Source organism: Trichoplusia ni, chromosome 7, assembly GCF_003590095.1.
Source record: "Trichoplusia ni isolate ovarian cell line Hi5 chromosome 7, tn1, whole genome shotgun sequence".
Classification (NCBI taxonomy): Eukaryota; Metazoa; Arthropoda; class Insecta; order Lepidoptera; family Noctuidae; genus Trichoplusia; species Trichoplusia ni.
This window is the reverse complement of record NC_039484.1, coordinates 5,217,301-5,361,479: the sequence shown is the minus strand read 5'-3', so window position 1 is coordinate 5,361,479 and position 144,179 is coordinate 5,217,301. Positions and strand designations below refer to the sequence as shown.

At 34.7% G+C, this 144,179-nt stretch overlaps 12 protein-coding genes across 15 annotated transcripts; 6 read left to right on the top strand and 6 right to left on the bottom strand.

The window, feature by feature from the left end:
- Positions 1 to 10,818: 10,818 nt before the first annotated feature.
- Positions 10,819 to 14,463, bottom strand: LOC113495802 (F-box/LRR-repeat protein 14). The gene has a single exon (XM_026874751.1). It carries the CDS (start codon positions 14,282 to 14,284, stop codon positions 12,947 to 12,949), a length of 1,338 nt encoding a protein of 445 aa, XP_026730552.1. The 5' UTR covers positions 14,285 to 14,463; the 3' UTR covers positions 10,819 to 12,946.
- A 24,198-nt stretch (positions 14,464 to 38,661) lies between these two features.
- LOC113496078 lies at positions 38,662 to 41,484 on the bottom strand. The gene is made up of 4 exons (XM_026875178.1): positions 41,089 to 41,484; positions 39,932 to 40,023; positions 39,239 to 39,346; positions 38,662 to 38,842 (listed from the first exon to the last, which is right to left on the bottom strand). The coding sequence occupies exons 1-4, from the start codon at positions 41,282 to 41,284 to the stop codon at positions 38,717 to 38,719; spliced, it is 522 nt and encodes a 173-aa protein (XP_026730979.1). The 5' UTR covers positions 41,285 to 41,484; the 3' UTR covers positions 38,662 to 38,716.
- Positions 41,485 to 44,891: 3,407 nt separating this feature from the next.
- On the top strand, positions 44,892 to 45,230 carry LOC113495888. Its single transcript, XM_026874884.1, has one exon. It carries the CDS (start codon positions 44,892 to 44,894, stop codon positions 45,228 to 45,230), a length of 339 nt encoding a protein of 112 aa, XP_026730685.1.
- A 1,359-nt stretch (positions 45,231 to 46,589) lies between these two features.
- LOC113495887 lies at positions 46,590 to 46,943 on the bottom strand. The gene has a single exon (XM_026874882.1). The coding sequence runs from the start codon at positions 46,941 to 46,943 to the stop codon at positions 46,590 to 46,592; it is 354 nt and encodes a 117-aa protein (XP_026730683.1).
- A 3,351-nt stretch (positions 46,944 to 50,294) lies between these two features.
- On the top strand, positions 50,295 to 51,625 carry LOC113495921. Its single transcript, XM_026874921.1, has one exon. The coding sequence runs from the start codon at positions 51,155 to 51,157 to the stop codon at positions 51,488 to 51,490; it is 336 nt and encodes a 111-aa protein (XP_026730722.1). The 5' UTR covers positions 50,295 to 51,154; the 3' UTR covers positions 51,491 to 51,625.
- A 2,294-nt stretch (positions 51,626 to 53,919) lies between these two features.
- On the top strand, positions 53,920 to 61,668 carry LOC113495886. The gene is made up of 2 exons (XM_026874881.1): positions 53,920 to 54,332; positions 60,762 to 61,668. Exons 1-2 carry the CDS (start codon positions 53,935 to 53,937, stop codon positions 61,138 to 61,140), a joined length of 777 nt encoding a protein of 258 aa, XP_026730682.1. The 5' UTR covers positions 53,920 to 53,934; the 3' UTR covers positions 61,141 to 61,668.
- A 3,097-nt stretch (positions 61,669 to 64,765) lies between these two features.
- LOC113496093 (protein Wnt-5b-like) lies at positions 64,766 to 82,910 on the top strand. The gene is made up of 7 exons (XM_026875210.1): positions 64,766 to 65,429; positions 68,016 to 68,272; positions 70,244 to 70,424; positions 76,061 to 76,172; positions 77,534 to 77,636; positions 81,793 to 81,950; positions 82,462 to 82,910. Exons 1-7 carry the CDS (start codon positions 65,341 to 65,343, stop codon positions 82,657 to 82,659), a joined length of 1,098 nt encoding a protein of 365 aa, XP_026731011.1. The 5' UTR covers positions 64,766 to 65,340; the 3' UTR covers positions 82,660 to 82,910.
- Positions 82,911 to 84,725: 1,815 nt separating this feature from the next.
- On the top strand, positions 84,726 to 88,975 carry LOC113495789 (bromodomain-containing protein DDB_G0270170). 4 transcript variants are annotated; one of them, XM_026874729.1, is made up of 6 exons: positions 84,726 to 84,930; positions 85,518 to 86,369; positions 86,583 to 86,776; positions 87,330 to 87,431; positions 87,659 to 87,778; positions 88,167 to 88,975. In XM_026874729.1, the coding sequence occupies exons 1-6, from the start codon at positions 84,901 to 84,903 to the stop codon at positions 88,399 to 88,401; spliced, it is 1,533 nt and encodes a 510-aa protein (XP_026730530.1). In that variant the 5' UTR covers positions 84,726 to 84,900; the 3' UTR covers positions 88,402 to 88,975. The 4 variants fall into 4 exon arrangements, with proteins under 4 accessions (XP_026730530.1, XP_026730529.1, XP_026730528.1 ...); XM_026874728.1 differs by having other exon boundaries at positions 84,726 to 85,062; XM_026874727.1 differs by having other exon boundaries at positions 84,726 to 85,071.
- A 3,953-nt stretch (positions 88,976 to 92,928) lies between these two features.
- On the bottom strand, positions 92,929 to 121,741 carry LOC113495835 (trichohyalin-like). Its single transcript, XM_026874824.1, has 10 exons — positions 121,420 to 121,741; positions 119,178 to 119,366; positions 101,213 to 101,386; positions 100,540 to 100,715; positions 99,941 to 100,028; positions 99,240 to 99,393; positions 96,972 to 97,075; positions 96,436 to 96,530; positions 95,986 to 96,088; positions 92,929 to 94,847 (listed from the first exon to the last, which is right to left on the bottom strand). Exons 1-10 carry the CDS (start codon positions 121,513 to 121,515, stop codon positions 94,128 to 94,130), a joined length of 1,899 nt encoding a protein of 632 aa, XP_026730625.1. The 5' UTR covers positions 121,516 to 121,741; the 3' UTR covers positions 92,929 to 94,127.
- A 1,302-nt stretch (positions 121,742 to 123,043) lies between these two features.
- Positions 123,044 to 127,980, top strand: LOC113495849 (adenine phosphoribosyltransferase). The gene is made up of 4 exons (XM_026874843.1): positions 123,044 to 123,167; positions 123,271 to 123,409; positions 125,245 to 125,482; positions 126,278 to 127,980. Exons 2-4 carry the CDS (start codon positions 123,321 to 123,323, stop codon positions 126,500 to 126,502), a joined length of 552 nt encoding a protein of 183 aa, XP_026730644.1. The 5' UTR covers positions 123,044 to 123,167; positions 123,271 to 123,320; the 3' UTR covers positions 126,503 to 127,980.
- A 2,187-nt stretch (positions 127,981 to 130,167) lies between these two features.
- LOC113495970 lies at positions 130,168 to 131,178 on the bottom strand. The gene has a single exon (XM_026874991.1). It carries the CDS (start codon positions 131,144 to 131,146, stop codon positions 130,268 to 130,270), a length of 879 nt encoding a protein of 292 aa, XP_026730792.1. The 5' UTR covers positions 131,147 to 131,178; the 3' UTR covers positions 130,168 to 130,267.
- Positions 131,179 to 135,922: 4,744 nt separating this feature from the next.
- Positions 135,923 to 143,555, bottom strand: LOC113496151 (cilia- and flagella-associated protein 53-like). Its single transcript, XM_026875281.1, has 11 exons — positions 143,442 to 143,555; positions 142,830 to 142,981; positions 142,267 to 142,347; positions 141,415 to 141,579; positions 140,545 to 140,707; positions 139,890 to 140,070; positions 139,004 to 139,191; positions 138,309 to 138,473; positions 137,355 to 137,567; positions 136,511 to 136,602; positions 135,923 to 136,113 (listed from the first exon to the last, which is right to left on the bottom strand). The coding sequence occupies exons 1-11, from the start codon at positions 143,517 to 143,519 to the stop codon at positions 135,969 to 135,971; spliced, it is 1,623 nt and encodes a 540-aa protein (XP_026731082.1). The 5' UTR covers positions 143,520 to 143,555; the 3' UTR covers positions 135,923 to 135,968.
- Between the last annotated feature and the right edge of the window lie 624 nt (positions 143,556 to 144,179).

Below are 144,179 nucleotides of genomic sequence, written 5' to 3'. Positions count from 1 at the left end.
TCATTAACAGCGCTTTTGTTCTAATAGTAACGTTTGCTACAATTTTATACTTCGTAAACACTGCTATTGTATTCAGAAAATAATAATAGCTGCATTCTAAACACCATCCTAATTACAGTTAGCAAAAACAACAGAGAAACCTAAAATTTTCTTTTCAAAAGTCAAAATTATGATGTATTAGGTACCTTAGTAACGGCAAACTATAATCATAGTTAGAAATCTTTGATCCGCCGTCAGAAGACTCAAAAGTGACCGACAGTATTTTGTCTGTTCGTTCCATTGTCCTTTCTTTAACTTCGGCTGACTTTGAACCGTCGTCGGCTTCACAAAGGGTCCCGGTTTTGGGACAACCATGAATATGGATGCCTCCTTCACCGTTATAAGTACCTGAGAAAGGGCTTTGAGACGAAATTTTTTCTTTGGATTTAGAAGTTTATTTTTAGAGAAAGTTGGTTTAAGAGTTGCAATTCTTTAAGGATGTATTCGCAAATGGCTGGTTACTTTAGTGATGCTCTATGTCTATCGCTACATTCTAATATGGAGTAATCGAGACGGCAGGATACCAAAGGGTGACATTCAACTGAGTGTCTTAATGAATACGATTAAAACTGATAATTAGGTGCACGATTTCCAGTATTTCCGTATTCCCCAGTATTTAGTTATGAAAAACGTATGCGATAAAGGAAGGAATAAAGGAAGCGGTCATCATAATAAGCAGGCTGTTTAGTTCAGTTTGTAGACAGCCAAAAGGTTGAAGTAAAGAATCATCGTTAGTTGAACTAAATAAAAAAACGTGTTAAGAGCTGATTAATGCGGGAATGTCACGCTGGGCGTGTTTTGGGGCCGGTGACGTCACTCCGGCCAACATTATTAGGTTACCGCGGCCGCGGCCGACTAACTGCACTACTGTATAGTTTATTTGTGTTTATCAGGCGTGTGGATACAATGGGTTACATATTTAAATATTGTAAAATAAAAATAATGTATGTATGGCTGTAAGTATGTTTGTTCCTCTTTCACGCAAAAACCACAGAACGGATTTAGACGAAACTTGGTACACAGGTAACCTGGATCAATTAATATTGAGTGTATTATTTTTTATCGCGATTTTATGTTCCCTTGAGATCATTTTAGATTTGTAGCGGCCGCGCACAGTCTCTTAACATCTAGTTACGAGACTGGCAAAGTACTGTAGATACAGTGAAAAATTTACCTCAATACGATTTAAGTTTACCTCATATTATGTTAATAATTAACAAGAGACAGTCTACGATTGTAAAGCGACCTGAAACAGTACTACGTGAAGATTAAGTATTCGGTTACTGATGTTCTTAATTGACTGCAATAATCTAATTACTTAACGATATAATCAATTGTTGCAACAAACAAAAACTTACGATATTTCATGCGTGGCAACACTAATAACACTTAACAGCCTATAAGCATTTAAATAAAGAATGCAGTACGATTTTTACCTTATAATTTTTATAAAAAGAATGTAACGCTCAAAGAGGTCCTTAGTATGTCAAACTACAATGTTACAATCGAATAAACAATTCTAATTTTAATTAACTTTAGTAGCAGAAGATAACAGTGAGTTAGTATTGCCACACAGCGTCAGGGATCGTTGCGAAATAAAGTATCTACTTGCTCGTAGATCGCTGATCATAATCACAAGAAGGCGAAACCAGTTGGCTACGGGCAGTGGGCAGAAACGCAACTTTTTAATCGCCAACGAATAAATTATACGCGCTTATTATGCCTCCCTGACCACCTACCATCACCACTTGAAGTAAATCTTAGAATTGTTGGAGCGAGATGGTGAATACACGGAGTAGAATGGCATCTCTCTTCCTCAACAGCGATAGTCATACTTTTATAGGTAATAGTAAGTGTACTGGCCACCGAGTCATAACGGCATATGTAAATTTGTATTTCGAACTAGCTATGCAAGAAATGTTGATTTTGAATTTTTAAATAAAGAAGCTGAATGGTATGCGGTTTTTGTTATTTTTTTCTGTACTTGAGTATTGCCATGTTATAATTTAAAATTGCTTATTTAAGTATGGTAATATTTTTTCCGAGTAGTTATTATATTACTTCGTTGCAATGTTTTCTTCTACTTGGCTTATTACTATACCAAGTAAAATTAGTATAAAAAGAAGTAGTTACTACTAGCCCTTTTAATACCAATTTCTATTGATAAAGAGTTATTACAACGTAACTTGATTGAAAATATGTAGATATTAAATATATTCGTGTACATTTTCAGGGAAAAACCGTGAAGTTTATATAATTGATTTGTATTGACATTGCTTAGTCACGAAAATACGCAGTAAGTGACTTGGAAAGAATTCGAGATGAAATGAATATCTTCATATTTGAAATCATTCTTCTAACGTAACTTCTTTAGGGTTCCGTAAACAAAGCGTAAGAACGGAACGGTATTGCTGAGGCTCCGCTGTCCGTTCGTCCATGCCCAGCGCTCTTGAATCATCTAAATAAAAAATTGGGATTAAGCAACGTAGCATACGGTTACAAAATCGACTGGTGAGCATTTTTTTTGCAATTTTGGGATTTCGTTTGCCTATTTGTACGGTAACCACAGTGTCAAGAGTACGACACATACTTGAACGAGTATGCAACAAAAATAGGTGACTATGACATGAATGTTTGTGAAACCCCCCGCAACACAAGGATTAAATTCCTTACCTGCGGGAGTAGTTTTAAAAATAAAAAAAATAAGTTAGTAAGTAAAAACTTAAGTTCGTTTTTTTTTTACTTTTTCAGGATTTAGAGAACAAGTAAAAAGAGATTTGGAACATTGGACTTATTTTACTACCTAACTACCTAATTCCCACGGTTTGATCACCTACGTCAACACACCTCACCACTATAAAAAAATTGAGAACAATCAATTTCCGAATATCGGGATAAAAATTTGGTCTGGTGTTTGACCTTTCAGCCAAATTTTATCAACATTGTTTCAATTCTTTGACCGTGATAGAGATACCAAACACACGAGTACACACTTTCGCTTTTATGTTATGATCGTGCGAGTAATTCAAAATTAGTATAGAATTATCTCGTTACATTATTTCAATTTAACAGGCTGTAAGAACACTCTGCTAAGTGACGATTAAAAATGCCTTATCAGATCTACATTCCAATTGAAAATGACAACAACTACATGAAACCTAAGGGCGACATGTTGCTGTGCGTCGTTCATACATACGGCCATTTAAGATTTAAACGAAAAAGCTAATTTTTTGTCAACAATACCCAGAGGAAGGGTTTCATCCTTGTGTTGCATGGGTTTTCACAAACATTCAAGTCACATGCACAAAGACACCTATGCTGTAAATTGTACAAGTATAGCAATGGCGCGTAATGGTTGATGCAAAATGATCGCATCGCTGTCAGTTACCAATTATGTGAATTAAAGTTCATTAACTGGTACGATTGTAATAATTATTATTACACTGTTGTAGTGTGACCTAAATATATGTAATGGGTTTTCTACACGACTGTCCGAAATTTAATGAAACGATTTGAAGGTTTCAGTTTGTTCTGAGGACGAATTTAATCCTATCTTAAATTTAGTTGCAGTTGTGGAAGCACGACGGCCATAAAAAAATCTAGTGTGAGTATTACATAATATAATATTCCACAACTTTCACATTTATTAAGTATCACCGTCTAAACTAAAACTTAGAAAATATTGTATTAATATTGCAGTTATTTATTTTTAAATACACTCATAATACAGATAAATCAAACCCAGACACAGAACAGATGATCGTGCTCATCGCACACATATTTGTCCGGGTTTGTCCTGATTTGTCCTGTCCATTTGTATTGTACCCAGAATCTCCGGTGTAGCAGTCAGGATCACTGACCGCGAGACCAATAGGTCAGTTAAATTGTCTATCTTTCACAACCAGGTTCTCCAAAGAGATGTTAGAGCCAACTCCAGCAAACGGCCCAGACAGCATATTAAATATTCAACTATTAATTTAAAGGAATTTAAATTCTCCCAATTGTTCACTTTGACAGTGAGATCATTTTGCATCAAATTGTATCAAATTGTATCAAATTGTTTTGGGGCACTGACCTCGGGAATTTGCACAACAATGAATAGGGTTGTGTAATTGGTTGTCCGATTGTCATAGTGCTGTAACATGTATTGTATTATCGTTACTTGTCGTTTTTATTATTCTGCGTATTTTTGTTTGTCAGTTGGTTAGGGAGCGAAGAATAATGAAGTTTAACTAAACTAGTGACAGCAACAGTGGTATGACCGTTGAATTACCAAGTGAGGAAAAACCTCGCCGACTATAAACACCCCGGGTCCCTTCAACGACTTGAGCCAGAGTCACTGGATCGCTTGCGCACTCAGCGCGACTTTGTTTGATAAAAACTACTGCTAGATCTCAGTTTGTTTTTGCCATTGTCCTCTCTCACTTGTCCATCCATCCTGGTCCATACAACCCCAGTAATATGTCTGTAGGAAGCGGGGTAATCCCTTTCTCTTTCTCTACGAAATCTGAGCATTAAACTTTGAGAACAAAATTGTTTCTTCTACGCTATAAAAGTGTAAATGATTAGTCTTTGTCAGCTAATGTTTACACAAGATAAACAAAGAAACAATTGAAACTCAGCTATTGAACATAGATTTTTATTGAGTAAAAAGTTTAGGCTATAGAATTATTGTGAGCATTGTCTTTTAGCGTGGAAATTTATAAATCTTTAATGTGAGTAAATGGAAGTTTTATTTTAACATGTGAAGTGCACGAGTACGAATCACTACCCAGCCACTGCGTCTGCTCATGATTAAAGACTCCGGTTGGATCCGAAACTAGTCGGGCAATCCCAATCAATAATTAATATACCAGTATTTTTTTTAATTTAGAAAATATTTTATCTGTTTAATGGTATAAGGATGGTTGGATAAGATGTATTTATCTAATCTTGTTTGCAGAATTAATTATTAATTGATGGCTTATTTTGAAAATGTTTACTGTTTAAAGACCTTTTTCTTGAATCACTATATTAGTGAAAATAAAGAGTGAAAGGGCTTCAAAATCAGTTATCCCTTTATTAAAAAAAACAATGTATATAATACAAAATCCTGTTAATAAGGCTGTTTTTCCTTTAGCCTATTTGTTTGGAACTTTCAGTGCCTCAAGTACAACTCGCCCTGTGTTTACCACTTACAGATAGACAGACAAAGCGTAGAATTATGAAAAAATATCGGATCTGTACAAACTAAAACGTTGTATAATATTATTAATCTCTACTACCTATTCTTAAACCATCAAAATCTAAGGTCAGCTAACAAATCCATTCACAAGTGGGACGATTCGATTATCCTCTCAAGTTCGAAGTATTTTAACATTGATTACAATTGCAAACCGTCATTCATGACTGCGGGTCAAGGTCCAAAATCCCACCAATACTTCTTGTACTAAGACTATAACGGTAGAGCAAGCGAGACAACACTACTACTAAATAGAACGCTATCTCGCTCTCACAAGTAAAGCGAACGCAGTTAGGATGGTGGTAGAAGCTAGAAACTTTTATTAAAAATATTTGTTTAGAGTTCATTCTTTTCATTCATATTTTGTAAGTGTTGTTATAATTGATTCTCCTCACGTGACGTCATTGGTCACTCAATGTATTTCTTTGTTTTGTGATGTTTACACTACACCTTGCAGTATGGAGCAATACTAAAGCATCTGTTAGCGAAAAATGTACAATTATTGCTGTGTATAGCTTAGTCTTTGTGATTAAAAAGTGTTATTGACAAAAGCCAAGTGATAGTTACAATCAATCACATTTCTGTACAAAAATTATTTCTATAACTTTATGTTTCACATACTTACGACTTATATTGAATTTCTGACTTCCTATGAAATAAATAAGTAGCAAAATTCTATTAATAATATTTATTTAACCAAGTTAATCCATGTAAGGATATAATTTATCATTATTTTTGCCTAATCATCGCCTACGCGATCACTATAATTTCTATAGAATATTTTGGCTTGATACGTTCGCATTTGCTTAGGCTTGTGTAGGCTACACAATAATATCTATTCATCCTTCAAATTAATGAGAATGTTTTATGCTGTATATTATTTTCATACGTTAATATTATGAACTCAATCTTATATAACAAATTAAGCTTTAAAAATGTTTTGCGCTTGTCCAAATACCAAATCGGATTAAACATTCTTTAAAAAAAAAAATTATCTATTATTCCATTTAAAAAAAAGAACAAGCTCGCATTTCGAGGTTCAATAAAATAATTTAAATGAAACAAGAGGGCCGTCTTATTTTCGTAGTTTTTGTCGGCTAGCCTTGTAAATAAACCTTCGGGCCGAGTAAACCTTGAATTTTATACTCGTAATGCAATAATTTTAATGGTTTTGTACTTAAAGTTCAAGAGATCTCCTACTTTGTTATTTTTTTTTAGTTAATGACGTGAAAATTTTCGAAATGACTTTGTTTTGCCGCGTTATCTTTGACAGTTATTTTTTTTTTGTTTTTTGGTTGGTTTACAGAACTTAAGACCTTAATTATCAAGATTTAAAAAAAGTACATATAAAAATAAGCCACAAAACAGACCTATCAGTCTTCTTTTGCAAATATAATCTGAACCAGATAAGATTTGTTTCAAACATTTTTGTGTCTATAAATAACTTAGATACTTAATTATATTTGTACGTGCGTGTGACTTCATAAAATTACCATTCATAATTCCAAGTCTCAAACTAATTATTTAATAACTAATAATATTATTATAATAGGCACTTATTGCTAAGAAAATATAGTGCTTTGGCATGTAATATAGACTAGTTGTAGAGAGCAAAGTTCTAAGTATTTGTTTGGTTTACATCCTTATCTCTTAATGATAACTCTTTGCTTTTGAACGTTTTGTGTTAACTTGAAACTGCGAGATTCATTCTTGATTTCTTCACATTTATCTGTTGTGAGAGAAAACTCAAAATTTTCCAAGTTCTCTTTTTTTTGTTAAATTATACCTATTTGGACTGGATAAACAGATTTTAACGTTTGATTCTTTTATCATTTTAGTTTTTTCGTTTAACATGAAATAGCTGTCATTTGGTACTATAAAGATTTCATCAAGTTTGGCTCACTACTTCTTTTATTTGAAGTTAGATTTGTTTTCTTTTCGTTGTTAAAACAATTTTCAAGGAACTTTCTATGTAGGTAGTAGACCTGGATCGCAAGAAAGCTTATAAGCTTTTTATTACCGGGATTATAAGACAGCCCATGCAAGCAAAGACGCGGACAAAAACCAGCCTACTATCATTGTAACTTTAACTGGTTTTAAAAAGGAACTTGTTAATTCAACAATATTCGTATAAATACATTAGACACGCGATTTCAAAACTGTATCTCATTACAAAAAAGGAGACTTTTAAAGGAGCTTAACAAAAACTCCTTTTAATTAACCGTTGCGCCTTAAACTACCATAAAACAATAAACAAAATGTAAACGAAAGTAAACGTGGGTTAAATAGAAAGCAAAGCCATGAGAATTCTGTCAACAAAGAGTGTACGGGAACTAACTGCACCATAAAGTCATTAAAAATGATAGACATTGTTAATGGTAGGTACTATTAGTGGCGAAGGACCGACAAACGATTCAAAAGACCAAGGATTGGTCCTTCGGCGGTATAGTAAACTTCATTTTGAATATTTTATTGATGTTTGTTACGAAATATTGTAAAATAAAAATGTATTAGTGTTACGTTTTGTTTTTTTTTTAAGTTTTGCTTGTTAATGGTCTTGTGAATTTAGTAACGTCACTTTTGGTATATTTTTTTCTTGTGTTAACTGATAATAAACAAACTATTTTGGTACACAATACTTAAACGATTAAATTTCTTTCTATTAACTTTGATGGAGCATGTCCTAAGAAAGGATGAACAAAAAAGTTAAAATCTAGTTTCCAATTAAATAATTAAACTTTATTCTATGACTAGCTGCTGCTCGCGGCTTGGGTGACGTTTATAGCGATGAAGGATAAAAGTAGACTATGTGTTAATCCAAGTTGTCAGCTACCTCCAAACCTAATTTCACCGAAATCAAACCACCCGTTCAGGCAATAAACTTACACATACATTTCCGCAGTTAAAATATTAGTAAAATTCTTAAAAAAGGTGCTTTTCAGGTAGTTTCAAGGGATTAAATGAGATTATTATAACAAATTCCTATTTTCTGTTATTTCATTGAAATGTCTAAAGCCGATTATGTTTTAAAAACACCATAATAACTGTAATAATACCGTGAATTTTATCTGTAGGCTTAGTAAGTTAGTTTTAAAGTACTTTTTTAATCTTTTATCTAGGATTTTTTTTCTACACGTATTTTTTTAAATTTTTTATCAATAGATTCCATTTTAGTCTTTATTGGACATGAAATGACTTAACGAAGAGACATTTATAACAAATGGATATTTTTTTTTTACATTTCCGATTTTGTCACACGGCTAGTTTACTTTTCCAATAAATTATTCAATAACGAAAAATATATTTAATATGATGTTGAATAAATTGTATTTACTAGCCTTTTCAAACTATTTAAATCATACAATTCATTTCAAATGTAATAATATTAAATATTAATAAAATTATTTCATTCATTTCTGTTTTTTAGAAATATAATGTTACATAATTAAAATTGCAAATACTTTTATTATAAATTACCTTCGTTATTTAATGCGTATTGTGTTTTAAAGTAATTTAAAATTTAAATTATGTATAAATTAATTTTGATATCTCAGTTAAATCAGTTAAATTGCACATCATCTATGTTTTTATAAATGCCTGTATATTTATTACACAATAATTTTATTTATATGGAAATGTATTTTTCATCCATTTTGTATAAAACCAGTATAAATAATTTTTAATTCAAATGGGAATTTTGTTGAACATCGTATCTATGGTTAAAAAAGGACCTGGGTCATAGTTTAAAACCGGTTAAATGCGAGTGCGATATTTAATTTTCTTAATAAAATTTGTAATTGAATAATATTTTATAAATAATCTAAAGAAAAACTAATCGGATCAGCAATCAACAAAGTGAGTTTCTTCTCTCACAGCAAAAGCACTTAAGAAGCGGTGAAGGGTGGGCGAAACTGGGTGCTGTCCAATGTAACCTGACCTTCAAAAAGTGCTACTTAGTAGCCTAATTTGAATAAATGAATTTTGATTTTGATTTTGAATCTTTGTCATCTAACAAATATACTATCGTAATACCAGTTGCTTGAGCCTCTCTTTTTTATATTTGTTTTTGAAAATAACAACAGAACTACAATACCTTGGAAACTTTCAACATTGTTACTGTCCGTCTGTCTTTTCGTCTCACCACAAGGACGGGACAGACGGAAAGATAAAATACCGAATACTGTTTCTGTATAATAATACTTAAATGAACAATACCTAAACTAAATATCGGTGGTTTATACTTCAATCATACGTTTATTTAGAATCTAGTCTAGCCTAGTCCTCCAGCCCACAAGTCTAGCACATAGTATAAGTATTACATCATCAGACATATCATATATATTATACATTTGTCGGTTTTCCTCGCAAACACGGGTTATCGAATCACCTCAGCTATCATTCGCGATTATCATGTTATTTCTTATCTTCAAAATGGCGACTGTTCAGCATAACGTTCTTATTAAACGTTTTGAATTTTGCGGTCCTTTTTTTTAAGAATTATAGAGCTTTGGCCTGAGTGAGGACTCTTGTTTCTTAATTATTATTATTACTTATAAGTCGAAATATGGGGTTAAACTTCTGTGCAGATTTTGAGAACTTCAACTGACTATAGTTATTTTAAATTTAGAAAAAGTACGTATTAATATTTTGTTTTTAAAAATTGATTTGCTATTTGTGATTTATTAAATACTGTGGTATCAAAATATAATAGTTAAGCAATAGAATAATAGTAATATTCTACTAGATTTTGTAAGTTTAATTGACTTAGCATTTCAATTTAACGGAAGCGATAGAATTTGTTTAAATTGATGCTTGTTTACTTTTTCTTAAATATTTTGTTTTATTTGTTTCAAACAATTTTGCAGCGTTTTATTAAATAATCCAATGTACCATAGCCCGTGTATTTAGTCAAAATTCTAGTAATCAAACGATGTTAATGTAGTTTTTAATAACTATAGATTGTATTTAATTTAACATCTATTTGAAAATGATATACAAAGGGCAGAGCGACATTTGTTTTATCTAAAAGTTGAACAGCTGCAACTAAACACATAAACATTTTATCAAAATGTTTTGATAACGTCTTGCTTGTATTGTAGTGTCCATATTTATTATCTCTTTTTACTTTTCCTTTCAATTTTGTAGCGAGTTGTATTCTTGTTGAGTTTTTCTTTTAATTGTATCATTACTCATATCATAATTGTTTTAACATCAAAAACGTACCACTGTCTTCAAAGAAAAGCTACTGAGGCAAACTGTAAAATTAAAAGCAAAACGCGGTTCATCCAGTCTAATTGTGAACTTAGTGCTTGTTTACATTTACTGAAAATAAGTTGTATTTTATATATGGTTTGGTTTAATTTTTTATTGAATATTTAAAAGAGAAATGCAGGAATGAGAATAATTCAACAGTTTTTGTTACTGAATAGAAAAAAATGTTTAATTTTTAACTGTCAACAAACTCATATTGTTTAGCTGTTTAAAAAGCTATGTTCGAATGTTTTTCCATTCATTTTATATGATAAAAGGCTTTCAGGATTATAAATAAAATGTCAATATTAATTTGTAACTTAAACGATGACTTTTAATACACTTTCCTCCTATGTTACATTCGTTTTGTACAAAAACAACGTATTTATGAAGTATACAACGTATTTCTATATTTTTAATTCGATCTCATACGATTATTATACACTAAAACAATTAAACACTAATAATAATATCAAAAATTACGTATTAACGAGATCTCTATAAATGGGAGATAAAATAAACAAAATGTACATGGATTGAATTCTGTTATGCACTAACTAAACGTAATTCAGATTCTCGGAATTTAGAAAGAGACAGCTTACTTGTAGAGTTCTCTTTCCAACTGCTTCTTTAGCCAAATGACATCTCTACGTTGTCAGAAAATGTATGAAAATGACAGACCTGTCATCAACCACGATCTGCTAGACAGAGATATTTTTTTGATAATCAAAAATTATATTTCAGAGTATATAAATAAAGTGTCCCTTTTTTAACACATCCACCTACGCACTTTAGATAAGAATGCAACCTAATTGAGAGTTCTCAAAATATAGTAACTTCAAAAATAGTTTTTACTTTGAAACTGGCATATTTATACACAAATAACACCATAAGTATATATGGTTGTCCTTCTTTCCCGCTGCATTTTAGAAAAAGACAGCAATACTCCAAACTTCGTTTAGTTAGTGAACAAAAGATTCACCAGAATAAACAGACTTAACAGTATGATATTAATGTATAATGAGTTTGGAAGCATAATCAGAATATTGTCAAGTCTTAAAATTGAATACAAGAAGTTACAGATTTGCCATTGTTTTGCAAAATAAACAACAAAAAGTTTCTTTGTTACGTAAGACGAAGAATTGGAGCAAAACAATTTCGTCACTGAATATTTTGGGTTTTTCTTACGTGGTTTCGAGACAAGATTTTACTTTAGATGTAAAGTTTATACAAAAAGTGTATTTCTAGTACTGTTTCCTTGAATTTAACATAAAACTGCATATACAGATAATATAAACTTGGTTTTTGAGGAACGATTGTTTTTAGAACAACATAATACGATCCTAAAAGATTTTTAAAAGAATCCACTTTTAAAACTCATTTCTAAAATTTCGGAAGTAGTTTTATCAGCTGATTTCATTATTTATTAGTTTTAAGAGCTTAAGATGAATGGATGAAATTCATCAGTATTCATCTCTCATCGCGTCAGACAAACAAAATGTATCTATGGACGCTTTCATAACCTCAAAATAGAACAACAAAAACAAATGGTCCTTTTATCCGAATAAACAAGGACCAGAAGTCAAATCAAACAAGTCAGATTAAGGATGTGGTGTTGCCATTTATTTTCATTCTCATTTTGGCAATAATCAATCTACAGATTTATTCATAAGGATACAATCAACAACAGTATAAAACCACACGATTGGCGTTAATCTGCCTTTCGACGTGAAAAATTAATAAAATTATCAATTCTGGTAAAAGGTTTTGTAAAAGCAATATTAAAATCGGCTTATCGCTTAACATACACACGTTTTTATACTTATTTGGAAGTACTCATTGTAAATCATATTTCATCTCCCAAATCACGCAACCATCACAAAATTATTCGTAAAAACCTAACGTTTAACAATTTCGATAGTTCCCTAAATTCACGAATAAGATCGAATTAAAAACATCGATAATTTGAAGAATGGCTAAATATCTACCTAACTAATGGAGCAAATTATTCTGATAAACCAGACCTTTTTAAAAATTACATAACTTCACACATTAACATGTTGGCGTTGCGTCATGTACCAGTTATAACAAACAACGGAATATAAAAAAGAAAACAGAAAACATTCAAAAAGGCCTGGCTCAACATTGCGACTAGGTATTGGGGCAACTTTCTCAAAGAAACTTAACCACAAAGTTGTCTTTTTGCAAAGTAACACAAACTGAAATCGACACAACAGATAACACAACTGACAGAGAAACAGACACATAAGAATGCAGCCCCATATCCTAAAACATAATTCGTTAGTTTAATATCTTAAAATTGGTTAATTCCTTTATTCACTGTCCAGAGTATACCTACAACCTTGGCGCTCCTTCACTACAACATGGCCGTCGCACTCACACTCGCGCGCACAGACACTACTGGTGTGTGTGTGGTCACCGCACATGCCACAGACCGAGGTTAAGTACACTAAGCCGAGGCAACTTCACGATGTGGTCCAAGCCTTGCGGAGTGATACACGTACAACCGTACAAGTCTATCGCTTTCAGATTCCGGAGGCCGTCCCCAAGCGCGCGCAGGCCCCTATCGGTGACCCTCGTGCACTGTCCTATATTTAGCGTTTCTAGCTGTGATAGCCTGGCGACCCGCTCCAGGCCCTCGTCGGTGAGGCGGCAGGCGCTGAGCGACAGCGAGCGCAGCCCCGACAGGCCCAGCGTGGCGTGCGACAGCGCCTCGTCACCGACCTTGTCGCAGAACGACACGTCCAGCGCCCGCAGCCGACCGCTCTCGGCCAGGTGCGCCACCCCCGCGTCCGACACGCCGTCGCAAGCCCTCAAGTTGATGTCCTCCAGGTGCGGCAGCCGAGCGAGATGCCTCAAGCCTGCATCCGTCACCGCCACGCAAAACGAAAGATTTATGGATTTAAGTTTAGGAAGACCTGTAGCTGCGTGCTTCAACGCTTCGTCCGTCAACCTTTGGCAGTCTTGTAGTCCCAAATTCTCCAGTTCCGGGGTCCCTCGCGCCTCGCCGCCGCCGCACAGATGCGCTATCCCCGCGTCGTTCACGTGCCAGCATGATCGTAAATTAAGGCGACGCAATTTCCTAAGTCCCCAGGCGATGAGCAACAGACCTGTATCTGTTATATTGCAACAGCCGCCTAGTTCTAACTCTTCTAAGTTTTTAAGTGATTGCGCTATTCTGCCGAGCGACGAATCGGTCACTTGTTTGCATAGTGAGAGATCTAACCTTCTTAAAGCTGGTAATTCAGCTGCAAACGCACTGGCCAGAGCAGCGTCGGTAACACTGTAGCACCCGCTGAGGGATAGGGATTCGAGTCCCGGAAGCGCGGCGACTGCATCCCTGAGTCCCCGGCGCAGCGACAGCACTTGTAACTTGCGCACTCCTCTCCTGGCCAGCGACGCGAACAGCACGGGCGCTGGTCTCCGCAGGTGCAGCGCGGCCTCCACTCCTCGCCACACAGAACGCCGGTCAGCTGCGTCTCTCCACGAGCGGCAAACTTGCGCCGCGCGGCCTCTGTCCCGGACCGGCAGCCTCTCAAATATCAGAGCTAACAGTTCCGGGTACAACCTTGTGATGTGCGTTCCCTGTGGCTCCGGCGGCAACTCGGGCACGTGAGGCACGGGCAAGTGCGGCCGATGTAGTCTGTAAGGCGCACTGCGTTGTTTTCTTCTGTTCGTACTGGGCTCCCTCAGTTCGGTGAGTCCGAGCCGCTCGTCCCGCCAGGACATCACTTCCTCCGTCCACGCACTCATAGCGGCGTCACTGCACACTATAACATGTCACGATGCATCGGACCGGTTTTCGGTGAAACTCGTGTAGTGGTGGGAGCGCGCGGCGTGCGTCCGTCCGGCGCGGCTGGTCCTCGTGCACTGTCGCTGGCAGCGCCCGCCCCGCGCGGCGCCCCGCGCCCGCCCGAGCGCGGCGATTGGTCGCGGTCGCCGGCACGTGACGCGCGTCGTATCGATTCGGAGGCTCTGCGGCGGCATTTTTAAGTTGGCGAGCCGAGAGCCCGCCTTCGCCCCGCGCGGCCCGCGACGCCCGCGCTCTATACCAGACACACGCGCAGATGTTACAAGAATTTACTTTATACCTATTACATGTCTGCACAGATTTGTCAATACACATTAAGTACGTTTCCAAGGAGGTTACTAATTAGTACTTCGAATTTACAAACGGACTTTATAACCTCAACGTCCATTTACTTAATCATGATGAGGTTGCTAATTATTACATAAACTTGAATTTCTGTTTTGTCGAAAACCTATTTATGCTTATATTTATTTAGTTTATTTTCACGATAAATCTTTTCAAGGTTGACATATTTATTTTGGTTATAACTCAAAACTTAAAACTGTTTTTTATCTAACGGTAATCTTACTAAGAACGTAGTGGTATTTTATAAAGACCACGCTTAGTAGATTTTAGTATGGAAACAGTGTTTGTCACTCATAAACCTTGGAAGCTATATTTATCCTTATGACACGACATAACAAACTCGACATTTTCGCGAGACAAAATAGTCATCATGTAGTTTATTTTTTATTTAAGACAACACCAAGAGTGCGATTTGTCCTAAAATGTAAACTGTTTAAATAAAATCATGATTTCCTCTGAGATCTTCTTTGGTTTAGGCATAATATACCAGACATTCGAATTATGAAATCTTTGTCAGTAGTGATAAGGCGGCAAAACAACTCGGCGCGACGTATATTTTCGTTCGCGGTGCACTTGCCGACGACTTGCGACCATTATAAAAAGACCCCTGTCAACTGCTATGTCGTTCCTTATTCCGTACACTTAAGAAATCCCCCATATTGTGACATAGGCCAGGATAAATTGGTTTTTTGATAACACCAGCCAACTATTACAAGGGCGACCGGTTGCGAGCGTTCCAAATATGAATTTCGAATTGAAACGTGTTCCAGAATGGAACGCGAGCAAGTTGGCGAGTTGACCGAACAGTTTAGAAAATTAACGGGGCGGGTTTTGGTCCTTGTTTCAAATAAAGAATCGGTCCTTTCAAACTTTTTCTCACTTTACTTCGGACCGTGGTCTTTTGAACATCGTACTATTAAACTTTATAATCTGTGAATATTTTTTAAAGCTGTTAACTTGATTAACTGAATTATTAAAATGGTTATTGGTAATAATTTCATCCGTTATGATGCAAACTGATCGAACTAAGTCGATCGTGGGAAATGTTTTCACTGTTCCATTGCTGGCTTACTTACAACCGGAAATACGAGGTTGTCCCTTATAAACTACTGTTATTTCTATGAAACGATGCATCTGCTAAAGTTATACTAAGATCAGTAAGTTATGGACAGATAAAATTTGAAAGATTTATTAGTTATGTGATACTTTTCAATGAATTAAAAATGAAGAATGTTTCTTAATTTTTATTTTAGGTGCTAGTCTTTTGATACAAAGTTGAAGACCAAAAGACCAGAATTTGTAGTCCTCAACAGCGTAACTGAGAAGTTTATCTGCACTAGATTTTACTAGTTTTCAGTCTAGAACTTTGTTCAATGTTAAAGTTCCGTGTTTTCGAAATGCTCTTAAAAGCCTATTCTCGTACAAAATCGCTTTTCAGTTTGCAATATTTTGTTCTAGACAGTGTTTATATGGAGTTAGATGTTAAGTTTATTTCCCAGTTTTCCTGTCCAAGTAATATTACGAATTTGTCTTATTTGTAAAGTTTCTTGCCTATTCTCTAAAAATGAATTCTCTAGAAATGCAGTTTGGGAAACGAGACCATTAAACAAGTCGTTACTATAACGTATCTGAAGTAGAGAAGTTTCGTTTTAAATAAAAATATTTTTGAACTTAAGATTTTGTATTTCAGCTTTTTCAAATTCTTTTGTAAAAAAATAGTACTTAAATTTTTTTCTGAATGAAAGAAGAGAGAACTTTTTACTTTCTTGATTAATATTGTTTTTATCATCCACATACTTTCCTCCATTTATAAACTCAAAGATTAAAACTTTCAACCACTCAATTCTTTCACTTAAATCAAAACTAACAGTACTATTTTAAAAACATAAGACATATTCCAAGACTTCTTTAAAATCCTCTTGTTAACAACAAGCCGATGTCTGACATCCGGATAAGGGCTATAAGAACAAGCATAACTTATCGAGTTTTGCTCAGTATTTAAGGAGTAATTTCGTTATTGTCGACAAGACATTAATTGGACCTTAATACTAGATCTCGAAACGCCCTTAAGGTACTTAAAGGTATGTGTGTGTGATACAGGATGTTAATTGTTGTTGGCCTGTGAACGACAATTATTATCCGTCCTGTATAAAGATATATTATTGGGTGAGTAAGAAAGATGCCACTCTACGTTCTGTATAGCGCTGTCACTTTTACACAACTGCCATAATATTATTGAGATTTATTATTTACTGTGTGAAGTATTGTCTTATGTAGATTGGATTAAAAAACCTCTATTTCTATAGAGTTTTGTGTATCTTTAGTTACATATATTTTTTATCGTTTGAATAATAAATAAAAACTTGCAGTGCCTAAACGAAATAGTTTTAATAGTACAAAATCGTATAATTTATATAGAGAGCTAAAAAGTTAACAAATGGAAGCCTATCATTATTTTTTTAATAATAATAGAGCGGCAGAAATAGTGGAATAATGGAAGAAAGGCCTTCGCAGTGGAAAAAGAATATCTAAAAAGAATTTTGTTTTTTTATAAACTTTTACGAAGTCAATTCGTATGATACATAAAAAACACCTATTTTCTAAATAATTGATAGATTTTTAAGAACTCTATCTTCTAAAGGACCCCTAATTTACATGTCTGCCTCAAGTTTTTAATTCTAGTATAGTTTCCATCGCCCGCAGCTACACCTATGCTATGCAAATAGCAATTTAAAACTATTGTACCTAATTACATAGACAACATTGTAAGATTGAACACTAAAATTATAGAGAGTATTGGTTTCAAGTCCGAAGCGTTTACGCAAAACAATTATGTGAGAACTAGACTAGGTAATAATATGTTTGAGAAAGAAGTATCAATGTCTTGAGTTGGAAGATTAAAATGTTGACTTTTTCATAAAAAAAAATTGTGTGATAAAGTCGAGGCGGACTTTCGGGTCCTTCATGCCGATACGACGACTGGCCGGCTCCTGTTGGCCCGGCGTTGGAAAATTGCTTAAAATTATAGGAATAGTGAAAATTAAATAAAATTACCATTCGTTCATCGGCCGGCCATTGTAAACAGCAGAATTAGGGCCCTGGGCCCCAATTCTGTTATTTACAATGGCCGATGAATGATATAAATGACATAATATAATAACAAATAATTCAGTTCGAAAATTTGTTATTGAACTGGTCTTTTTAACTTCATGTTTGTGGACCTAAGGACTTCAATGTACTTAAAATTTACGAGAAAAAAATACCACGTGTTATAACTGTTACTTTGTTGCATAGTTTTAGTTTTATAAGAACCGAAGGACATGGCTTCTTACCACAAGTGCCAAAAAATAGCGTATTGTGATTGTAGGTTATCAGAATAATTATATAGATATGTAAGTATATCTACATGTAAATGATTAAATGAGTTTCTTAACTGACTACATACCATAATTTATTCTACTATATCACCATAATTGATTACCGAAATTAATGGTAACTTTTTTAAACCATTACAATATTTATAATTGATTACTATACCTAGCACTTTAGCGAAAAGAATACAGCTTACATATTTCTCTTAATTTCAAAGATTTTTAAACTTGCATTTCAGATATTTGAAACATACCTTAAGTAAGTTCGAAAATTTTCGAATTAAAATCGATTGCAACATACCAATATAAGGTAACCATTGTAAAGAGTACCTCAGAGTCTTGTAACTGTGTATTTGTGTATTCAGCGTGTGAATAAGGGCCTATTTAGACGATACGAGACAAATCGTGTAAGTTGTAATACATTGCTGGCGATCATATGTCACGCTAGATACCCGAGCTGCGGGGCTGCACAATGTATGTAACTTGTAAGATATTCTCGCATCGTCTAAATGGGCCCTAAGGTTGTTTTTGTAAGAAGGTACCATTTTTTGCGGCTTTTTGCCGCCTACCTGCGATGGCATATGGTTTAAGGATGCAGTAACACGATATTTTTAATATTCAATATTTTAGAAATGCATAGAGAGATTATTTTTTGAAGTTAATGTTTGTTTCAAGGCACTAGTAGCCGATGTGATTCTTAGAGAAAGTTTTTGAGAGTGTTATTGTTGGTAGTTCACCTCTTAAATGTCTGAGCCACTATTGATAAGATGTTTTGGAATTTACTTACAGGTACCGAATAAAACCAAATTTAATGCAGGAGCGCGAGCCAATACAGCTAATGAATTATCACAATATTCTGAGTCTAGAACTATTAAAAGATAACTATTAGATACAAATGTACTAAGGGCCCATGACGTGAAATATTCTTAATGAGGATTAAACATGGCGACTTTTCTAAAAAGCGATAGAAAAAACCTAAATCTAAGTTTCGTTAAAACGAAAAGAATTTTGAAAGTATAAAAGGATTTTATTTCTACTTTTCTACTAATAGCCGAGCGGCGGGATCGCCAGACATATACGGACTTCGCCAAGTCCTTTTTAAAAAGCTCCGGAGCTATTTGTGGACTTTAACTAGTCTGGACTTTAACGTTAGCGCATCATTGGGCTGATTGCATTCCCAGTGTGAGAATTTAATTTGAATGTAAGCTTCTTTACTCTGTTTAGTAGCTATTAGTAAATTAGTTAATTAATAAAAGATCAAAAAATGCGTATTATGGTTTAATTTTTGGATTAATATCTAATAAGTAGTAACTAAACTATAAGTATATCTTTTATCTAGGTGGAGTTTGTTGACTAGCAAGTTCATTTTATAATGATTACCTAAACAATTAACAAAAGTGAAGTATACACGATGCACTTTTTAATATTTGCTAGACAAAAACCTAAACAAAAAATTACCTACTTTTTGCTAAATATTTCTTTCAGTTCTTGTTATTTTATTGTTCCTGTATACTATGACAATATAAACAGTTTACACTTCCTCATCCTTATTGTTATATTTGTAAACAACATCTACTTATTCTCATCAACTATTGAATTCACACAGAACTTTTGGTTACTGCCATCTAGTGGCAAGTGGACAAAATGACTTTCAGATTACAGCGCCATCTAGTGTTCAGTAGATAATACAGAAACCTTGGTCGGTCACTTATTTGGTTGCACAATACTTTCAAAAGATGGCGTTACCTGAGAAGTTTCGTTATTCTATATAAAAAAACATGCAAGAAAAATATTCTTTAACATGAAATAAAAGATAATGTAACTTTTAAGTCACACTTTTCTGTAAGTATTTTGCAAGCTTTGTAGTTTATACTTAATTGTTTTTATAACACTTGACAAAAAATGTTATAATAATTAGTTGAACCGTACAACACCGATGCATTGAATAACAGTTATCGAAATAATTGTAATCTTAAATTAAAACTATCCTATCTTAAAACAATTCCAAACTCCATTTATGTGGTTTAAAAATAAAACTAAGAACCTAGAACGTGCTTCAAAATAAGTATGAATAAATACATACATAGTAAGTAAGTATTATGATTTGATAACTGCATCTAACGAGAGGCTCGAGTGCGCATGCGCGTACAACGTCAAGTGCTGGACAGGGGCGAATTGGATGAAATATTTCTGACAAGATTTAATTAATTGTTTTAGGAATAATTTCTGATTTTACATACGCTTATGTGCGATGTTATCCAATGATTATAGTTTTTGCCTACGGATACTTTTTCCAGTTATTCAGTATTCAGATTCGATAAATAATATGTGCATACTGTATATTATTATATACTATTTAAGTGTATCGCCAATTTTTAAACAAATTATGTTTGTAATCATTTTTTTGTTTATTCTTAATGAGCTTCCAGTCAATGTTTGGTCTTGGAAAGTCTCTTATTTTCCTGTCCGAAAAACCGTGTCCAATAGATATAATTTCGTTAATATCATACAAAGTTTATGTGACATAATATTTTCTGTGTCCCACTAGTTATCGTTAAGGATTGTCTTCTTTTTCAAGTCAAGTCAAGGTCTTTTTTGTCCCTTTTGCAGTATGAAGTCAGGCGCGGGGCGGACTCAAGTGCGGTGACTGGCCCGCAGCGCATCGCGTCAATTCGCGTCATAGCCGTCAGTGGTTGTAATTCGTTCTTTGCTGCAGCTGCCTGCACGTCAAGACGAGGAGTACGCGCAATTAATTGGCGTTTTATTTTACGATGCGCAAAGCGATCCCCACTCTTCCGCCAAGCGCTCAAGATCCATGCCGGTAACTGTACCTCTATTAAAACCCTATCCAAGTCCCTCTCTGTACATTTCATCTCCACTTCTTGATAGTAAGTAAACATTTAACATCATAACGATTAGAAGTTTATAGCAAACAGTTTGTGAGGTAACAGACTTGTTCTAATGCTGACAGATGCAATAATAAATACAATGAGAAAATTCCTTTTACTGTAGTCAGAATGTGGTTGTAATTATTCATTACCTTACGGGGAAAACTCTCGTTTCTACAATTGCAACGGTACCTACCTAATGCTAAAGTAAACTTTAATTAAACTATTTTTGCTCGCAATTTTGGCATGTTTGGTTTCGCATCTTTTCAATCTCTAAGTTGAAAAATAAATGTGAGATTTTGCAACCTAATTCTTCTACATTTATACCTGGGCCCCGATTCTGCTATTTTACAATGGCCGATGAATGAGAACAATCGGATTGAATTTGAAATTATTCCTATTCTCTTAAGCATTATGCCAACACAATAATCAAAAATTCATTTTATTGATCTTGAGTCTGCCGTCCCGTCCTACACAATAATTGAAAACTTAATTAAATTGAAAAAACAATTAAAATGCATAAGAGAATATGAAAAGTGTAGTTTTGGCCCAAATTTTGATTCATTCACCGGCCATTGTAAATAGCAGAATTTGGGCCCTGTTATTTTAATCCATTATAATGCTTTTTACGTCATACGAAAAAAAAGTATTTTTATTCCACCATTTTGTTAAACGATCGTTACTTACCAAACCGACAAACCGTCGCATTAAAATACGTACCATTTTTTGCTCTGATATGTAAGACTTACAGGTCCACTTGTCCAATACATCTTACCAGGCGTTCTACGTCATAGATTGACGGCCTAACATTAGCATAGGTACTCGCATTGCGTGTATTTAGAACATTAGCCACTTCGTTAAGAGAACTCTTGGATGACATGCGCGCCTGGTACTTTGAATTAGATGGACGTTTGAAATTTTAGAAAATTAGAAATTTTGCTTTAAAGGTTTGTAACGTAGTTATTAAATGATCTGTTAAATTATGATAATATAAATTAAATGAAGTGTTTATTTTTGCTTTTTCTTAATAAAAACTATTACGATTCTAAACATATTACGCAGACACTGTCGTTAATACTTTGATTTAAAATCAATATTTCTTTAATAAAACTTATTAGGAAACGTTTTTTTTTTAAGAATATTTCAGGTGGCTTTCTTTCAGCGCCATTTTAATGATAACAAAGAAATAAAAAAAACATGCAAAAAACTTTAGGTTACCATACATTTAGGTTTAACCTTTTAGAATACGCAAAAATCATTGTATACCGTACATTGGGCTTAAACTTAGACAAAACTATAACATACATTTTCTTTTAATTTTCCTTCATTATATAACCAAACTGCCACTTACAATCAGCTCACCTAACATTGCTCCTGGACACGAGAACTTACGTACAAATTCTTATTGGTATAGAATTACGTCGCATCAAGTATCCAACTAGAAAATTATCTAAATGCGACCGCGATCGGGGCTGTAACGGTTAGACCATACTACGACGTATCCTTTACAAGTAACACTTGTATATTGGGAAAGAGATGCCGCTATATGACGTTAATATTTTTATCTCGCTTCCACAACTGCGATAATATAGCTTTAAGCTGTGTAAGTTCTCTTGTCATACACAGTTACCATGCACTTAATATCCATTTGCTTGCATAATCAATTAAATAACAACTCCTGTTTTCTCTGTAAGCCATTTCTAAATATCTTTCGTTGATTTTCAAATGTAATACGTCCATTAGTAGGTACTCAAAATGAGTAAATTTTAGTATTTTTAATGCACCCCGCATAGACAGAAACTTTCAATTCTCAAAACAAACATTCATTCATACAAGCCAAAATTAAAATGGTTTCATTTCTAGCTGTAAATGTTTTAAATAAAATATTAATACAAGTTAATTGAAAATCATACATGGGTCACCCATATATGATTTACTAGTGAATCGAACTAATTGCCCATAAAAACATTAATTAATTGGCAGAAATAAGTTTGTCTAGTGAGAAGCTCAACAGTCAACAGCCTAGCCTTCTTGTGGATAGTCTTGATTTGACCATACAGTCTACTTTAATGTCTTATCCAAAATTGTTTTTCGGAAAATAGGTAGTGAGAATCAGACAGGAGTAGAAAATATCACTATACAAAAAGTGAGACTGAAAAAAGTTAAGACCCAGACGCGACGAAGATTAGCAACTTTTAAGCCTTTTAATTAGACCTGACTGATCTTTAATTTAAATAGTTTCTTTTATATTTAGCTAAGTAAACTTTCAAGTGCTAATTTAGGACAATTTATTTATTTTCGGACTGTTCTATCCTTTTGCCCAATCTTTTCCAAACTTAGCTTTTGTTTTTGGCACTTACCGGATCGGTTTACGGAAAAAGGAAAACATTAACTGTCTAGCTATCACGGTTTTTGATATAAGGTCTTTTGACCGACGGACGGAGGGACAGATGGACGGAAAGCGGAGCCTCAGCAATAGGAAACCTAACCTAAAAATTAAATACTGACAACGAGAGTTAAAAATGAAGAAAGTCAGATTTTGTTTAACCTGTGCACTTAAATCCAAAATATTATAAATTCAATTTACAAGATCCACAAACATTTTAGAACGCTACTTGAGCACTTAGAATAATATAATCATCTTGCAGACATTCTTAAACATGGATGCCAAGACGGGCCAGTGTGTCTGAGGCCGCAGTCAGTGCCAGCCCATCATCATAGTTCAGTATAAGTCAGCCAATCTAACAGGTTTATTATTTAGCTACAAGTTTACTAGACACCGCGTAATTATTCTTAGGGCTTTCACTTGCTAATATTAGTATCTGATATTCGCTTTTCTTGGTTTTTAGTATAACGTCTTGTTAAATTATGCTACTTACTATGAATATTTTGAGTAAAAACATAGGTAGCTAGTGCTTATATTAATTGTTTAGTTTGCAATCTACTAGATGTCCCAAACGTTGCTTTGCCGTAAAACTTATTTCTTTTAATAAAAAAGTAGGGCTATGAAAAGAAATAGATGTTGTCCTATTCTCAGACCTACATAATATGCACACAAAATTGTATTTTTGAAGGAGTTCAATTTTGTACACCACGACACAAAAATTTGCTATAATAGAATCAGATTTACTGATTTCTGATAAAATAAATTAAAAAACAATAAAAACTTGGAACGCATTCAAACAAATTGTGTTAAAACGTCTCTGTAATTTTCTCCGTAAACCCGTTTAAAATATAGGTAAGTATTAGCATTTTGTTTACTGACGACTAAAGCAGTATCTAATACCAATATCAATAAATATGTTTTTCATAATATTCGTGTTTACAAGTAATTAATAATAAATCTAACTACGTAAATACTAGTTGTTCTATCTTATTCTGCAAATAACGGTGTTTAAAGTTCTGGTTTAATATAAACTCCTTAAAAAGACCGACTGTTCTTGAAGAAGCGAGAGAGCGCGCTACATTTTGTAGAACGGCATCTCTTTTCCAGAATCACAAAGGTCATACTGGATTCCTATCAGTAATTTTAAAAATAGGAGATTCTTAATTCGACTCTATTTTTTGTTTCTTTTGTATTTGTTATCTCAGAACTTCGGACTGGATGAACCTATTTTGTTGATTCTTCTTTCCTATAACGTGGATAAGATGTCATTTCTAATGCGTCATAAGAAACATAAGAAGATGTTATCTCAGAACTTCGGACTGGATGAACCTATTTTGTTGATTCTTCTTTCCTATAACGTGGATAAGATGTCATTTCTAATGCGTCATAAGAAACATAAGAAGATGTTATCTCAGAACTTCGGACTGGATGAACCTATTTTGTTGATTCTTCTTTCCTATAACGTGGATAAGATGTCATTTCTAATGCGTCATAAGAAACATAAGAAGATGTTATCTCAGAACTTCGGACTGGATGAACCTATTTTGTTGATTCTTCTTTCCTATAACGTGGATAAGATGTCATTTCTAATGCGTCATAAGAAACATAAGAAGATGTTATCTCAGAACTTCGGACTGGATGAACCTATTTTGTTGATTCTTCTTTCCTATAACGTGGATAAGATGTCATTTCTAATGCGTCATAAGAAACATAAGAAGATGTTATCTCAGAACTTCGGACTGGATGAACCTATTTTGTTGATTCTTCTTTCCTATAACGTGGATAAGATGTCATTTCTAATGCGTCATAAGAAACATAAGAAGATGTTATCTCAGAACTTCGGACTGGATGAACCTATTTTGTTGATTCTTCTTTCCTATAACGTGGATAAGATGTCATTTCTAATGCGTCATGAAGTAAGAAACACAATAACATGATAAAAATTGCGAACCTGCTTTTTTTTAAGTCAGTTTGAAAAATATCGGACACTTATTTCTGCCTTTAACTGAACAATAGAAATTGTCGCAGATAAACTGTTTTGTATTTAGATGACGGCTTGTGACGTAACAACTTAGCCAAAAGTAGGTACATTAAAGTTACGTCACACGTAAGTTCCATTCACCCTTATTTTACTTGATATTAGCGTTTCAAAAGAAATAAAACGCATCGAATTATTCATGAAACTATCTGGCGGACATTGACTAAAAAAATGTCGTCATCCCAATTATTATGACGTTGAGAAACTTATTTCTTAGAAATTGATTTAAAAATATGAATGAGTTAAGTAGGTGTAGAGCTCAAATCTTCTGCTATTTATTGGATAGGATTGTCACTGAAAATTTAAAGCCCAATAACCGAATACCAATTTTGGTAATTTGGGAATTCAAATTATAATATAGGGTATTCGTAATTCAAGAGGCTTTTTTTCTCTAGCCCACTGTGTCCACTGCTGGGCAAAGGCCTCCCCCAAATCCTTCCACGACTCTCTGTCCCGGGCCGCACGGAACTAGCCTGCGCGGTAAAGGTCGTCTCGCCACCGCTTCCTAGCCCACGACGACGCCATCCATCCGTTGGCTCCCATAGTGTGGTAAGAGGCTTATTAAACTATAAATAAATTAGACATTGGAATTGATTTTTGTGTTTAGTATTTTTTTCAAATTATTTATTTAATAACACGCAATAAATACGTATGTCTATACTTATTTCTTTAATAACGGTTTACTCCCCTGCGTCAGCTCATGATTAAGGACTCTGGCTGGGTCCTAAACTAGTCGGGAGAACCAAAACCGTTATTAAATAAATAGGTAATTATGAATCCTCACAAAAACTACTGAAATATTTGTCTTTTTTACGTCTCTCGATTTTGGTCATGGATTAGAAATCTCTGTTTGCAAATTGATGTATTCTAGGACAATTTTAAAGGCAAAATTTTCTTTTGATATTTCTTTATATTTAAAATACCTAAGACAGCGTGAGGTCTATCGACGATATAAGATTAAATAAGGTTGTAGTTCATAAATCTACAAAATAAATAAAAATAAAAATTAAATGATTATTTTAATAGTTATCAAAAATCTATACAGCACCGTTACTGCAGCGATACAAAACACACCATAACTTATATTACAATAGAAACATTATTTATAGAAAACATTCCTATTAAGTTGATAACTTATCTACACTTAAGTTAGCTTTATGAAAAGTTAGATAAAATCGCTTGCAAGCAAAGGTCACGCTAAAGTGCGAGTGGGATCTTGCCTTTATCGCCAAGTAAGGCTTAACTCACTCAAGTAAGGCTTTGGACAACAGTGTCGCTTCACCCGCCGCGGAGCCCGCACGTCGCCGCTCTCCACATCCTAAATCTAACTTAATCGTAACTTAAATCGAAGTTTAAACAAAAAATTACGTCAAAAAGTGTTCTTAATTTGATCGTTGTGTAAATAGTGTCCGTTTTTACAGTAACCAAGTGACAGTTAAGTTATACTTTCGACTTTAGATCAGTGCAAACTTAAGTTTTGTTTTGTTTTTTTTTTCGATGTGTAGTGGAATGTTTAATTTTAAGTGTAGTACTCATAATATGTTATATTTTTGAGTGAGGTTTTGAGTTTTTCTTGTGTTACATCGTTTTTTAGTTTAAGTTTGTGTTTTTATCACGCTTGTGTTTTATAAGGTATGGTAGATCTGTCTTAAGTTGTTGGTTTACTTTCTTTGTGAAGTTTTTAGATGCTCTACTTACAGATTTTTTATTATGTTTCAAGTTTGAGGTCCTGAATTGTTCTCTATATTAAATGCCTAAACCAATGCTCTCCAAATGATAAAAAATGATTCAAATCCTTTATGGCGTTATCGTGTAATCATGCTGTAAGTTACAAAAAGTTTTAGAAGCTAGCAAAAAATAAATTAATTACATGAAACTAAAATAACCCTAAAGTTTTAATAGACACCATAACCGTTGGTCCTGATTAAATTAACATACATATTGAAATTTCAATTATTAACTTCAAACATTCATATAAGAACTCCTCTTTCAAGTCACACCAAATTAAAAAGCACAAAAAGACACTATTTAACTCTCCTTCTTCTATTACATTATCTTCTTCTTCTTCTATTGATGCCTCTCCAACTAGAGAAGATTTACGATCAGGATATTGTAGTCCCCCTTATCAGTACCTTAACAGTTCTTCCACACTATCTATCCCGTTCTACCCACTTTTGTTTCTCAACTAAGACTTTCCTTGCAGCCAGCTTTTCTCTTTCCAAGCGATTTTGCTTATAATGACAAGTTGAAGTACGATAGAGATTTTCTATGACGTTAAATATTAAATATATGAATCTAAATATGATCACTAATGTTGCTTATAAAGAACAGATTATGAAAAGACCTCAACCTACAACAAGCGAGACAGAGCTACATGGCTTTTAGCGGCGTCTTTTTTCCATCTGCATGACTACTTTGAAAGATGATAGTAGGTTAGGTTGAGAAAACTAGTCGTTGCTAGCTTCGAACATAAAATCAGAATAAAAGATATAACATGCATTAATCCAGGTTATAAACTATTTGTTTACAAAATTTCGTTAAAATCTGTTCAGTAATTTTTGCGTGAAAGAGTAACAAACATCCATCCGTGCATACAAACTTTCGCTTACCAAAGCGGTTTTTTTCTCTCTAGTTATTTGAGTTTGTAAACCAATCATTCATTCATACCCTGTTAAGTATACGATTTAGATACTTAAATTATTCTAGGGCTAGACTAAGACCTAAATTCATACAGGAATCGAATAGAAAAAGTATTGATTACCAAGTTCCAATCCAATTAATCGATAAAGACAAAGAATAGGCTAATATATTCTATGTAAGTAATAAAATTATGCTCTTTATTTCTGAAATCTACTAATCACAACCCTGACTTGTTGCCCTTATAATATACTAGCTGTTACCCGCGACACCGCCCGCGTGGCGATGTTTTCTCGTAAATAATCGTAGCCTATGTGTTAATCCAGAGCTTACTCCATACCAAATTTCATTAAAATCGGTTGAGCAATTTTGACGTGAAGAAGTCACAAACATACACACTCACAAACTTTCGCCTTTATAATATTAGTGGGAAGTGGGATGTAGATACAGCTCTTAAAATGAATTGTGAAAGCTGATTATGAATTATCAGAATAATATTAGACTATCAAATGCTAGATTTATTCAAATGTAATTACTAGTTTCATTGCGTTTTATCTTTATTTATAATCTCAGTATTAAATACAAGGACCACCACCAATCAAAATAAAACCTCCACAGTTAGGTTAAAAAAAATCTCTCCCGCACTAAGACATTTAATCCTTGTGTCACGAGTTTTTCACAAACATTTAAGTCACATGCACAAAGACACCCAGACTTAGGACAAGCATTCGTGGATCACATTGCTTGTCCTTTGCCTGGATAGAACTTGCGACATGTAAGGTGCAGTAGGTTTTGGCGTGGTGACCTCAACCACTCGGCTATCCGTGCATTGCAAAAGTGACAGCTCAAACGGTGTAGAGTGAAGTCTCTCTCCACAACTGCTAAATACTTATTTTAAGATTCGACTGGCCTGTTGGTCTAGTGGTTACTGGCCCTGACTGCTATACCGGAGGTTGAGAGTTCGGTTCCCACCCAGGACAAATGTTTGTGTGATGAGCACGATCATTTGTTCTGTGTCTGGATGTAATTAATCTATTTTATATATGTATTTAGAAATATATAAGTATGATTATCAGTTGTCTAGTACTCATAATACAAGCTATGCTTAGTTTGAGACTAGATGGCGTTGTGTGAAAGTTGTGGAATATTATTATTATTAATGGACCGTGTCTATGGTATGTTAGCCCTTTGGTTGGAATTGATTAAGTAAATAGTAGTAATATAACGAGTTTCCTATGATTGATCTTATGATATTGCAATCTAAGAGTATGTTATTAAGGTCAGTTAATTACGCAGTTGTAATTACACGTTGGCTGTACACTCAAAATGAAACCACTCCGAAGTTTTCCTTGTTAAATTTATTGAAATAATTAAAACTGAGCTTTACAAATTGTTTTTAATATTGGACATGTTGATTTCTTCTTAAGGGTAATGGCGATGTATTTACAGAAGATAAAGATCTTTTTTTTTAAGTCTATTTTTTTTAACCAATGCTCGTTCTGAGTCTGGGTGTCTTTGTGCATGTGAATTTTATGTTTGTGGAACCCCCCGCGACACATGGATGAAATTGCTTAGTGCGGGAGTCGTTTAAAAAAAATGTAGCTGAGTCTAGTAAGACTTTCAACCAAGCCGAGGCAAAAATACATTTAAAAAGGAAAACAATAAAAAAGAGATTCTAGCAAAATCCTACTTCGATATACGCCTATAATTTTTTTATCAATAAAAAAGTAACAATACTCAATACATATTTACGACCGGAACATTTTTTTTTATCAATAATTACGTGAGAATCAAATTCTTTGTATTTATAATCTGTCTCGAAACGTCATGACCGCCCCAAATAATTTAAATTTCGAACACAATGGCGCAGTCAAAGGCGTTACTAATTTCTCTATGGGAGACTCACGATGCTCTATTATTATTTTAGTAGTTGCGACACGATTACGACACGGCGTTTTAGATTTAATAGAACTTTACAGTTTTTTACTTTTGAACTTAAACGATAAACCGTGGTTGCTTTGATACCTACTCATAGCCTCATGGGTACCAGTTTTTTTTATAGTTTACGCAGCTTACAAAAAGAATAGTATTTGAAACAATAACCGGTAATCGATCGACATACGGCAATAGACTGACGGATAGACGGACAGACAGATGTCAGTTAAAGGGTCCGGAAATGATCGGAAAGGTTTATTTTTGTACGGAATGAAACAGCAATATTAAAATAACACCTTTAAATTGACATCCAGTCTGTTCTGAAAAATAACTGAAATGTACCTACCCACATATCAATTTTGATCACTTTTGATAATAAAGTTGTCCGTAAGAGTCGTTTAAGATAATAAAATACAAAGTTATACAACATTTGAGATCTTGCACATATTAATCCCTTAAATAGTCCTATGAAACAGTTAAAACCGGCAGTCAAGCTAACTGTCAAAGTTTTACAAAAGAATACGTAACAACAATTAAAAAGTTTCTAGTTAAAAGATAGACCGACCTTTTTTATCAATAACCTCTATAATATTATGTCAATTTATTCTTTAAAAACTTTAGCAAACCTACAAAACGGAAAACAAAAGAATGCCGCGTTAATTTCAAATTGAATTTTCTCAAATTAGGAATGCGGTGTCATTGTGAATATTAAGCGCATAGTAAAAACTATTCATCAATATTATTATCACCATATTTAAAATAATGAATTCAAATGAAAGGTGAAGTTTTAATTAATATAAATGGCAAGAGTAAGGGTTAATAAAATTGATGTAAAATATGAGTTGGGTGTGTTTTAGGTGTTATTTTTGCCGATATCGTTAATTAAATTTAAAAATAAATAATGTTCAAAAAGTATTTACTGCAAAGCTGTGCGTACAATTTATAAATATTTAGGTAGCGGTTTCATTCTTTTTATCGGATAATTAATTATATCTGATAAAAAATTGATACCTTTCAATGCTGACAATTCATGTAATAAAACTTAATATCCCGTGAGGCATAAACATGTATATGAAATTTCGGGGCCGCTGTCCCTTCGTTTGAATGTCCGTGCTGATGACTGAAATTTTCACAAAATATTTATTTCTGTTGCCGCTATAATAGAAATACTTAAAATCAAGATCGGGATCATAATTTGTTGGTGTCTGACAATTAATTTGATCCACTTTGTTTTTTATCCAACCGATTTGGTTTTGTTCAGGCATTTTGCCCGGAGCCCTCAAACACACGTTACTATTATTTTTATTCGGTTACGTTTTCTGAGCGCCCCATCTCTACAGAGTATCCAAAATCTTGATGACAATTAATTTGCATATTACAGTAACAAAATGCAACGTTTATTGTTAATATTGTTTTTTTTACTCTTGTCAAAACCTGTTTGGTCTCTGCGGTTGTACGATCGAATATTTCGGGATTGTCTGACTAGTTCATTATTTATTTTGTTATTGAGATGATGTTTTTTCAAATATTTGGGTTGAATTAGAGATCTTCTTTAAAGTATTAGTGCTCTCTCTTGCTTTAAAGATCGATAAATGGTTGAATGTTTTTTTGTAATTCGTTTACAATAGCTTTTGCGAGGATTCATAATTAATTGAAATGAAACTACTTTTACGGATTTTATCGCGGTTTAATGTTTGATAAGTATTTATCATTCGGATGCTAGTCAAATTCAATATAATAATTATTTAATATTCAGAATGATATACCAATATGATATTGTATAAGCTAAGAAATATTTTTCAGTGTGAATTTCATATTATTTGAACAATTTTTCATGCAAATTATTATTCTTAAGCCACATAATCATTGTTACTGCTCTATTACTTAAATTAAAACTAAACCCTTCTCGATGCACAGTAGTACCAACATGTTAATACTGAGACTGTTCCTTTACTCCTGGCTGCCGAGCAATAAATATCACCCTCTGACAATATAAACCAGTGGCTCTCAACATTTCTTCATTCATATATGTATATTCGTATTTAACGGATATCTTGTAGTGATGATTTGTTATAAAGTAGTTGTGATCGAATATAATTATAATAAAAATATTAAGTAATGTTATAAACATAAAATAAATGTGACGATATAGAATTTCCAGCTGAACTTCTTTCAAACACTAATGAATGGAGAATATATGCGTTTTGACAGTTTCATTTTTGAGCGATCATTATATTGCTAATGGGTAGTCTGTGTCGTACAATTGACATTTTTTGCTGTTGAGCCTTGAGCGGTTGGGAGCGCCAGTCTTTTACTGACTAAAACTCACCCATGTTCCTTCCTTTGCCCTTCGTAAACCGGGCCACAGTAACCCTTTCGAACAATCCCGCTGCCCCGGCAGGCATCAGCCTTAATGCGCTCCACAGAGCTTACCGTCATCTATTAGGCATCTATTAGGCACTTGTAGCACCGCGCCTACACCATTCTGGCCTAAGTATTCTATTCTGCTTAATTTTGACGTCCACAGCTTGCGCTTGCTTTGTTCAATAGCATCATATGAAAAACCCTATAGGTAGCAAAACTTTGAGAACCACTGTCCTAAACCACTATCTTATCTTAGACTGGTGCTTTCTATAAATTCAGCCGCATCTAATGCACATATTATGTAGTTCTTTAATATAAGCTGGTACTGTTAGCGTCTAACTAGTTCATTGGTCTGTGGTACAATAAACTTGCCAGGACTTTCGTTGTAATCTGGATTTAATTATTCTATATGTAATTAATTCCTGTTATAGGATACTTGGTTTTTAAAGAAGCCTTATTGTTGAATTATGTATTTATGTGGCTTTAGCGAATTTTATAGATTCATAGCTGATCTTTTTATGATGTGCACCTAGAGTCATTATTGTAACGTTTTAAAAAGAGCCTGCAAGATGGTCTATATGAAATAAAAGCTTATGGTTTAGATTTTAACGTTAAAGTAACTTTGAATCCGTTATTATTTCATTTTTTTTTTATTTTGTTGCCATAATCTTAATTACTTGAAAAATTACTTGAGATCTTGATCATTCAAACCTACTAAACGAATTCACTTAAAAAAAGAAATAGTATTTAAAAATACTTCGTAAAGTGTTTCATCATAAAACTGCCTGATAACAGCGTCATTTAATTATTTTTGTAATTAATAAAAAACAAATTGAATCCTAAAAAAACAAAGGTAAGAAAAACACTACAAATGTTTTTAACGATTAAAAAATACTTACAATAGGTACCTATGTAGTGAGTCAGGTTATTAAATTACGTTGATTTAGTTAGCTTAGAGCATTGACCTAGCCCTAGGTCAAGTGCATTAGATCTTCAAAAGAATATGGTAGTAGGTACGCCTAAGTAAGGTATACTACCGAAAATTACGATTCTCACGACATAATATCTTCTTTTATGTATTCTTATACAAACAATAATGATGTGATATAAACAAAATAAGTCACCAAGCTGTTTCTCATGAACCGTAAAACTAAACAGTTGGAAATTTTACAAATGTTGATAATCTGTTGCCGCCTAACAAAAAAAAATAACAGCGAGGGTAAGTGAAGATACATGTTGGTCGACAAATGATTTGTGAGCACTTGTAATATTGTAGAATTACATTATTTCACACACGGTTTCTCCTAAAAAAGCAATTGTTTTAGTTCCCATACAAATTTTGACCTCGAAACGACAATCTACGGGAACTCCATATTTGTAGAGTTGATTTATTTGTTTTGAAGAAAGTTATTTATTTCCCATGCTTAGAATATGTCATTTAACACGTTTGTCATGTAGTTCTACTACTTATCGTCACGGTACAAACTGTACAAGCTAATAATACAAACACTTAAATGAAATCTCAAAAACGAGACTAAAGCGTCAAAATAATAATAAAAATTGTGTAATAAGCAGCCAAAACCTTAGATTTGATACTTTTTTGAACTTCATCTTTGATTCTGTGTTTGAGTGCAGTTTGCACTTAAACGCAGATGGGCTTACATAAAACCTACTAACCGAAGTCAATCAAAACCTACTGACAGAAAAATTTATGAAATAACAGCTATTTTACGTCAAACATAAAAAAGAACCAACAGAATCAGTTCATCCAGTCTGAAGTTATGCGGTAAGAAACGAAAAAAAAACAGACGAATTCAGAACCTTTTTGAAGTCGTTTGAAAGCATAGGCTTAGCATACATTAATTACTTTACTAAACACATTTATTCTGACCATCTCTGCTTAATCAAGTCGCAGAACATCACTGTCTTTTACCTGTACTATGATCGCCTAAACCACGACCAAGAAGCGAGACGCCACGCTAGCTATGTAGCGCGCTATCTCTTTCCAGCAACGACAACAGCTTTATTTTAAGATCTCAGTGTATAGGCCATGTCCACAAGTTTCAATACGGAACAGACGAGTCTATCTAATCTCGTGTCCACCCACCGGTCCAGGTTCGACTCCCCTTAATCTATAGCAGATTATTATTATGCAAGTACAAGTTGATTACCATTATAATCTTAGAACCTGATATTCTTTTAACCAGGAAGTTTTTAAAATTTTAAAGTTTTACAAATTCTGGTTTTATTTTTTAGTTTTTGTTGCTTATTATTGTAAATCCCTAATCGTCAATCATCTACTTTTCAATTGTAACTTTTGTGACGAAGGGTTAACGAGTGGGCTTCTCGACTAGTTGCGGAACCAACCGGAGTTCATCAGGATCAATCATTTAAAAATGTAATTTTTAAAACCTAACGGCATAAAGATACTTCTTTTCATCATGTTATTTGATTCCTAAATGGCTGACCAATTTAGTGATAATCTTATGTATAACTTAGATTACTGAACGAAACGAAGAAACTGAACTAAGAAACTGAATCAATATGAGTACGGTTAATAACGACAATTGATGAACATGTGGGAACAAGTTTCCTTGACTATTTGAGACTCAAAAAATAAATTCAAGCCTTTTAAAAGATTTTTGTAGCATTCTTCCAGCTCCAATAATAAATCATTATATTTATTCATTTACTGCAACCTGATCATTTTTCACACCACCACACATAAAATTATAGTAGTTAATGTTACTTTTGGAATTGAGATGCCGCTCTACGAGGTGTGTCGCGCTGTCACACTTCCACAATTATGATAAGATACTTGGCACAGTTAGACTTGAAGATTTCAAACTAGTTCGTAGTAAGTTGTAGCACTAATTGAGATTGGTTTACTTGCTCACATTACTGGCAATAACTAACTGCTTAATCTTAGCATTAATCTTCGTGTTTTCTATTAAAAAGTAGGTGGTAAGAACTGGGAACAACTCTCTATTTTATTCTATGATTCTATTAGTTATACCTTTGCCTAGGTTGCGCAAAGTTTTAAGGAAGACAAGATATTTTTTTATATGTTTATAAAGAAGGGGATCTAATATTTTAGGACTTTCATTTCCTAATTCAGGGGGACCCTAAATAATCGTAGTCTTTTTTTGTATTTGTTCATGATCATTTGCGTTAATTTCATATCAAAATACAATCACCTATCGCTGGCTATAGGCTTTCTCTTATTCATGCTAAATTTTTCAACTAATGCCCATTTTCGTAAGAATTATCAACATCATCACTAGTTGATGGTCTTCGTTATGTAGACTTAATATTTTCTTGTACTGAGTTTAACGTATTTATATGTATATCATTCCAAATTGACTAACAAATGTTTAATTTATCTTCAAGGACCTACAAACTACACAAATAATTCATTAAAAATGAACATAAGTGAAAAATAAATGTGACAGTGACATTGACAGTTCGATGATGTGAAGTCGGCCATCTTGTAAAATGGCGTCGTTTGGCGTGTTCCGATTTCTCGTGCTGCTGGCTGCACTGGTGTGGGTGTTGGCTGACGAGAGGAACGAGACGCAACGACGGTATCCATCGACGAATGGAAGTTGGTTGTGAGTATTCGTTTATTTATATTTTTATGTTATTATAATTAAAACTGATAATGAAAATTAAACTGTCGGACTAAAACCCTCACTTGTCTGAATATCTAGAAGTTTCCATCAATCACCTCCTAGACTTATGGTCTCCAGGCGTAGACGATGGTCCCTTAAGGCAATTTTGCCGAAAATCGAGTATTTACTGCCTTTTACGCTATTTAGAAAGTTAGAGATATTGCCCAATCCTCATCCTTGGAGACCCTTAAATAAAAATAAATAAAAATAAAACTACTTTTACGGATTTCATCGCTTAAAAGTAGTTTCATTTCAATGTCTAACATTCGCGTAAGTAAATCTCGTGCATCTAAAGTAATTCATCAAAATATCATCTTCATATCTGCAACGTTTAACAAAAAAATCCAAATCGTTGCAAAACTCAGACCAAATACCCGTTAGCACACAAGCGACCAAGGCCAAGTGCTTAGCCTTCACCAGAAAGTCACGGGTTCAATCCCCGCACCGCACAGGCCGTGGTGTCATCCGCAGACATTTGTTCCGGTCTACCTACCTATGTGGAATAATATTTAATATCTGATGAGATTAAAAATGGAAGGTAGGTAATGAGGTATGTTTCGCCCGCTATTTTTATTTTATTCCATTTCATTTTTTAGTTTCCAAATGTATCTTGAGATTAGGAATAGTATATTCTCCTACGATTTTGTGCATCTGTTTTATGCTTAATAATTGAACATGGAGGTTTTCTAAGGAAAATATATCGATATAGGTAGGTACATATGTCAGGGTTAATTCATGGTTTTATAGTAAGAAAACTTACGAACAGATCTAGACTACACAGGCCTTAGGTACAGTAATTTGGAAATGTGAGCTGCATCAAAAGCGCTTACAAAAAAAATTTCAGCCTCAGACGCGACTCGAAAACCTCAATGATTTACATGTGAAACTGTGACAAATAAGACAAACATTTTGAAATAAAAATATTAATTAGAAACCGACAAAAAAGTCCATGCCAAAGTCGGAAAAATTACCTAGAAGGCAAGCTTTTGGAACCGCGAATCTAGAATAATTACTGTCACATTTAAATACAGCCTGGAAACCGCCTATTTGAAATAAACACTTTAGATCTTCATTTTGACAAATCTACACTAATACATACTAATATATAAAGCTGAAGAGTTTGCTTGTTTGTTTGTTTGAACGTACTAATCTCAGGAACTACTGGTTCGAATTGAAAAATTCTTTTTGTGTTGAATAGAACATTCATCGAGGAAGGTTTTAAGCTATATACCATTACGCTGCGACTAATGGAAGCGAAGATACAATGGAAAATGTGGAAAAGAACGGGCGGGTATGAATCATAACTTATATCTCTAACCACGCGGACGAAGTCGCAGGCAACAGCTAGTAGTCTAAAAAGACGAAATATTTACCTTTCCTCGCTGCACAATATTTACTAGAGCAGTCATAAGTAATACGTGTATATCGATCGTAGGTACGTCTTTAGCGGAGTCTAGACGCGGCTCAGGTGGCCTTAAAGCTACAATAAGCCCTCATTTTACTTACACTGTGTGACGAACATCAAAATAATATACGAAGATGTTGCTCTTAGACTTGGAGTCTACTTTACAGCTGTTTTCGTTGTGTCTGTTTAGATTAAAATTGCTTTATTTGGAATGTCATTTTTTGAATTTGTATATTTTGTGAAATATAGTAGTTTTGTATGTTTAAATTAATTTGGATTTTAGGTAATAAGAAGATTCAACAGATTGGTTATTTCGACACTATTGGAACACGAGATTTTCAAAATATTTTTTATCAAACATTTGATGAAACCACTTAAACGTAACCCAAACAATCTCATCAAAATCTCGTCAAACAAATGAAAGTAACGCAAGGACCGATTTGATTGAAACCATAGTGGCTTTAATTTCTGTGAGCACATAAATTATTAATGAACATAAAAGCTAATTATTATCATTAGGTATAAGTAGGCAAAGTTACTTGAAAAATTATGATACCATTCTGCAGCACCCTGTACCTATTTCTGCCCTATTCCGGGCATTCACTAAAAGTACTCAACCACATTCACAATACCCACCTAAACTTACAAACGGTAAGTCAAATTCTGAGTAGCTGTATCTAGTAATAACTTTATTCCATGTTTCTAGAATCCATAGGAATAAACCTTAAGATACGGTTATTCCATAGAACGTTTAATCAGCAAGTGTAATATGTGATTACAAATACAAATCTCTTACTTAGAACCTGTCAATGAATTTTAAGCGTGACCATTGATACCATCATAAAATTATTTAGGATTCTGTAGTAGAAATCTTGGCTGTCCGCATCTGCTAAGAAAACTTAAAGCAGTGTTAGGTGGGAGGGAGACAAACTACGCGTAGAGTATCATGCTGTCTTGCTCGTAGACATGCGATTCTGAGAATCCTGGGGTCCTATCACCAAGTCTATGCTGGTTTTAGACCAGCAGGTTGTCAGAGCCGATGTGAAATCTGTATGTATATGTGTAGTAATCGCGGTCCAGGAGGTAAAGCCTGATGATAGACAGACGGACAGTAAGACAGCCGTGTCTTACTACTTAGACAGGTTAGGTTAGTTTAGGTTTCCGTTTTTGCCCTTCAGGCGCCAATTTTTGGTTACAAATTTCTTTGATTTAGCTATTGCGAGATGGGTACCTCGAAGTAACTGCTACAACAAAGGAGTTTTAATTAAAAAAAGCTTTTTTTTTGTAAAATGGAGTTGTAATTAATATATGTTTACTAGTTTAGTATTTTATTGTTATGTACACAAACGGTATTGGTTGTTGAGATCTATGCCTGATATGTCTTTCCTTGCTCCGTACACCCAGAACATGTATTTCAGTGACGTCACTCTGCTCGTCACAAACGATAACATTATCTTCTCCTGAAAAAATAAAAATAGTTTACTCGTTAAGGAGGTACGGTGTCACAAACAGACTCACAGAGACATGCATTGCGGCCAAACTTATAGCAGCAATCTGTTTTTTAATTTAACTAGACCTTGCACTAATTTGTTCTTATACTTAAGTCCTGATGAAATCTTGCCACTCAATTTTGAATTATATTTGTCCCGCACATCAGAAGTTTCAATTTACTGCAAATTACTGGCATAAGTGTAACCATCTGTATTTCTCTCAAAGCCCACAAAATGCAGTGGTAATGTCGAATGGATTATCATTTAGTTATGTACCTTTCATTTTGCTTTTTATTTTATTTTGTATTAACAGAATTAAAACGAATATGGTCCTTGAATACGGAAAAAATAGTCGATAATTCTCACCTGTAACACCCCTCCATCAATGATAAACCCCTGGATATCATCACCATCGCTGTAGAGGTACACCCTGAAGCCAGTTATTATGTACTCCTCCACAGGAGGTAGACTCATCTGCAAATAAAACAATTGATTGTGAATAAACAAACTAACGCTATCTCCTAAAATAAGATTGATGCAGCATGCTGTACGGATAGCAGAGTGGTTGAGGTCACCACGCTGAACCCTCTGTGCGCGACGTGTCGCGAGCACGACAAGCGTTTGTGTGATCCACGAATGCTTGTCCTTAGTCTGCATGTCTTTGTGCTTGTGACTTGAATGTATGTGGAACCTTCCAATACGAGGATTAAATTCCTTACTGCGGTAGTAAGTCTAGTATTAGTACTGTCCAGATTTAAGAGTTCAACTTTTAGCTTTTAGACTTTTTTAGTCTTGAGACATTTTCGAAACGAATTCATCAAATCCGTACTGAGATTAGCGAGTTCAAAAAACAAAATAAACAAATCAGGTACTCTCTCAATCTTAATGCTGGTGATTTTGTGAATCAACCTGCAGGTGTCACTTTATGGCAAGTGTGGAAGGAAGGTTCAGATTTACACCTTATAGTGCGCTATCATGCTTCTACAACTATAAAAGTCTTACCTATAAGCTGTGCAGTAAGACCCTCAGTATATTAATAAATAGTAAAAAAATAATTACCTCATCTCTAACTGGAGGGTAGCTCAAAGTTAGGTTCACATCTTGTTCGTTGAACGTCCAGCCTTTGGTCCCGTACACAATTAAATGGCTACCTAAAAAAGAAAAAAAACTATAATTCAAAATCTATGGAATGATGATCAAAAAAAATGTGGAAGACTTAATTACTTCTTATGGGACTATTATGTCACGTGAAATGGAAAAAGGATCAAGAAAACTGGTACATTCTGTCCAAAGTCCTGAGATAACAAACAAAAAAGAGACGAATCAAGAACTTCCTCATTCCTCCATTCTTCATTCATTCAAAATAGATATTTTTGTAAATGTCATGAGCTGATGAACTGTCTAAGGAAGACCTACATTTTAATTTTAATGTGGACCAAGGCTTTCCTAATTAAAATTTATATTCATAAGGGTATTAGAAATATAAACCGTGTAAGTTTAAGTCTTTCCCAAAAACAAGAAGTACTTAAATAAATATTGTTATTTTGAACTTTTGCTAACTTGCTTACCTATGGGTAGTCTATGGGTTAAAGTTATAAAAACGTATATATTATTTAAGTAAATTTATCTGACACAAAATTAAGTGCTAAATCGTTAATCGATTTAATTACCAGACTTCATTATTATCACACAACGCATGTATTTGATTAGATATAAACAATTTATTTGTGTAGTTTGGATAAAGACAAGAGCAAAGTTTGTGCCATTATGGCGTTAAAAGATATCAAACGAAATGTTGACAAACTGTTGTTGGTACTACAATGAGACAAATTTAGGTTCATTTATGAATTTTAAAGATAAATAAGCATCATTTACAGTAAGCTTTCGTTGAGGTTAAAATTACATGATTTCATTAAACAAAGAACGATTTTAATTGAGAGAAGTCAGCAATGAAATAAAATTAATTTCATTTTTAAAATAATACTTTTTTTAGAGTTTCTTTATGAGCTATAAGTAAACTTATTTTGCAAAGGGTTGGATTTAAAACACAATGTTTAAATCACAGACAAAAGTGATTTGTTTTTGAATTTGCACACAAAATTTTGTATCCAGAATTAACCTTTAAATTATAAGGTACATACCATCCCAATGTTTTCAAATATACAAGATGTTTACTTTATCAATAAAACAAAAGCACTTGTTAAAATAAAACATACCTTCAACAATAGAATCGATTGAACAGTAAAACTTATTCACAGTCCTAAATACAGTGGCTGGCACTCTCCCAGTCTTTCTATCCCATTCCGAGTCTGCCTCACTAGTATAAGATGACACCTGAGGCCTGATTCGCTCACATTTTACGAGAAACACATAAACCAAAAGAACTATCGAAACTCTACTGATACCATTCATAACGACGATATTCACTCAGACACTATAAAAACATGTCATTTATATTATAAAAGGATTACGTTTTTAATTACGAATATTGGCGATAACTTATGGTATACAGCCCACCGCATTTCAATTCCTTTTGTTAATCAAGAACGCGCTTATTCCATTGAAATAGAGACGTTTTTGAAGACTTTAAGGTGACGTGCGGTCGACTGTATACGACGAAATTCTGTGATAAATGCTCGCAAATCGATTTCGTTATCATGTTTTGATAAATATTTACTCATCATATATTATATCGTGATAAACAAATACTTATTCCTGCTGTGATTAGATTGGATGTTCTGGAATTGAAATAATTGCTTTTTTGGAAATCATTTTGTGAGGTCACAAGATGCAAACATACATAAAAACATTAATATTTCATTGTATTTCTTTGAACGATTAAGGTTTAAAATAGCATGATTTTGGTTTCGTGTTTCTAACCATTTTTTTTTAATAATACTTTTTGATCCTTGGACTATCTTACGTTATAAATTATATAATATCAAGACCTACGATAAATTATAATCCAATTGAAAGGAAGCTTGTCATCGTGATAAGAATTTAATTTGATAACTATATTAATATAGGACGTCACGCTGAACAGGAAAAACTAAGAATATTATGAAAAATCTAAACAAATTTGCATAACATTATGAAATGATGCAACGGTTTATTTATTTATCGGTCTTGCTCGTTTAGTTTTAGTTTTCTCGATTACTTTCGACTAGTTTCGGAGTCAAACGGAGTCGGATCGCGAGTAAACCGTTGCATCATTTAATAATTAATGATTTTCAAGATAGTTATTACAAAAATATAGCAAAACATTAATCGTCATCCTGACTCTTTCCCTACTGTTTTGGGTTCGGCTTCTAGTCTAAATGAATGCAGCGAGGTACCACTTTTTTATAAGGAGCGACGGCCTATCTGACCCCCATAACCCTTAGTCAGACTTTCCAGCTTCTGTCGTCTCGTAACGACTGTCACAAATATCGGACTGACCTTATCAAGTCTAGCTTAGCTATGCTAGCGTATGGATCTTAGTTATCTGAATAAATAAATTTATTATTATTATTAGCGACGGGCTTAACAACCCTTTGCATAAAAACAACAAAGCTAGGTTAAATATGATTCGTCATCATCAGACAAGCCTGTTTGTTTTTTCTCTATCTCTTGCCTGTTGCATCAATTCTCCTGCGCAGTAATTTGTATTTGTTTCCATGGTGCCTATTATAATGCTCAGACCACGCAACTATTCTTTACTGGCCTTGCCTGAAGCTCGCACCGTCTCACACACAAACTCTCTGCATCCGCGCGCTCACTCCACTCAATTCCTATGACGTCAGTATCTGTATTTTTGTTTTTTTTATAGATATTTAATATTTCAAAATATATTAATACCGCACCGTAACGGTTCACTATAATATCTTTATAATAACTATCGTGAGACTGATTCCTTATTAAATGATGTAACGGTTTACTCACGCGTATTTATTGGGGGTGCCCGAACAGTTTCGGACCCAAGTCGGTCTCTAGTCAGTTCGACTCGCAAGCCCGCCGCGTCAGGTCATAATTAAGGTCTCCAGTTGGGTCCGAAACTAGTCGGGCACCCCGATAAATACGCGTGAGTAAACCGTTACATCATTTAATATCAATACCAGCCTATATACATCCCACTGCTGGTCATAAGCCTCTTCTCGTACAAGAAGGTTCATTCAACATAATACAGCAAATAAAAGACACCAATTCATAACCTAAATATCTTTCATTCACTCTCATATCTTATCCATAGGATTGAAACCCGAAATCTTTATGACACGGAATAAACGGGCACATAACTTATCCCGATCTACATAAGTGAATAATTAATAGAACCTTCCAGAACTGGTTTGTTCCAACAAAAACGTTTCGAACACCCTTTAGAGTTAGGGTCTGTGCTCACGAACCTTCTTGGTTATTTAGACGCGCGTTAAAATGCGTGTAACTTTGTGCGACTGGATTTTAAATAATTTTCAACAGATTAAGAGAAGTTTATTGTAATTTAATATCTGTTGAAGAATTGAGCAAGTTGAAACAATTCTTAGTTTCGTTTGTACTGAAATAAATATAATTGCCACAGGAAAATTAAAAAAATGCAATTGTGTACAATCCTTTGTAATACTTAAAAAAAAGAAAATACTACCTATTGATGCAGATTCAATATTCATTTCCAAAAAGCTTTCTTGAAACATCATTACATCGATAGATCTAAATCAAAATCAACTAATGTCTTGTCAAATTAGTTACAATAATATTATATTCTCGTTCATTTTTCTACCTTTACGCATGCAGAGAATCTGCATAAATTGAACAAGATCGTCGCATCGCGGCCCGTGTGCCTCGGCCCTAACTTCGCTCTCTCATTTCTCTCATTATGGCTACTTAAACATTATTATAGGCCATTATAATCACGGTATAGATGTGGTAACTTATGGACCCCACTTCGTATTTATGGTCGGTGATAATGCTTGTTTATGGTATAAGACTTTAATTATTTTATTCTAGTTTATGAATATTTTAAGTGAGTGCGAAGTGGTTTTTCTAGTCAGGTGGTTTTTTGTTCTGTTTTTGTTTACGTGGTTAGTTTTTATTCTTGGGTTACTGAAGTAGTTAGGTGCTTTATTTTGAGTTCGGGGTTAACCGCCTTGAAAAGGTTCGACTTTATGGAGACGACAGGTTAAAGTTAAGTGACTAAGCAATATGAGATAACAGACGATTTAACAAATTAATTTCACTTGGCTCTGAGTTATTATGTTGAGTCGTAGCTGAGCTAGGAACCGCAAACTTTAGTTATATATAGCAAAAGTCAAAGCACGTCATGAAATGAGACTGTTGCTATGCAGGCCCATTAGATAATATTGCAGTAGAAAATGTGAAGACTCCGTGAGGTTTGATGGGACATATGGGATCTTGAAATTGAGACAGTATAAGACAGGGGTCCTTTTTAAACTAAACCTCCTTGAATCTTCTTGAATATAAGCATTTTTACCATAACAATACAAATAAATAGCTAGAAACTTATGCTAATGGCTTTAATAAAAGTTTTATATTTATTGCAAAAGGATGAAACGCCTTACATGTAACGAATAGCAATATCCACTGAAGCTACGTTGCTATAAGATTTACAAAGTTATGGAAAGAAAACACTCACCTGCTATAAAGTAAAAACTATTAAGTAGTTTCAGTTAAAAATAATCTATAGACAAACAAATTCGCGAAGAATAAATGTAATCTCATTTATGATCGCACTTCGGTGTTTATAGAGACAATAAAAATACACCATCTGTGATTTTATTTTTTTAGCCAATATAGTTGGTAGCGCAAATTTATTACATTTACCTTTCAAAGGCTAATACTACAAATTACCCAAACAAGTTTCCGGTGTTCCAGCAAAAGACAAATGGAAACTTCCATCATCTATCGAACACTGATGATATCACATTACAAATAACAAAAGCGATTAATCCTTCACATTAGGTCCACTATAAAAACGTATAGGATTGAAAAATGACTACACACGCATAGTACACAAAACGGACTTAACATGACTTCGAAACTTGTAGTAATTTGTTTACTCCTAACGTTTGCTGCTAGCCTGGTACACGCGCGAGGAAACATCGCCCTTGGGAACGCATCAAGCGCAGATTTAATTTTCCATGAGATTTACGAAAGATACTCATTCCCGTTATTAAAGAGAAACGATGATGTGAAAGTCACTGCTCAAGGTAGAGAGAGGATAAAAGCCATAAGAGTCAGTGATTTGAATGGGAATGGAAAGAGTTATATAATAGAAGGTGGTATCGGCAGTCAAAGTGTTACTATACGGCTGGAGAGCAACCGCGGTGAAGGTTATAAGTTTTTGGTTGAAGTTTATGCTAGATAATTGTTAAAATAAATGTTGTATACATTTTTGGTTTTCTTTTTCGATGGACGGAGAATCAGGTCCCTAGTGGGCTAGCACCTACCTGCCTACTTCATCGCAATAGCCTTTTCCCAACTATGTTGAGGTCGGCTTCCAGTCTTACCGGATGCAGCAAAGTACCATTTGTTTACAAAGTACGACTGCCAATCTGAGTTCCTCAACAGAACCACCTAGGCAGCACGGTATCCCTTAGTAAGACTTTTTGTTAGAATTTCTAGCTTCTGACTACCTGTAACGACTGTCAAATATGTATGAATAACAGCCGGGATCCACAATTTAACGCTTCGAATGATTCAGTTAATAAATCCTTTATATAAAGGTTGGTTTCAATATCCTGTCAAAGAGTATTTTTAGTGGGTTTTCTTTCTAAGGTTTATATTCTATGCTAAGGTTTATAATTCGATACTTTATAATATTAGACCAAAGTCATCCAACTCCAGAGTCAAGGCTCGCAGACCAAAAGAGCGTCAAGAATAACTCGTTGTTCTATTTATACCAATAAAAGTACTAGATATTGTTCGATGAAATTCTGAATGACTCAAGAAATACTTGGACCGCCTGGTTTTATGGTTCTGGACGTCTGTAAGAACGTTGACAGAAATTAAATCGAATGCAGAGTTACTACACTTCAATATTCAGCAACATTGCCGCGAAATGAATATAGGCGCTGGCAAAAAAAACAAACGTCATAATCATCTAGATATTAATTTAGTTGAATTTCTTTTCTTGAAAAAAACCGCACTCAAGTCCTCCGCACTCCTTATGCAAAAACATCCAGACTCATTCGTAAGTCACATAAAAGCTTGTCCCACGCGGGGATCAAACCAGCACCTCGTACACAATGGATTTGGAGTAGTGACCTTTATCACTCAGCTATCAAGGAATCACATAATCTAAACGGGCAAAATAAAACTTCTAAAAATGTGTTATACGTAATGACATAATTTATTTGTATTGGATGGTTGAATTACAAACACAGAAGTACACTTAATGGCCTGTCGCAAAGGTTACTGTATAATAATATTTCGACAAATCCTGAATAAATTTTAACTCCATTTTCACAAATTATCACTGCATTCCATGGAAATATACAACTTATAAAAAAGTCCATACAAAAGAACAGCTGATAAAACCAACATTTTCATTACTGACACGAAGGATTTCTTTCATGAAAACAATCATTCTTCACTTATGACTAAAGACTAATCAAATGCTTTGTACAAGTCAAAATAATATTAATAACGCAGTACAAAATAACACAATGACACAACACGCTATTTAACGAAATAATAAATAGGTATATAAAAGAACAACAACAAATCACTTATATCTATATTGGTAGGCGTAAACTTCGACAAGAAACTTATATCCTTCACCTCTGCTCGCTTCCAAATGTATTGTGACGAATCTCTGTCCAATACCACCTTCACTGATGTAGCACTTTCCATTGCCTTTTAAGTCATTGACAACAACAGCCCTGATAACCTCGTTATCCTGAGTTTTGACAACAATATCTTCACTTCTAATAAACAAAGGAAACGCGTATTTCTCGTGAATTTCATGGTGAATTATATGGGCCCCATAGGGGTCCCCTAGGGCAATCCGACCACGTTCTACTGTGACCGATGCTGCTAGAGAAATGAAGGCGCAGAGAACTAAGATTTTTAAAGCCATCTTTGTGAGTTTTGATCGAAGTGTGGTTATTAATTATTTGAGTGGTATTTATAAGGAATAGTTAATGTTTAGAATACTTAGTGGTGAAGTAATTAGTATTTAGCGGTAATTTGGTTGGAAACCGGAATGATAAGTTGATGATAGTTTTTAAGGTGATGTTTCTAGAAATTTTATGCGGGTAAATTTAAGTGAAGTGAATGAAAGAAGGTGCAGGTTTGATCCCGTCACCGCCGGCAGCTACCAATGTAACTTTTACAAAGTTACATATATTTTCTGAACCATTCTAAGATACTACTGATAAATGCATTAGATAAACATTTTGAGACAATTTTGGATTTGAAACATTTTAATCTAAAATCTCCAACCCGCTTACAGTACCGTGATGATCAAACTCAAACCTATATAGAAACCTGTTAAGGTGCCCATTTAAAGGCAAATCATATTTCTACAACCCTTAACCATAATAAAACTCACTCAAAATATGCATAGTGATGATAAGTCCGGGAAGTACGGAAAAGTCACGTGACTTTGTTACGTCATTTAATCAATGGCAAAATAAGATGCTCTTAACCAATTACTATCCCATTCAAGACCAAACTAAACAAACTCGAAATAATTAAGCTAATTAAAATCTCCGCGAACGCGCAATTAATACGAAATCATTATCAAATATTTGCTCTTCTCAATGGCCGTACAACGAAACGAGAGATCCATTTCGTTAATTAGTTTACGCAAAACTAACCGTATCTATTACCACATAAGACTCATATTAGCTTATTGGTAGATCTTTGGTCTGACCTCTTGAGTGCTAGATAAACTTACGGAGAATATTAAACAATAACACTAATATTAAGGCTGTTAGTGGAAGTCTGAGTGTCTTAAACAAACTGTTGAACTAATTTTCCAAGATCTTAATATTAATTTCAAATGAAATCTGCTTTTAATATAAACTTCGCGGATATTACATTATAATAAAGGTTTTTATGTATAATATTGAGAATCTTGAATAATCAAGGTCAAGTTTGAGGGTAAGCAATTGATAAGAAAATTTTCGTTGTAAAAATTAACGCTGTTACGCTTTTTAAAAGTCGTATGACGTTACTTTTCGAATGAATATGTGTTGCTATATCGTAGTTATTTATTATATATTTCTTTTTCATTTTTTCAATTCAAAAACAAACTTTTTATGCCATAGGATGGGACCCTTGTAGTAAACTGTTTCCATGCGTACGTAGCATGCATGCATATAACTAATTAATTTTATGACGAAACCTAGCTCACTACTTAAATGGTTTTTAATTACATTCCTAACAACTTACGCTGTGATTCATTACAATTATAGGAAATAATTTAAAAATGATTAATTTCGTAATCTGTCAACATTTAGCGACTGTCGATTACCACACACCACTCAATTATTTGGAATCCAGGGCCCCAATCCGGATATTTACAATGGCCGATGAATTAATGAAATTTGGCTTAAAATGACAATTTTCGTGTTCTGTCAAGAATTTTTCTACACAATAATTGGAAATTCAGTACGGGACGGCACACTCATGGTCAATATAATTAATTTCCAATTATTGTATTGGCAAAATGCTTAAGAGAATAGGAATAGTTTCGAATTTAATCCAACTGCCATTCATTCATCGGCCATTGTTAATAGCAGAATCAGGTACCAGGTATTCTTAGAATAATAAAATAAGTCAAAAACTGACTTTTGAAAACCACATATGAAATAAAAGTTCTTTTTCAATTATTTCCGAAGTCTATTCAAACATAAAACGCCACAAATACCACGCATAAATATGTATGTATATATAATAGGTATTTTAGATGAATGATCGGATTCCAAGAAAACTGGTATTTATCTAATTGGTTCAACATGACTCAATCGTCATACAATAATAAACACATACATAACTGATGTCATGGCGGTACACAGAAACGTCACTTGATGGTATAAAGTTATGGTTGAACAGAGACAAGACTCTACATCGTGTATAGCGCTGTCTTGCTTGCAGAACTGCAAAACATGGTGGAATTTACGGCTCTTTAACAACTGGTATAATTTAAGTTTGAGATGTAGTGATTTTAGTCTTGAAGGGTAACTTTTGCTAACGCATTAGATCATAATTCTGTAATGATCTTGTATTCTAATACCAACGACCAACGCAGGCCACCGCAGGCCAATCTTACGTAGTTTTCCGTTTTTAATATTTCTAAGAAAAAATACCGTATGGAACCACCCAATGGCAGAAAAAAGCTTAGGACCTTGTTGTAAACCTACCAAATTAGTATAAAAGGAACACAGAAAATCCCGTTCTTAGGACTGAATTAGAGTAGCAATAGCAATTACTGCGACACGAGATTTTTACTAAACCTTTTTTTCGAAAAAAATATACTAAATTATCCAAATAGATGGAAACCCCATTATTTAATACTACTCATATTTAGCCATCCATAACTTTCCTAAACAAATAATAATACATTATCAATTCTTAGTAAGCAATTGTATCACAACTTATCAAATTTTAGCTTTTAAGAGGCTTTAAACTATGAGTCTTATTACAAAGGAATAAGGTTGTTTATTTGCATATTTATTATCGAAGAGCTGATATGTTATGTGACCCCGGTAGCCTTGTGTGATCGTGCTCGGCGGTTTCAAACAATATTAGGGTTGGTTTACATGCGGATATAAATTATTGAGTATTTATACATATTCGTTCACTTCCAATTTATGAAAATGACAAGTGACGTGGTTTTTATATTCCGCACCTAAAAAAATGAACCCTATTATTATCAAAGCTCAGCTGTCTGCTGCCTGTCTGTCTATCTGTAACCAGGTTGAATCTCATGAACCGTAGTAAAACAGATGATTTTACAGGTTAAGATTCTTTTACCGCCATCATCATCATCATCAGCCTTTAGTAGTCCACTGCTGGACATAGGCCTCCGTTAACCACCTTAGCAACAAATAATTAAATGAAAATGAAGGTTACGACAGTGTTGCGAGTCTGAATCGCATTGGACCGGTCTTTTATATTGTGCGTTTGATTTATAGCATATATCTAAGCTAAAAATCAACGTTAAGGCTTAGGGAAATATAACTAGAATACAAGTCCACACGGACTACAACAATTTACAAATAATTCGAAAATATATAATAATTAAGTAAGTTTCCGATGCAAATACACCAACCAACAAAGCACTACTAAATTATGTTGGATATGCCGGCTAAACAGCCGTCAACATTTCTAATACAAAATCTCGGTCATGTAAACACCGTCTAATTAAACGAACAATTGACCTTTACCACGAAACATCATTCACGAATCACAATCAGTACACCAGTGAGACAGTATACAGTCAGACTGTAATACGAGACACTCAAGAACCACAAAATGTTCAAAATTCTCATATTCTCAGCTGTCATAAGCGCAGTGTATTCCAAGAGTGTCATTGTGGGTCAGACTTGGCAACAAAATGGTATTCGAAAAGTTTACGAAACGACAATAGACGCAAACGCAATACCTCTTTTTAAAAGAGAGAAGTATTTCAACTTTGAATATCCCGCTGGTGATCAGAAAATTAAAGGGATTGCCATTAAGGACATGGATAATGGATTAGCAGAACCTTCGATCACTTCTGGAGGACTCGGTTTTGGATTTGTCAATATTAAACTGAAAAGCGAAAGAGGATCGGGTTTTGTCTATGTTATAGAAGTTTATGCGTAGAAATTTGGACTGTAAACATGTGAAGATAAAGAGGATTTTGTGTAGTGGTCTAAATGACAGTGTTTTTTTTATTTGTATGTTATTGAGATTGCATTCTGCGTATGAGTATGTGCCATTAAAATAAATGTGTAAAGAGTTTGTATATTTTCTGTTTTTGAAATGTGTCATATGTGATTGGTTCTCGCTTATTTTGAAATTTAGAACGATAGCAAATATTTTTATTACTGATCAGAGACCGGATGTTCTGTTTTTTTTTTATTTAAAAGTGTTTGCCATCAGAATAAAATAAAAAGTCCGGGAAATCTTTCGTTAAACTCCATGTAAACGCCGTCGCACATCTGAGCTAAACTACTAGACACTTGACCTTTCCTTCTTGCATATAATTCTATCTCAGTCACACGGTAGCATAAAACAATCAGTTGGCAGTCCAAGCTTCGGTTTCGTCGAGTCGACTGGTCTGAACAACTAGCAAAGATGTATAAAATAATAGTAATAGCTCTTTTTATAACCTTAGTACACGGTAACAGTGTGTTTGTGGGACAAGTGTACGACCAAACAGGTTTGGTTCGCAAGGTCTACGACAAAATGGTTGAGACGACGGGTATTCCTCTTTTAAAGAGGGAAGAGGAGGTGTTTTTCGAGTACCCAGTAGGAGACCAGAGGATCAAAGGGATAGCCATCAAGGATCTGGAGAATGGAAAGGCTGAACCATCAATCACCCGCGGCGGACTTGGCTTCGGTTTTGTGAACATCAAGCTAAAAAGTGAAAGAGGTTCCGGATTTAAGTATTTAATCGAGATCTACGCGTGATGTGTGCCTGGCTGTTAATAATACTACAATAACAAAATGCTGGTTGTTATTATAAGTAATACTCAGTGATTATCTCAGTGTTCTAATTTTGAAAGACGCATATTGGTTATTTAAATTAAATGTTTGATTTCGTAACATTGGTTTTGTTTTACATCTGATTCATTTGAAGGTTTTTACCCGGAGCCTTACTAAGAGGTTATGCATATCATAAGGAAAATAGCTGCGTTGTGTGTTTTTTATTATACATTGCTTGGTATAACCTTAATAAGAAAGAGTGTGTTATCTCCAAGTACGCAATGGTTAACGAATAACAAACTCACATCACGATGATACATAACTATCAAGGTTTTAAATGTGTAAAGGAATATCATTTGTAAATAAGGCCGAATAAAAATTAAAACCAATTTCTCAGTAGCCTAAAGTATAGTTAAATATAATATTATTATAATAATATTATTATATATGCATCATCTTATTACATTGTACTGTATACCTATTACATTTAGCAAGCATAGATATAATAATGCAGTGTCAATTTTTCATTTGTAAGTCAAATTACAGCATAATATGTGCATGAAGTATGTACAAGTAATATCATAAATCGTAAGATACACAGAAGCAACAACAAACAAAACGTTTATAAGTACATTTCTGTCGAGATTATAGTAAAAAAAAAGGATTCACCTTCTCTCTCTCTTTAAATAAAAACGAACGCACTAAGGAACTTAATCCTTGTGTTAAGGGGGGTTCACATACACTCAAGTCATATGCACAAGGACACCCAGACTCAAGACAAGCATTCGTGGATCACCAAGACGCTTGTCGCTGCATGTGATCAGCAGGCGACGCAACGCTCTCATTGGGTTTGGCGTGGTGACCTCAACCCTTTATATCAGGAGACGGAGATTTCGTGACTTCATTTATGCAATAAAACCGTGACATTTTCAATGGTTTAATTTCGTTCTTAATACAGCAAGTATAAAGAATTAAATCGTTGTGTTGGTCTGAAGAGGTTATGTTGACGTTAAGTGTAGGTAAGTATGTGATCTTCCTGAGCAATATACGAGTCGACTTTGAATCCTTTTTCCATTTCGTCCAGTGTTAAGGGTAAGAGCAATTTAGAAAAAAGATTTTTCATTTGTTTTATTGTACATGCGATTCTCTTTATCTCTTGCTAGCTAGCCATTTGACCCCAAGAGAGAGAATAAAAAAGAGAATACCTTGATACCGGCAAAGAAATTTCTTATCTCAGGGCAAGCTGAACAAAGGATGTAGGTATACTTTCCTTACTGTTTGATCTTAATACCCAGAGTATAATAAGTATGTAGGCAGTGTCTAGATTTTTAGAACCTAAGAAGTGCTCGTTGAGAAAGGGTTTTGGGTTTATAAGTTTAACCCCAGATACATTTTAACTAAAGTTAGTGGTTGGAATGCGACTACAACTAAATTAGAACAATTGATTCTAATTATAATATGTAAACAGACTAAGATCCAATTTTAGGCATGAAAAGCAATTTACATCCAAAATTATTAAGAAAATATGGCAATTGAGTTAGTAAGTCATGCCAAACTTATCTGTCAAGAAAGAAAAGAAAAAAAGTGCACAATTTGAAACTATGACAGGTTTTTTTGGGGGATTCTGTCCCAGAACTACGGCAGTGTAGGTTAGAGATACAAGAAACCTGAATGTAATAATTAGTGAACCCAGTAGCTCTATAGTTTTATTTTAAACCCCGCCAGTCCAGAAGAGAATTCAGTGCAGGCCTTCGAGTACAATAGATTATTATGTATTAACCAAAAAGAAACACAATTTATAATAATATCTATAACCAGCACTGGCTCCTCTTTACGGAAACACGAATAAATAACTAAACAAAACAATAGACAATCCATCATTATAAATAGCAAAACCAGAAGGTCCTGTCACCAGCTCAAATAGACTGATGATGTTGTTGAAGCGAGACAACACCAGCAACCGTGAAGCGCCTTCTCGCTTCCACAGTCGCAAATCTTACTTTAATAAACGGAAGAAGAATAACAGGACCTGGTAAACAAATCACTTCATATCGTAATCCAATTAACGTAAATTGTCATACTGAGAATTGATTTGTCGTCCATCATTTGTCACAACCTACGAGTTATACCTACCTATTTCTAAATGAGCCGTAAACTAACGAGAGTTAATCCCACTAATGTGCGAATGACGATTCTATTCAATAATACAAACAACAATTGATCATATAACTGAATTATTTTTACAACACCTACGCTCCTTAGTCATTCGCCATAACACATGGAAAACCTTATATATTTACACATTCACACGTAACTGCAAATTAACTACATACTATTAGTACCATGATCTCATTGATGTATCAGTATATATACAACCTCATTCGAGAACACCTTCATTTTTAAACTGATACTTGCCAAACCAAGTCAAAATGTATTCGAAATTATTTGTGGTACTAGTGGTGTACTTAAGTGTCGCTGAATCGAACGATATCATTAATGGGTATACTAACGCGAGATCCAAAAAGATTTACAGTGAGCTGAAGGAGGCTGGTCCAGCGCTATGGAAGAGAGACGAAGAGGTGGTTGTTAATACAACATACAATGACGTTATCAGCGCCATTTACGTTACTGATTTAAGAGAAGACCATAATGGCGAAGCGTATATAGAAAGCGGTGGAGTTGGGTTGCGAAGTGTGGTGATTAGATTGAAGAGTCCTAGTATTCTGAGAGGCTATAAGTTCCAGGTTGATGTGTATGCCACGCCTATGGGTGAGGGACTTTTTCATAAAGGCGGCGGGTATTATGGTGACACTCAGTATCCTAGGAAGTTTTGATTGAAGACAACCCTGGCCAATGCCCTCTAAAGCAGCACTCTTGTAGTTGTGCAAAAGAGATGCCGCTCTACATTGCATGCGGTCTCTTTCACACCTGCAACAATTTTACTTTAAGAAGTAATGTAGGCCCATCCTGGACTAGACCCTTTATTAGTGAACCCTAACACCTGATAATTCACCTTCTGCACCAAATAATGTGATTATAATTATTTATTTTGATTTATTAAATTCGTTACTTTTTTACTTAAATTTGTTTTATTTGGTCTCCTTATACAGCTATAATTATATTCGTTTTTGTAAGGCGTTGGAATCCTCATTGATACCAACCTCTTTGGGGAGGAGGTGTGTAGATTCAGTGCTTTACTGACTAAGCCTGAACGCTATACGTCTCCCGATTTGGCTGGGGCGTGGCAATATATTGCAATTCATCACGCACCGATCGCAGGTCAATTTAAAGCCTGAGTTTTTCATAGTTATTTTTCTTATTACCTTAAGGCCAATTTTCAAAGGAAGACTATTGCAATTGTAAAAACGGAAAGAGTACTACACAATCTGCAACAAAGGACTCTCACTACAATAAGGGTGGGTAGAGGGGATGCTCAGATCTATCAAGCTTTGACTGCTATCCATGCTGGCTATTCTTTTTAACTTCCCGGATAGCCGAGTGGTTGAGGTCACCGAACCAAATCCACTAAACGCATCATGTTATATGTGCGACTATTATAAGCGTTTGTGTAATCCACGAATGTGCATACGTCCTGAATGTTTGTGAAAACCCCGCGACACAAGTGGGTAATAGACCCATTTGTACTTCAACTTAAAAGAGATAAAAAGATGTTTTTGATGTATAAGTATTACAAACCAGTGCTATACATAGAAGTATATTAACATCAATCAACTAGATGGTTTATGCAAACAAATATTATATTCTTAGAATATTCTGAATCAGGTCTAAACATATTATCTTTATCAATCAACACTCAGGTAGGAAGGAGTGTACAAGTTGTTTATGAATTATATAAAGATCACGTGTGCCATAGGCTTCACTAGGTGGGGTACCCTCATGGACACCCGCTCCCTTGGGGGAGGAAATGGGTAGTGTCAGACTCTTACTGACTAAACCTGAATCACCGTGCTAAGTCATCCGCGTTTTGTGTCGGTGTATGGCAATGCGTTGCAATTCTCCATACAGTGTCCTGCCGGTCTTGCGGGACATAGGCCTCCGCTATTGCACGCCATCGAGTTCAGTCTTCGGCTACTCGCATCCAGCTCCTGCCAGTAACCATAGGCTTAATAGATTTAAACTACACCGTGGGTCTTGGGTACCGATTGAAAGTTGAAGGCAGCGTACTTGGGCAAAGATCTAATCGAATAATTTGTTTTGAACAGGTTACGTCTGTTACTAGAACTGCATAGCTAAATCTACTTGATCAAAATGAACACTTTTCAAAGGATTTTTTTTGTTCGATTGTCGTACAGAAAGGGTAAAAATATAATCGTCTGCTATCAGGCTGTAATTCGTTATCCTTTATAGCTAGAAAACTAAATACTTCGTAGGTGATGCTTTTCTGTTGCCGTATTATCAAAAAATACTAAGAATATTGTTAGAGGTTAAGCAGAGTTTGTTACGGTCATCAATTTTTTGGGTAAAACATAAATTTGTTGGTAGCCACAATCTTCGTAACACAACCGATTATATTTGGTAATCAAATACTAATAAATAATTACTACTGATACTAATCAAACTGTTCTCAAATAATAAGAATTTACAACTACTACATTTTTAAGTATTATTTTGGAAACAAAAAAACATTATGATCTATTAAAATCCCATAGGTTCACATTTTACACCCAGTTGCCAGTCAAATTCTATCTTTCTTTTATAAAAAAAAAATGACACCCGCACTAAGCAATTTAATTCTATGAAAACCAACCCCCGTTCCCTGAAAGGTAGTGACGAATGGCTCCTCAAATAGACCACTCTGTCTAGCTGTCCGAATAGCAAGGGAATTCAAATTGAAGGAAGTCCAAGAAATCTCGAGATGATGAATAAATTAGCGCAGGATATGATACAGTGACGAAATTCAATTAGGGACAATAGCATGGCTCATAAGATGACAAATCTTGTAATTTACTCCAGCCCACGTTTTCCTTTTGATTTTACGATCTTATCTGTTTTGTGTTCTAAACTAATTAACATAAGTATTATTATAGAATATCATTGTTTTCTTGCGATTGAGTCACGGAAATGTGAGATTATTAGAGCTTTGACGTAATAGTTTGAAGTCTTTAGATGTATGTAATGTTTGAATGTGCAAAATCAATACTAAGCCTTTTTTTGTCTATCTACTATCTATTTTGATTATAAGATTAATAGACAAAACACATTACACTTTTAGAGAATCTTGTTTTTTTTAATGTATGTAAAACAAAAAAATGCAAGGAATAGAAGGCCTATGAATTTATTTATTTTACTTTTAGTGAACAATATCCTTTCTCACGCTTAAAGTGAGTAGATTTTCTGTTTTTATAAAATCTCTTTGAAGAATTACCCAACTGATTAATTTAGGTCACAGACAAAACACCGCTTAATGTCTAAAAGTCATTTATTTTAATTATACTACCAAGAACTTCTTCATAAATATAGTATGACGGCTAGCACACACCTTGACAGTTGCACTTACATGAAAAACATTACAAACTTCATGTCAACCAGTAAAACCTTATATACACAAACAAATACTCTTGGATAAAGAAAATTTCCAATCCAATTTCCTTATTTGCCTTCTTTTTTTCTTTCCTCAGTCAAATCGTGGTGGCCTTGGGGTTTTATGCACGGATTTGTATGCACGAGGTGCAGGTTCTATCCCAACGCAAGCCAGTACCAATGTCTTTCAAACTTGTAGATATGTACTTTCTTAATTATTCGAAGACACGACTGAGAATCGGTGAAGGAAAATATCGCGAGGTAAACAGCGTTCCAAATATTGGAATCTGAAATCGCCCGCAGTGAGCTAGTAATCTTCTTTATACGAGAAGAGATCTTTGCCTAGCAGTGGCCCAGTGGTGGTATATCCTATGAAACATTATAATATAAATAATGGTACAGCAAACTTCGTACCGTATAAATCTGTATAATCCTTAAATAGGTTAAAGTTGATTTATTGACGTATTGATCTATTGATGAATTGATTTAGATTCACTTAACAACGTTAATCAGAGTGTGTAATAAAAGACGAGCAATCATATCTACTGAAGCTTATTGCAAGTTGTCAATTTCAGGCATAGGTTAAATTTTCCTCGTACTTATTTTTGATTTTAGCACGCAAATTCTAGAATGAGTGCAAAGTTGAGAACTTGGAACACAATTTCAAAATATCAGTGTCTATTAAGACCAGTGGTTAGTGGCCCTGACATCTAAACCGGAGGTCATGGGTTCGATTTCAACCCAGGGCAAATGTTTTTGTGATGCGCAGAATCATCTGTCCAGTGTCTGTATGTATTTTCAAACATGCTAGTATGTTAAACAGTTGTCTCGTACTTTCAATAGAAAGGATAGATGGCGCTGTGTGAAAGTTATGGAAAATCATTATAGTTTATTTTAAGGATACGAGTTACCTTCATACCTTCGAGGAAAATCAAACGCAATTTCTATACAATAACAATAATGTAAAATTTCCTCTTAAAACGGAAGCTGTTGTTTGAGCATGTCTGCTTGTCTGTTGATCCGTGACATTGAGCATGTGATGCGACGTCACTTGTCCGCTCTGTGATGGATACGCTCATTGTCGGCTGTTTGTTTTTGAGGGACGGCTTTATTCAAAAGAGAGACAAGAAATATATTAATTTAGCTATATTTTTCGTGGGGCTCGTGGCTCTACTTCATCTACATAATTTCGGTCGGTGTGTAGATGGGTGACCATCTATGTCGTAACCATAGAAATCTAAATAACAAGGTAATAGAAGTGCCAACGCCGCGTGACCTTGTCGCCACACTGGTGTCTTGGACGACACCAGCGCGCGAACTTACGCTCAGTCGCTCGCGGAACGTCGTCACAGCAAGAACCACTAAAAATGGTGTTTTGCGGCGTTTCTCAGGCTGGAAATTCATCTGCATCGTGTAATAACATAAATAAATAGATAACATTTTATCGGTAAGTAAATTATTGCAGTAATATTGATGTTATTGCAAAATTAAATTTCAAAACATAACCTTCATTATAAACCATATTTATATCGCACCATCCTGCAACAATTGCATTCTTTACTAATCATTGCCTCTGCAGTAAGAGACTTACAGAAATGCACCGTTGTAAAAAGAGAAATGTATAACGAAAAATAATATTTATCAATGCCATCGTATTTGTAGTGGTACGGCCGCACAAAACTGTCGGAAATAGTGATGTGGTTAAGTGCGGACAAATTATCCAAAATTAACATTGTATACGAAAAGTAATAATTTTAATAGTCGTTTGTATTTGTGCACAGATTATTGAATATATTTTTATTTCAGAATCCCGCAGGTTGCAAATCAATACAAAAGACAAGTGGATGACTACCACGGGTAAACGAAATTGGTACCCTACAACTTAGGCCGAATATACACTATGAAATTAGTTGCATGCTTGATAACTTGCCGCCCGCCGCCGCCCGCGCCCCTCTCCATTTTTACGGCTCGGACCGCGCTCGCAACTGAATGTTTCAAAAAGTACGCCTTGCGCTATAGCATAGCATTGAATAAAAATTGCAATTTAAACTTATCCAAATCTCATAAATACCTATTTTTTTATTATGAACGTTTACTAGTCATTCGATACATGAACAGGGCTGCTTTTGTAAGACGACTAAAAAGTCACCGTATATACCAAACCTACCTAGGTACCAAGTATTTCTTAATAATATTTTTTTTTGTCAACCGACAATTAGCGATTTTTTTTTTGTAAGTGGGTACATATTATAATGTAATCCATAGAAGAATACAACAAAAAACATTGTCACTCATAATTTCGTCTTTCATTATATTTCGGATCCGTAGTCAATCCCTAGTGTAGTTTACGTAAACACTACAACTAATGCAAAAAAATGCAACGACTGTGTGAGTTAGTAAATCCATACAACGACAAAGTCAACCTTATTGCATTAGACGTACGGCCTAGTGTTGTTTGCTTGGTCTTCTCGATGTTAATGTTTGCGTGATTGCGTAGTTATTTGCTGTGAATGTGTTGAAGCCCCGCCCACCGGCGACATGCGTTTCGATAGATCGCCGCGGTATATGCCATTTCTATTACCTTGTTATTTAGATTTCTATGGTCGTAACAAATTTTCCCTTTTTTCGGAAGACACATTAAATTGTGGGTCCGGCTGTTATTTAAATATCTATCAAAAAGAGTCTTAACGTAAACTGTAGAAAATACATTATATATACTACATTTAATCTTCTTATATATATTTCCATGTCACGATGTTAGTTACAGTAGGTACTCCTCCAAAACGTCTTTACCAAATTTAATATACGTATTCTATTTAATATATCTATTCAGTAAGTCTGAGAATCGGCTACTATCAATCTATACCTACCCTTAAGTGATAAGGGTTCTTCACCCATACTTTTTTTCTTTTAATTTTTGGACGAAATTTTTTGTAATGTGGCCTTAATGAATAGGTACATAATATATGTATAACCCTCAATTTTTACTTTTTTATCACAAACCTTTTTTTGCAGCTATAAGCGCTGCCAATCCTAGAATTTTTTCAAATTTGTCGCGCCTTATACCATAGACTACAGCCGGTTTCCTGTTCACTCGCACCATAAGATTTCACTCACTCTCTATTCCTATAATTTTACTGCTATTTGAGTGTTACTCTAATATTAATCATGACTAGTTAATTCATAATAATAAAATTAATAATTTTAAGTGTATTTACATAATTCCAACAAACAACGGCTTTTGTGTGTATTTTTTTTTATAAAATGATATTTTTACAACTATTGTTTCAATTATACTTTCATGGTTTTTGTTTTTCATAAAACTAATATTTTCGCTTTAATCCTATATGTAGGTAAACGCCATAATTATAACTTTAACGTTTTCCATCACTCATTAATTTCATTAATTCTATTAATATGTGTTTTGTACAGTGAGCAATGCCAGGAAAATCGCTAAGGGGCTGATTTGAGCCATACGTGTAAATATCTTGAATATTTCCACACTACGGGATTATTCAAATCTAATTACCGTGACGAATACCAACACTATAATAACTTTTAACGGTGTGAAACTAAAATAAGAATTTTTCTTTATCTCAATCCGTACAATTAGTATACAATCGATTATTTTCACAATTTTCAACACTTAATTTTTCCTTAACGCATAAAGCGATCCACACTTATATATAACACCGTCCCTCAATTAACACTTTAGTGTAAATCGAACGAACAAAATGAAAACTCTTTGTGTTGCTATACTCCTTTCTCTCGCGGTCTTCGCGAGCTGTCAAAGCCACGACCTAGCCATCGGTCAGGCGACATACGGTGACGTCATCATTTACAAAGCTGACGAAGTGAAGTATGGATTCCCTTTGATCACTCGAACAACGATTATCCAGTACCCAGAGCCTGGACAGAACAACTATGCTATCATAAAGGCTATTTACATCAAGGATAACAATAAGGATGGAAGTGGCGGTTTCCCTACGATCGGGGCTGGAGGCGTTGGGCAGAGATTCGTGAAGATCAAGTTGAAAAGCCAAAGGGGCAACGGATTGAACTTCACTATTACCATCTATGGAAGATACGTTTAAAATCGACTAGAGCCTCTACTACGAAGATCTTAAATCAGGACTGGTGTGGTGGAAGCGAGATGATACTCGCTCAGTGTAGCGCGCTATCTCGTTTTAACATCAGCCTTGATTTAAGACCTCAAAGTAAGACCGCAAAATCAATGCAGAATGCCAACAGAATGAAGAGGAAAAATGTTAATTGGCTATAACTGGAGGCAAGAGTAAGCAAGAAAACAAAAACGAATCAATTGTGATATAATATGTACTTAAGGTTGGTTTAGAAAACTCTAGAATTTCGTTCTTTATTTGTTTTTTAATAGGTCAGTCAAGATACTGGCCGATTTGTGAAATATCAAAATTTTATTTGTAGGAATATTGTTTGTACATAATTATCAAATGTAAATGTGTAAATTTATTTTTAATTGGTTTAAGACACTTGTTTCCTCTGTAAAAGGTTTAAGTACCTAAATAAAATTCGTTTTGTTTGTCATTTTCACATCTCATTTCTCTATGTAGACTAAACTATGTAGAGTCATCTACTTTGCCAAATATTTTGTAATGTTTATACCTGTTAAACTGATTATTTTATCAATTGTTATTTAAATAAAGTGCACTTTAATATTAATAGGAAAATCTTTTGATTTACTATTTCTGTCTTCAAGGAAATCAGCTACAACGATCTGAAATGCAAATACTACGAGTTCCTCCGTGTTTCGGAAGGCACGGTAAATTGTGGGTCACGGCTGCTATTTATACACCTTTGACAGTCGTTACAGGTAGTCAGAAGCTAGAAAGTCTGACAACCGGTCTTACTAAGGGTTATCGTGTTGCCCAGGTAACTGGGTTGGAGAGGTCAGATAGGAAGCCGCTCCTTGTAAAATACTGGTACTTAGGTGAATCCGGTTAGACTGGAAACCGACCCCAACATATTTGGAAAAAGGCTAGGATGATGATGAGTATTTATTGTCTTGGCCAAAATGTCTTCTGTCTTTTACGACAAGCAGTTTTTTTTCAATACAAAATTGAACTCTACAAAATAATGTGAAGAACGTGTAGGTAGTATAAGACTATTTATTTACACTTGTAAAGTAATGTGGGCTATAATTGCGAAAGAGTAAGATAATAAAGTTCATTGATCCTGATAGAATACATGTCACCATATACATATTTACTTAATTTTATAATACTTAACACCATATTCTTCAGAAAAGCAATGAAAAGCGATTTTTAAATTAAAAAACGATTCGGCAAGGTTACAATCGTTAATAGTTTCGCAAATGCTGAATTTAGAGTGATGACAGCCTAAAGTCACGTGACTTATTGAAACGAAATATCACTTCTATTATATTTGAGCATAATTTATTGACGAAAACGTTTGTAGTTTTGTCAGTTGGCTAGGAGGTCTGAACGAAACTATTTGACCGTTAAATAAAGCCCCAGAAAACGTATTCGTATCATTTCCGCATATGTAGAGCATATTTATTTTTACAAAAATGACAGATGATCTTACACTAACCTTGTTTGAAATCTATAAACTCTTCACTTCAGACCAGCAGGCTTTGTTTGTCTGGTTATTATTTAACAGAGTTAAATATTTACAAGTTAAAAAACAAAAAATTATTAAATTAAATAGAAGCATCAAAAAATTCATCAGCGTCGCTGCCGGCTGGGAGTGTGCCCAAAAGGCTGGCAGCATTGCCACGTTGAATGGCAATGCTAATCCTCTGAGCGAGGTAAAAGCCAGCCTTTGGGTCACGAGTCAAAATCACGTTGGTTATTATTTATCACTAACTGTGGATTCAGCGTAGAACAGTTCCGACTCGGGTCACAACACGTTTTAGCTCTTGTTTCAGATTCGAGAATACCAAATATCAACTCGAATGAAAAAGAACTCCATTTTGTCTATAGATATTGTTTTCAGCCGACTTTTAAAAAGGAGGTTTTCAATTCGTCTGTATTTTGTTTTTTTTTTTGTTGTGTGTTTTTTACTCCAGAACTTTTTACTGGATGAACCGATTTTGTTGATTATTTTTTCAATTAATATACTTATGGTGTTAAGGTGGCGAGACGACCTTAACGTTACCGCACAGTCTGGTTCCATGCGGCCCAGAATAGAGAGTTGTGGAAGGATTTGGGGAAGGCCTTTGTCCAGCCCACTGTGTCTCACACACAGTTGGCTAGAGAAAAAAAAATACTTAACTGTCAATTGGTGTCATAGTCTCATTGCGTTTGGCTCAATAGTTTTCAATTAAAGTTGAAAAAGAATTATAGAATACCAGGAAAACATACCGTGTCACGGTCTCAGGCATGACTCACTGATTTTCATTGCCGACGGTACCGATACTATAATAATGAATTAAAACAAATTACAAGGTATCAATTACATTATGGTTAACGTTTACAAAACCGTAATATTCACCTGAAACATGTCATAATAATCATTATGAAACATGATCGAACGTTTTGTTATGAACGGGCGGATATTTAAAAGGTTTTATTTTACGAGAAGTGATTCTTAATGCTAGCTACAATTAATAGGATATTTGTCATACAAAAAAAACTAATGAATACCTAAGGATTCCCAAAAATGTTCAGTACATATTTTTGTTTAACAGGTCATAAAAGGTACAAAACTCTAAAAAGTACGCAAACAATGTTTTGGGAAGTCTATGAGAAGGTCTCTTTTTCTAATTATATTTTCAGGATAACACAATTTTCTTTTTTCATTTTTGAAACGATAAGCATGACTCAGAAGTACTAAGTACTATTTGTAATTAGTATGCTAAATAAGTTTCACTAAAAATACAGCAGAGGGATATTAAAGAATTTTAACTAAATAGTCCTACATTAAAACATCACCATCACTTAAGAACAAAAACTGTTTCAAATGAAGAACGCAGAAAGGAAATGGGCGCGAACAATAGTTACGTAGGTAAAACAATGTTTAAACAGCTGTACCAGAGAGTAATTATAGTTATTAATTGATTATTGACTGTCAGTTCTTGCTGAAAATGTATATTTTTGTAGTTTTTTCTCTCGAAAACACCTTTGTAAATATGGTCTTTACCAGCGCTATTCTGGCCTACCACCATGGTTCGGTTAAAAAGTAAACAGACAGAAGAAAACAGAGACTCTGCTCTGCGGCGTGAATGAATCCTTCAGCACTATTCCTAATTTAAATGTACAAAACACATTTTAATTCATTCTTAGTTGCAAAAAAACTGGAATAAAACCTCATTATAACCTCATACGCACGCACCTACTACGCATGCGCGATATCTTGACAGCTGTCACTTTTATAATATTTGTTTGGCGTATCTGGCGGTATCTATTTTACATTACTTATATGTTTAGTTTTAATTGTTTACAGTTAAATATTGCTACATTCGTCTATTTATTGATATTTCTTGGTCATACGACGATTTCTTCATTAGTTTAAATAAGGGCATGTAGTGTTTGTAAATAGATTGCCAAGGTTATATAATGAAATAGGCAAATGCTTTCATTCAGGTGTTGAAAATCGAAACCTATAAATTAATATAGGTTTATGGAATTTATGAAATTACAAATTTATTTGTGAAAAGAAAACTGAAATAATAAAATAGATTCAGTCATGCTAAAATAAACAGAAATCGAAGAGAGTAGCACGACTATAGTCACTAGATAATATATGCGATTAAACCTTCCCTGAAGCGCCTTTTTAGGCCTGCAAAAAAAACATTTTCTACATGATATAACTTTACCTCAATCCTCACCGTAACTTCAATAATTAATTTCCCCAACTTTTATAGTTTTCATGATACTACATGATAATTACGAACTGAAATAACAATTAAAATATAACTTTAATATTGCTATTCACTTAATAATACCTGCTGTAGTTAACAATTAATGAGCAACCGAACAAATGACTCACGCCTTAACAGAAGTAAGAAAACAAAAGATAAAATATAAGGAAATTGAAAGACGTCATTATTTGTTAATGATAACAAAACACATGTTTTCCTCAAATCATATTATAATTATTATAATAGAACATCGAGACCCAGTCAGGAGTTACAAAAGATGGAAATAGTTGTCCTATCTCTTGTAAAGAAAAAACGCACTCTACTTTTTTCTTTAAAATTATCTGGACTAGGGCATTAGACAGACGGACCGCATTTCAATGGCAATCCAACTGCGAATTGCATTAAGTGCATTTTGGATGCAGTTAAATTGAACATGACACAGCAAGTGAAACAGGCCCAACATGCAGAGGTCTCGTTCTATCCGCCCCTGTTCTGTAAAAGAACAGATATGGACGTCCCAAGGTAGCAACAGAACTATTGCAAATTGTAGCGATATAACTAATTTTAAATAGAATCATTTCTTTCACAAGTTATGGAAAACTGTAGCACTTGCCTTTAAAGACATAAAAATGGAATTACATCGGCCGGTGGTGACTCGCCGGCTCAAAAGTATTGCTTTTATTATTAATTAAGTTAGATACAAACACGCACGGATAGCCGAGTGGTTGAGGTAGTGGTACGCCAAGCCCACTGTGCGCGACGTGTCGCGGGTTCAATCCCCGCGTAGGATAAGCGTTTTGTGTGATCCACAAAAGCTTGTTCTGCTGAGTCTGGATGTCTTTGTGCATGTGAATTATTTTGTATTTGTAACCCCCGAGACACGAGGATTAAATTCCTAAGTGCGGGAGTCGTTTTTAAAAAAGAAAAAAAAAGAACTGTTTCTTGCAAAAACAATTACTTTACCAATACTTATTACAATAAGCGGCTTAACAAATATGATCTTATTAAGATGATGTATATACGTTTCTTTTTCTTCGAGAAACATGATGTCAAATATTTATCTATTTACGCAACTGATACTTACATTAACTATAAGTAATTGCTCTTCTTAATTAAAGTAATTAATTATACGTCATAGTATTGACATGTATTAGTTTTGTACCAAATACTAATAATTATCGACATTTAATGTCTCTAAATTATACACCATACATTTTTTAGTCGTCTTACAAAAGCAACCCAGTTCATGTATCCTATGACTAGAACACGTTCATGATAAAAAAAAATAGATATTTATGAGATTTGGATAAATTTTCAATGCAATTTTTATTCAATATTATGTTGCAATTCGTAGTTTTTTAGAAACACAGCTCTGTTGCGAGCGCGGTTCGAGCCTTGTAACAATGATGAGGAGTGCAGGCGATATTTTTAGATTTCTCTTGTTTAATTTTTCTTCATACTTATTATTTTAGTTGATGATAAGAAAATAATAATCGCGCCTAGGGGTATTTTACGTCGGATACATGAACCGGGCTACTTTTGTGAGACGACTAAAAAATCACCGTGTATAACTGCAAGGATAGTCAAGTGGTATTAGTCACCATGCTATGCATATGCATATATTTATGCTGCTAGTGTATTATGGATGTGAATTGTATCATTGAATGTTTGTCAAACAGCCACGAAGTAAAGATAAAACACTTCAGTGTGGAAACCTTTAATAATATCAAAGAACAATTGAAATTTTTTCCTTAGCTATCTGAACAGTTTATATTGAAAAAGAAAAACTGCTTTACACTTTAAGACACTAGGTTTGTGACGTAACGATTTCGCATAGCTTATGTACAGAAGTGATTTTGATAAATTTATGTTTGCTAGACTAAATAAAAAAATATCTTTCCATTATTATTAAATAAACTACCCGACGGAAAAAAAACAATTGTCTTTATTCCTATACTTGCTTACATTCCGCTAACCAAGAAACCTCTTAAACCCACTTCTAAATAGAGACTTCAAAATTAATTCTCCTACTTAAATAACTTATGAAATACACATTACATTAAAATGGAAGTCGTGACCTCTCGTATATTATAACTAAAACATAATTACACACGTATCGTCATAATAAATGTATTTTGACTATTGCTCACTTGAGTGTAGCCACTCTCACAAGACGGCAGTGGGAGTGAGAAAGCGCGATAAACGACGTAGAGACCATCTCATTTCAACACCTCCAAGCTTTAAGATACTGTAACTCCATACAACATAATTTATGACATATAATTTGGCTCTAATAAAATCTGTCTTTTACTAATGGTGAACATTATTAACGATCCCATAATGGTTTTTAAGCTATAGGAGCATATTAAAAAGTGTTAAAGTCATAATTATGATGCTGGCAAGAATTGTTGCGTTTTGTATTTTGACAGCTTAATTTTTTTTATCAAGAGGAAGTGACAAATCATAAACAGTATTAAAGTATTTATATTGGTTTGTTCTTTGCATTGGTTAAGTTTACCGTAATATTTGGGGTGGTATTTTGGTGATATCTCTTTTTCAATGTTTAGACAGATTTAAGTGATTTCGTATAAAGAAATATTAGCATCGGTTTAGTAGTTTGATTCATAAGTTCTATTTGAAGAAAGGTTTACTAACAGCTGTATCAACAGTAAAAGTCTTGCACACGTACAGAGTTATATGGCTAACATTTCTATATTTTTTATATTACACTTTTTAATACATAGACAAATATGAAAAGTTCAGATAGGAAAGTTCTTATCTCTGACCAATGATAAATTATGTGCCCATTTATTCCCTCTCAAATTCAAACTCTATCATCTACATTACGTATTTATTTTATTCGCAACAGACCAATCTAGTTCACATTACCAATATTCCTTATCCATGTAAATCATGCCAAACTAACATAGGTACGTTTTCCTTGTGAGATGATAAGACTTCTGGGAGTTTGTTGCGCCGTTCACACAGCGAAAGCACTTAGAAAGCGGTGAAGGGCAAAACTGGGTGCTTTCCAATGTAACCTGACCTCCAAAAAGCATTGTTACTCGGTAGCCTAATTTGAATAACTGATTATTAATTTTGTTACAGCAACATGGGCCTCCTAGAATTCGAGAAATGGTCGAACCAACCGGATCTCTTTTCCGAAAAGTCTCGAGTCTGCGCTCGTCTTCGTGGCCTGACGCCCGGGCAGAGGCGGGTGTGCCGACGTCACAAGGACCATATGCCCGTGGTCAGTGCTGGAGTGAAGCAAGGGATCACGGAGTGCCAGTACCAGTTCCAAGGGCGAAGGTGGAACTGTACTGTGACCGGGGATGAGACGGTGTTTGGACCTCTGACGTTGATTGGTGAGTTGATATAAGAGTTTGGTGGTCTTGTATTTAAAAGTCAGTAGGTCAATTTGAAAAAATAAGATATTTTTTTTTGCACGAAGAACTTTTGACAAGCTTCTATTTTTGTTTTGTTATTTGCTTTTTAAACTTCGAAAAGGGGTCTCTGCAAGAGTAAAGTGAGCTACTAAAATTTACGTGATACACCGTCATAGCTCATTTGTTTACTTAAAATGAAACGCGCAAATCCAAACTCCCAATGCCAAGCACCTAAACTACAACTTAACCTCTATTTTGCCTCTCAGGGTCCACTGGACAGTAAACGATTTTTTTTTCAATATATTTCGGTAAAAGTTGCACATTTATAACTGTGTCCTTTAGTAGGACACGACACCTATCTTAGTGACGTATTGTTGTACTATTAGCTAACAAATATGCTATGCTAGTATGCGAAAAGTAGTTTATCAATTCTTATATTTCAATAAAAATGGCACTTTGTAAATCAGATTGTGTTAACCGACTTGTGTTGCTGCCTGTACCAACATAATTTCACTGTGACATCCTCGTGTCTTTTCTTACATAAAGACAAACGTGCCCAATATTACTTTTCTATACATTTTCTCCACCAAGGACACAGACATCTATATATCAAGATAAATGGAGAATAAATTTCTCTTGAAGGTCAAAGGGAATTGACGTGTAACGTAATAAAAATATCTTGGAAGACATTTTTAGAAATCGCAAATAGAATATTATTTTTTTTCGAAAGTACCTAGGCTAAACAAAGGACGCGTAAGTTATGAATTATTTTCTCATTTCATAGAATTGCGTTGATGATGATGATTATTACAGAATAAAAATATAGCATGAATACCATTCACAGTAACCAGAAAGTAAACTTTCACGATGAAAACAAAAAAAGTAAGACGACTTAATTCTAATTGTCTTCATTTTGAGGTTTTGCCTCTCACTTAACTGGCAAGTTGGAAAAAAAACATCCTCATTTTAAAAATCGAGTATAAACTTATTCATGTTCTATTTTTTTTGTATAGCCTTTTCATATCTAGGCAAAGGTATCACTTCATTCAGCCCGATGTCCACAAAAAAAATAATTTTAGATTCATATAACTAGTTTTTCATACCCATTTATGGTAAATAAATGTATTTCTTTCATTTAGATTTTAGAACAGTTCTAACTAAAACTACAATAAAATTTCAGATAAAAATATCTCGTACATGTGAAATCCAAATTGTAGCAAAGCTTTAAATCTTAGCTGGTTGCCGACAGCAGGACAGCCTCTGATTTATAGAGACGCACTGTTCCCACTACACTGTTCTAGATAGAAAATACATTCTAGGAAATTGTAGAGATATTACCAAAGGTTTTGCTCTGGGAGTGAACAAAATGAGCTAGATTTTTTTATCGTATGTGTTGAAATTGTTGTATGTTTGCAATCATGGACGTATTATAATCATGAGACTTAGAAAAGTGAGTTTAATTGTATATTAAAGAAAGAAAATTTTGTTCGTAATAGATTTGCTTTTGAGTCGAAGTAAAACTTGAGTGTGTAACCCAACAAGAGTTTTAAGATGTAAAGATTAGTCGAACAAAGTCAAGTTTGAAAGAGTTTTGAATTCTTTGTGTTACCTCTGTGGCGTATATTATCGCGGATTATACGTTATGTGTAATTATTACGATCAGGAATCAGCATCTAAAAAAGATGCTATTTTTACAAATACTTTTAACAAAATTAATAATTTAATTAAATAGATAATTATGCAATGCAACGCAAAGAACGACTATTTATAACAAAATGCAGAAAGAACTAACGTAACATCCGAAGATGTATAAAATACTAACTAACTCCTGTCTGTTCCCAAAACGCTATCAGATTCCAGACTTAGGTCTCAAAAATATCTATGTAGGTACTAGAACTTCATAAATGAGGAGTATATATTGTACATAATATACAAGAAAATTTTCCTCAGCGTCCCGCGAAACGGCGTTTACACACGCTATCACATCAGCTGGCGTGTCTCTGTCTGTGTCTCGGGCTTGTCGAGACGGGCGGCTGTCCAGCTGCAGCTGCAACCACGCCGCCAGACCAAGGAACCTGCACTCCGACTGGGTGTGGGGCGGCTGCGGCGATAACCTTGAGTATGGCTACAAGTAAGTATGCTCTCCTGGTACTTTTGAGGTGAAGGTTATTGAACTGCGCCCGTTTTCCACGTTTTCCGTTTTCTTGAAAGACGCGTTGCCATGGTGTAAATGTCATACGGCAAGTTAAAAAAAAGTGGTTTATGCAACATTTAACAATTTTCTCTTCCTGTTTTTTCTTCGTTTAGATCGAGTTTCACAATTTTATAAAGCACTGTAGCTATGCGTTGTTTTAATTCATAACCGTTCGACAATACAATAAGGACAATTACAATATAAGTGAGCACTACATACCAATAGAAACGAAAGTCTAGTACTAGAACTATAAATTACACAAGCAAACATCCAACAACCTATGTTTGCCCAGTACATCCTACTATGTTCTACTACAACTAGAACCTTGAAATACTTCTACTTCTAGAATTGTTATACAAACATACTCTACACGATCATGTAGTCCTGTGAATAGATTATTATTTTATTTAAATACGTTCCCGGGCGCCTCCCTGACCTACGACAATGTTCAACCTTTCCTCAACTCATGATCGCCTAGTACTTTTCCCCCACTTTATCGAAATTTTTCCCCGCGGAAAGTTCGACTCTGGCTCGAAATCCCAAATCATTTTTTTATTGATGTTGTCAATTCGTTCAGGTGTAGGTGGGAAGAAATATTATTTTACTTCGATTTTAGTATTGTTTTTAGTTTTAACCTGAATAATTGCTCTATAGAAGAAATTTGTCAAAAGTTTCGCCTTTGACGAATATGAAAATTGGTCACAAAAATCAAAAATCATTTACGCCTAATGAAAAAACGTTTCATGACGTCACCTGAAACGTTCAGGTAGAGCTCACCTGTTTGGAACCGCACCTGTGTACTAGGGTAGCAACATCGTAAAGGATGTTCGTTTACCTGTTGTCGCACTCCCAACACCAAGGTATTACCTGAAAGTTTTGTTCGTGTGCGTTGAAAAACTTTCTCTGTGTGTGAAAGGTGAACAGTGAGCGCAAACTTGTCTTTTCCCGGTTTTCACCGTGTGCTAGAAAGAGATGGAGCAACAACCCCCCTAAACGTCGCCGTAAATTTTGTTTTTGGAGAACGTAAACTGCACTTGTGTGAGTTACCTGAAAACACGTGAACAAGGTGAACCTACCTCCTAACGTGTTCTTATACCCTAGTATCAAGGTGAGAGGTAAGACAGGTGAAAAATTTACCTGCGCTCTTTCCAGCGATAATATTTTCTTACACCTGAAAAATTTTCACGTGTTTAGGAGCCGTGTATTTTGCATCTATAGACGAATTAAAAAACATGTAAAAAAAATTGAACTGTATATTTTAGGAGAAATCAATTCAAATTGTAGATAGAAAAAGTTAAATAGAAATAATTTTACGTGAGCCTGCTCTCTCCTACCTACTTAAAACTTAATTATATTTAACGCGATTACCTAATTAAAATTAGAATATTTATAAAAAAAAACTATTTTCAGATTCAATACACATAAACATCCTTCACAAAAACAATTGAAACAATTTATTCTAACCAATAATAGGAAAATACTGATAATATTAATTGTAAGGGGGATGGAAAAATAATTTAGTTTTGTTAATCAGCTGTCAACCGGGCTTCACGGGTGTCAAACCATGGCTAAAGACAGGTTGAGTACTAGGCTCGCAGAAATATAAAGGAGGTTCGCTGTCCCTCGTAGCAGCCATTCAAGCTACGGTTGTAACACGGCACAAAAATTTGTGAACTAAAATTCATAGTCGAATGTAAGACGACAAGTGATAACAACACCTAATTAAAATCTAATTCAGCAGAAGAGTCTTCTTTTATTTTTTCCAATAAATAAACGGGTAAGATCGATCCAAATTAATTACTGAGCTTTTAACGTATGTAGTCTTTAGTAATAAAAACCCAGTTTATAAATTTTACATTTTCACACACACCTTCCACTTTAAGTACAGATTTATTATACCTACTACTCTTTTATCACTCTTAATAGAACATAGCGCCGACCGTACCTACACGTTTTGTGAACCGAGTTACAATCTACGTAGCAACGCGTAGCACCGTAGACAACCTCCTATGGACTCGTGCGACCCTAGCAAGTTTTCACGTACTGAAAGGGTTAGCGCCGCTGAAAACATGAAAGGGTTAGAACCGTATTAAAGAAGATCAAAAGATCCAATCGAATGTTCCTTTTGTGAATTTTTGCTATTATCCATTGGAATTATTGTGGAGACACATTCTGCAATTTCCTATTGATAAATAACTGTAATTTATTAGTTTTTATTTACAAGTAAATATAACGGAACAGGAACAAGTGCACATCTTAATTAAGTAATCCAAACCAAAACAAAGAGGACAACGATACGAGAAGGTGGAAATAGGCAGAATTGCTATCAAGAGTTATCACAATCTTTGTAACATCAAAAAGCATTTTAACGAAAGTTAGTCTAAATAAAGGTCTACAAAAATTGAAGTTGTTGTACTGAGTAACTAACTAATAATTGAATGGAGAGAACACACACGCAGCTCGGATTACATTTTCCAGAGTATATAAATAATTGGCCAAAAACTTAATTTCGAACACCAATTATACGTCACTAATACAAAAAAAAACTTAAAACATAATTTTCAAATACCACGCCAGTATTGAAAAAACATTGATAAAATCATCAACCACTGTACAAACAACAGAGAGATTTCCTTTTTTTTATTGTTTGAAAAAATGTACTAGGGTAGAAGAAAACGACCGCGATTCATTATACAAACGTCACAGGAATAAAACAACGCTTAGAAAGAGATAGAAGCTTGTTTGTTAAACGAAAAAATATGTGAAGAAAAACAAATGATATCATTTTTGGATTGAATCTTCCATTTCACGTTTTGATTGTTCTATAAACGACTTATCACAAAAACATGGAATTTTCTGCATATTTCGAGTCACATCCACCAGAGCTTTAGGAATCAAAGAAGGCTTGAAATGTCGTCACTGCTTTCGTCACGCGCTTTTTTCCACGCTCAAACGTCACGCTTTTCAGACTTTGGTACCAGGCAAACATGAATCGTGAGGAGTTGTATGGCGCTTCAGGTAGGGAACAGGTCCGGAACGTTATGAGAAAATGACACAAGTTGCGCTTTACTTTAGCAGGGTTTGATTATTGGAAAAATAAATTAATCAAATTGAATAAGCTCAAACAGGCTGATCGGAAGCAATGTAGACGTATGTTATGTTACAAAGTTCCAATGGATCATTGGGGTTCATGATTTAACCTGGACCGTCCTGGTCCAGGTCAAAAGTATTTATTACATATTGTTTCACATGTAATAGATTTTTTATCGGACTAGGATAGATAGATACTCTATCGCGAGTTCTATAACATTGCTTGCAACATTTTTACCTACAACCAAAATAAAAAGTAACTGTAGTCAAACAGGGTCGGTGGACTTGATAATTTATCGTACCAATATTCTAGTGGTAAACTTTGTAATGGTATACAAAAATTCATGATACAAAATCTCTCTTTACCTTGCCAGTCCCATTTTTACTCCGTTTCACCTCCACGAAAAATTTTAATTTACTTGACAAATCGGAAAATACAGGACCGAACTAGTTCGCAAAAACCGACTCCCATATACCAGGGCAACATAACACATCAAGAGCACCGTTCAATGGGTAGACACAGACATGTTCTTGACTGTGTGAGTGATACACACACATAAAAATGTATAACAACATCGTCAGGAGGAAAATAAAGCGGACTTCACCCTCACACACAAGCAACATCCATAGGGTGAGCTTTTTAAGTTTTTTACTGAAGGAATACTTTAAAAAAGCTTTTCCGATTTGTCTGTTTGAATTTTCTTCACCAGGGCAGCATGATTTTCAGTAGCTCAAGAATGTTTGGTATGCGATCGGGAATGGAGAATGTAGGGCGTTTGAAAAGCCTCGGCTTTATAAAGGAGATTTTCCCGCATTCGCGTATTTTTCCTACCAGGCTAGCAGGAGTTGAAGGAGGCAAAGTATTCGTGAAATGTTTGGTATGCGGGAAATCTGAAAGGAAGTTTACGAATATTTTTCGGTGATACGTATGTTATAATTTAAAAATATTTTATTAAGAAACACTATTAAGTGGACAAATTAAGTAATATAATAATTGCATAAATTACCTAGTAAATATTGTTCAGTAATAAAGAAACTTATTCAAAATGGAAACTAGCCATAAGTCATCAAATTAAAAGATAATAATACCTAGTAAAAAATAGTGATTATTTTTTAATGAATAAAAATCATAAAGACTTTACTTTCAGGTCACTTTTGAAAAGTCGTGCTTTTTGCCTTTTGTGATCTTAAATTTTTACTGTCGCTTATCAATTTATTCTAATTAATGCTGCTAATCAAAACATCAATTATTTACGTTTATAACCAATGTGTATAAAAGTGCTCTGTACTCGGTTAATAAAAACTTGTAATTTTCGCTCAAAAAGTTGGCAGAAACAAGTCCAGCCGGATAAACTCGGATAACCCGGGTTTAGCGGGTTACGAACGCTTTAACCCGATAACTTCTACCAGGGTAGCATAGGTTGGAAGATTGGGTTAATCCGATATACCCGGCAAGGAAGAAATAGCGGGGTACAAAAGCATTAAGGCTCTAAAGATTTTTAAAGTCCGCAATAAAAGTATATTGTTAGGTAAAATTTAATAATCCAATTACTAATAATGACAATGATAATTAATTTGCGAAAATTAATAAAAATGCCAAAAAGAAAATTACGTAGTCATCCATTGCTTTCTCGAACCCATTTGCCTTGGCCAATATAAAACGAAATACGCAATGTACATCGCATTCCCAGCCAGTCTACGTCAATACCCCACCACCACATTGGAGAGAGAAGCGATATTACAACCCTCCGTAGTATTTCCACCCTCTATAACAACTACCAACTGATTATGCACCCTATGTATGTAACATAAGCTGTAAATTCCACCAACGAATCAAGCGATCAATATTTCTCGTAGACTTTGCGTAGCGGTGGGCGTAGCAAAAACGTAGCGGTTGCCATATTATATCTATCCCTTTTCTGCTTTAATATCTCTTTTACTCTTCAAAAGTACCAGGAGTAAAAGTTTTCCCACTCAGGTAAGTTTGATTTATGGCCGTCACAAACCGAGTGCGGGCAGTTTGTCAAACTGTGAATATGTTTTATCTCTTGTATGTGAAATTACAAGAATGCCTTCAATCTGGACTCGTAAATTCTAGACTTGACATGCAAAGAGTTTTCCAAAGTTATGAACTTTAAAGTAAGTATCTAAGTTTAGAATTCCTGTTGTTAGTCTATTTTGGATAGTCATTCCTTATATTCTACTACTGATTTCTATTTATTTATGTTCATATATCTATAGTTTGAAAGTAACTGTTTTTATCCTTCACGAATAAAATAAAATATTAGTTTTCCTAGTATTGGTAATATTAATTTCTATGAAATAATAAACAACATAAAATTTGCATCTACTTCTAGTTTTTTTTTTGAGATTTTTAAACAGAATTTATTTTTACGAAATTTCTCACTCAATGTCAATTCGAAGTCGTCAAAAGAAAGAGATGACATAATCTTGAATTTCAATATTTACTCATTTTCCAACAGGTTCACCGAAGTATTCGTGGACGTTAGAGAACGGGAGCGCAAAGTCAAGAGAGGCAGCCGGGAGCAAGGCAGACAGCTCATGAACAGACACAACAACGAAGCAGGAAGACGGGTACAGTAACACTACCATCTGCCTCCTTCCTCCTTTTTACTATTCATAATGAAATCATTTATTCTGCACTTTAACATGTCTTTTTCGAGAACGCTGGAGTCGATATTTCCTATCTGAAAATGTCGAAAAACAATTTTGAAATGCGAATGATGTGTATCAGTGACACAGAACGATCGTTTGTGGATCATGCAAATTCTTGTCCTACGCGGGATCGAAACCGTTGCGCAGTGGACCTGTTTATGTATTGCACGCACAATATTTCTTACATACTTAAGTCGTAGTACAAGCGATTACTTAACTAAGCCCAGCTTAACTTATACGATCTCAATACAATTTCACATAACTTGTGATTACTCTCAGCCTATTCGTAATGTCGTATATCTGACGTTATACCAGGGCACCATAATTGCTGCGTTTACGGCCTCTTTCCTTCTTAATGTCACAACTCAACAATAAGCCTTTGTTATCATATTTTTATGAATATCTAACCAATTGTCGTAAAACTGTAGTATCTAGAGATGGTATCAGTATTCAGTTTATTCGTGGTTTAATAAGATCTTGATTTAATACTGTAGCGATTGTTATGAATACCTAGTATTAATTCGAAGGACAAAGGCTTTGTTGTCATTAGGTCATTATTCTTATACTAGCTATACCAGCGACTTCGTTTGCGTGGTAAAGGAATTCGTAAATTGTTTTTGGATACATCTTTTGAGATATTTTTTGCGTGATTCAATAAATTGGCATAACACTTTTAAATTATGAACTGATTGGCATGTCATTAAACGAATACAATTTATAAATGTCATGTGAAGCTTTCCTCAACTCTAGAGAAAACAATTAAATCAAACATTGAAAATAGTATATATTATTGGCCGTATAGAATTCAGCCCACCCTGTTGCGTCCTATATTCAATAAGGAATGGCCTACCTTTTCAAAAATAATAAATTTACAGATACCCTATGTATGATTTTTTTTTATATGTCGGTTATTTGTATATTGAAATTTCTTTTAACATCAGCTTCTGTATAATAAATACTCAAAGTATGCCAAAAAGCGGATCAAGAAATTCTTGACAACATATTAGGCAAAAACAATTTCTACTAATATTATAAATGTGAATGCTAGTTTGTTCGTATTGTATAAGATAAGAAGTAACATAGGATACCTTTATTTAAAAGCTTCGCAAAAAAAAGTGTCGAAAAAAAAACAAAATGATTTACTCCATCGTTACATACGAGGCAAAAGACTTCTTCCAGCTAGAGCTGAGCGGAGGTGAGCCCCAGACTTCTACTGACATAAACCCAACCTGGTATGAGAAAGAAATTTATAGGCCTACCTAATGATGCCTATGTTTCAGGCCGTGATAGCCAAGTCCCGCGTCACCTGCAAATGTCACGGCGTGTCAGGTTCCTGCAGTCTCATCACTTGCTGGCAGCAACTGGCTACCTTCAGGGAGATCGGTAAGGATGTACTACTGTCTTGGTTTCTACGTTTTTAGCCAGTGATAATTACTTAATAGTGTACTAAGCCTATGTATTTGAAAAGGCATCGGTGCGTTTTTATCTACCTATTTAAAAAAATATATTTATAGAATAATTAACTATTTTTAAAAGCTTACAGCGCGACTAATAAATAGTACTGCAGGATGCACTACTTCACACTGTTTACTTCTAATTGACATGAACAATTACTTAGAATAGAAAGAACCACATGCAATTAATTCTGTAATAGCTAAAACTGCAGAATTAAGCGGTACTAAGGGCCAACATTACTTAAAATTTATTGACCCTTAGAACCTCTAACACAACAAAAAATGTAATAAACACAATTTGACCACCTTTTGAAACTAACTTTTGTCCAATTTAAGGCCATCAAACCATAAATAAATGCAGGAAACGGTAAAAACATTATAAAAATGACAGTTAATTATTTTTAGGTGTCCAAAACGGTCACAATGATTGTTTTTACCTGCAAGATAATCTGGTGACTAGGAGAGCAGAAAGATGAAATGATATTATCAAACTAATGATAAAACGTTGTTCTCACACATTAAAGTTAGATTAAGTTTCCATCAAGTTAAGGACAAAGATCTAATGCAACATGTTTAATGGCTCGTTAAGAATAGTTTAAATCACAATTCCTTAAAAAAATATTTAAGTATTCTTAAAGTTATACTACAAATTGTAGAAATATTAGAAGTGTTAAATGTGACTTGTTGTTGTTGTTATTCAGAAAAAGTTTTCTTAAATTTACTTTGCTTTATTTATTTAGGTATTGAATAAAAAAGGTATACTCCACAATCTCACCAACCTTTAATTACCACACTAAAAAAGTCCTTGTCATAGATTGCAACAGAATATATAAAAAAACTAAGAAAATACCTGCAGAAACCACAGCATATAATAACATCATCAAGAAGAGCTCTAACTCGACCCAAATTTAAAAGTGTCAATCCGAAACAATAGAAACGGGATCCCACTAACAACTTCACTTAAAGCCATCCTTTCTAATTACACTCATATACAAAATTTCCCACCATTGAACATTCAACCAAAGAGGTTTCACTCAATTTAACAAACTCTCGTTCACTTCATTGTTCCGTAGTCACAACGGCCCGGATTAATGATTGGCTATTACTTCCTGTGTGTTCATGATGCCCTGGTACTCAATAATTAATACTCTCGATATTAACTTGATAGTTTTAATTGTTCTACCGGGATTTTGTTTAATTGATCCCATTATATTTCCCTTTGTTGGTTGATAGGATGGTTTATTTTTCAATATATTTTATCGTGGTCCCTGTTAATTATTGTGAATTTCGGTATTCTGAATGTATTATCTCTGATAAAATCAGAACCTTCTTTCATATCCTAGAACTTTTATTATTCAAGGCATATTTTAACTGTAGTTGATATTTAAAAACTAGAGAACACGTTTATTTTCATGTTTTATTATTCTTTAGAAAAAATACAAAAGTTTCTTCTGATAAATTGTCTGACGATCAAAAAAATATTTAAACATAATATTATTGACATTACAAAACAAGGTAGTTTGTTAAAAAAAAATCTAAAATTTCAAACACAAATGACTAACAACATTAAGTTTCTAGACTCAGAGATCTCACCTTTTTTTAAGCTTTTAATTAACTAAAGCGTAATTACTCAGGATATAAAAGGTCCGGGACACTAATTAAACGAATAAAGGCTAGATATTCGATATCCGCTCAATTATATAATAAAAAAAATGTGTTGTACAGACAGAAACAAAATTTAGCTAAAATATTTCTACAGCCGCTTGACTTAAATTAACTTTGGTAACTAAAGACAAGAAAGCCAATTTCTAAGACCTTAATGCCCCAATTTTCTTCATAAGGTACTCGCCGCCGTCTCATTGTGATGTTCCTATATTTTTTACTACCGACTATATTTAGGGAGTTCCTGTACGACGACTTGTGAAGTCGGCAGGCAAAGCTTTACTATTGTGGAAACGAGGTTATATTATAATATACTAGCTGTTGCCCGCGTCTTCATCCGCGTGGTTAGAAGATATAAGTTAATTTTTAAATGGAATCATTGAAGTTTTTTCCACATTTTCCATTGTATCTTCGCTTCTATTAGTCGCAGCGCGATGGTATATAGCCTAAAAAAATCCTCGATGAATGGTATATTCAACATGGAAATAATTTTTCAATTTGAACCAGTAGTCCTGAGATTAGCGCGTTCAAACAAACAAACAAACTCTTCAAATTTATATATTAGTATAGATATAGAAGTATAGACAGTACACGTAAGCATATCTCTTCTAGAACAGCAAGGGAATGAAATGATGAACAATAACAAACTTTATTCCATCGTAATAAAGACGTTCTCGATATTCAAGAATTTCTTCTGATATATGATATTTGTAATTAGACCACCCAAAACTGTAACAAGTTTATCGAAAACAATAAATTACCGTAACGCAATAAAAATTAAAACCTATAATAAATATAAAATATCACTGCAATAACGGAAAGCCAACATAGAAGTTAATGCAGAAAGTTCACATAGCAAATGACATTTTATTTTAGTTTGAGAATTATTAAAAAGTTACAAATCGAAATTTATTTAGAATAGGATAAAAAAATAAACAAAATCACCATTAATACAATTTCACGTTGAAAACTTACAAATTACCTTATCATAATATATAAGCAGGTAAGCATGTATTTTGCTAATGCTGTAAAATAGAAAAAAATATAATAAGATTGAACCTACAACGAAACAAAAAGAGAATAAAGGCTAAATAAAAGATAGTGTATTTAATATGAACAAAATAATTATAGAGAATAGTAATATTGATTGCCGATTAATCAAATGAAACCTTCTTTCACTTCTCTGCCATATGTAGCCAAGTTATTACTCTAGTAGCTCGTAAACATGGAATTGGATCTCTTTAGTTTCTAATAAGCAGTTTAAGCGATCATAAAATATATTTTATTTTTCACCGCGACTTAGTAAGATTATCTTTATTTCGAAATAAGTATTTTTAATAACCGAACAAAATGTAACGGTTGAGATTCGAATATGGAACAGTTATAGAAAACATTAAAAAGTTCCGTTAATTCTTATATGTGGCAAGCATTTTTTGTAATATATTTAGGGAGTGTGCAAGACTCAAATAACGATAGTAAAAAACTAACAAAAGGTGTAATACAGTTGAATTAAATAAATTACCTTCTTACTGAATCTGGCAGCTTCTTTGGTAAAAACTAAAAAGATATGTTTTCAGATTTATTTACAGCTACAAAAAATAAGGCGTAAGTATACACCATAATTTCGTAAGCAGGAATCTACGCCGCTTATTAAAGGCTGCAAACTGATTATATACCTGCTAAAGTAACAAACACATAATTATAGGCCGTATTGACACAATGGCTGTAATTAGTGACAGCTAAATGAATGGCGCGCCATCTTGCGGGTGGCCGCGTAAATCAAACGCCCACTAGACGAAAGGCAAAGAAACTAGTGAATACAGCCACGCTTTTAGTTTATTTATTATTTTAATATGCTAATGATTCTTCATTATGAGTTTTTAAAGGCAATTAATGAAATTTATTTTCATTGTGTTTTGTTTTGTTTTTGGTTATTTATTTTATGATTTAAAGTTAATTAATTGAGTGCCAGTATTTAGCGTTATATTAAAAATAGCTTAAGCATATGTCTTACCTGGCTATGATTACTTATTATTTTCTTACATTTAAGGTCATTAGCGACGACTGCCCTGCCAGTACTTTAATAAAGTTATCATTCTTTTACATGAAAATAACGTGGTTTCAGAAAATCTTAAAGAGCTAATATAAAAAATCGAGAATACTTTTGTAAAAACAAGCTCACAGGTTGATTTTATGGTGTTGTTTAGCTTAACTCCCATGGCCACCTTCCAACTCCAGAATCATATGTATCCTATATGTATGCCTATATTCTAAGTATTTTTATCAGTTGTCTAGTATTCAACAAGTTTTGCTTAGTTTGAAACTAGATGGCGTTGTGGGACAGTTGTGGAATCATCACAACTGTTATTATATTTTTATTACGCAGGCGTATTTTTATTACAAACACTATTATTATTACGCAGGTGACTACTTAAAAGACAAATACGAAGGGGCGACAGAGGTGAAGGTGTCCCGGCGTGGTAAGCTGAGGCTCAGCAACCCGCACTACACGCTGCCCACAGCACAGGACTTGGTATACCTCGAGGAGTCACCTAATTACTGCGTCAGGAACGAATCTCTGGTAATTAATAAAATAACATACGTACTGAGTCTCCAATAACAATATTTTGGTTCGTTAATCGTTAGCTACAACTGCACAAGTAGATCGATCATAAGTTAAGCATACGCTTGATGCTTTCGGTGACCATCGATATCATCGGAGTTTCTCCGTGTGTCGGAAGGCATGTTGAATTGGGCTGTTATTAACACATATTTTGCCGTCGTTAAGGGTAGTCAGAAGTTGGGAAGTCTGACAAGCAGGCATAAGGAGTGTAGTCATGTAGTGTTGCCCAAGTAACTGGGTTGGGGAGATTTGATAGACAATCGTTCCTTGTAAGACACTGGTACTTAGCTGCTTCTTATTAGTCTTGAACCGTCCCTAACATAGTTGAGAAAATTTCATATCTATTTTAGTTGTTGGAAACATTCCTGCCTATTTATTTGAAAAGTAATGACTTATTAAAACAAATTAGAAATATTTCAGCTTAGAATTTACATTGTTTTTCATACTATGTCCAAATCTCAATCTCCAGGGTTCCCAAGGCACAATAGGCCGTGAATGCAATAGAACATCATCAGGAATGGACGGCTGTGCCCTCATGTGCTGCGGCAGAGGCTACAACACGCGGCGGGTGGTCATCAAGGAGAGATGTGGATGCAAGTTCCACTGGTGTTGCCGCGTCGAATGTAACACTTGCGTCAGAACCACCGAAAAGTATACATGTAAATAGGTTATTAGGTACGTGTTGAAATAGAGAGGTTAAGTTTTGATTCTCCCTAAATCATGCAGGCTTTCCTACGGACAGAATTCTCTCTGTAAATAAGTTGTTTCGATTTAAGGGTAAGCGCTTTCCTACAGACAGAATCCTCTCTGTAAATGAATTGTTTCGATTTAAAGGTAAGCTCGAAGACAAATTGCCGATTAACATCGTATTTAAAGTCAAAGCATCAAAGTGTTTTTCGCCACGTTTTAGGTAAATGACCTGTCAAAAGTTTCTTCTTAAAACCAACAGAGTGTAGGTACCTAAAATAAATGAATCTGTGAAAAAGTCCTTTATTCTGTGAAAAGTTAGACAATAGACATAGTCCATTATGAAATTAAGCCTGAATGTCTCGAAATGCCGTCGACAAGCTCCACGGACACAGCTTTGACGTTGAAATGTGTACTAAAACAGCATAGGAGTAAGGGAGGATCATGTAGGAATCGTCTTTGAAGCATAATAGATAAAAGAATGAAATTAAATTTCATAGATCTCAATTTTTGTGTCAGTTACACTTGTCTTAGTAGTTGCTTAATATTATTAAAAGCATAACTATTACAAATTAGAATTAATTTATTAACTCTGAATAAAAGATTAAAAAAATCGAGAAATTATTCTGCTATTTAAAACGGAATAATATCCACTTAAGAAGCCTGTGGCTAAGAACATTGTATTTGTTTGCGAATTTTATTCTCGTTTTAATTAAAACAGCTGTCAAGAGGCAAACATATTTTTTAGCGTTAAAGGCAAGCGAACACATTTTGTCATAGTATTGTGAAATCAATAATAAAAATAATTCTCAAGTGTTAGTGTTAGATAAGTTATAAAAATACTGCTCAGTATTTATTCCTTTAAAACTTTTTTGTGCTATTGTACTTAAATATAGGACAATTTGCATTAACATAATCCTTCGATTTAAAAATCATAAAAAAAAAACATTGTTAGTCGTGCCAAAAGGCCAGCCAGAGTGTGTGATATAGCTTCAAGAGTACTTAAAACCTACAAATACTTACAATTTAAACTTTATGATAATAATGAATGTTTAAAATTAGAATAAATTTAAGGTTGTATTTAATTTATGATTCTATCCTACTTAATGTAACCGTTGAATACTCATTAGGAATTTGTAAATAAAATCTTTTTAAGTCTGATTTTGTTTTTTTTTTTCATTTACAACAACCCTAATTTATAACGAGTTTGAGCGGAGTTAACCCCAGATTCTTTTAGGTAAAAAACTGCGAATAAAATGCTTTATACTGCGGAGCCACACAGCTTTGGGATCCAGTCAGTCAGAAATAATATAATATCATAATTGAATATTTGACTGTTTCATGAACACGCCCTTACAACTATACCTATAGAAGTATGTCGAGCGGTTAAGGTCACCCACAGTGCGCGACGTGTCGCGGGTTCGATCCCCGCGTAGGATAAGCATTTTTGTGATCCACGAATGCTTGTTCGTATGTTTGTAAAAACCCCCGCGACACAAGGATTAAATTCCTTACTATGGGTGAGATTAAAAAAAGTGTTGAAAATCAGACAAAGTATAGATACGGTAACATTGCCTCAAATTTTACCAAATAATAAATTTTAAGTAGGTAGTTTTAACTTAAAATAGTAAAGTAATTTGACAGAATAGCATAAAATTAGGGCCATCGTGAGATAAAACGCGAAACCATGAAGTCTCGATAGGTGTGGTATAGGTAGGTATATCATAAAATTGTTATCTACGGTAGTTTCAATACACTACTTCATGTTATAAGTGGATCAACTAATTATGTAATTACGAAGAATAAATGACTATAGTTGGCAAGTGTTCGAAATAATCATTATATCTGCTACATGACTTAATATATTTTTTCCAGAAATGAAATACTTAATTTAAATAAATTGAATAGTTAGTTTATACACTTTACTCGCATGTAAAATTGTCCTGACGACACTGCGAACCCTGAGTTTGTTTCGACATTTCCATCATTTTTCCAAATAACCATAGTGTCGTTAAGCTCAATATTTAATCTGTGCCAACAAGGAGTTTCTACGTACCTGTAGTCTATGCTCGCTCAAGTGCCGCCATCTTTTTATTGGCAAAATAAAATTTTCAAATTTGTATTGTTTTACATATTCCGAATTGTTCGCTCATTGACATAACTAAAGTGAATTGTTACTATAATATTCTGTTGCTAATTAATTGGTGAAACCTCCATCGCAATGGGCAAACCATCGTCTACCTCACTTACTGTTAGTTAAACTTTTATAATTTATCGTTCCGAGTTCCGTTTGTTGTTTATAAACAACTGGTACAAGTATGTTATCATCAAATTATTAAGCATGAAAGGCTTTACAAGGGGAAAACGCTGCTTTGTGAAGAAGGTTCCTAGTGTAATAAATATAATCCATATATTTTGTAACCTAACCTTCACTCATCAAAATCATTGTTAATTTCTTTATTGAAATTCTAGCCTATTTAATGAAACATTTGTGAACCAATTCTTATTGTGCATTGTATATACTTAACCCACGTCGTAAATCTTAAGCAATAAGACGTACAAAACTACATAGTAAAGGTCCTAAATGTTAAAATAATGATATCGTACAACACAATATGAATTGCGACTAATAAACGTTAATGAATGCTATTGGAATCATTTTCACTGCCTATGCAAATGCGTTGCTGTTTTGTGTGTTCATGGTTGTATTTGTCTGCACAGGTCTAATGGTTGCACTTTTTTTTAACTTGTTCTGCCACATTTTATTGTTTTTTTGCTATATGTTCATGTATGTACCTCGGATTCGTATTTGTAATATTTTTTATTAATTTTTTACAGAAAAACTCCGAATGCTCACTCCATTCAAGTTCAAGTAAACAGAAAAATAAGGTAACAATGAGTGCTCACAAAATGGAACAATTGAAGAAAAAAAATCACAACAATGTAAAGAAAAATATAAAGAAGTTATTCAATAAACTTAAGAGGGACTCTGAGGTTTCATTGAGGGACACAAGTACATCACTAGACACAACTCCAAGCAATCTCACCATTGTAGTTAAAAATGACTCATTTGTGCCTAAACAAAAACGGAAAAGCTCCACTGTTGTCAGTGAACCAGCAAGAGCTCGGAGAAAGAGTGATAGTCTTATTGTCATAAATGATGACAATTCCACAACCAATGACTCCTGCATTCTAATATCACCTCCAAGGAACAATTCTAATATAAACTGTTCCACTCCCATTGCTAGAAGAGACAGCCAAACCTTAAAGAACATGATTATCAACAACTTTCCAAAAAACAATAATACTTCTATACCAAATCGTAATAGAGAATCCAATGTTACGAAAGAAATAAACGTTGATTCTTATTTAACCATAGATTTAACAGCTGATAGTGAGAATAAAGCAAGTACCATTATTGATGTTGAAAAATGTGACGATACAAATGATAGTCAAGACTGTACCGTAGTGTCCGTATCTAATGCTAGTCTATCAATGAGTGGGGACTCAGATGTTACCGTTCTACAAAATAATGCTAAAAGAAAGGATAAGCAAATTAAGCGCTTTGCCAATGGGATAGCTCAGTTAAATGCGTCAGAGAAAGGGAAGCTGTTGGAATACATTGCTCAAAAGATTTTTAACGGATGTAATATGAATAGTGAGAATCAGACTGGCTTGTCTAATGTTAAGGTAAGACAATTTAATTCCTAAATACTGTCCTAAATACGAAAATAGACTCTATTTGTTCAAATACGTATTCTACATGTACATAACTACTTAAACAAATGTAGGTTGACCATATACAAGCTTCCTATATGTATAAAAACTTCACCAAATTATAGTACTTTATACTTGTCTAAGATTCAGAGGTGTCAAAAGAAATAACCAGTTTTATTATTCCAGCAATCCAGGGCAGTTGAAACTGACGAAGATGTCTACATCAAAGAGGTTATACTCGGGGAGTCTAAAACAGAGAATATAAATGGATGCCATTCCAGAAACAGTATTGGGAGCAATATTTACCATCCAAAGACAGATGTCAAGAACAGAACGGGTTTACGAATGATTGTTATTGATGGCAGTAATGTAGCTATGGAGTAAGTGTTCAAATATCAGTGTTAATCTATAAAAGAGTAATGTCTATAATTGAGTAGAAAAGTTAAGAAAATGATTGGGCCAGTGTCGCCTATAAATACTATAGGTAGATACGACGTGCGTCGAATAATTGTGCCTACTATGGCACTCCCAAGTTTCAATTGTTTTGTTTCAACCTAATTTTGAATGCAAGGATAGCCCAAAGCGTAGGATAAGCATTAGTGTGATCCTCGAATGCTTGTCCTGAGTCTGGGTGTCTGTGCATGTGCATGTGACTCAAATGTTTGTGAGGCCCTCGTGAAGAGAGTGTTTTCTTATTTTTTCAAATTTTAATAAGCAGTATAAGCGAAAAACATATGCCCTAAGCCATGCTAAGTTGCGGTTGAATATTATTAATACAGATAGCCTTGCATTATGCTGCTTGCTGTATGTCGGTTTTATGAAATTAAATAAATTGATTTTAATAAAGTACTTTGTAGCACAATATGAAACCAAAATTAAACAGTTATGGTAAAATTAAGTTAGGGTTGAAACTAAAAGTTTTCCTATTTACAGGCATACTCGAGGAAGAATGTTTTCAGTGGAAGGCTTGAAGATATGTATAGACTACTTCCTAAGGCGCGGCCACAATGTTAAGGCGTTCGTGCCTAGGTTCAGGTAATTACTATATTAAACTTATGAGATACAAGATATGCTTGCTGAAGCGATAAGTAGGACTAAGAAACAAAAATACTATGTTAACTTTCACACAACGCCATCTAGTTTCTTATATGAGTACTAGACAACTGATGCAGATATTTCTAAATAAGTACGTAATATGGATATACTACTCAAAACCAAATAACATGCTCAACACACAAATATATATAAATTACTATCTGTAGGTGTAAATACGGGAAAAGCTCCGATCCGGCACTATTGGACACGTTGGAGAGACAAGGCTTGGTGATATACACGCCTTCGAGGGAGATTAAAGGAAGATCATGTGTGCCATACGATGATAGGTTGGTAACTCTTTACAATTGAATACATAGTAATACTATATTTAATGCCTAATGTACGCGACGTGTAGGGAGTTCAATCCCCGTATACATTCAAGAATTTTTGTTCACAAATGTTTAAGCATTCTTAGTGTAATTTACGTTTGCCTTTTACCATATGACATGAAATAATTTAATGAAATGGTCCTTTTTCTATGTATAGTCTTAATTTAAAACTACCATTCAATAATTTATGCCATTAAATAATATTACAAATCTTTTTCCGTGTATAATTATAATCTGTTTAAAGATTTGCATGCTTAAAGCCTGGCTACGGTGATACTTACTAATATTATAACATATTTAATGCCCATTCTCGCAAAATAAATAATTTTCATCTCATTATTTATAGGTACATAATACAATGTGCAGCAGAATTCGACGGCGTCATCGTTTCCGGCGATAATTACAGGGACTTAATAAACGAGAATCCAAGATGGAGATATATTATAGAAAACAGAGTCCTGCCCTTCACATGGGTCAATAACATGATAATGTTCCCGAAAGACCCCTTCGGTAGGGGCGGGCCCACTCTAGAGACCTTACTTAAACACCCTGTATCATCAACAGTCTCCAATATACAGTGAAAATAAGACTGTTGGAGTTGTGGAAGCAAGACTGTGTCTTACAGGGCGTAGACCAGCGCCTCGTTCACACAAACTCGATAAAACAGTGTAATGCCATAATAAAATAAACCCTATGTTCCTTGTTTTAACGTTCATCTTGATTTACAATTATTTTGGTTTAGAAATATTCATTTTGTTTGTCTCATTCTTACGTAAACTGTGACAGAATTAAGGTAACTTTAACTATTAATACTGAAGGTAAATGTGTCTGTGATAATTGTATTAACTTAAATAAGACCTAACGCGATATCCTCTGTCCTGTTTTTACAATATTTATCAGAAAGAGACAAAGATGTACTGAATAATATTATGTTGCAATCAGTTTTCGTCAGGTGGTATTTAACAGAGAAAAAATGCTGACAATTTTTGTGTGGAAAATTGCCAGCTTTTGTATGCAATTTTATGTTATATACCATGTGATCGATCGATTTATAAGGCCTGTTCAAACGGAGCTAGAGAACTATATAGCTGTGAGCAAACCGATCGATATTTCTCAAGATCGTCTAAACTTGCCTTAGATCTGCCTGAAACAAAATAATCATCAATATTTTCAAGACATTGTTTTTTTTATTTACTGTTTAAATAATATCAATTTGAAAACAAAAACACTAAGGTAAAGAAATGACAAAAGATAAACAATTAGATATTTTGTAAAGTTTAATCATCGAGCTTACTAGGAGCTCGTAAAGTAGAAGTTTAAATTGTATTTTATTAAAATAAATCTTATTCGATTTTATACTTATAGGTCCATTCCTCTCTAATAATAATTTATTATGTTAAAAACATTACAATTAGGCCTCAGAACAAGCATAATAATGGCCAAATAAAGTATCTAATTAGACGAAGTTTAAAATTTAAATGGACTATGATTTTAGGAATAAAAATTATATTACCCTTACTCATAAAGTAGTTTTATAAATTGTGTATTTGAGTACAATAAGCTTATGAATATATTTAATAGTAGATACTTATTTAATTCTTCTTTTTTGGGTATTCCTTACAAATCTGTGTAGCTGTTCTTTAATTATAGTAATTCATTAGACCTGAAGCAGACAAGATGTTGTTTCATTTTAAAAAGAGGCTAAAAAGTTTTTGCGGTGACATTTAACTGTACCTTTTCGACTTTGTTGTTTTTTTTTCATAAACTGGCTTTGGCCACATTCTGCAACACCGGTTGTTTATAATTGTAAAATCTCAATTGCATCTCGTAGCACAGTATGCAGCCTTTCGATCTTATTAAATTAGATAAATCTGAAAATAAATAAACTTCAGTCATCCCTTTTTCATGAGCTCCAAGAAGCACAACACCAAAGTTTATAGCACTCCAAAATAACTACTGTATAATCAACGTTTTTATTTAAATTACCGTCTAGTTACCATTCCAATGTATTTTTAATTCTCTACATTGTGGCGTGTCAATATATTGAATCAAATCTTGCATTTACTGACAATTCGAAGTCACGTCACTTCTAAATATTAATATATCCCTAGATTCTGTTTCATAAAAAGACCTAGAGAGAAGAACTAGATTATAATTAGTGATTATCGAGGGGTTTTTTATTTATTACTGCCTAAAAAACGGGATTTTTAATAAAGAAAATATAGAAAAAAGTAAACCTTAAAACAAACTGAAAACAAGATTAAACAAGAGTAAAAAAACAATTTGTTTGTTACCTTATTTAATTATAAAACCTAAGTTATTGTTCTAAAAAAAAATACTGAAGAAATCTTATTCTTCTTTGTAAATACTACTGAATAGCCATTTATTAGCATTCAGTATTTTTCTAAACACCCAAAATTTGTAAATATACGTTGTTTTTTTTTAATTATTTAATTGTTTTATTTTATCCCGTACCCTATAGACGCTAAGCTAAGTCTGTTGTGGCCCAATTATGCTCTATTCTCAAAAACAACTAGTTCTAACTGCCAGCTCATGTAATACAGTTTTGTGTAACAGCAAGTGACGCAGTGGGCCTTCGCGTGGCAGCTTTGACGCCTAGTGCGAGATCTACTTGAATGGTAGGTTTTAAAGGGTATCGCTTGAGTTGCCGCACTTCAACCGCGCGACCTGTGCTATATCTAGTCGCTAGCGCGGCTTATGCTGAACAGTTTCAGTAAATAACAGTGAACCTTTTACGTTAACAGCTAAATTCAACATAATTTGTAATATTTTGTCCCATAGACACGCTGTTGGCTCTTCCAGTATAGATTGACCTTAATATACAAAAAATAGACAAATAAAACAATCTATTCAATAAAATTGAAACGTTTTTATTAAACTTATGCTTACAATACGAACGTCGAACGCATTACGAAGCCGGAGTCACGGCGCCTTCATTACCACTCAAACATAGGTACTCAACACTTTGGCTTACAAAAATGTTCCTTATTCTAACGTAGGCAACAAAAGGCACTTTCTGTTAAGAATGTAATAAAATTCTTGGATAGGAATGTCGACAATTATTTTCACAAATAAGATGAAACGTAATGATAGTCCGGAATTAAAATAATAACATTGGTTATAGTAGGCGTAAATAACAAACTTATGTTGAGTTGTGTGTGATTAGTTGAAAGTTTGCTTTGGTTGTTGGTAAAATTAGCTTTAAATAATATGATATATTCTTAATCTTTCCTGGCCGTACTTATTTACAGCAGATAAAATAAGAGTTATTTTGATTGTGCCGATTGTAGCTAAATCAAATATTCAAGCTTAAATAATTGTCAACATTTCTATTTACCAAAATAGATATTGAAATTAAGGTAATGGTAAACATTCAATCCCAGGTCTCTTTGGAGCTTATAACTTAAGAGTTTACAATATATTTGGATCACAACTTTGTACGAAGTGCTCTCCAAACCCGCGACTATCCACTTTAATCATTATTATAAAATTGCACTGATATTATAATTAATTATTTAACTTATAATGTGCTGACAGAATATAACTTGCAGATTTGTTTACTAAACGAATGTTTTATATAATTGTTTAGGAATACATTGAATGAAAAGAGTTATAGACATACTTAAAATATTCATTGAAAATACAATATATAACAGTAAGAAAACAAATTTTAATAACTGTGAACGGATTTTCAAACATCAAAAGTAATAGTTACAAATAAAAATTATTGAAGGAAAGAAGGTTCAGTTTAACAGAGGGATTTTGACCAAAAGAGGGTCAGAAAAGAATATAAAGAGTAAAGCAAAGAAGAAATTACTAGAACATTTCATTAACGTCATAAAATACAAATTCGTTTAGTAAACAGCAAAACATTGACTAAAGCTTAAAATATAATATTTATAATTAGCTAAAATATAAAAATAATAACATTAAAATTCAATTCTTATGATTAATCTCACTTTTCTTATGCCAAGCTCGTTTCCTTACTCTATCATACAGTCTTTCGATACCTATACGAATTGTGCGAACGAACGGAATATAAACAATATGCTTCCAAGCATCGGTTACAAGTATTCTTCCTATATTACTATTGATAAGTTTATATTTTTTAGTATTTGAGAGTAGGAATTATATCGTGATTACATGATTTTGTAATTGTTTATGGTGTGAACTTTACAAGAAAGAACTTTCAACCTACTATTATAATATTATAAAAGTTTGTAAGTGTGGATTTTTGTTCCTGTTTCAAGCAAAAACTACTGAACGGATTTAGACATAACTTGGTACAGACATATAGGATAGTTTTTTTCCCGATTGTATGTTCCCGTGGGATCATTTTCGTCTACTAAATATGAGCGAGATGCGCGGCCGCTGACGTCAGTTCGACTCGCGATCCCGCCGCGTCTGCTCATGATTAAGGACTCCGGTTGGGTCCGAAACTAGTCGGGCTACCCCGATAAATACGCGTGAGTAAACCGTTACATCATTTAATACTAAATATGATATGTGAAGTCGAAATCACACCACAGACAATTAAAAATCAACTATCAACAACGGCTACATTACAAAAGGAAGTAGTTAGATTAGATTTGATATAAGATCGATAATTTTGGCACTACTTAGTATATTTGGAACTGCCAGAAAAATGTTAACTCTAAGATTATTAATATAGATATAGGTGCAAGAAAGGGATAGCAAAATATCGATTTCTCCTTCAAAATTGTTTGTATCGCCTTTCTTACTAAGAATGGATTTAATTATGAGGGTTTACTCATGCTATAGCAGAATAGAAGCGCGATCAAACGTCTAAATCTTCAAAATCTGTCTTCGAAGAAATATGAGCCGTACAGTATTGTGTTTAGAGTGAATTTGCTATATCGAGTATTAGATCATTATTTCAATGCGCTCCAACGCTGCTTTAGTATGCATTAACCCTTAAATTTACGGAGTAACTGTGACATCGAAATGGCGAACTAATAAATTGGAATAAATACAAATTCATTGAAAATATTACAAATAAAATCATAATAATAAAAAAAAAACAAATAATATAAACTAATACAATAAATAATACCATTTCGAGACAAGTTATAATTACAATTAGTACAACATATCAAAGAATATATTAAAACATAATCGTAGAATAACATGCAACAAACTAAACAGTATGTAAAATTAACAATACATATTAGATTTACATCTTATCTGGGTTTTACCGCGGTCTTAACCCGGTTAAGATGTTAAATTAAAACATAATTGTGATAAAAAAAAAACTATTTTTTTACTTAAATTTAAAAGACAGTAGTTGACTGTAGTTTTGAATAACTGGTAATACATTTAAACTGTCTACGTTTTTCTAATTTATAGAATAGTTTCGTGCAATCTAGTATGATTATACTAAGATCTCAGTGTGGTAGGCCGGTTATATTGGACTGCATCGAATAATGCAAAGTAAATTTCTTTTACATACTTAGATTATTGGTAAACTTTCTACGTTGTGACGATTTCCACGATAAGAAATTGCCTAGTACCTAGTATGTATAAATTGTCGCGGTAGCCCTGCGGCTTGCAGTATTGATCTGGGCCAGCAGGGAATTGTATGAATGTTGTGCAGGTTCAACCCCAACGCAGATAAAGTACCAATGTGACTTTTTAAAAGTTATATGCATTTTCTGCTCTAAGACATCACTGACAAAATTGTGTAAGAAAACTATGGATTCCAAATGTTGGAATCTGAAATCGCCAATCCGTGGCGAGCTAGCGTGGTTATAAAAACCCAACCCTATACGGGAAGCGGCAAAACCGGAGTCATACATATATAGACTGGTATTATGTACAAACAATAAATATATACGGTAGTAACGTATTGTAAATGACAAATCACCATTGGTTATCGCACATGGAAGTCAGCAACGTCGCGAAGTGGTGATTGGTGATGGCTTTTACTACTGTACATTGATTATCGAGCAATCCAATTACCGGCCTAAATGACAATAACACATATAATGTGAATATTCTTTGTATATCATTTATATTTAGCTAATAGTGCCAAGCTTGGAAGGGCTGTAAATTACTTATATTAATTCGTATTGGACTTGCTTGAATAAAGACACCTTTTTATGGGAATACCGTACCCAACGTCATTCCTTGAGTTTGTGAAAAACACCATATTTTTCGCACTTTGCCTGTCATATCGTTTCACAATTACCTAAACAAATCCCATACAACAAACTCCTCGATTCCCGCCCCTTTTAACCCTAACATCTTTATCCAAGCAGTCCGTATATCACACATCCTCTTTATTTATCATCCTATCTAGTTTCAGCTGTTCCAATTGCAGCTGGCGTCTTATAGAACCCAATTGTGTTAGTATGTTCACACTCTTGCCTTCATCATTTGGTAATGCTTTCAATATATTCTTCTGCACGGCCGGTACTTTCCATTTATCATCGACTTTCTTCATAGCTTCACTCATTTTGCTGTCGTCGTTTTCGCCGTCATAATTCTTTGGTGAATGTCTAAGCACAGGTATTGGTAAAGTGTCGACATTTAGTTGTGGATTTCTTGGAGTTTGAACTTTTTCGTTCACAGTAAGTTTAAGTCTCTCATCTGGTCTGTCATGAACTAAGGCCTTCTCGACGACAACGCGTTTAGATTTCTGCACTTCGACGTCCGTGTCATCATTATCGTAATGTTTGTCTTTGTTGAAGTTGAGGTTTCGTCTCAAATAGCTGTCTACGTCGTAGTTTGACGAGAATATTGAATTGTCTGGGATGTTTATTGAGTAGGGTTTCTTGTTAGCTATTTCGTTGGTACGTTCTTGTATCCTCGGGTAGTAGAACGGTAGTTTTGAGGGGTTGTTGTCGCTGACGGAGGTATGAATACTGCGTTTCGGCTGTTGTCGTATAGGCTGGGAGGTGGCTCGGAGTAACTTTTGTTGTTCCGCGTCTATATCGCGCTGTAATTCTGTGCGTTTGTTGTGATAGTCAGTTGTATTCTCTTTGATCTGAAAATGTCGATATATGACCATTTATTACATATTACACTTCAAAGTGGTTTATTGATAAGAAATTTAATTCAACATTAAGGTTCCTTTGGGCAAAGGATTGTAATAATAATATTATATCGCGTTAATAACATTAGTACATAAATACGAGAAATAAAAATAAACTAGTAGTTCCAAGATTTAGGTTATCCAAAACAAACGCCAAATCTTTCCTAGGGAATTCTATTCGATTTTATAATAAATTGCCAGATACTATAACCAGTTTACCATTAAACAAGTTTAAAAATACCGTTAAATCTATGCTGGTAAAGAAAGCGTACTATAAAATTAGTGATTATATAAATGATAAACGCGCGTGGACTTAGTATTATCTCTGTACATGTGGTCTCCCTGGCGGTCTACTAGATCATTATCTTATTTTCCTTGTTATCTACTATTAGTTTAGCCACAGCTCTATTCATAGAAGCTATGACATGCCTTGACATTCCTGTTAAGGATTTGATTAGGACTACATATTTAGATTATGTAAAATTATCATTAAATTATTATTGTTTTCCTTTTTTTTTTTTTTGTGAAATGTGCTTTGTATATGTATCAACAGTGTAAACCTCAGCAAAACTTACTTCATTGTAACGTTATTTTATTTTTCTTCTCTGGAGGTCAGTTTTTTATAGAAAATCATTAACATTTTGCTATTTGATACTTGTTTTGCTAATTTACGCTGTTCTTGCAGACATTCATTTTAATGTAAAATGCTACTGTAAAATTTTATTTTGAAAAGAGTAACTTATGGAGTTTCTTGCCGGTTCTTCTCCATAAGAATGACACTTTGGAACCGTGCAACTAGAGTCAGTAATATAACGTTTTAAAAGTGCCTGAGATACGGCCTATTTGAAATAAAAACTTTTTGATTTGATTTGATTTGATTTGAGTATTAACGCGGAAAGTTTCTTCCTCTTTCACGTAAAAAAAACTACTGAACGGATTTTGACGAAACTTGGCACACAAATAGTTTACAACTAGGAAACATATAGGATAGGATAACTTTATCCCGATTTTATGTTTCCGTGGGATCATTTTTGATTCATAGCGGGCGGGGCCGCGGGCAACAGCTAGTGTAGTATACAATGAGACATACAGCAGCAGTGATGTCGTGTTGTCGGCTGATCTCTCTCTCCTGCGCGACTCGCAGCATCCGCAGTTGTTCCTCAAGACGACGCATCTCCGCTTGTTCCAGCAATCTATAGTAAATAGAGAGGTGTGTATTGTATTTATCCAACCACTTTGAAAAATTACTAATATTATGAATGTGAAAGTTTGTACTTGTGTTTGTTATTTCTTCACGCTCAAATGAATCCTCATTTGATAAAATGTTGTAAGGTGGTAGCTGAAGAAGTGGAATGTATTTTCTTGTTCTTAGTTTTTTCTATTCCTAATTACGTTGCAGGTTACAAGGCAGTTAATACCAACTACCCCTAGGACACACCGAACTTATGTGTTTCAGCGTGCGTAACATTTTTGGGTGGGAATCAAACCTCTGGTATATTAGTCAGCGCCGTTAACCACTAACAAAATTTTTGTAACTCACTTCTCTCTAGTTTTCCTCTCTTCTCTGATTCTCTGCTGTTCTTGTATTTGATTCTTCAGCTCTTGTTGGTAGTACTGACGACGTTCTGCCGCTTCCTGCAAATCACAATTAGTTATACAAAATGCCTTACAACGATAAATACAAGGTTCAATTTCAATCATCATAAAATTACGTTATAACCAGATCATGGATCACTATCCCGTGTACGAAATCACAAAGTAAATTGAATCTTCCAACTATACGAATATGGTCAACTTTCTTAAATACGAAATCACATCGTAAATTAAATCTTCTCGTTTACAAAATAAGGTCCATTATCCAGTATACGAAAACAGAAAATAAACTGAATCTTCCTTTATGCAAAATAAGGTCTATTACTCTATCTATATACGAAATCAACAAGTACAATTTTTTTATCTTCATCCTATACAAATAAGGTCCACTATTACATACACGAAATCACAAAGTAAATTAAATCTTCTCGCTATCCAATAAGGTCTATTGTCTTATATACGAAACCACCAAATGATAATTACCTTCTCAGCCTGCATGTTCCTCAGCTGTATGGCATCGGCGTCGAATATGGACGGCATGTACGTGTGGCGGAGATCGGACTTCTTAACCAGTGTCGATGAACGATCTGGAATGGAGAACAAGTTGGTTTGGCTATAAGTACAAGTGGCCGTGGAATTCTCCAGAGTTCATTCTAGCCTTTTCCCAAATGTGAAATTGTCTACAGTATTATTTGCTATTATAATGCACCTTGACGGAGGCCTAAGTCCAGCTGTGGACCTCGATAGGCCGAATTGATTGATTGATGGATGTATAGTTAAAGTCTAAGGGTCGATTTCACCAACATCGAATTAACACGAGAGTAGCTACCCCACTATAAATTTATTCTAACTATTTACTCTTTGGTTAACTTCAATTTCATTTCACCAAGTTAGTCTGCGGATATCTTAATCTTGTATAGTTACTCTGTAACCGTGAACGAATGGATGGAATGAAACTAGAACGCTACCAAGTAAAATAGTCCGGTTGTTCCGTGCCTGAGCAATGGCGCTCCCTATTTCCTAAAATTGTTTGGATAATACATAAACCTGACGTTTTGAATAACCTTCAAAACAGCAACCGTTTTGACTTATGCTTTGATCATCTATCTATATTAATAATTTCGTGCAGGGCTACGGTAGACTCGATCGAAACCTTATATGAACATCAAAACAAAAAAAAATATTGATTTTGAATCGACAACATGTATTCGCAAAATTCGGATTATGGAGAATTTCGGTAAATTGCGATGACAAAAAAACTTCTGTCGCCATCTTTACCGTTGACGTTTGGCGAAAATATAATGTCATTTAGTTACACATAGGTTTTATCACATAGGTTTTATCACAAATAGATAGAAACTTTTCTTCTTGCTCTATTGGGTTTTAGAAATTTTTCATAAACAAATTGAAAGCGGTGTCGTGGGTACCTAGGAATGGTTATGTGGCGCAACTTTGGGGAGTTGATCGCGATAGGTTTTTTTTATCAATATTATTTGTCAAAAGTAATGAAATATGTGCGCAAGGGTGTATGGGTAGTTTTAATTTAAAAGGGTTTAATGGGGGTCAAGGCTACAATTTATATCGACATTCCCATGGAAGCGGAGACCACCGAACGCTGTAAACTGAAGTCCACGCGGACGAAGTCGCGGGCTACAGCTAGTATTTTAATAGTTTCCTTGTTGATAATTGTCATCAAAATAAAAATAAATAAATAAGACATGATAAAATAAAGCGATCTGCTAATTGCATGGTATCAGAAAAAACGCAGCTGGGAGATCTAGTTACTGAGCATTTTTATGTGATAAAAAATAAAAGAACCGACGGGGTTTCAATGAAGCAAAAACTTGCGGAATGGACGACAATATCTAATAAATTGCTGAAAAATAAAAAAATTTTTTGGATAAACGAAATCTTATCACCAAATCGCGTTCAGCGTACCTACTTTTCAAAATAATTAGCCCTTTCCTCAAACCATCGTGGACGAGGACAAAAAAAATCATCATCTTCGCTATCATTTTTTAAATGGTATGAACTGACTTGGCAGTGACACTACTAACCAAAGAATAGCAGCTTAAATGGCCGAAATCGGCGGTATATGACTTTACTCTAGTATAGAGGTTTTATCCTTAGTTTAAATGTTGGTGAAACGTAAAATGGATATACTCGGGAGTAATTAACGATTTATTCTTGTACTAAGACTTATACTATGTTGGTGAAACCGGGCCTAATTGTTATTATAGTGTCAGTAGTAGCAATTAAGTTAGAGTGTCAATTAAAGTAAAACTAAAATCGAATTCAAATTCTATAACACAAAATTATATCATATCTCAATCGCTTTAGACGCCACTTGCGTATACACACATTTAAAATAAAAGTTTTAAGAAAAATGCAATCTGAATTTCCGCAAAATGTCAATTACATATTAATTTGCTATTATTACAGTTCTAAGCAGATTATAATTTAAAATGAGTTTTAACAAACATTCAAGTCACACAAACGCCTACGCGGGGATCGAACTCGCGACACGTCGCGTACAGTGGGTTTCGCGTGGAGACCTCAACTATTCGGCTATCCGTGCAGTCAATTGTTTAGTAATGTAAATTTTATAAGCTATAGCACTTTTTGCCTGAAATATGGTTTTTACCCTGTTTAGCCTAACAGTACTCTAATTAACTAATAAAAAAAGAATAATGAAAAAAGTATTTCATATCATATTGTGATGGAATGATAAATCAAGTTAACATGTATTACCATCAAAGTCCCCATAACTGCGCCGCCGCTGACACTGTTCGTTGTTGTTGTCCCACGCGTGGGCCCAGCCGCGGGCTCCCGTCACACTGCGCGGGGACAACTCACGCTCGGCCTGCGTTAGCGTCAGCTGGGTCTTAGTGGGCGAGGGGGGCAGCTGGGGAGATATGGTAAAATAACATTATGATTAAGAACAAAAAAAATAACCAAAAAAATGTTTTATTGTGTTAATGTTTTATTTAAAAAAAATAAAAATGTTAATCCTCGCGGCAGAGGCTTAAGTGGTATAACCATGTATATATATATTTTTTTAATAAACGATTCCCCTAGTAAGGAATTTAATCCATGTGTCGCTGGGGATTTCAAAAACATACAAGTCTCATGCAAAAAGACACCCAGACTCAGAACAAGCATTCGTGGACCACACAAATGCTTGTCCTACGTGGGGATCGAAACCGCGACACATCGCGCAGAGTGGGTTTGGTGTGGTGACCTAAACCACTCGGCTATCCATCATCGGCCGACATTAAAATAAGAAGTTAATTCTTAATAAGCGTAAGAAACCTACCCAATGCTGTTATAACTTATAGGTTCTTTATGTCAATCAAATACAAAAGCAAAAATGGCTTATTGGAGACTTTAACAAACAACATTAATATTTGAATATTTGCAACGGAAAAAAAAATTTTAATTGTTAGTCTCACCCTGTATAACTCTGTCTCATCAGTCTGCACAGCAACTGATAGCGGCCGCGTGAAGTTGTCGACTTGGACGCCTGTGTCTACCGTAGTGCTGGGAACATTTAGCCAATACATCATTAAATTAGTTAACAATATTGCCGAAAGTGTTGGGATGTTAAGGATAGCGGACTCAATAGCCGTGTGAAAAAAAAAATAGTAAACATTTTGCTCCTGAAGGTCAAATAAATTTGATTTTCAGTTTTGACAACTGCACATACTGAAGTCGAAAACATAAGTAATAGATAAAGCATTTATTATATTAGTTAGGCATAGTGCCAATACTGAATTGAAAACCTTTGCCTTGCCCTTGCCCATCAATAATTAACTGGCGATACTGTTACAATATGATTATAATCTCACTAATATGTGTGCGAAATTATGTTAGTGTGTTCTTATGTGTCTTCACGCTCAAACGGCTGACTCGATTTCGATGAAAATTGGTATGGTGTCAGCTACCATGCTGACACCTGGAGCTAGCTAAAGAGTATTGTTTTGCAGCTATAACCGACATCTTAGCGCGAGCCACAGCTAGTAAATAAATAATAACTTGTACATCAACTCACTTGTGATAACAGTTGTTGTTGTCGACATGCTGCACGCTGCGGCGCCGCTCCGCGCTATACCTCTCTCGCTCCTGCAGTATCTCTCTCTCCCTCTCTTCTCGTTCTTTCTCCTTCTGTTCACGTTCACGACGCTCCCTCTCCGCTTGTTGTTTCGCCTCTTGTTTTTTCTTTGCTTGCTTGAAGGGTAGTTACAAAGGTATTTAGATAAAAAAATGCAGAAATAGATAAAAAAAATAACTGTAAGAAATCAACATCGAAACAGGTATTTAGGGATTATTTGAACTGTTTGCTGTTAAAATGAATATGCCTCAGTATGGAACTTCCTCCTGTACCCTTTTCAAGACACCTGGTACTAACCACATAATCCGTGTTCTACTATCAGCGCATACCGGCAATAGACATCCTAAGTAGAGCTTTCAGAATATTCCACAACATTCACACAACGCCAAGCAAAGCAAAGCTTAATTATGAGTATTATTCAACTGGTAAACAGAATTCCATATTTCTAAATTCATACATATTAATAGATAAATTACACCCAGACACTGAATAATCGTGCTCATCACACAATCATTTGTCTTGGGTGGGAATCGAGTCCAGAAGCTCGGGTACAGCAGTCAGGGCCACTAGCCACTAGACCAACAGGCTTCCCTTCATCTCAAGACGTCCTCACCTGGTCTAGATACTCCCGGTACTGCTGCTGGCGTATCTTGCGCAGCGTGTTCCGCCGCCGCTCGTACTCGCCCAGCCCGAGCAGCGCGTCGCCCGCCGCGCGCTCGCCGCGCACCAGCGGGTTGTTTGGGGAATACTCGCCCGCCTTCAGCATCACGGGCAAGCCTATGTAGCGCTGGATAGAAGATGTTTTACATAATTATTAATTTACTGAAGAACAAAAAAAAAATTATTTTTTATGATTTAACAGGATAAACTAAAATCAACCCCGACAGTAAAAAAAATATAACCCCCTATAAATGTTAAATAGTTTGACGGGTTTTTAAAATATGTTAAAAACACTCGGTCATACCATCTTCAACGAAGAGCAACCCAAATTAAAACCGCTTAATACGTTTGGAAGCTATGACGCCACAGACAAACAAATAAACAGAAAAAAACCTTTTTTTTATATAAATACAGTAAAGTAAATACGCCTTTTACAATACATATATAAACTTGGCATTAAATGTAGAAATACCTTACACCTAGAATAACCGGATACGAGACAAACTAGTTGGAAACAACAAGTGAAAACAAGTCGGGAATATTTCAAGCGTAGATGAAAATTATAAAAGGTTATGTGGACCGTGAATTTTGTTCCCGTTGAACTTACTACCGTAAAACGGGGTGAATAGAGTTTCAAGATTAAACCAATGCCAGAAATCGTAGTGGCTGGTTTTCAAATCAGGCTAGAAGCTACATAGCTTTTATTATTTTCCTACCACTGGCCTTATCCAACTGCCTTTGACAAGCAAAACGATTTACCAAAACCTAAATCTTTAATGTTAATTCATGATTCAGGCAACTTGACAAGTTTATTTAAATAAAAATAAGGTTTTAAGGAGCATTTCTTTGCCAAAAGTCAACTTAGGGTGCGCTTCCATTGTAGAAGAGTAAAGCGAAGAAAAACGATGTAGACCCTGTGACCTGTGGCTGTGTTTGTGGTCTTCTCCACATTAACAAAAATAAAATAAAAGGTTTGCCGATGTTTACTTCGACATGGCTTCGACTTTCAACGGACTAAGTTGCATTCGCGTACACATCGAATGATCTAATTTACACGAAAGAAGCCATCATTGGTCATGACCATAGAAATCTAAATAACAAGGTAATAGAAGTGCCAACGCCGCGTGACCTTGTCGCCACACTGGTGTCTTGGACGACACCAGCGCGCGAACTTACGCTCAGTCGCTCGCGGAACGTCGTCACAGCAAGTACCACTAAAAATGGTGTTTTGCGGCGTTTCTCAGGCTGGAAATTCATCTGCATCGTGTAATAACATAAATAAATAGATAACATTTTATCGGTAAGTAAATTATTGAAGTAATATTGATGTTATTGCAAAATTAAATTTCAAAACATAACCTTCATTATAAACCATATTTATATCGCACCATCCTGCAACAATTGCATTCTTTACTAATCATTGCCTCTGCAGTAAGAGACTTACAGAAATGCACCGTTGTAAAAAGAGAAATGTATAACGAAAAATAATATTTATCAATGCGATCGTATTTGTAGTGGTACGGCCGCACAAAACTGTCGGAAATAGTGATGTGGTTAAGTGCGGACAAATTATCCAAAATGAACATTGTATACGAAAAGTAACAATTTTAATAGTCGTTCGTTTTTGTGAACATATTATTGAATATATTTTTATTTCAGAATCCCGCAGGATGAAAATAAATACAAAAGACAAGTGGATGACTACCACGGGTAAACGAAATTGGTACCCTACAACTTAGGCCGAATATACACTATGAAATTAGTTGCATGCTTGATAACTTGCCGCCCGCCGCCGCCCGCGCCCCTCTCCATTTTTACGGCTCGGACCGCGCTCGCAACTGAATGTTTCAAAAAGTACGCCATGCGCTATAGCATAGCATTGAATAAAAATTGCAATTTAAATTTATCCAAATCTCATAAATACCTATTTTTTTATTATGAACGTTTACTAGTTATTCGATACATGAACTGGGCTGCTTTTGTAAGACGACTAAAAAGTCACCGTATAAACCAAACCTACCTAGGTACCAAGTATTTCCTAATAATATTTTTTTTTTGTCAACCGACAATTAGCGAATTTTTTTTTTGTAAGTAGGTACATATTATAATGTAATCCATAGAAGAATACAACAAAAAACATTATCACTCATAATTTCGTCTTTCATTATATTTCGGATCCGTAGTCAATCCCTAGTGTAGTTTACGTAATCACTACAACTAATGCAAAAAAATGCAATGACTGTGTGAGTTAGTGAATCCATACAACGACAAAGTCAACCTTATTGCATTAGACGTACGGCCTAGTGTTGTTTGCTTGGTCTTCTCGATGTTAATGTTTGCGTGATTGCGTAGTTATTAGCTGTGAATGTGTTGAAGCCCCGCCCACCGGCGACATGCGTTTCGATAGATCGCCGCGGTGTATGCCATTTCTATTACCTTGTTATTTAGATTTCTATGGTCATGACTTATTTTGGCTTAAGATCTGTAGTTGTTTGCTATAGAAAGGACAAGTTTTCGGACTATGCTAAAAGCCCCCCGCGCACTTTGATTGACCGTTTGATAGCTGAACATGACCTAAACTCTAAGACTTGCACTTGCGACAAATTGGCTGAAGAAAACTAATTTGCAAAAACCATGATCGCTTATAAAAAAATATGAAAGAGTTCACAGTTCAGTTTAGCTTCGTTTTTTTTTATTATTATTTCTTGTTATTACTTGCTTACTTGAATTAAAAACTTTTTAATTATGATAGAAAAAGCTTACTCTCCGCTCCGCCTAGCTCCGAGTCAGTGTACACTCGCCCTTAAGCGGTCGTTTGGTTCATTAATATGAATAAACGTTAAACAAATAGCGGTCCTACAACCTCATTACTCGTAACCTTATTATTTAAACCTAACTGTTTTATGACTGTTGATTCGAGCTCTTGTTTAGTAGGACGTGATTATACAAACATAAAAATGTTTTGCAAGCTTTAAGAAGCTTATGGTTGTTGTACTTGTAAGATTTAATCGAAATTAGTCTGTCCGTTTTGTAGATTAGATGAACGAATCAAATCGTGTTTAAGAACAGGCGTTGTTTTCATATTACAGATACACTTTCAATTTTATTTAAGTATATCTCATTCGCACTTAACTTTGATATACGCTTTACAAAAACAATTATTTATTTTTCAGCCATTTTAAGAGGATTTATTAGAAAAGTAAATTCAGCAAGTAATAAATTAATTGAAAAAATTGTTATTTCAACCAACTTAGGTGTAAACATATAATTTATTATTACATCGCGTGTGTACTGACAGTATAATTATTATCAATATTTCATCTTTTAATTAAATTTAACACATCCAATATAACAAGCCGCTATCAAAAATTACTAAAGAATTATCGTTTTTTATGAATCGCTGATCCATACTCAGAATAGCTGTTTTATACGGGAAATGATTATGATAAAACGTTGTGTACAGATAACAACAATAAAAAAGCACAAGTATATGAAGATTGCAAGTAAAATCGAATTCTTGCAAATAAATTTCAAAATTGAGAACTTTCTCCTTTTTAAAGTCGATTAATAATTATATTATTAGTACTTGCGTACGAAAAATAATTTTAATACCAGAAAATTGCTAACAACAATATTGTTCAGATCTCTGAACATTTATTACAATCCGTAATCTGACCTTATAAATTTTGTTTCTGACCGTACCTTCTTAATGAGATTACAATGAAGGTTATGGATAACAGTATTAAAGGAAAACTGTATTGAGTTGATTAATCAAATAGGTTTTAGTGTATTGGTTAATTTAATTACGGATCAGACAAAAGACAAACGACGGACATTGGTCCTTTCACGTTGGTCTTCCTTAAAAACGTCTGCAAGCCTGATACCACCTCTAAAATAGTGTTTATTGTAATTGTGGAAACGAGACCCCGCTTTACAACGCAGAGTGCGCTCTCTCACTTCCAAAACTTTAATGTCGTACTATTTAAGTATTCAGAAGTTAGGAATTAAATCTGGAGCACATGTCCTAGGAAATTAAGTGGAAACAAAATTAAGGCAAAGCATGCTACGTATGCTTCTCAAATAGACCTGTCTTTAACTCAAAACCGCCATGATCTATGATACTACCAATCTTAATCACCAACAAAAATCTATGGCAAAGAACTAAACACACAAATTCAATCTCAAATACACCCGGCTACAAACAAACCAATCATTAAGTCAAACAGTGCAATTAGTCCAGAATCGTCAACAAAAACGAAACTTGGCAATTGTCAACGGCGTGTAAACACCAAGCTAGAGTAATTGAGGCGTGTTTATGTACTATTAATCAGGACCGTAGCGAAACTAATCGCTCAATTAATTGACGCACACATTATGTGCATATGTTAGGGTAAAAACAAACACGCGACTGATGGCTGCGAGTCGCGAGATTGGAACAGTTTTGCAGCGCAATCGATTGCAATTGTTTTTCTTAGATGAAGTCTTCTGGAAGGTTCGTAGTTTTCTGGATGGCTGAGAGTTGCTAATAGTTTTAGCTTTGTCCGTTCTTAGAAGAACTTTAAGACAGGTCATCGAATCTTAGCACATGCTACGCAGGTAAAATCGAGAGCTTAGTATGTTTCGGGTTTTGCTGGAAAATATCTTCTATAATCTTACGATTTTTTTACCATATGACCGCGTAGACTAACGCCCAGGGAATACGTCGTTAGGAATGCTGATCGACACACAAGTGAGCCAGTGCAATGTTGTCATCCTTCTTTTCATGGAGAGGCATGTGGCAAATCATAGAAAACTTCTAAATTTATTCCGAATAAAAGACAAATTACGCTCACAAAACATATAATATGTATTTGTACTGATATAACACGACACCAAGATCGAGCGCTCCTAGCCGTGACTTTGAACTAACCAATATAATTACACAAGTCGTTCCCCGCGTTTCCCGTACCTGTCTCAAAACTTAGTGAATTCAAATAAGAACAAAATATTCCACATGCGGTATCTTTTAAGCCATTATCTATGTGCCCAACAGAGGTCAATATGTATTAAAGCAATATATATATCTCAAACAAGCTCCACCTGTCCTAACTCACAATAGACTTGCACTTATGGAAGTATCCATGCATGTGAAAGTGAGTCAGTATAGGATTCTAATATAATAGTGCTCGCGTTGCCTTGATGACCACTCAGTGCTGATAATAACATATGTTTACATGTTAAAACGCACGCATCGTGAACAAACTGATACATACAGAAAACACTTTCGTTCGATGCATGTTTTAAGTATTATCGGTAGAGGAATATGGTGCGAAAAATATTGAGGTAAAGTTTATTCACTAGTTTGAGGCAAAAATCTTTGAAATAAAATTACACACGATTTAACGAAGAAAATTAATTTTCGTCTATAAACATTTTAGTCGGCATCATAAACGAAAATTGAACTTTAACTTATGTTTCAGTTTCGGTATTCTTGCGTTTCTTAGTTTTTATAAACAGGTTAAAATAATTTTCCTTATACCATATGTTTTTACATATTTATTTTCTATTTATTTCAGACTTACCGATCGTCCTGCCTTCGTCGAAACAAAAGCAGATCTCAACATCTATAACACCACAGAAACCGCACACCCAATACAACTGTTTCCTATACAAAATCACCAGAAATTGAATAGTTCTCAGACATATAATACCTTGGTACCGTCCTTGGCTAGCCGGCCCTCATAGGAGGGACTTATTCCATCGGAGCCGTTCGCGAAACTAAGTTGAAACACGCGACCAACGTCGACGACCCATTTCGGTGTACAGGGGTTTGTTATACTTATTAAGTTCGGTACGGTAAAGGGATGGGTAATAGTTTTGGGTAGAATAAAATGTTAAATGTTTTTTGTGCAATTCTCCTTAGCAAGGATTAAAGGAGAAGTTAATAAACGACCAAACTATTGTCTGTCTCGTTTGTAAAGGTAAACTGATTAAACGTTTGATGATATAAATATATAACAAAAGATATTTCAGTCTTTTTTAATCAAGGGTAAATTCTGAAATATAATTCTCCCGTTTGTAAGACCTAAGTACCTACTTAAGTCACTGTTCAAAATAAATTATCGAATTGAGTCAACAAAACAAAATATGTTCGTCTAAAAATTTCCTGCAAGAATAGCATTGTCTACAGCGTTTATGAGATCATCCATGGTACAGGTGCAAGGACATAGAGGATTAAAAATATTAAGAGTTTGAGCCATAAATCAATATATCAGCCACATTCTACTAAATTACACGCTTTAACATAGCGTAAAACTTTAAACAGACAGATTTATGAAGTTAAAAGAAGGTTAAGGTAAACTTAAAAAAGGTTAAAATTACGGAAACAATAACTAAACTATATAGGAAGAAGTATATAGCCTGGTGCGTGACAATGAAGTAGGTCTAAATTGTAAATAATACTGCTTTGATAAGAGGTGAACAACCTTATACAAATTTTCAGGGGTCAGAGAAGTCGGAAAATGTAGTTTCCTCTCACTTGAACAACTAGGTTGTCGAAATTCTTCGTATTTCTTTCAATTATGTAAAGAATTTAATGAAATGAATGCTAACAGAAATCTATGCAATTATATGCAAGTACAAATGTTTGCACCCGGTGGAAATTAGCTTTGTCTTTTTTCGACTTGTGGAAGGCTAAAGGATGGGACGGACTCTTATTGGCTAAACTACCCGAATACCGTTCTCAATTGTGAATAGCAAACAGGGACGTTTTATAGACTACCACTATACCAGAACTCGTTAAAGGTTTTCCTATCAATACTTATAAATGTAATTAATTGTTGCAATAACCGAAAACGCCAACAGAGTATTTATCACTGGACACCGTTAGAAAAAGAAATATTGTCTCGAAAAATCTAGCATTAAACGATCCTCAACTGTTTTTGCTAAGCTAAAATAAGAAATATGACATCAGTTTAGTCTTACAAATATCTTAACAACGCTTTTATAGCAGCTGTCTATCTTTATAAAAGATGTCATTGTCTGTCTTATAGACCTAGACTTTGAAATGACGTGAATATTAATGTGTCTAATTGTAGTGTCATCGTATTATTGTATAACTGGCCTTTTTTGTTATAAAATAGTCGAGTTATAAAATGAATATGACTGTAATTTTTTGTTTTGCTATTAAGTAAATATATAGGTATTTTTTCCCTAGTATTACTTTAAGGTCAGAAGTGTGAAATTCCTTAATTTAATGCTGAAAGATTTATGTTTATGATCGAGATTTGGAATCTAGATGGGCACAAATTTGATACCAGAATCCTTAGTAGATCTACGGGATCCCTTTTAACATTACCTATAATATAATGCACCGTGTTTTAAATCCTGTGTTTAAAAACCTTCTACAACAGACTTGTGTGTACACAATTACATAGTGCTACATGGTGTCAGTAAGTAATCAATGAGTCAGTGTAGGTATGACGTAGACCAAATATTGTTGTCTACATTAATGTTATCAGACATAACTAAGTTAAGGTCAAGGCATGCCATAATGTCCATGTGACATGTCTTGGTTACGTCCTGTCAAGAAGGCGATGTGGGTCCAATATTGGCTTATATTATATATTGGCCAATAGGTCCAATGTTGGCCAACATCGGCAACTCCCAAATTGGGAGAATGAACTAATGCGAAGTTCTATTATTTATAGCTCCAATCATTTATCTAGATTTTCTTTTTAGTAAAAGCAATCTTATTTCTCACGAATTACAATTTAAATTCAAACTTAAATATGCAAGCTAGATTTTCCACCTGGTACGTCACTGCTCCAACTTCGAAATTGGCATCGGTAAAGGCTTTGCGTTTTAAACAAAATTAATGGAGACATAGATAGCGAAACCCAACTGCTTCAAACACCATTAGTGTTTTGTCATTATTTTATTGCTTAGTACGCTAGCTTGGAAATTTCAGTCTTAAGAACGATTATTTAGGGTATATTTTCGTGTATTACATGATTGGAACCTCTTAATTATAATATTACTCCAACAATTCAAATTTTAGTAATATCCACGAAAGTAGTAAGTTTCAAAGGTAAAGGTATGTCTTGAAATCTGTTTTGCATATTTGGCTTTATGCCAAAAGTAAGGCCCCTCGCTCTCTAAGCAACGAAATACTCGCCATTCGAAATTCTTCAAGACACTAACGCCACACATACTCGGTTCATGCATAGGCACGCGTCGTTAGAATGTAACGTATTCTGCTATCGGGCACTTGTATATTTCAAAGTCCTGAATAAGAGTTTTCTAGGTACCGTTCCACTATACGAAATGTGGTTGTCTAACGGTTCGAAGTATGCAAAATACGAATCTGAAATTGGCAACCCGCAGTGAACTAGCGTGGTTACCAATGCTCACACTTTGCATATACGGGAAGTGGCCTGTGCCCAGCAGTGGGAAGTATAAAGGCTGGTGTTATTATCATTAACATATTATTATTCACTACACAAACAGCTCAATTGAGCTACAGACTTTAGCGGCGTATCATTGTTGTTGAGGTTGAGAAATTCCTTGACCTCCAAATAAAACAGTTGTAGTCAGCGCTCAGACTATCCGCATACATATCTGTTAAGCCTACCAACCATTCGAGGCTACTGTATTGGATATCTACATGAAGCTTTGGAATTTTGTCTGAACAGCGACACGGATTGGTCCATAACTACACATCCCAGTTTGGTCCCGTAGAACATTATCCGGGTACCATTCAACACACTATTGTTAAAGAGAACTGCAGGAACTTATCGTATGAATTTCCAGGGCAGATCTACTACCAGCCTAAGATTTTTTTTTACCAAAATTAAAACCTGAAAACTCGTATCACCCGGAGCAGGTGCCCTGCCCTTGTAGGCTTGTAATAACGATATACGGATGTGGCTAGTGCCCTTGGGTATGACGTCATCAATTCGTTAACAGACCCTTTAGTGATCGAACGCGGAACGGAACTACATTATGTTTTGACAGCGTTCGGTAATATAATGTTATCTGGTGACCTTTCTTTTGTTAATTTCGGACAATGCCTGAAATTCCTGATAAGAGTTTGATGTTGTTGATATCTATAGCTCTTGGTAAAACCAATGTTGATTTGACAGTGCATTGCTTCATATAGGACTATAAATAGTTAGGTTGATGACTCTTGACACCCTTGTAAAAGTCGAAGTTCAAATCAAAAGCTTGATATAGGTATAAAACCTTTTCGACATTAAAAATTAGATCTTCATAAATTCTTTCACCTTATTCCCTCATACCGTATAATATAATAGTTAAGCCCAGAGTCCATCACCCTATTTTTTCAGATGAATAAAATTCTCCGTTCGTAAATCCACCAAAAGCCATTGCTAAAGTCACATACATAATATACATATGCAGTTGTTTTACGATGCGTTACCATGTGCACTATACATAAACGATTTTGCCTTCACATAACTTTTCTTTTCCTTAAAACTTTTTATGACAATCAGTGGCGTATGTAAAGTGGTTTATTTGCATCTATTAGGCATTTTTAACACTAATCGCCATTATTCAAAGTAAGTATTTTTCGGAATTTTATGGATATACCGTATTTGTATTTTCAGGTTATTTTAATTAGACGATTCTAAACGCAAATGTTTCAATTAGATAAATTATCTGGGCCGACATGATACAATTTTTTCGATGATTGTCCTGCAGAGAAGCTTTCATTTCTAAAAGAAGAAAAGGTTTTAGAATAGTTAAAAAATGAAGAAGATATTACTGCTGTTAATTCCATCAGGCAATAAGATTTAGGTTTAGGGGACAAAAATAGGTTAAGTACTCAAAGGCAAAGGCATTTTTTCTGCCGGTCCATAAAAATAATAAGATCTAATATTTTGCGCATCGCTTGACAATAAGAGGCGTGGTTTTTGCTCACGCAATAGGGCGCGACCGAGGCGGGGCTGACATTAGTGAAACATTAGCTAAATTACAAACATTATTAATGTTCATCGGGACAAGTTTTTGGCACGTTTTTTGGCGTGATGGCTTCTCTGACTTATGATTGCCTGGTACCTGCGAGAACGATATCCTCAATAGATTCCTACATTGCCGTGGAGTAACAATTTTAAAGTTTTATACGTGAACCCATGTTAGTCACAAGTCGATCCTTATAGCCCCACTATTGGGCGTTCTTTTTGTGTATGGACCAAAAATGGAAACTAAAGCATGCCTGAACTATGCCGCCTTTACTTGCGTCCTTTACTATGAGCTCCTTCTTAATCTGAAAACGGAACTTTTGTAGGAGCGAGACTGCAACACACATTGTAGTTGCTCAGTCTTACTTCTATAGAAGTAACAGCTCTTCTTAAAGCTTATAATACCGTATACCAGCTAATCGCCTCGTTTTCCATCGATCGTCCCTTGTTTTACTTTGTCTTCGCCATTCAATCAATGCTAGTCTAGCTTCTTTGTCTAGCCAACATTTAAGTAGTCTACTTTCTTTTGAATTGGATATCCTACTGCCTACAAGTTTTGATTTAGAATGCGACATAGCCAGACAGTATAAGTCAAGGGTAAGAAAAGACTTTAGGGGAAACCTTTAACATTTGTTTGGCATTTTTCCAAGTCCCATAAAAACATGACACACAACAAATACAAATACGAACAATCATACAAAATTGCAGTCACAAAACTAACTTCATCAAGCAAACTGCGATTTATTTCTTACAAGCGAAATTCAAATTGTTTTTTCAACTATTCGCATCGAGAAAAGACCATTTTCAGCCCGTAATAAATACAATTAATTTAGGTAATAGCCAGTAACCTTGACCGCGCCGAAAATTCCTAACCCCAGATGCCAAGAAAAGTTGCCATTTTATTTTTGAAACTTAACTGGGTCAGTCATCTGAAGCATTTTAATATAACCTTCTACGTAATGCTTATTGCCCCAAACTACGAAAAGCATATACAGTTTATATTGATTTTTTAATATAAGTTGGTACATAATGATAAGATTAGATTAACTCAAAGTGCAGTAAAAATTGTTGTCATAATATTCATTACGGAAATTTCGTAGTTTGCGATCAAACGAAGTATACAGGTATATAAAGCAACAAATCCAAAGTATTGCCAACAGTCAAAATCGTTTTTTTAGTGATTAGGAATGGCCGTTTCGTGTTTTCCAGAGCAGGAAACGGGCTAGAGATATGAAAACATCTAGACCATTGTTTATGGCCACAACAACAACGTTCATTAGCCAGGATTGTACTGTAATAGTTTGTTTTAAGTACTAGGTCCTTACTAAACACTTGTAAAAAGGAAACAGCGCGATTATTTTTCAATTAAAACAGTCATTTTGAGCCTTAAAATGTTCGAATCGTAGTTTTGCCTTCCTTTCGGGACGGCGGAGTGGTATGTCTGACTTTTAATAACTAATCCATCAAATCGCACTTTATTTTAACTTTAGGATTCATACGAAAACGCGCTGTAAATCATTTCCCACGTCGCACATTGAATAGAGGGATTGCTCTGCCTTCCCCTACCCACAAACCATGACAAAATGGCTTAGCATCAACGTAATCTGGCGATACATTTGCAGAACTAATGAATTTCCGACAGTTAGTCATTATGGGATCGTCTTCCTACTATCACAAGTGATAGAAAAGTGAGTGAGGTAATAGGATCCGCTTGCATTTGTATTAGATAATGTGCAGTAAGTGGCATTCGCAATGAAAGGAAATGTGGACCGACAACGGTTGAATAAGCGGGACGTTTTAAGTAGGGTGTCCGTTTCATACAACATTTTGATAACGAAACGAACGAATACGAATATAATAAAAATACGTTTATAGAGACAGAAAAAAGGTTCAATAGGACACACGTAGCTCTAGTTCTAGGTGGTTTTCGTTTGTTATCATTGTTGATCCTGGTTTACATGAGTATCATAAATCTGTAGTGGGCTTAGGTACCTCATAAAAATGGGCCATTACACCAAAATAAAATTGTGCCCAGTGGAACCTATCTCGTTGTAGTTCTACGGTAATCTCAATAGGATACTGGTGATATCGGACTATGGAAAACCATTCTGGTAACCTATAGACCTGGATGAACAGAATATACTCTTAAATTACATATTAATAGCGAAATACCTAAACGAAGAATTTGATTTATTATTCCGCGACATGTACCATGATCCATGACCATAAATTATAAAATCCCAGTTTTAATTAAAAGCTAAAAATAAAATGATAAATGTCCACAATTTCATCGTGTTTTGATTAATGCTCTTTAAATCACAGCTAACTATGTTTGAGCGTGACGCTATGTTCAGAAAGATCGACGTGAGATAATAATTCAGGAAATTCAATGTTTGTTGTTGCGAGAATTTGAGTGATGTGGTCATTAACTTGTTAATGTGGGGCAAATAACTACATAAATACATTTCCAGGGATCACGGTTAGCAAAGCGTTCTCGTTATCCCTGGCGAATAAAATGGTGGTCGTAGCCGGCATAAAACTATGTTTTCCCTGGGCGGAGAAAGTCCCATCAGGATTTCCCGGGGAAAAAAGGACAAATGCCTGGCTTAGGTCATTAACGGTCTGGAATTATTATTAGGTTACCTGTAAAAGGGGTTTGGCAGAAAAACAGGGTTGGTTTTAAATGGTAGGAGTCCGACACGCCTTTTCACATTCCCCCAGGGCGCAGCTAATCGATGAGTCTTTCTACTGGGTTGAACAACTAGTCCAACAATACCTATGTTATGTTCACTGAAACTCCCAAAATAGGGAGATGCTTGCTAAATTGCTGACCTATTTCTCAATTCAATCCATTGTGTTTGCTTATGTGACTATAATTTAATAAAAAAATCGATCGAATACTTTAAAGTACTCTTTATATTATTTCTTGTATACGCATAACATATTTAGGGCAAGTAAAATAAAAAGAGGTATTGAAAGGACTGTGATTATACCTTCAATCAATGTAGGATACTATGGCAGTTAAGGACATGGACATCAATAATATTAAATCAAAGCACCTAGTATTATACTTATTGCTTTTTATCACGACCTCGGAACCAAAAGTATCCAAATACGCCAAACAAAATAAATAACAAACGAGCAACAAAAATACGCCAGACATAACCCAGTTAAGTCACGCTGACAAGCGAAAAGCATGCGAATAAAAGCTTTCAGGAAATTACTGGTATTACAGAACACTGCCATTAAGCGGCAAATTACCGGCAAATAATCTGTAATAACCCTTTGTTCGATCGCTTAAAGAATTCACTGTATGTTTACTGAACCAGAAATTCACTAGACCAGCAAAGAATTTGACCCGAAATTCAACAGGTTTGTATTTGTACATACGTAACATTGCGTATAAATCGTACTTACATCATGGTTCATGTATGAAGCACTAGGATTGCAGAAACAACAAACAGTACGTATTCAAAGGACGTGTTCATGATCCGTGAGATGACTAAGTGGGTTTAAACAAAAACAAGCGACTGTCGCTGCGTTCGTTCGATATGTGCTCGACTGGTCGTGTAATTGTGTTACTCCTACGCGCGTCTGGTAGCCTGGTACAATGGAGCTCTAAACTCATTGTTCTGATTCGCAATGTCGCCCTTGATATGTTAAATATTAATAAATAATATAAATAATATATAAATAATTTTTACGAAGCGTCAAAAGGATAGTAATATTTTTGGCTTTGTAACACAAAACTAAGAGTTTTGTTTGTGAATTAACATGAAAGCGAGCTTTTATCCATAACCGACTCTATAGACAATTTTCTAAGACACGAAAGCTCTGATCTTAATTTTCACTTTGACCCACTACAATAGGTTTTTATTCAGCCTGATACCAAACCAAAACCGAATCAAGAAATCCAAAGGCTTTTTAATACTATCACTGAATAAATAGGCAAAGATACAAATATAGCTCGGCTAAAAAGTAAATTTTACCGTAATTCAGCAGTACTTTCAACAATTACGAAAATTACTGAACATTCTGACTAAACATTACTTATTCAGTAACGACCCGTCATTTTCGTGAGTACTGTAATGTTTAAATAGAATACAATAAATACGTAATGCCTAAACGGACAATTATGTAAATACTTTCGACTTAATTTATTGAGTATCCGATACTGTGTAGTGTGTACCAAGAAGTTTAAATACTTCACAAGGGAACCCCAAAAATAGTTTGGTTTAAAAATGAGGTATTTATCAGAAAAGGTTTTAACCTAGCTTCGATTAAACTGCTTCAATTCTGGGAAATGCAGTCATTATATGGATTTAATTTACTTCACTAATTTTTACCTTCATATTTTTTTAGGTTTTTTGTACAAGTTTAGCTTATAACTTGTGAATTAAATTATTTTTTACACACTGTTTTTTTTTAAACACGACGTTTTGTATAAAAACAGCTTCCACTCTCATAACATACTGTTACATGAAGACTCATCAGTCTTAATCACATCTTAATATTCTTAATTTAAAACCTATTTCGAAGGACCAAGGTTCATTATCCTGCACCAATGTCCACGATAACTTGCTCTCATTGCTCTAACTACCCATAACCGCTGCTGCAAAACATCGTGGGTACTAAAATGCAGTGTTTATAATGAATGACAGTGCCATTGTCAATGCCATATCAACTAAGCAGATAAAGTAGATGGATGTATCCCACTTGAACTGATTAATATGAATAGGCACTAAACACGACTCAGATTTAGTAGCCAGTTTAAACTGTAAAATTGTAGTCATATAGTTATTTAGGTACTTGAATTTATGGTAAATGGTATCCTGTCTTGAAGAACGTAGGTGACTTATAATTGCGCATGTGTGTTGTGTGTTGCCTATCTATGCTTAAACGACTAAGAATTTTTTGTCAAATGTTTTTGGGCTGATAGTGCATAAGCGAAGATAAGGACACTTCAATCCCAGTTTCTCTCAAGAATGATATTGTTTTCTTTAGATAGCATAAAGTCGTAAAAGAAAATTAACAAAAACATCTGACTAAATATTTATTTGGTGCCTACAAGGATTTGTCCATATTCAGAAATAAGCTCCTAATATACCTTAGGACTGACTATATTTATTTTAACTGATATATTTTAACAAAAGAAGGATGAAAGAAAGACTAACGTTGACCAAAAGAGTTATTGCAGAAAATACTACCAGTATTTTCTACCGCTACCTACTGTTAAATTACGGTAATATCCACTAAATATCTTTCCTAGACTAATAAAAACTTTTTGGGTTACATTATAAGGGCGGAGTAGGTGTTGTCTGAAAGGAGGCCGATTTGGTTCAATTCACAAAATAATACGGGCCACGCATATATTATCTAAACTGAATAATTGACCTTGCTAGTAGGTAGTACATACTATAGAGGTTTTATGTTAAATAAGAAAAGGTTTTACAGTATACACCGTGATTTTTTAGTCGTCTTACAAAAGCAGCCCAGTTCGTGTATCCAATGACTAGAACACGTTCATGATAAAAACATAGGTATTTATGAGATTTGAATAAATTTAAAATGCAATTTTTATTCAATATTATGATGCAATTCGTAGTTTTTTAGAAATACAGCTCTGTTGCGAGAGCGGTCCGAGCCTTGTAACAATGGTGACGGGAGCGGACGGCGGCGTTTTGATCATTTTTAAGATTATTTTCAGATTTCTCTTCGTACTTATTATCTTAGTTGATGATAAAAAAATAATAATAGCGCCTAGGGGTATTTTACGTCGGATACATGAACTCCTTTTGTAAGACGACTAAAAAATCACCGTGTATAAGGTAGCTTTGATAACAATATACATGTTTATTATGTAGTTCGATATACGAGGAAAATCTTTTAAAAGTAGGTACCTACTATATTTAATGACCAAGGATGGGCCTTCGGCAATCGATTATAAGGTCAAGAAAATCTAGCTCAACGTAATTACATGTAAAATATTCTTCACAAGCGTCTCAATATGACTGCACCTAATTTCACAGTATGATTAATATGGTAGAATTAAGATGGTACAAGTAAAAACAGCAGTACTCAAATTGACCTTTTATGGTTCCGCACCCAATGAGTAAGAACGGAACCGCAAACGGAGAGCAAAAGTGCGCGCGAAAAATGAAAAAGGATCCATTGTCAAATTATTTTCTTTCCAGAATTACATTTTTAACCGCCATATGGCAAAATTTTTGCGTGGCAATTTAGGATAGACCATAGCTGTTAAGCCCGGATACCGGAAAAAAACTTGGAGAAACGAGACCAGAAAAATAAATACGTATATTCAAGTAATGATCAAATCACATTACTACAATAACCGTATATTCATCCTATTTATAGGAGCTACGCAACCCGAGCCATGACAGCACCAATTAATTTATAATGAACGCAAACGAACAATGGCCGATTAATATCTGTCTGATTAAAACAATGTATACGATATCACCCGGTCTAGACCGATGGTAACGATCGCGAGTGGTTTCTAAAGAATACATTATCTGGTAACAGTAGTAGAAGATCAAACGATTAATAAAAAACCGGCAAAGTGGAGGGATCTATAAAACCGACAAAAATATACTTTTTATCAGTTCTAGCCTCTGTTGTTATGGTTATTGGCAACTATGTATTTTTTTATCCATTATCACGGTCTGAGATGCAGGCTGGTGACAGACGGAAAGACTGTGCCGTCTTTTCTACCGTCTACCCTCCACAAGAGAAAACCACCGGCTCACGAATGTTTTTATAACAAAAGATATTTTTATTGACATTATTTTGTTGTTTGACTGAATATAGATCATGTTATACAGCCTGAATCAAGATAATTCGATGGACAGTGATTACAAAAAAAATATCAATTATCGAATAAAAAATTATACGACACAGTGAATCAATGCTATTAGTTATTGTCCACAGAAGAGTAGTCGGATGGTAGTAAAGGGTGTCGAAAGTTTCTGATATAACGTATTTACGTATACCAATCAACACTTTCTCTAATTAGTACCGATAGAACGCCAACAGCTGATTAAAATTTACTAATTCCTCATTATAAAATGCATTGCATATCTGCAGACGATATTACATACTTCGCGCTTGTTATGTCATAAATACTGAAAAATATCGTTGGAATGTTTAAAATCATGCAGCCAGAAAAAACGGTAGTTTTAGGAGGTTCGCAAACTCGCGAACTATTTGGAAGCTAAGAATAAAAAAAAAATACGGAACGAGAAACTATACTTTTCTAGGGTTTCATGCCCAAAAGTTAATTTTTAACACAGTTAATGAAACTCCGATTTCTATTTGTCTTAACCCCGGGGAATTTATTCTCTAATCTGCCGATGAATGAATGGCAATTTGAAACTATTCCTATTCTTTATTCTCTTCTTTTTGCAAACACATTAATTGGAAATAAATGGTATTGACCCGTGAATGTTCCACCCTGTACTGAATTTGCAATTTGTGTATGCCTTTTTTACCCGACTGCCAGGAGGGTTATGTGTTTAGCGCGTATCTTGTATGTATGTAATATTCTTTATTACCTTGTATCTCTAGAACCGTTGAATGGATTTTCACATTTGAGGTATCGTTAGATTTGTCTTAATAGCCCGAGTGTAACAAGATAAAAATTCAAAACAGAATTGCAGTCGGAGGCATGAAATTAAGTGCTTCTATATGATAAATTATTATCTCTTTGCGCATGCCTCCGACTTCAATTCTGTTTTGAATTTTTATCTTGTTTCAGTCTTTTCAGTTGATTTTTAATTGTAGTTATCCGTGCAGGCGGGTTTTTTGTTTTTTAAATTATTATTTTATTTACATATACTCCATTCATTCATCGGTCATCGTAAATAGTAGAATTGGGGCCCAGGCAGGTACATAGCCTGTACCTCTGGAATCTATGAGGAACTTCCTACATTGGAAACTCACCCTGATATATCTCTCTAGATCCGGCGGTATCCTCTCTTCTTGCTCTCTGTATAGTTCCTGAAGCTCTTTCTCTTCTTGGTTCTCTGTGTAGGCATGGTGTTCGCGCAGCGGCTGTGGCTGTGTTTGCGCGAAATTCACTTGCTTTTTAACCGTCTGTGTTCCAGCGTTGGCGTTCTCATGTTGATGGACCTGAAAATAATGTTTTGGTTATGTTTGTTTCTATGTGTGCATAAAATAATAGTCAGATTTTGATTAAACTTTAGTAAGGGATTTTAAGAACGTTTTAGGGTTTTTGAAACAGAAAACATTATGTTCAAATATAATGCTAAAGTTAACCAGCAATAATGTTGCAGGTCATGATTTCACGTGCACATTTTATCTTTGAAGACGAATCGTAGCGCGCCCATGGTAAAGCAATTTTGAAATGCATGGGTGAAAAGGCTATATAAAAAAGTCCAGTGATAGACGGACGGAAAAATGTCATTAGATCAGACAGCGGAGCCTCGGCAAAAGGTTTCCGTTTTCGCTCTCTGGTTATGAAACCCTATTGCAATTCAAAATTACCAACCGAATATAAAAGAGAAATACTACAACTAACGATTTGCGTTTGAATCTCAACTCGGTTGGTCGTAACATGGTCTTTTTGGCCTCTCTACGTTTTTTGCTGTGAACTAAGTTCTAAACTAAAACAATCTCTGTCTAGACCTAATCCACTTACGTAAATTACTGAGATACAATCTATCTTCTATTGTGGTAGACAGCTAGATTGTAACATGGTTTATGATCCATACTATACTAGATTTCACTTTCACTCATCCTTACAATGTTGCAAAATTTTATGTAGAATTAACTTTAATATCAACATATACAACCTTTGTGGAGAAAAAACGATTCCTCCATTAAAATTGAAATCAATACCTACTGGGCACTGGCCATATACCATTCAAACACCAGCAACTTAATTAAAAATAAATACTGTTTAAATTAAGAACTGCACCATGTGTAACCGGCGATAGCCACAACAACATAAAGTTTTCATTGCAGTAAATGCCAACTAAGGTTTAAAAATATTTTTAATAAACATGTACATATAAAGTAAAATTATATTAGAATGTTGTGTCACACAAGCCAGTGTTACATAATCTTACTTAAGATATGAATCTAAGAATGAGTTAAGTAAGTGTGCCAGTTACATATAGCTGACCCCAATGAGTAATGTACTGTGGTCTAAGCATTTTTCTATTTCATGACAAGAGCAATGAACTACTGATGTGTAATCAATACTCCTTGGTCGGCATTTACTGCAATGAAAACTTTATGATGTTGTGGCTCTGGCCGATTACAAATGGTGCAGTTCTTAATTTGAAAAGTATTTATTTTTAATCAAACTGCTTGTGTTTGGCCAGCAGGTAATGATTTTAATTATTATTTGTACTTATGGAATAACAGTTTTTTTGCTAAAAGATTTTTACGAGTTACATAGAATACTGTAATATTTCTGAAATATAATATTATAAAATACAATTATAGTAATTAGAAATAATGTTTTATATTTATTTTGAATCACTTTATCTCTTAAAAAAACAGCAGGTCTAGACTTTTTATTTTATTTAATCACCATTGATTTTGGAACATACATAAACTTAATTTCAATTTAGTGTTACCTACCATAATGCTATGATTTATTTAATGAGCAATTTAATATGATAAATAATAATATAGGAAGGTACATTTAAATAAAATCAACTAAAGGAAACATATTTAGATGGTCTAGTCCATATTAATGTTTTTGATATGATAAAACGCAAATAGAATCCATAAAAGCAAATATAATTACTTATAAAAAAAAAACATAATAATTCTAAGCTCAAGTAAATAAAATTAAAAAGTAAGTAAAAACAACAAAGTTTAGAAGTAAATAATAATGTAAACACAAACCTTATGTTTTCCTCATTTTATGACAAACCGCAAATCTTCCGCGAATTGTTTCAATTAAATTAAATGACTACTTCACGACACAACACTGAATAAACCTCTTTTCTTGTAAAAGATAATTTAAAAAGTAAAACAGTCTTTACAGAGGAACTGAATGGCGTGCGGACAGCGTACAGAATCAATACAGTGTTACTTATCTACTGAACTAAAGCAACGGCTGAGCGTAGAGGAAAATCAATATTGTACGGCGTGAAGTACCAGGGCCGCAGCAACAGGTAGATGTGTTGGTAAACAGTATTACACTCACCGGCTCTCGAACCGCCAGACCCAGCACAGTTTTCTCCTTCTCTATCTCACGCCTTTTCTCTGCAATTAGCCTTTCTAAGTTAGATGTAGATAGCATTGTTGTGATGTGAACGTAAAGAAAGTTTCACTTTTCGCGGGAAACTTATTATGATATTGAACTTCGAGTATAACAGTGCTCTTTAAAAACGGAGTTTCTGACTATCTGAGATAGGACACAATTTGTACGATGTCTATTAAAAATTATGGTATTTTTGTTTTGAAATACAAAAAATCGTTTATTTTATTTGAATTTGACATAACCTTGTGACGCAAAGTCAATAATAAATTGAAGTTGGCGTCTGTCATTGCTAATGTTGCTAGTAACGAAGGAAAAAAACAATTTCCATTTGCTTTTTCCTAATTTTCTACAAATCATGATTTTATATTTGATAGAAACTATGAATTACTTTATGATGTATTTGTTTTGTTTTGGTGTCATACCATGAGAGGAGCTCGTGGCTAAGCTATAACCGCATAAGTGATTCGATCACAGGTTAAGCTATGCTTGACGCGGTTGGTCTGTAGATGGGTGACCATCTTTGTCATAACGAGTTCCTCCGTGTTTCGGAAGGCACGTAAAATTGTGGGTCCCGGCTGTTATTCCTACATCTTTGACAGTCGTTACAGGTAGTCAGAAGCTTGAAAAAGTCTGACAGCCAGTCTAACCAAGGGGTATCGTGTTGCCCAGGTAACTGGGTTGAGGAGGTCAGATAGGCAGTCGCTCCTTGTAAAACACTGGTACTTAGCTGAATCCGGTTGGACTGGTAGCCGACCCCAACATAGTTGGGAAAAGGCTAGGCCAATGATGCTATTTATTTTGTACATTTTTATATTTCATTAAGGTGTAGCCTCATGAGTCGCGAGTCGCTCGTTTGCAGCGACAAATCTGGTCACGTGATATGTACCTAGCGGTAGAGCTCGAAATGATGAGCTTTGTCGCTAGGAAAAGACCATAGATAATGAATAGACTATAAAATATAGAAATGAAAAGAAAAACGATCGAGAGTGAGCTGCGCGACAAGTCGATACAAAAGTGGTGCTGCAAAGGTTTTTAATTCCCGTAAATAATGGCATCGATAAAATCGAAAAGAAACACCATTATTTCAATTGCCATTCATTTGCATCAATGGCCACGGGTTACGAATGAGGTATGGAAATCAGCAACATAAAGTCGCGTCCTGACCATATTTATCACTGGAAACGTTGAGCGGCTGCAGGAGGTCGCACCTTAACAATATAACACCTATATTTTGATAGCAACTATTGTGAGAATGATTCATTATTAAATGATGTAACGCACGCGTCTGCTTGTAATTAAGGACTCAGGTTGGGTCCGAAACTAGTCGGGCTACTCCGACAAATTATACGCGTGAGTAAACCGTTACATCATTTAATAATAATATAACACCTTCTTAGCGAAATTACCAAACCGATGCAATATTCATTTTTATGTTTGAATCGACTGACATACTACTTCTGGAACTAAAAGGCTTTTGTATTCGGTAATAAGTAGTCAAGATTGACATTAAATAAAATTACTAGTTATGGTCCTTATGGCAACCCACAGTACTATCAAAATCTAAACAAATCTAACCTCTCTTATCACAAATGTCATATCAATACTCACTCATTGTTCACTACAATTCAAATTTTAGAAAGTTGTGGCGCGCAGTACAACAAACAGTATATAATTAAGTAATTAGTAGATGCGTAAGTTAATTTAATAAACAAATTGTTTATATGTTTTTTTCACGCTGTCTGCAGGGAACCTAAAATAAATTATCACATCAATTATTAATTATTTTTATTTCAGCTGAAACATAACCAATAAAATATATACTCACTCCTTATTTGTGTTAAAAAATGGAGGCTGACTATGATAAGAAAATATTGGAACTTAAAAGCAAAATCAAGAGCTTCCCTGATTTCCCAAAACCGGGAATTTTATTTTGGTATGTATAACATTTGTGTATTTAAAATTTAGTTAACTTGGCAACATGCTACTCTAGCTTATTTTAACTGTCGTCTTTATTTGCGTAATCATATAGATAAGGTAAGGTATTTTTTGGAAGGTATTTTTTATAAAATTAATTCTCATAAAATCTTATTGTGGCACTGACTCAAAGGTCTCTTTTATACTTAACAGGGTCAAGTATTGGTTACCGTATTTCTTTTATTATTGGCTATGCATTTCCAGCAATTGATTTTTAACAAGAAACAAAAAAAATCTGTTCATAAAACTACTTAAAAATAATTAATTATTTCTACTTGTCAAAAAATCAAAAGTTTCATCTTATTTTTTTTTTACTTTATGCCCATCACAGTTTAGACTGGAAAATATATAAAAATAGCCAGTCTAATAAGATCAAGTCTTATCTATTAAAACCAGTACAATTAAAAATAATTATTGTTGCTGTGCAGTAGCAAGGGTCGTTGGTGACTGCAATATATCGTACTTAACATTATGTTTTAACATGTATTTCACGATTACTCTAAAACTTATCTATTTCTATACAAATTACTGTTATAGATCCTGCTACATATTTACATAACCATGTAGACACGCACAATAGCTGGTAGGCTTATAAAACATAATCTATTGTTCACTATCTTGAACATCAACTTGTTGGATAAAGATAGTATTGTATTCTCAAACACAATTTATTCATCTTAAACCCTATATGCCCCTATATGTGTATAAAAATCAGTTCAATATAGACCAATCTAATTTTTATCTCTATAGGGTTTTTCTTTTGTAATGCTTAGAACCTTTTTCTTAAATCTTTAATTTTTTCAACCTACTTAAAAGTGGGAGAACATTCTCAATTATTTATTCTTATTTCTTTTTTTATGTTAGTTACCTTAAAACTAAGAGTGGATAAACCAATTTAGATGATTCAATTTTTTTATGAGAACATAATGTTCATCAAGTTTGGCTTGGTAGTTTTTTTTAATTGGTTGGATGTGTTTTTTTTTGTTAAACAAATATTATTTATCTTGCTGTAAGGCTCAATCTAGATGTTACCCAATTGACTGATAGCTTCACCAAATGACTTAAAATTAAGTGTGGTGCTCAACTTTAGAGACTATTTATTTATTTTTGTTTTTGTTCTGATGACCCTTCCTGAAAGCAAGTTCATATAAGTAATTATTTTATGAAACATTTACAATATTAATTTGATCAGTCATATTATTGTGGTTTTCCTCATATTGATTTATGAATGTCAATATTTACATTGTCATAAACAATAACATTTATGAGTAATTTCCATTTTCAATGGGAATTTCATATTGCCTGCATGTTAATGTTCCTAGTAATTTCAAATATCAGTACGTTTTTTGTTTTCTTTCCTCTTGTGAAACTTGGTGACACCATAGTCTGACTAATATATTAATACAAAGTGTGTTGCAGTTAGAATACATAAGTCGTACATTACAACTGGACTTTATCCAGAAACTTATTTCTTTTTCTGGCTATCTTGTCCAACTTCTGGATACAAAATCCTTCCACAATAGGGACAATGACATCAATTAGATTAAAAAAAAAACATTAGAACCGTATTTTTTGAAAAATAAAAAATTACAAAGATGAACGTTAATGTTTATGATTTCGTTAAATTTATAGACATTCGTGACGTCAAGTTCCATGCCTGTAATTAGAAGAATTTAGGTTTGCTATTTAGTTAGTTTATGTAACTTACGTATTCGTATACTACAGAGGTTTCAACCTTGCTCACGAACCTTATTCATACCAAAAAATCTAACAATTAATCTCTTTACTTTCCAGGGACATATTCTCAGCGATATCCGATGGTGCTACGTGTAAACTACTCCAAAGTCTGCTAGTCCAAACTATAAAGGCCAACTACCCTGACGTAGAGGCCTTAGTCGGCTTGGAGTCCAGAGGGTTCCTATTCTCGTTCTCTCTGGCTGCAGAACTCGGGATCAGTTCCTTACCAGTGAGGAAGAAAGGAAAGCTTCCCGGAGAAGTTGTGTCTCATAAATATGATTTGGAGTATGGTTCTGTAAGTAAATTTTGTGATTTTTTTTCTTATGGAAAGTTTTCACAAATTTCTCGAGTTTCTTAAATTCTTGTTGAGGACATGTCACAACAGATTTGTTACGTATACTGGTGTCCTTTTTTTTGTAAGGCGGGGGAATCTTTGGGGAAGGGAATGGGCCGTGCTACGGCATCCGCGTTTTTGTGGCGGTGCATGGCAATGCGTTGCAATCCTTCATACGACGTGTACTAGTGTGCTACTATAGTTTCAGTTGTATATTCTCGTTGCCATAGGTACATATCCATATGTGGATAAAACGTAGCTCATGTTCTCGCTGATGGTATTAAAAAAAGCATAGGTGAATGAATTTTATAAATCGATTCATTATTCAAGAGGTCATTGCATAATATACACACATTAACATTTATATCAAGTATCAGTTGAGATAATTGTTGTTGTCAATGTAAATAAAAAAGATAAGTTTTGATAACAGATATTGAACGGTTGTATAATGTTTAAATTTTGGGAATACCATATATTATATCACATTCTGATTTATTAGAATGAAAACTGATTCGATTGTCTAGTAAATAAAGTTTCGCTTTGATATTAAAGATATGCATTGTGTAATATCTATAATTATTATAGTTATCTTAACCAAGGAAAATATTTCATAGTTACACTCAAATTACAATGTTTGCAGTAATTTGGAGACAAATCAAATGCAAATAAAATGTAATAAATAAATAAAATCATTTACAGATATTTTTTTTTCTTTTAAAATATGTTCTCTAATGAAAATAACACGTATCTTTACAGGATGTCCTAGAAATCCAGAAAAACGTAGTCCGTCCAGGTCAAAAGTGCCTCATAGTAGACGACCTAATAGCCACAGGGGGTTCCGTGACCGCAGCCACGACACTCCTGCGGTCGTGCGGCGCTGACGTCATCGGCTGCCTCGTCGTCATCGAGCTGACGTCACTACGCGGCAGAGACAACATTCCCAAGGGTATACCGGTCCATTCCTTGATACAGTACGATTAATTTTGTGACTTATAAGTCTTGTTCAGAAAGGTGAGATTTGCTTGGCCGGAATGTATGTTTGAAAAATCTTCGGTTTAGTTTTGTGACAATAGAGATGATATTTTTAAATGTTATTTTGAAAATAGGGGTTGAGTATGAAAACAATTTATGCAGATCCATCTTCAATGTGTACAATAATTTATAAGACAAGTTTTTTTTCATGCAAATAGTCCAAAGGCTATTTAATTCAGACAGACTATGGCAGCCATAACCCCAAACAGTTTGTTTTTGATTTCTAAACAAGACCTTTAAAACTTTACAATATTGTAAAGATAGCTCGACTCATCTATGCGCGTGGCGCTATGTATGCGTTCGATTTGACAGCGTCTTTAACTATTAAAGTTATTTTTTTTTTTAAATGACGCACAAACAAAAGCTGTTTACACAACGTCACTGTATATTTACAAGAGTTACGCACACATGTCACCTTGCGTTAAATGAGTTGAATTGATAATAATATTTGGAGTCTTTTACAGAGAGTAGGTGACTCTCCGATCTTAGATCGTTAGATAGTAGTAGGTAGGATATTGTGGACAGTTATTTACAATTAGTACCTACAGTTTTTAAGTGATGTGAGTTAATAATGATACCATCGATAAGCTAGGCTCGAAAAGAAAAGCATAATTCTAAGCAAATAATTACAATTCTTGATAAAAATATGGATATTGAGGCACTACTTTTTGTTACGCAATAAGAACTTCACAATAACGATATCGATATTAACAAGCATTCTCAACTATGATGTCTCACTTTGATATCATGCTGTCTTTGTCACTGCCAAGCTGATGAGAAAGAAAGTATGATATAATTGTATCATTATTGAAGAGCGTGGAATCGTCTCTCCGTATTATTACATTATTCAGCTGAATTCGGAGTTCGAAGTAACAATTCTTTTTAATAGTTCAGTGAAATAGTCAAAGCCAATAAACCCTTTATGAATACAACGTTGTTTACACGGATAGCCGAGTGGTTTGCCACGCCCGCGCACGTTGCCAAACCCAACGTGCGCAACGTGCCGCAGGTTTGATCCCCGCATCTGACTAGGATTTCTACTATCCACAAATGTTCTATGTCTGGGTTATGCCTGGGATTTAAGTTTTTATAAATCCCTTTTGACACAAGGATTAAATTCCTTAGAGCATGTTTACTATTCATTATCATCAGATAATTCAAAAATTAAAAGCATGACTTCTTTCTCCAATTTTGGAAAATATCTTCATAGAGCAGCTGTTGTTGACAGACTTCCTTTTTATAACAGATTTTGTTGACTAAAAGCTATGGTACTTTTGAGTACACAGCTGGCTGATATTATAAAAACAACTCGTATGATTATTAATTACAATGTGGAAAGTCCCAAAGAAAGATGTTGTAATGTTTTAAACATTTGTAAGTAGTGTTAGATAGATATATGATGTATTAAATAGTGCCTTTTATATTTTTACGGAAATGTTTTTGATTTTATTTATTTAGCGCCTGTTTCACAATCACTGATTAGCCGCTATTTGGCAGATACATTTAAAAACTTTGTATGAAAAAAAAACTATCAAGTAATTTAACGGGAACTTATTTGGTGGTGGTGAAACAGGCCCTTATTGTATTAAATTGTTAATATACACACAAAACAGTAGAAAAACCGAACATAGAATATATAAAATGTGTCGATTATTTATAATAATAATAATAATTTATTTATATAATAAATCTCTACGAGCAGACCTGCTATAGAAGTTAATTTAACATACACTTTCAAATATTTTAAGTTTTATTGATTTTTGTATTATATATTTTCTAAGTAATATTTGTTTACACCTTAAGTTTAACACCCTGTCTGTATTGTTAAGCAATTGTTTAATTATATTAAAAATAAACAGTGTTAGATTATTCATACACGAAGTAAAACAAGTCTCAAAATACAAATACTCAAATATCCACCACGGTAATGTTCTGTGCTGCAAAATAAAAAAAATACCTTAATTCAAATTAGACTATTTAGTAGCACCTTTTGAAGATCAAATTATAATGAACAGCGTCACGTTTTGTCTACCCTTGACCGCTATTTGTATTTGATTTTTATTTTATATACAAACTAGCTGACCCAGCAAACGTTGTTTTGCCGAATATTTTTTTTCTAGTTGTATGTATTTCTAATGCCACATTATAAAAAAAATAAAAACAAAAAACTTCGTCCAAGAAATAAAAAAATAAATTTTAGTGTGGGCAATCCTTGTCACTTAGGGGTATGAAAAATAGATGTTGTTCAATTCTCAGACTTACCCAATATGTATACAAAATTTCATAAGAATCGGTCGAACCGTTTCGGAGGAGTACGGTAATTAACATCGTGACACGGGAATTTTATATATTAGATATGTAGAAGGTAATGGCTTGGAAAAAGTTGTTGGATGGTGGAAACTTGTGTCGCATCGTGTATAAAAGTCCTAACAATACTACTAGTGTAATTATAACCTCACTTGTTTAAAAATGGAAGAGTTGAGTCTGTATATTGTTTTGCATTTAATACTTCAATCACGAACAGCGTAAAGTTAATTAAAGTTAGTGATTCATATGCAAAATACATATTCAAAGAGCAATTAACATCAATAGGGGTGTTGTCAACAAACATTATTTAGATAGAACCATAATAAAACCATTCACTACAAATAAAAACTGTTATTTATTCTGAAATAAATAACACAAATAAAACAAAACTGAATTGAAAACCATTTTATTTTATATGAGAGCGCTTAGTGCTATACAAAACACCCGTTTGTGATGGAAGTGTATAATGCCACTCGGCATAAAGACTGCTGCATGTCTTTATGCCGACCACTTCTGCTGAAGGCAGGACCTCATTACGAAGATGATGAAGACGTCTAGAGTCCTGGGCCCCGATGCTCCTACAATGGGTGCTATTTACAATGGACGATGAATGTATGGCAATTGTAATGTAATTTAAAAGTAATTCTCTTAAGCATGTTGCCGGTACAATAATCAGAAACTCATTTTTTGACCGTGACTACTCTAACCCTGACTAACTGAATTTCCAATTATTGTGTCGGAATAATGCTTCAAATAATACAAATAGTGTCTATTTAATCCAATTTCTATTCATTCATCGGCCACTTAAAAAACAGAATTGGGGCTCTATGATATAGTAGTAGGCCCCAATTCGCTGACATTTTTGATTCTACTATAAGAATAGACAGTAGTTTGACCTCAGTTGACGAAATATATTTTGTTTTACTATTTAAATATTTCTGATTATTTTTGTAAGTACGTATTGTTCATTGGAACCGTGCTCAATTTTAAAGTACATATGTTGTTGTATTGTACAACCATTTTATTACTGTAAAATAATAATAATTATAACGATATTAAATGACAATGTAACGCATTCCAGGTTGTATGATGAATTTGTATTGTTTATTAAAGTTTTATATGTCTTTATGTTTTTGTTTTATTTGTTTGTTTCTTATTTGTCCAGTTTGATCCAGAATTATGGAAATAGTTATTTACTGCAACGTATAGCAATTTAAATTTAAGTAACTTTGTTACGTAGACAAACTTATAATTGTTTCTAATAGGCACACACATAAGTTTGAAGGATGTGAAAAAATAATACAAAATTTTACTATTTATATATTTATTTAAATGTTAAATGTAACAGGCAAGACAAGTCTCGCTCACAGCATAAATACTTATAAGTAAATATCACATTTTGGAAACTTACTGACGAACGTAAGGTAATGGCAGCTTGTGACCTTTGACCTGCTGTACATCGTCATTTGTCACTTGAGTTTGTTGCTGTTCTGTCTGACGCAAAACTTGAGGCTTTTGTTGTTCCGTCTTAGGAGTAGTCGAGAGCTCGCTCTTTTGGACTTGCTGGTTTGAATCCTTGTCAAAAACAGCGGGATTAACAGCGGCGGTATCCTTCGAATCCTTCTTGGAGTCTTCGTCGAATATTTGGGAGATGCCTTTGTATTCGTTGTAGTTTTTGTCAGCAATTGATTGCGTGTCTTCGGGTTTGCCTTCCTTAGGAATGTTAATTGGTACCTGAGCCTGTTGCTTCTGTTCAGTTCCTCGGTTCGGTCTCGCCTGCTCTTTGGTGACGTCTAATGGGATTTGTACTTGCTGCTGATCGTTTGTTGGCTTTTGCTCAATAACATCAGCTTCGCTTTCATGCTGTTGGGTTGCATCGTTAACTTCCAAATCCTTCATCGGCACTTGGCTTTGACCGTCGTTTCCAATAACTTGAGGAGTTTGTTGCACTTGCCCGTCATCGTTTTGTCCGAACACTTTGACGGTGAAATCGAACCCTCTGAAAACTGCGGGGCTCTTCAATTCGATGGTGACGTTGTTGTGTCCCTGTCCTCCTTCAACGATTGTTGCTTCGCCGTCCTTTTCTGCCCTGTTGTCAATAACAACTACACGACTGATGACATCGTTTTCAGTTGCATTCACAGTCAGGTTCTTCACTTGTCTCCAAATAGCTGGGCTTGCGGTGACATTCTGTTCGAATATCACTTTGCCGCCTTCGACGCCGGCAGATAGATCAGCGGCCGAGGCCAGGGCCAGGCAACCAACGAAAGCCACGAGAACGTACATGTTTGAGAGTTGAGAAACGACTGATGAATACCGCGAGACCAAACGCTTATATAGAACAAGGGGACGAGGAAAACATCTCAAATGTAAGTCACCTAGTCATACAATATTTTTTTTATTACCATATATTAAAATCTTCCTACAGGAAAATACAGAGTGATAAGTACAGTCAATGACAAATTGTTGACCCGTCACCACAATATTACGTCGTTTTGTGACTCAGGTGCGCATCGGAAATATTTTTTCCCTCATCTAAATGGTATCAAAAATGCAGTCTTGTCTTAACTATTGTCAATATTATAAGCACTGCAAACCAGTATGGTAACATTCTATGCAAATACTTAAACGATTATGTATGACAATTATTATGATTACTAAGAAACTTTATCGAGGTTCTTTAAAGGCAAAGTGGTTAGGCAGTTATCGTAAAAGGAGTTTGTTTTTTTTTTATATGTAAGGGGTTTCCCATTGGACTTAAGAGGTATGACGTACTCCTTGGAAAGTTTTAAACACGGTTTGCTTTTTCTTTATATTTTGAACTACCTAAACCAGATGTCGTATATGCATGTGTAATATTGAAATGGTATTGGTTTAGTCGCATTGACGCAATAAAGTATTGACTGTTTATTATTTTTTAATCTTTTTATTTTACGGGGTTTTTTTTGCGTAGAAAATGTCACCCCGATGATTGATACAAATATTTAAAAAAATTAACACTTACATAATATACATAATTAGTTACCGGTGTTAAGAAAGGGCACCGAAGCCAACGTAACAAAATCTTTAATAATATTTATAGTAGATAAAGTTAAAAGCTAAGGGTCTAAATTGTAATATTCGGTAATACAAAAAAAAAGAACAGAATTGTGGAAGGATTTGGCGGGGGGGGGGGGGGCTTGGTCCAGCCGTGGGACACAGTAAACTAGACAAAATAAAGAAAATACAAAACCTTATTTTACACATACCTGGTTCAAAAATTTACCAAATCATCTTTTGTTTCGACTGTACTGAGTAGTAACGTGACATTTATCCACAAGTAAATCAAAACGCGTGCGGAATTAGAATCAGTTGATCTACGTGTCATTTTTGATGTTAGAATCTCCACATCATACTTTATTCGTAGAGTATACGCTAAGTACGATAAACACGAAACACAGGAGTAGATTTGTTTCATGTTATACAGCTGCATCATGTCTAAGACCTTTTTATTTTTTGGATGCGTAATCTTACGCCGAGGTCGTCCGCGACGAAGGTAGTGTGATGAACTAGCCAAATACGCGGGATTCACGTGGCTGGAAAAGATAGAGAGGTTTGGAAGAGAAAGGGTGAGGCCTTTGCCCAGCAGTGTGATCCAAAACTGGGTATTTAAAAAAAACTTCAATTGACTCCTTCCATTTAAATTTGGTAAAAAATAACTTCATCACTAATTTTCAGATTTTGCGATGATTTGTATTAATGTCAAAAAGTTTTAGCAATTCGCTACTAAAAACAAAATAGGAACTTTGCAGTAGGTAATGCTTATGATTAAAATTAAATTAGTACTTATTCACTACAGGCGCTGATGAGTTTGCTCTGGACAGTCTGAATCATATCCGCGGTAGCAATCCTTCTTAATTAATTCAAGGTGTCTCATAATGTCCTTTATTAAACGTGTTAAGATCTGATGACCTACCGCCAACACATTAATAATGCGAGTGTGGAAAAGCAAAGTAGAGAGACGAGACATAGAAAAGAGAGCGTATAAGTGAAGTTTGGAAGGAGAAAGTTAAGGCCTTGGCCCGATACTGGTATCTTGGCCATTTACTTTTTTTTGTTAAGGCGGGGCAATCCTCATGGACACCCACTCCCTCGGGGGAGGAAATGAGTAGTGTCAGATTTTCACTTACTAAACCTGAACCGCCGTGCTACGTCATCAGCATTTTTGTGTCGATGTATGGCAATGCGTTGCAATCCTTCATACACTGGTATCTTGGCCAGCTAAAAGGAAACATTTTAAATATGGCCGGAACTCATACAGTTTATTACAAAATGAATCATGCGATCTTATAAGGAAACAAAACATCCTTGGTTCGTATGATCTCGTAATAAAAAGTAGTTTAGGACAAAAGAACAATTTACATAATGATCTTGTTGTAATAAATAGTACTGGCATTCCTGAGATCATAGACCTCGTATTGACACTACGCGAAGCAAGACAGTCACGCTAACTGCTTGGTTATGGCTGGTATCGTAGTATTGGTCAATATCCTGAAAAAATTGAGGCGTTAAATCCTTGTATAGCGGAGGGATCTCAAACATTCATGTCACATGCATAAAGACACCCAGACTCGTGACAAGCATTCGTGGATCACACATTGTCCTAGGCGGGAATCGAACCCGCGACAGTAGCAGTCAAAACAAACATATGAGAGATCCATAATTGCAAGTGCTAAACGTGCGTGTCTCATTGCTTTAGATTAGATTTTTTAAGTATGAAATTATGAATCGTCCTGCCAAAAGCGAATATAAGAATAAGAAGAGTCCTTTTTAAAAAACGGCTTCCTCGTTAAATTCCTTAGGAGTTTAAGACTCGTGCCCAAAGGGACACACAAATTATCAAGTCTCTTGTGTAAAGACATTATTTCATTTTTTATAAAGAAATACTCCCGCATTTTTATTACAAAATAATAATAAAATGGACGTATCATCCTTAGCTTTTAATTTGTTTTGCTTTTGACGGGTTATTCCCAAGAGCTTATGACGCTTGTAGGTGTTTACTATGAGATCATTTGGCTGGACTGATGTCGTTAAAATCGGTTGAGGCGTTTAGGTTATGAGTGTTTTTTTGTAGCAGGTATATTATTTAGACAAAACAGGACACTATTACTAAAGTATCACTGTCTGTTCGTTTCCAGTCTGTATATCATGAACCGTGATAGCTAGTAATAACCGATGATGTATCCTTGTTGCTGCTATAACAAGAAATACTAAAAACAAAGATCGAGGTTAAGCAACGCTTGATACTGTCGTAAAATTGATGGGTAACCATTTCCTTATAAAAATGTTTTTCTTTATTTTACATACTGGTAAGGAACTCCTCAAAGTCTCGTGTCCGACAAGCACTTGGCAGGATTTGAACTATAGCGCTTCTTCTTTCAATAAAACAACAAAACAAGGTAATTTAAATTAAAAGATAGCGTGTTGTGGTAGCGTGGTCTGTAATTACGTCATTGGCCATTCAGAAACTACGCTTCGTGAATAAATTGTAAAGTATTGTTGGTATACAACGATTCATCGGATATGTGTATTGTATACTAAATAATACCTACTCCATCGTCATCATCAATATAGCTCACCATGTCGTTTTGTTGGACGATTTTAATAATAATGATAGTCTATGAGTTCAGTTGCTGGAGAACGTATGGAGAGGCCTACGTCCAGCAGTGGACAGCTATAGGCTGAGATGATGATGATGAGTTCTGACACTCATTCTTTTTTCCTACGTTTTAATATACATATTTACTTTTTCTATTTTGTTTGTTTACCGTTCCGGTTGGATTTTTGCAACTCAATTTTGAGGCACTTCTTGAGCAGCAGGCTGAAATTTTCAGGGTAGCTTCAAACCCGATGACAATGCAATTTACAACTGTAAAAACGACTGGACCGATATTAATAAAATTTGAATAGAGTGACATTTAAATAAAAATCTAATAATTATTATTGTTTAATTATTTACTGAATTGTTTTAGTGTATTCTGTTTATTCCCCTTCTTCTTTGGTAAGCTAATCCCTTACTATAACTCTCGTACCGAAGCTTACCTCGTAAATTCGTGAAGTTGACCTTTCCAAGAATTCCTCCTATGACGTCACAAGCATCAGTTCACTTTCTTTACAATTTGTTTTGCTGTGTTACAAAAAAAAAACATTACCATATAAAAATGCAGTTAATCTTATATTAATTAATACCTCCTTTTAAGGCAAGGAGTAACGTGTACAAGGAGTACATGCTCTTCGTGATAACATGCAAAAGTTGTTAAAAGAATAAACATTTAAAGTAGAAAAAAAAATCAAAGAAGATTGGACCACATGTTTTTTAGATTTCAAATAAATTGATATTTATTGATCTCCGCTTGCCATATGCTCCTAATTTTTTATTTGTACAATGATTTACTTTCAAAATAACAGTAACGAGTAAACTTACTACTCGAACCTGTGTCTAACTTGAATAAAACTGCGATATAATTTATCCTTGTTAGTTAAATGGGTTCATTGTTCTATAACTATAACGAGATAAGAGGTCTACGGTCAAGGTCCGTGCAATAAAGGACAACTACTTTACAAGGTCAGGCTTTTGGTTCAAGTAAATTAAATTACTTACATGATTGATGAATCAGGGATAATATAATATCTACGTTTAGTATGACTCATCGTTGTCCTTTGTTATATTGTTAAACTGGACTTTTAAAAGAAGTCTTCTAGTGATTATTTATAACATTTTCATCTTTTATAATCATCACAGTAGTACAATATTCTACTCACAGCATTAATAAGTCAATTTACAATAAAAAATCCTACTAATATTATAAAGGCGAAAGTTTGTGTGTATAGATGTTTATTCCTCTTTCACGTAAAAACCACTGAATGAATTTAAACGAAACTTGGTGCACAGATAGCTTATAACCACGATTTACACATATGAGTTTTCATCCCGATTTACGATATCTAGCGGGCGGGGCCGCAGGCAACAGCTAGTCTCTTACATAATTAAAAAAAAAGGCCATCACAAATAAAACACCAACAAACAAACCGAAAAAATATAATCACAAATATATGTAAGTAGTTCATATCAAACCGTTTTCTTAGCAGCCTTCTTTGGGGCTGGCTTGGGGTCGGCGCAGTATGTCGGCTTCGAGCACGGACACTTCTCCTTCATACGAAGACCTTTAGCCATCTGCTGCATGAAGGGATGGATCTCATCGCTCAAGAATGGCCTGAAGAACAAAAAAAATATTACTATTAAAATTAATAGATTTGAAACCACGTTTTTAAATGTCCAATCAAATTTTATCAAAACCGGTACAGCCGTTTTTATAGTTGTAAATTGCATTTTCATCGGTTTGAAGCTACAAAATTTCAGCCTGCTAGCTTATCGGGAACTGCCTCAAAATTGAGTAGCAAAAATCCAACCGGAACGACCAAAAAAGAAGTCACTCCTTGTAAAACACTGGTACTTAGCTGAATCTGGTTAAACTGGAAGCCGACCCTAACATAGTTGGGAAAAGGCTAGGCCGATGATACCTGTTTATTTTCTATTCTTAAAGTAAGTTAGGTCATGATCAAACCAAGCGTATATTCAGCTGTACAATTTGAACGCTGCTTTATACAGACCTGCAAACCATCCTGTTGATCTCCTGTTGGTACTCATCAGCCGCTAACTGGCACTTCTTCCTTTGCTCCAATTCTTCTTGTTTTGCGCGTTCCTAGTCGAGCAAATACAAAGTATAGGTTTTTCTGATATGAATATTTTATGCGTGTTATTTATGGTAGTCAAAAGGTTTGTTTTAAACAAGTTAAATCGAATGGCAAAAAATGTGACGAGTTCATATGTTAAATGATAATAAAGACACGTTTTTAAAGAAGACAGAAACGAAGACAAAGACAATCACGAAAAGAAGACAAATTAATAAAGTTAAAGTTAAGGAGCGAAAGCTGGACCCCAATTCTGCTATTTACAGTGGCCCATGAACGAATGAAATTTGGCTTAAAATGTTAATTTTTGTATTCTTTAAAGCATTTTTCTACACAATAATTCTAAATTCTGTACGGGAAGGTACACCCATGGTCAATACAATTGACTTCTAATTATTGTATTGGCAAAATGCTTAAGATAGTAGGAATAATTTCAAATTTAATCCAGTTTTCATTAATTCATCGGCCATTGCAAAATAGCAGAATCGGGGCCCGGGTGACGATACGCAGTAGCAATAATTTTATCAAAGCATGACGTAACAAAATAGCTACATTCTTATTATATTCATTAAAAAGCCATGATCCCTGTTAATATATCAATTTATAAGCTAGCCAGGGATGCTGGCGGGCAGAGAAGAATTCTTTTTTCAAACTGACTTTTTTTAAAGTAAAACACACACCAGTATTATTGGTTTCTTCCCAATAGTTCCAGGGTACATTTGTGCGACGGAACCATTTTGGGGATAACCATCTGCCAACTCACCTTCAACAGCTTGTTATACTCCATCTGCTCTAACAGCTGGTTCTTATACAGCTTCCTGGCTTGAGCCTCGGTCATCTCCTTGTGCGCCACCAGTTGTGACATTTGGTTGAACACCTGCTTATAGTAGCCATCGTCGTCGTGTTTGTGAAGTTCTTTGGACGCGCGTGTTTCTGCGTTCTCTTTCATTTGTTCCACGATCGCTGCTCGGACATCCTGTGAATGTTCATGGGAAAGGGTCAAGTATGAATGGTTCAGTAAAGTATAGGTAAATGGGATAAATGAAGGGTTGGCATGTTTGTTTATTTAGACGTTCCTGAGTTTCATAGCCTTATAATTTCGCCCATTGATTGCACCTCGATTTTTCTGTCCCAAAAACAGCTCCGTCAACAACCATCATCTGCTAAATTAAACATCTTTTTCCGAAAATTAGGGCAAGGCAGACAAATGTTTTCCAAAGCCAGTTGACAAGTTTTCTCAACGTCTTCCGGACTAAGGAATTTAAAATTGATGTCATGGGGAATTCTATTAAAATTAGAATAATAACTCAAGTATACTCATTTAGAACAAAAATTGTGTAATAACAAGTGCTTGTCCTACGCCGAGATTGAAGCACATTCATTTGAAGAGAGATACATAGTTTCTCCACCGCTTCTAGCCATTTGGCGTACTCTAGTTTTATGACAATGCAGTTTGCACACTTTGCCTTTCAGTGTTCCTGACTGCACGGATAGCCGAGTGGTTGAGGTCACGATGCCAAACCCACTGTGCGCGACGTGTCGCGGGCTCGATCCAGCATTTGTGTGACCCACGAATACTTGTACTGAGTCTGGGTGTCCTGTGCATGTGCTTTGTATGTTTGTAAAATCCCCTGCGACACAAGGATTAAATTCCTTACACTACCGGTGTAAGGAAGTGTGTATTACTAAAAAATATGGTCATATACTCATACTATACCTTGGTAGACTTCCTCAGCTTCTTAGCGAACTCGCACCTCTTCAGGTCCATCTTGTCCTGCACGCGCTGAGCCTCCTGCTCCAGCAGGGCTTTGTCGGCGGCCGCCATCGCGTTCAGCCCCTTCTTATACATCGCCATCTTCTTGTTGCATTCGTCGAGGTCTCGCTGTGACAGTGGAATACGTTAGAAAAATAAATTGTGCAGCACAGACAGCCTTAAAATGTAAAAATAAAGACTTAAAATACAAAATAATGGTTTAAAAGTATATTATCTGAATCTTAGACGGAAATGGAGTTAACTTTAGGTGAGTTGTGTTTTTTAAATTTGATCCATTGTTTGTTGCTGTTGGTTGTGAAGTAAACTATAGACCTCCGATGAGAACCAAAGACACCTTAATGCTGTACATAGCATTTTAACCTCTGAAAATGCTATTTAGTTTTCATACAAAACAAAAAACCACCGAGCATTGCACCTCATGTAAATGTTTATGTGGCTGCAAAATATCAAATCCTATGGAAAAAAAAGCGTCGAGGACGACCCTGAATAAGATGGCAAGACAAACTATATTCCACAAGAAAATTTACCCTTCATGGAACAGAGAGGAAGCTTTGAAATAAGAGAGCGTAAGAACAAAACAAAAAAAAAACTCCGTCGCAAAGTCTGCGAAGACATTTAAGTAACATCATATAACTAACCTCCTTTTGTTTCAACATTTCCTCATGCCTCTTCTGTTCAGCCAGGCCCATGTCGGCTAACGAGTCCCACGTGTCATTAATGAGCTTGACCTCAGCTTGTTTCTTAGCAACGGTCTCTTGTCGCTCTTTCAACATCTGGTCCCTTTCCGCCGCTAGTTCTTTACGCATTTCTGCTCGTTTGACTGCATCTGAAAATATGATTTACAGTATGTATGAATAACCCTGTCTGGTTCTTGAAGGACGTAATAAGTGACTTGCGTCGTGACGTGATAAAAAGATACTGAACAAAAATCTTAGTCTTCATATATCTAACGTCATAATATATTTCTTTATATTAGCCGAGCATTTAGGATCGTCGCACACGGGCCACCGGCCACAACTGCAAAACGCCACTACAGGCATATTTCCTGAAGTTTCATATATTTTACAGGGAATCGTCGCTGCTCGCTTCGTTTTGCTATACAAAATGCGTACAAAGTACAGGAAATATGCAAGTAGCAGCGTTGTGGTGTGTAGCGCTTACGAAAATTCTTTTTTTTATAGGTTTTCGTCTTCCGCTCGCTTGTCGCCGATTGTTCGACTATCACAAATGACCTTTACCTTCCAAGTCTTACTTTAGTCATGGTGTATTTAAGAAGAAAAGAAGTGTACAGACCAGAAAGTGTCAAGACGGTTAAAAATGACTGGCGATGGAACAGTTCAAAAGTCGTAAACCTTTAAAAAGAAAAATGAGGTTTACTAGCACCTCTCTTTCTCTCTCCAAAGACACAGTTTTCATATTGATATCTTTATTTGCACCTATAATGTTAGCTTTACAGATATGTAGCAACAATTCACTTTCACGATTGTAATAGTCTTTTAAAATCCAGGTGTAGGACACACTTACCTTCATCTTCTTTCCTAGCGTATGCTTCAAACTCCGCCCTCATGCGTAGCGACTCCGCTTTAAGTACCTCCCTCTCTTTCTCCCGCTGTTGCCGTCGCAGCTCTATCTGGAAGTCGCTGTTCTCCTTGCAGGCGTGGTCGCGACGGAGACGTTCGATTGTGTCTAGTTCCATACGAGCAGCCTGAGAAAGGAATTTTGGTTAGTTTTTTAAACTATAAAATTGGAATTTGTTAAATGATGAAAGAACTTTTTTTGGGAACTAAGTTGATAAGTTTATTTTTCGGAACCTAAGAGCCCCCAATTTTGAAACAATTTGCCTCTTGTGGTAAAGTAAAATTCAATAATCAATACTCTAATATATAGTAGAAACCACATTTTTTTTATTTTAATTTTGTCGAAACAAATAATAATGGCATTTAAAACAAACTAGGCTCTTTTTAAGCATGTCGTACAGACTGACCACTCACTCAAAGTTTGTCACCCATCAATAAAACCTACAACATATCTGAAATGTTCAACACCTTAGCTATCACGGTTTTTAAGATACAGGCAGACAGACGGACAGGCAAAGATGTCTGTACTTCAGATTTACGTTAAAACAGCATATAGGTAAATCAGACGTTAACATTATCAAAAAAGAAGTTATCATAATTACCAAAGCTTCAGACTCCTTCATAGCGACCTCGTGCCACATTTGGTCGATCTCGCGCTCCGCCATCTTCCTCGCTTGTTTCTCCTTCATCTGGTAGCGCTGGATCTCCTGCGCCTCCTTAGCGCGCCACTTGTGTATGCATGCTGTTACGTGCACGCATTTCGAACTGAAGAACGTTGGAATAGATTACAAAATGTATAACACTTAGGTTATTGTAATATAATGGTGGTCGTAAATAGCTTGAGAGCACGGCCAGTCAAGCGTTCTGGCCGGTACTTTAAGACATCAAAATCAAAAGTCATTTATTCAAATTAGGCTACTAAGTAGCACTTTTTAAGGTCAGATTACATTTGACAGCACCCAGTTTCGCCCACCCTTCACAAAGGCATGTTCACGTTAATTTCCCGTTTTCGTAATTTAATAAATACAATATACATGCAACACGTCAACTAACGCGTTGCATGTATATGCTATGCTCAATCTAGCTAGTTACGCTCAATCTTTCTCTATATGCTGCTGGACGAAGACCGTAAGGGGGACAGTAAAACATCTACCTACAGATTCACATTTTTATAACATTAGAGATTTGTCGTGGTACGAGCGAGGTAGAAGTTCCAACTCAACTATATTACATGTACTTTTTTAATTATTCCAAAACACTGCTGACTTAAATGTGAGGAACAGATCGTGAGGAAACCTGCATTCCAAAAATTTGGAATCTGAAATCGGCCGTAGTGAACTAGCGTGGTGATCAATGCTAAAACCTTTAATACCTATCGGGTAAGAGGCCTGTGCCCTGCAGCAGTGGTATGTAATAGGCTGTATATACATACCACTGCTGCTGTATAAATTAGGTATTTGGATATGACTTACAGAGGAGTATCCTTATACTTTTCTTCGTGTTCCTTCTGTCGCTTAGCGAGTAAGTACGCGAGGCGGTCCTTCTTGTCCTGCCACAGCGCCTCCACGCCCGCCTGCGCCTCTTCCACGAACTTACGGATATTCATCTCCTCTTCCGCTTCTAGGAGGGCTACTAATCTAGTGTTGTGAAGATAAAGATAGATAAAGAAGATATGAATTAGTAAAATAAGCAGTTCAGCAATATTTAGGTATAAGGTATGCAGAGATGGCTACAAAAAGTATAGTGAGTAGGTACAGTAATAGAACGATTGTATTACTAACAAATTATTAATTAGCCAAAACAGTAATTTACACGTAGAACAATGCGACTGCCATTCATGATGATTTGATCTTACGGTTAACTTACGCGTTTTTATCAGATTTCTCGACTAGTTTTTGAGCAAGTCCTTAATTTGAATTGACGCTACGACTGCTTAGATAGACTGTTTGATCAAAGGGAGATTGTTATTATTGTTAATAACAATCATCGTTTCACATACAGCGCTCATTGGGGACAACAGTTTATCTCATTATCCCAACATGCATAAACGCGCGCGCTCTCGAAACAAACACTTATAAGTAGGTAACTACATGTAGGTATAAGAACTGCTCCGCGACAAGTCAATATAGATGGGCAAAATAGTTTTGCGGCACATAGACTGTGTCCCAAATGAGCGTTTTCTTTTTGAACCAGCTTTTGCTCGCAGTTTCGCCCCAAATACCCGAGCCCCATTATTACATCTTTAGTTAAGTTCTTTCCTAGTTTTTTTTAGTTTTATATTTGCGTAAGCCGTATAAATTTACGTATAGCTTGAGACCACTCACCTTTTCTTCTTTTCCTTGAGATCTTCTTCATAGGATGCCATACATAGATCCACTCGTCGAGCCACATTTTTTATGAGCGATCTGAAAAAGAAAAAATATAGGTACAGTTACAATGTACCAGTTACCTTTTTACATTTGAAAATATTAGTGTCCGGGAAAATGCGAACAAAGGCCTACCTTCCTTCTATTTATCTTAATTAATAGCCAACATGATTTGTGACATAAAGGTCCACACCCCTTTTCCATCCCTATTCCGAAAAAAGTCCATGAGGTATTTCACTGGGTCACAAAAAAGGGACCATGTCTGCATGTCTGCTCTATTGGAGATATAAAAAAACAGAAGGCACAAGCATGAATATTGTCTTAAGTACTAGGTACGCAAAACTGTTGCCAGAGTCACGCAGAACGTGCGTGAGCGATCCCGTGACTCTAGTTTAGGTAGATGTAGGATCCGTCGGCGATAACTCGACATATCCACACGACTTGCCTTCTGCGAGGGTTGAAGTCATTAGCTTTTTACGCCGGTTAAAAGGTTGGTCAAAATAGATCCTTTAAACCCTCACCTGCGATCACATCGTATGAAGAAGTCACTGTACTGCTTGTCATTGAGTTCCTTGAGACTGTTGGCGGCGCCTCGACGTTGTTCCTCTTCTAAAGCGCGGAGTTTCTTCACGAACTTCACGTAACGGAATGTCGAGTTTAAGACGCGTGATGTCTGGAAAACAAGCATTGATGTTTAATAATCACAGATGTCGGAAAAATCTTCGGGATCCATCGTATACACCGGCATCTAAAATACTTGGTGCTTCACACGCGTGCGGGTGTTGATGGGCGAATACTTTGAATGTACATAAGTATAAATCCTAGATTCTTCTAGGATTCTATCAAGACGAAGGGCATTTTATAGTAAGTAGTTAAGTGTTAATCAATCAAAGATGCTTATATGTCTTCAAAAAGGGTATAACTTAAGATAGCTTAGGCTTGTTTATGACATATATGAGTATTACGAATGAGAGAAGTCGGCGTTGGGCAAGATTATTACGACGACAGTATTGGTTCTTAAAACACCTACTTTCTGCCCTTGCAACCAAATTCCAAGATGCATCCATGTTAATTTATGTAAAAGCGACCATTTTGTATACTCCACAAATACAATAATTAAGTAAATAACTTACATAGTAACAGTCCGGGTATCCGCGGGGTCCGTACCCGTCTTTGGGCGCGGTATTCTGCCGGGGAGGTAACGGTTCCATGCTAGCTATACTCCAGTTCTCATAAAAGGGTGTAAATTGATGTTTAGCTAATGTCAGTTTGATGTTAATATTTTTTGTTCTATATGGCTTGAGCTTTTTGAGTTTGAGTAACACTATGTAGAATAGTTTTTATGTTTTTAACACTTACCTATATCGATGGTTAAGCTCAAAACGCGCGTATTCATAACTTAAGTGACTATTTTTTTGATTGCATGACCGTGGATTAGGCCGAACTGATTTTTTTATAACTATTTACTTAGGTACTTATTATGCCTGGATTCCCATGCACGATTATCAGATTTGGTCAAAGTACTTATGTAACTTTTTAAAAGTGATTTGTACTTTCTTGGTTAATCAAAGACACCACTAGCCAACGGTGAATAAAAACATCGTGTGTAAAACCTGGATTATATTGTAATCTGAAATAACCAACCTCAAAACTTGAAAACTTGAACTAGAAGAGGGAAAGCGCCCAGCATTTGGGAGCAAAAACAGATGCAGGCTGGTATTAAAAAAAAAGCAAAATGCAAGCAAATGTTAGAATGGACTCGAACCTGCGACACCTGGCTAAACCCTTACAGAACAAATGGTCGTGCTCATCACACAAACATTTCTCCTTAGTGGGAATCGAACCCACGACGTCCGGTATAGCAGTCAGGG

Coding starts and splice junctions, on each gene's coding strand:
- LOC113495802 (XM_026874751.1), bottom strand. CDS start 14,284: ATGAGTGCGTGGACGGAGGAAGTGATGTCCTGGCGGGACGAGCGGCTC.
- LOC113496078 (XM_026875178.1), bottom strand. CDS start 41,284: ATGAATGGTATCAGTAGAGTTTCGATAGTTCTTTTGGTTTATGTGTTT. Junction 40,024..41,088: donor AATCGATTCTATTGTTGAAG/GTATGTTTTATT, acceptor TTTCTTTTTTAG/GTAGCCATTTAATTGTGTAC. Junction 39,347..39,931: donor ACCCTCCAGTTAGAGATGAG/GTAATTATTTTT, acceptor TTTTATTTGCAG/ATGAGTCTACCTCCTGTGGA.
- LOC113495888 (XM_026874884.1), top strand. CDS start 44,892: ATGACTTCGAAACTTGTAGTAATTTGTTTACTCCTAACGTTTGCTGCT.
- LOC113495887 (XM_026874882.1), bottom strand. CDS start 46,943: ATGGCTTTAAAAATCTTAGTTCTCTGCGCCTTCATTTCTCTAGCAGCA.
- LOC113495921 (XM_026874921.1), top strand. CDS start 51,155: ATGTATAAAATAATAGTAATAGCTCTTTTTATAACCTTAGTACACGGT.
- LOC113495886 (XM_026874881.1), top strand. CDS start 53,935: ATGTATTCGAAATTATTTGTGGTACTAGTGGTGTACTTAAGTGTCGCT. Junction 54,333..60,761: donor GACACTCAGTATCCTAGGAA/GTTTTGATTGAA, acceptor TTAACACTTTAG/TGTAAATCGAACGAACAAAA.
- LOC113496093 (XM_026875210.1), top strand. CDS start 65,341: ATGACACAGCAAGTGAAACAGGCCCAACATGCAGAGGTCTCGTTCTAT. Junction 70,425..76,060: donor AACCTTGAGTATGGCTACAA/GTAAGTATGCTC, acceptor ATTTTCCAACAG/GTTCACCGAAGTATTCGTGG. Junction 81,951..82,461: donor GCGTCAGGAACGAATCTCTG/GTAATTAATAAA, acceptor CTCAATCTCCAG/GGTTCCCAAGGCACAATAGG.
- LOC113495789 (XM_026874727.1), top strand. CDS start 85,021: ATGAAAGGCTTTACAAGGGGAAAACGCTGCTTTGTGAAGAAGGTTCCT. Junction 85,072..85,517: donor TTGTGAAGAAGGTTCCTAGT/GTAATAAATATA, acceptor AATTTTTTACAG/AAAAACTCCGAATGCTCACT. Junction 86,777..87,329: donor GGCAGTAATGTAGCTATGGA/GTAAGTGTTCAA, acceptor TCCTATTTACAG/GCATACTCGAGGAAGAATGT.
- LOC113495835 (XM_026874824.1), bottom strand. CDS start 121,515: ATGCTATCTACATCTAACTTAGAAAGGCTAATTGCAGAGAAAAGGCGT. Junction 100,716..101,212: donor ACCGGGAGTATCTAGACCAG/GTGAGGACGTCT, acceptor CTACCCTTCAAG/CAAGCAAAGAAAAAACAAGA. Junction 96,089..96,435: donor GAGAGGAAAACTAGAGAGAA/GTGAGTTACAAA, acceptor TATTTACTATAG/ATTGCTGGAACAAGCGGAGA.
- LOC113495849 (XM_026874843.1), top strand. CDS start 123,321: ATGGAGGCTGACTATGATAAGAAAATATTGGAACTTAAAAGCAAAATC. Junction 123,410..125,244: donor AAACCGGGAATTTTATTTTG/GTATGTATAACA, acceptor TTTACTTTCCAG/GGACATATTCTCAGCGATAT. Junction 125,483..126,277: donor ATGATTTGGAGTATGGTTCT/GTAAGTAAATTT, acceptor GTATCTTTACAG/GATGTCCTAGAAATCCAGAA.
- LOC113495970 (XM_026874991.1), bottom strand. CDS start 131,146: ATGTACGTTCTCGTGGCTTTCGTTGGTTGCCTGGCCCTGGCCTCGGCC.
- LOC113496151 (XM_026875281.1), bottom strand. CDS start 143,519: ATGGAACCGTTACCTCCCCGGCAGAATACCGCGCCCAAAGACGGGTAC. Junction 139,192..139,889: donor CGCTAGGAAAGAAGATGAAG/GTAAGTGTGTCC, acceptor TCATATTTTCAG/ATGCAGTCAAACGAGCAGAA. Junction 137,568..138,308: donor AGCTGAGGAAGTCTACCAAG/GTATAGTATGAG, acceptor GAACATTCACAG/GATGTCCGAGCAGCGATCGT.